Source organism: Spermophilus citellus, assembly GCF_964194105.1.
Source record: "Spermophilus citellus genome assembly, contig: SCAFFOLD_149, whole genome shotgun sequence".
Classification (NCBI taxonomy): Eukaryota; Metazoa; Chordata; class Mammalia; order Rodentia; family Sciuridae; genus Spermophilus; species Spermophilus citellus.
In genome coordinates this window covers 759155-903333 of record NW_027673076.1, presented here as the reverse complement: position 1 = coordinate 903333, position 144179 = coordinate 759155, and the positions used below count along the sequence as shown (strand labels likewise).

At 36.9% G+C, this 144179-nt stretch overlaps 2 protein-coding genes across 5 annotated transcripts in view; both read right to left on the bottom strand.

The window, feature by feature from the left end:
* Window positions 1–38666: 38666 nt before the first annotated feature.
* On the bottom strand, window positions 38667–133969 carry LOC308640148 (collagen alpha-1(XIV) chain-like; the record flags this gene model as incomplete). The annotated part of the gene is made up of 30 exons (XM_081312160.1): window positions 38667–38744; window positions 39334–39420; window positions 55692–55745; window positions 56094–56147; window positions 57242–57337; window positions 60966–61019; window positions 67948–68034; window positions 70583–70660; window positions 78521–78679; window positions 83098–83207; window positions 84715–84857; window positions 88361–88500; window positions 88684–88721; window positions 89285–89449; window positions 90302–90445; window positions 90642–90765; window positions 91361–91500; window positions 94660–94716; window positions 98250–98396; window positions 105853–105969; window positions 107683–107890; window positions 108624–108769; window positions 109863–109992; window positions 111122–111273; window positions 116912–117073; window positions 120957–121121; window positions 122924–123043; window positions 123890–124045; window positions 133544–133578; window positions 133857–133969. 30 exons carry the CDS (start codon window positions 133967–133969, stop codon window positions 38667–38669), a joined length of 3459 nt encoding a protein of 1152 aa, XP_081168286.1.
* Window positions 133970–138072: 4103 nt separating this feature from the next.
* LOC308640158 (uncharacterized protein) overlaps window positions 138073–144179 on the bottom strand; it is an 11168-nt gene continuing 5061 nt past the window's right edge. The window contains exon 5 of one of the 4 annotated variants that reach the window (XM_081312167.1): window positions 138073–138873. In XM_081312167.1, the coding sequence (XP_081168293.1) occupies window positions 138701–138873 (173 nt within the window). In that variant the 3' untranslated portion in view covers window positions 138073–138700. The remainder of the gene's footprint in view (window positions 138874–144179) is intronic. The other 3 variants (XR_014020187.1, XR_014020188.1, XR_014020189.1) reach the window with 3 other exon arrangements.

The following is a 144179-nucleotide window of genomic DNA, read 5'->3' as shown; positions in this document are numbered from 1 at the left end:
TGTTGTGTCAGCCAGAGCAGACAAAGGCAGAGGTTTACCCAAAGGACTGGATAAAATGGTGATAATTTCAGAAATTCTCAAAAATACAGTAAACAGACAATTCAAAGTGTGGACTTTATAAACCTCTCAAAATAATCCACAGAAAGCCTAACCTCATTTTCCTATCATCATAACTAAATATTTTGCTTAGTTATGCATTCTAGAAAATTAATCTTGTATTATGCTTTCTTAGTATGTTTCACTCAAGGATCGCCTGTTGCCCACAGAAAGAAACAATTCTAAAGGCTACTGAAGATTTTTTTTCACTTTTGGGGGAATGGAAGTATTAAGAGAAAGAAGAGGAATCTATAAAGGGATAATACTAATGTGAGGTGATGAGATCTTGTCACTCTTTTAATGTTAATTTCACAGAACAAATATACTGAGTTTCTGTCATTTTAATCAACAAAAAATATTTATTTATCAAGTACAACAGGAAATATGTATGTGTTGTAGAATGGGTGATCAAATCAACTGACATAAGCATTTCCTCAAATACTAGTGGTGTGTGTGTGTGTGTGCGCGTGTGTGTGTGTGTGTGTGTGTGTGTGTGTCGAGAATACTTAAAATTTGCTCTCAGTGATTTTTAAATATAACATATTTTTTGTTAACTATAGTCAACATGTAGTGAGGTGACTAGTCAGAGAAGGACACATACCACATGATCTCACTTCTATGTCTATATTTAAAAGTTAAAGTCAGAGAAGAGTAAGACAGTGGTTTCAGGGGCTGGGCTAGGGAGATGTTGGCCAATGGATACAAAATCTCAGATGGATAGGAGAAATATGTTCAAGACATCTATTGTATAATATGAGATGCTCTTCTACTACACTAAGCTTGCTATATAGGAATACTTGCTACTGCCAGATCCTTCTTAATTTATAGTGTGGATATTTGTTGCTCTTATCAAAATCTCCCTCTTTCCTCTGAAGTTGCTTGCCATGAAATCCTATAGGCAACCCTTCCTTAAAGAAGGTATTAATGTGAAAGAGAAATGTCAAAGCCAGTGGAATCCGAGTCTCACATAAGTAAAAATGTAAAAAAAAAAAAAAATCAAGATTAACAGAGCTCTAAAACAAAATTAGAATACATGAAATGTTTTAATGCATGGAAGAAGAAAGGATTTTTTTAAATGGTTGAAACACCTTAGAAATTTTCTCCCACAAATCCAGGGAGTAAAGGCAGAGATTATGTACCGCCAAACATGTCTTTTTTATGCACAGCATTGTTCTTTAGTATTCATGCTATAACTGGCCCTAAGGAACTTTCCCTGTGACCCTAACTTTGGTTATTATTTTCCTAGAGAAAAAAAAATCTCAAAAATCATTCTGTAAGCAATTCTTCCAAACATATATTTACTTACCCTGAGCAATTTTTAGACAATTTCATGGCTCACGGATATCTGACCTCAAAATTTTGGCAAATTGCTAGGCCTTGTCCACTCTTTTTGCTCCTACATTTTTTATTATCTTGTCATCACCATATTTGCAGGGTTGAATTTGTTTTGTGTGTAAATTCATATTACTGTGTTCCCAGGGTTGTTCTCTCAAACTGAAAATTCAACTCAAGTTGATGGTTTTAAAAAACAGGAGCCTTGAACTACCCAGGGCATATCGTAGAATTTTTGAAGCCTGTGTAATCAAGTAATTGAAAACAAATTGTGCTTTTTTTCAAGGGCTTAACTCTAGCTACTATTTTCAATGATTTAATCTTCTGTTATATCACCTCCCACAAGACTGCCTGCAGACACATGCTTCCAGTGGCACATGAACACCACCCCTGTCAAGTTTCCTGAACGGCTACAAAACATTAAGTGACTATTTTTTCCTTCACTTTCATACTAAGAACCTACTGCATGACGCATTGGTTAAAATCATCCTTTTATAATCTATACATTTAAATGACTTTTAATAAGTAACCTCTCCTCTCTGAATTTCAACTTTCTTATCCCTTGAATGTGGACAAGGAGATCACTCCCAGAGAACTGTTAAAATAGCATGCACAAGACATGAGTTGCTAAGAATTCCCCCGTATCTATTCTTCCTTTCTTCCTTTTAATAATTAAGCCACCCTGTTTTCAATGAGAACATAACTTCTTGGTTATAGACTATATTCCCCCGTGACTATGGTAAATAGTTAGACCCTATGACTGAGTTCAGGCTAGTGATATTTGACATAAATGATGTGTCCAACTCCTAGGTGGGGTCCTGGAAGAACGTTTCTTCCTCTCTCTATTCACTTTCCCATGGGCTGGGACACATACAGGTGGTGGTGAATCAACTCTGTTAAGAGCACAAGGGAACACCTTGGGGGATGATAAACAAAAGAACAAAACCCCTAAGTAATTCAGTGTGTAAAGCACATAGTGTAGATTCTCTGGATGTCAGAATAGAATATCTTAACGTTGTTTTCTCTCTCTTCCTTTTGAGCAGAAATGGTTCTGACCCTGCAGAGAGGGCTCCCAAAGTCTGGCTCCATGATATTGTCAAACTCAGACATTCCCTGTATACGAGGGTCACACTGTAGTTTAGGCAAGACTCCAAATGGAAAGGTCACTAGGCTTCTATGCACTGATTGCAAGTCAGAAATGAGTGTCTCACTTTATGAATGGGGAACCCAGAATTCAAGGGATGGTAAGTGACTTCTCCATTCTCACTGTGAAGAAGTTGTCCAATTACACACACACACACGCACACACACACACACACACACAATTCCAACAGAAGCTGTTTTTAAGTGTATACTATTGGGATGGAAATTATGGAGGAATACTGAGTAGCACATGTTGTGAGGAAAGGCCTCACCACTGGAAGAAAATAATCCAAAAACAATTCTGGGTTAACCATAAACTAAGCCTGTGCTTCTCAGGTGGACAGGTAATTTGATCATGTATGTGATATCTACAGTTTACCTGCTCTTTCATTGGTCAGGACCATCTTCAGGGGCTGGCTCACAAGCTGTTTTCCCTCTGAAGTCCTCCTTGGTTATCTAAAGCATTTAGACACTTGCTGTGCCATATCTTCACATAATGGATTATGATACTGATGGCGTCCTATTACTCATCTTGGCATCTCTCCGTTTCCCTTCAGGCAAAACCAATTTGACTTCTCTAACCCTTTCCTCGGGTTCGAATTGGCATAGTAGACATTTGTTCAATATTTTGTATAAATAATTAATGCCAATAGTATTTTCTGTCCTTACAGTGTACCAACCACAGTGCAAATTATATCATTTGATTTCACCTTGCAAGGACTATTATTAACCCCAACACACAGACAAAAAGGTTCAAGTTTAAATAAGTTGTCCAGGATTACACAACCAGTAGGAATCTCATGGACTCAGCCACAACTTTATACTTAGTCCTTATTAAACAGAAGATGAGCCAACTATACCTGTTGAGCACCTACTATGTGCTTCTTATTGTTAAGCATAGAATGTAATAAGAGTCATTACCTCTGGTCATCAAAACATGTATTTCATTTAAGAGGATACAAAGAATATATCCATGCATATTCAAATATGTGGAAGGGCAGAAAATGATTAGATATCAAATAAAGAGCCCCAAACACTCTCCATACCAATTTTAACTAAATTCATGAAAGCAAATGATGATGTTTAAAAATCTGTCATATGATGGTGGTGTAAAAATTCCTCTCTCCGTAAATATATTTATTTTTAACTTCTCTAGAATGATGAACTACCTATTCATAGAAATAGTAGGTTATTTTTTAAAGCAATACAGTATAAGTCAAAATTAGCATAGATTTTCAAAGAAACAAATCATGACAGAAAACGTGACTCTTGAGGTCATACGTTCAGAGATAAATTGATAATGGAAGCACTGCAGAAGTTTTGGATTATATGTGATTTATTCAGCCCAAGTTAGTGTCTCAGGGAAACTTGCTCTTCTATTAGGCAGAATTGCTACAGGTGTCAGATGAGCACTGTCAAATAGATTGCATACTAACTGAAAGGTCATAAAACAAAGCATAATTGCAAATTGCTTGGCATTTAGATGAAAATGCCCAACCTTCAAGAGTTTATGAAACAGACAACCCAAAAGTGATGACTGTGTCAGACATTTCCATAAGCCTAAATATGAAACATCATAACTCTCCTGTGAATGGAGCAACTGAAATGTCAAGTAAACTGACAGTTAGAGGAGCTGTCCTTCAGCTATCTAATATTTGGGGTTTTTTCCCATATATTAATACACAATAACTTGCATTACTTTCATGATTCATTTGGCAAAATATTAAATTAGAGTATATACAGGAAGAAAGACAATTACATTTACCAGGTGCCTAATATGAATGCCATATTTTCACTTAGGAGCAGTTAATAATTTCTCTTCTTTAAAAGAGGAATTGTCGTTCTGTGCTTAGATCCTAGTCTCACATATTAACTGTGTGCCTTTGGCCAAGTCACATAATTTCTTGGTTCCTCAGCTTCCTCCTAAAGGTGTGGTCAACATTAAATATGTGAATTTGTATAAAAAGTTTGGCAGATAATCTGTTTTGTTACCTATAGCTACATGGTTCCAATTTTTGCATTTCAGTTTCTTCATAATTAAATTGGGGATCCTTCCTGTCTTTTAAGGTTGTTATAAAAATGAAAGTTAATAAATTCAATTTTCTTATCAACTTTCCTGGCAAAATAAAAATTCTCAAAGAATGGAAACTGCTATTGTTAAGAAATTTACACATGCCCTTGGAACTCACGGCTTCAATCTCAAATTCCAATAGTTGTTCAGAAGCTATTTATATTTTTTAATAAAAACTCTGATTGAATGTTTATAATCTTCCATGATTAAAAGCATATACATCCATAATCCCCTAGACCAGCAAACTTATATCCCTAAACCCCTAAGCAAGTTTTTTGTCTATATTACTTTTTATACTGCCCTATTTATTGGAGATATACCAGATGTTTGGAGAGTACAGGGGTCATTTAAATTACTGCTCAATGTCAGACCCGGTAAATTACTCATCCTACACAAACATGTTCTTAATGTTAGAATCATTTTGCAATACTGTGGCTTGCTTAAAAATCAGACATAAAATTATTTGATGTTACAGTTTTGATTTACAAGTTATACAAGGTTGACTCAGAAATAATACCTATTGTTACACTTGAACATAACAGCTTCTCTGGTTTGAGGCTTGTCATCCATTTTTTAAAAAATCATTTTACTCTATATAAATTCTATCTAATATTAATTAAAAGCAATTAACCTTGACTACTGACCTACTGTGTGCTAGGCTTAGGGATAGGAAGAAAAAAAACAGAAATAGTGTATCTCTTGCCAAGAACTTAAAATTTTTGGCAAATACAGACAAATTAGAGATTGTAGCAATCGTTACAGCAGAATCTTTATATAATTAGTTCTATCCCTACAGTATTCAAAACCATGAGTATTTATGTTACAAAAGCAAGATTAGCAAAATGTCTTGTAGTTGTTGTTAGAGACAGATTTATTTAGGAAATCAGACTCATACTAAGAGAGAATGTGGGCTATCTCAATGGGCAAAGCCAGGAATGCACATTGAGGGGAGATTGCAGCCCATCTGCAGGGGGAGAGGCAGCCACTCTAGACCTTGGACTCAAAGTATACATTGCTAATGTAATGTAAAGTTGTGAATTGCTTTAAGTCTTTTTACAATAGTTATCTTATAATTATGCAGGTTCAAATCTTCTATCTTAGTTATTTTTCTTTCTTTCTTTCTTTGATTGCTTGCTTTTCCATCTTAGCTGATCAACTCTACCAGCCTGCCTTGTGATTAAGTAAAGGACAGGAAGCTCAACCCAGGACACTATAGAAATTTTTATCAGTGATGTAGTTTGTAAGAAAATTTGAATATTTTTCTAATTCTCAGATGAAAGAATATAACAATGGAAGTATTCACTATCATGCCAACTGAGATGTATTAGAAAAAAAAACAGATGCAAATGTAGAAATATCTTCTACAGTGACTACGTGGCTTAAGCTCCAACAGTGTGGCTTTTTAAATATTTTTTAATAGAATCACCTATCATATACATTGATTAGTGTGAGATGTTTGATAACAGATAATGAGTATAGGAAAGTGACTGTATAGCAGTCTCAAGTGTCAACCCGCCTCCTGTCTAAATGAGAATAAAGATCAATGGGTGTGCCCTCACTTTTCTGTACCACAGATTGTCCCACTGTGAACTAAAACTTACCTTGATCTGAACACTGATAGTTGAGATGCAAAGGTCAAAATGGTACTTAACTCATCTCACAGACTTTGTGCATCATACCAGATAATGTTCATAGATATTATTTCATATAATCTTCCACCCAAAAACTTCAAGAATGCAGGGCAAATATTTTTATATTTATTTAAAAAGTGAGATATTTAATTCTCAGGGGAAAAAATGCTTCTACACTGTTAGATAACTAGTAATTGGTAGAATAAAAAGTAAGGTTTAGCTTCAGACTCTTCTGTAACCTTCCAATAAAAATATGTAGGTCATTTTCTTTTACCATTTTAACTACTAGGCCACTTCTATTCTAACATTACATATCTGTTTTATGTTCTAGATACTTTCATATGTTGAACACCATTTCTCCTCCTGGATTCTCGTGGTGCTTACATCTCTCCCTCTAATGGTGATGTCAGTCCAGTGGTGATACCAGTCACTCACGCCCATGATTGTACCTCACCATTGACATTTCCCACAGTGGTGATCTTTCCATAATATCCATCCTATGCACACCCCTCTTTCGCAAGCATCTCCTTTCTTTCCAACTCATTTCCAGTGTTCCAACCATCCAGTTACATAACTTCCTGAAATCCTTCCATCTCACTTGCTCTCCTTGTTCACCTTGAAGTGCTCAACAATTACATTCATTACCTTCTCCATACTCTGAACTTCCTTGTCTTTCTCTTATTGTACTATTAAATTGGTCTGAAAAATAAAGGTGGAGAATGTTTAGGATTCATAATACACTCTATTGTCAGAGAAGGTTGGGAAAACACAATTCTATATTCTCTGCATGCTGAAAGTTGAGTAACATTATCCTTACTTTATATGAGTGTAAACTATTCCTCACAGATCAAGTAACTTAACCAATATCAAAACAAATAAAGACAATTTAAACTCATTTTCTCTCAGGTGATAAAACTCTATGGAAAGGTACTGATTTAGGAATGCAGAAAACTCTAGATTGCAATTCAAATGCAGACTCTGTATAAGTTTAATAGTTACTTAGAAAAGTAAGTAGCTGCTCATAAATGCTATATATAAATAGACTGTGTTGAAATTATTAAATATAAAATATTTCCATCCATTTATTCACACAGAAGGCACTAATTCAATATCTTTGATGTAGAAATTATTGTGTTGGGATCCTCAAATTCAAAGGAGTTCACTGCATGGTGAGAAAGATGGATCAGCACAATTATAAACCAGCAAGGTATGTATGCAAATAAGATGCAAGCAGGCTCTGAAGAGTGTGCTTAACCCGACCAGGGGTAGAGGGAGAGCCAAGTCAGGGAAGTTTCCAGAAAAACCTGCCAAAGTGCCTGGCATAATACAAAAATGTAAATAATTAAAGGTAAGTTGCTCTCATTGTTATCTTCTGTTGAAGTCCTTTAGAACAATAACTGTGGTTTTCCAGAGAATAAAGAATTCTGACTCAGGACTACAACAGACATTTCCAGGCTGCCATTTTGACTTTCCAATAAATTTTCAGACTTACCAGCTCCCATATGAGTTCCTTAAAATAAATTTATAGAGATAAATATAAAAATTTCTCTAGAGAACGATGGCAACCCTGATTGATATAGAGGGCAAAGGACAATTTCACAATCGATCCTGGAAGAGTTTACTGAAGTTTGGAAAAGAGTTCAGTGACAAAGATGAAAGGAAGTTGCCAGACTCAAGACAAGTTTAAAAGACAAAATTGCGGTGGGAGGTTAGGGAAGAATGAGTCAAGTAGAAAGCTACAGAATCTTAGTTAAGCACACCACACGAGGACAAGTGTAGCACTCATCCCAGTGAGTTCTGACCACATTTCAGAGGTTCTCCAGCAATTTCCAAAAGAAGGGAAAATGACAGTAGGCTGTATCAGTCTGGAACTCAGAGGGAAAGGACAGGTAGGAGGCAAAACTAGTGTGCCATTTGGATACAGCCAATGATGGAAGCTATTGATGTAAAAAGAGATAACTGGACAGAGAGAAGAGAGGGAGACAAGAAGGAAGCCCAGGACAAAGCTAAGAAAACTTTTAACAATGTGAGGTTTTAGATACAGTACCCATTCTGGTTAACACGTGGAGGACACTGTCCAAATCCCAAGCCTTCTTCCACAGTTTCATGTGAAAGTCAAGACAGTTTTAGCTAACAGGGGAACCGAGTGTGTTAGACAGACTAGGTAACACTGGTCAGTTTTACCAAGTTGCCAACATGTTCCTCTCCCAGGTGTTTCATAGGTAAAAGTAAACTCAGTGGCTTCTCTTTCAAGAAGCACTTACTGACCACTTTTCTCTTGCATGGATCCTCATTTTGTAAATGTGTATTTCCATTAGGAAATTTAAGGTTTTTCTACCCTTCTTTTCTAGAACTTATTTTTTGTACTCTGAGGACTACCACACTTATCTAAGGGATCAATTTATCAAGAGATAAATATGATAGTTCTTAGGGTACTTCCTAGATGTTCAAGAACTGATAAGAAACAAAAAAAATGTGTAGAATATTAGAATTGCATTATTGATTTAGCATAGCTATCATCACTAGTTCTAGCCGAGCACAAATGCTGGGTAACTCTTACAGTCTCACGTCCAAAATTTCCATCTATAATTATTTTGGGCAAGTTATGAAAGACCATACAGCTACATTCAGTCTAAACAATTTTCTTCTAAAGTGGATTTCCATCAGTGATAATATTTTAATCTGTACTCTATGAATCCTTCCAAGAAAGTCATTTGCTCCTGATCTCAGCTATCTCTCCCTTGTGCAGTAGAAGACTTCAGGTAGTGACTCAGGGATAGCAGAAAACCAGACCCAGGAGTTTAGAAACCACAGGGAAAAGATGGTGTCATTTAGCACCATCCACCCAAAAGACAAAGCTATTTGAAGGCCTTCATCCATTCTTGACCACTGAAGTCACCAGTAAACATTTATAGAACCGCTCCAAAGTGACCTCACAGCTTTTCCTCTATCTTTCAGGTCTTACTTTATTCAAAATAAGAATTGTGCCTTCTACCTCTCTACTCAAGGTTATTAAAAATCTTCTTTTGAAAGTACATCAATGGTTTAAAATACACATGGAGAGAAAACTGAAACGTAAATTTTCTAAGAAAAACAGAATTAAAGAGTTTCTTCCTTATTTTTTTTAAGACAGTATCAGCTTGGATGTGATGGGTGCACTGAACCTGTCAGGCAGAATGTTATCAAAAGACGTAGTTTAAAACCCTTCCGGGGGGACAGAGATTCTGAAGTCCAGCTGTCCTTGTCTTACATGAAAGTACTTGGTTTAGAGAAAAATTTGCTTTTTTGACCAAGAAAGACAAACACACACAATTAATATAAAAATACAACAAATCTAGGCCTTCGAATAAGGGACTTTGAACTCTTTGATTAAAGTCAGTTCAAACAACCTGACCAGATACTGCTTTCCTAAGAAATCCCAATTTGTAAACAGATGAAAATTGTTTCACTAGGTTCCCTGAGAAAATGGCAAGACCAGAAGTTCAATCATGAGCATTGTTTTGATCCCTGGAAGACCACTAAAATCCTCCCTTCTGCAAAGATAAATAATATCTTGCCTCTAAGTTATCAAGCCTCTCCCTCTCATCTCCATCTCTATCTCTACCTCTATCTCTATCTCTACCTCTATCTCTGTCTTTCTCCTCTTAAAAAAACAATTGACAAGCAATTATTGTTAGGAACATCAAATAATTGTCAATCTAGGATTGTTTATATATTTTTTTCTTCTTCATTTCCTGTTTTGCCTGAAGCTATGGCCCAGTATGAGGAAGCGTTTCTACTCTTGTGATGCAACCTGATCCTTCCTAATTATAATTAAGAAAAAACAACTTTTCATACGTGAGATTTTAGCAACCACTGTGGCCTTTCAGAACATGAGTCCACCCAAATCCCAGCTGTTCTCTATCTGATTTGCTACCCAGAGATGAAATGAAAACATTTATTAAACTCAGCCCCTGTGGCTCTGCCCTGGGAACTTGGAACCCAGAGTATTTTGCCCAAAGCAGAAATGCTGCCAAAAGAGAGTTTTCCCCCCTCTTGTTTTTCCATTCTTTCTTTTCTCTAAAGGAAAATTGCTGCAAGCCTCTATTTCGCCTGGAGGCATTTGTCTTACAAATGGAAGCACATCTTTGAAAGGGAGAAGAAAGTGAGGGGGAACCAATGCTCCCCTTGCCAGAGGGCATCCTGAGGAGATCTGGGAACTCAGGTCCAAATCTGGGCAGGAGGAAGAGGGAAGAAGCCCCTGTCTGCCTGCAGGGTCATTTGATAACCTCAAGCTGGCAGACCACCAAAGAGAGCAAAGAGAAGGTGGCAGCTGGGGATCTAGGGGACTTGCATGAAGGAAGGAAAATATTGAGCTGGGGGTGGGGGGAGGGGTCAAAGGAGGAGGGGGCTGGGGCAGGGCTCCCAGACATTGTATTTATTATTATTATTTATTTTTTTAAAGAGGGCTCATCCTGGGAAATCAACAATGCACAGGAAAGGATTACCACCTCATGTTTATTCTATATTTTGGTTTTGCATTTATTTTATGTCCCAATATCTGCATATTGACAGATTCCCAGCTCTGTGTCTTGTAACTCAACCTAAGCCTTACCACAGTTCTTACCGGATGTGGAAAATTCAAGCTAGTTTACAAAGCTCCTAATATACTATGAGATAAAAAAGCAACAAAGTGGGGTTGTAGAGAGAGATTCTGTGCAGAGCAGCAACGAGAATTATTTTAATGCTCACATTTAAAAATTGAAGGGATAGAATGAGGCACCTCTGCTCATGTCTTCTGAGTTGGCACTTCATTTGCAGATAAAGCCCAAGCAGAGATAATGAGACTTGCTTTCATGCTCCAGAAGCATAGAGAAGAACTCCCTACAGTCCTCAGTACTGACTGGACCATGGAAGCCTCAACCATCGGAGTCAAAAAGAAGTTCCTGTGGGGGTTGGCGGGGTGGGAGTCATCCCTGTTTTCCTGGCTGAGTCCACGAGTGATGACCCTTCAATCTTGCTCAACGTCATGAAGAACTCATCTCTTGGGACTGGCCATGACAGAAGCCATTTATGACCCTCCAACAGAGAAAATCACTTTGCAGTGACCTTCTTATCTTACAAGGAAGGAATCCCTGCTGGATAGGGCTGGTTACATGGGGGAAATTGAAAGTCATTTCCAAATCCTGCCTTTCAGGCTGTAGAAGCGAGTTAATTAGAGCAAGACTGGTTCACAAACACAAATGCACACTCTCGGGCACACAAAGGAGACACAAAAATAGTCAACCCTGACCTGCATTGAGCTCTTCACTGGGACTCACCGTGCTGATGCTCACTGTGAGATTCTGCTCAGAGCAGCAATGAGAAATATAAATACTGAAGCCCCCAGCCTAGGTACTGACTCCCAGTCCCTCTCTTACTACTGTTTTCAAACTCTTTGTATCTGTACTTTTGTCATTAGTTAAAAGAGACACTTATCAACACTTACTGTTCAGGGCTATAAGGCTGAATGACTTAGTTTATGTGACGAATTCAAGGAGAATGTCAGGTATGGAATGAGAACTAAGAGTTAATACTACACGTTTGCACCACATCATACCATTAGGCTGTATCTATTATTATCCAATTTTGCAGATGTATCTTGCATTATGTCAGTTAAGGAGGTGCCTTGCTTATGTCAGCTATTAAGAAGTCAGGTAGAGGTTCAAACTCATGTTTATCTGATTTAAATGCCTACTGTACTGATCAAATTTTGTGTTCTGATATAATCCATGCCCTCAAAAAAAAAAAAAAGTTGAAATAGATGCAAAAACCGAAGTGAAGACTATAAAAGCCAGCATTTTTTCACATTGTTTTTTAGAAGACAAGAATACAGAAATCCTAACAGTTCACTTTCTCATAAGCTTCCCCTTTGTCTCCCTGTGTCTTTATCTTGCTCTCTTCCTCTCCTTCTTTCTCTAATGTCAAAATGATCTGACATTACACAAAATGCAAATTATGTGCTATTGCCTTAAATTGTTCCAGTTCATTTAGCTCACCATGAGCATTCATTACAGCTAATTATTGTAACAGATTTTTATTATTCATAATTATTTTTTCATGTTGTAATGATCATAAATTTTAAAATTCCTGGCCATCATGAGTCTCTATTCATGCTTGTCAGAGGCTTCTTCTCCCTATTTTCCTTGAAGAACATTTAGATGATCATCATCATCAATATATTTGTAGGTTATTATTATTCATATCCAATAAAGTCCTTTGGGGTATGCAGAGTGTAGTAATTCTCAGGACTAATGATAAGCTGACGCTCTGCTTAATTTTAGAAAATCAAATTTACTACCTCTGATTAAACGCATGGCAGATTTCACTGTGTTAATTGTGTCAGGCTCATGACCCCAGGCAAAAGAGATGCTTTCTTAACTCACCACTATGCAGAAAATATCCTTTTTTAAAGATCATCCTCTGAAACTGATACACTAGGCAAATGTAAGCACTCCCTGGAAATGGGGAAATGATGAGCAATGCACCCTCTCTCCATTAGTCAGAGAAGCTTATTTAAACCACCAGCGACCAGAATTAGGGCATCTTTGGTGCAAAGCTCAGACCACATGGAACAAATTATTTCATTATTTTCTTTATATTAACTTAGCTTTGGTTCATGGGAATTTTGGCTATTTGGGGCACAATCTTTTTTTAAAAAATAATTAATTAATTAATCTTAACTAGGTATATATGACAACAGAATGCATTTTGATTCATTGTACACAATTGCAGCACAACTTTTCATTTCTGTAGTTGTATACAATGTAGCTTCGCATCACATGTGTAGTCATACATGTACCTAAGGTAATGATGTCCATCTCATTCCACCATCTTTTCTGCTCCCATGTCCCTTCTCCACCTCTCTGTTCCCTTTGTCCAATCAAAGTTTCTCCATTTTTCCCTTGCCTCCCCCTCTTTGTGGATAAACATCCACTTATCAGAGAAAATATTCGGTGTTTGTTTTTTGGGGATTGGCTTACTTTGCTTAGCATCATATTCTCCAGCTCCATTCATATACCTTCAAATGCCATAATTTTATTCTCTTTTAATGCTGAGTAATATTCCATTGTGTATATATACCACAGTTTCTTTATCCATTCATCAACTGAAGGGCATCTAGGTTGGTTCCACAGTTTAGCTATTGTGAACTGTGCTGCTATAAACATTGGTGTCTTTGATACTATAGTATGCTGATTTTAAGTCCTTTAGGTATAGACTGAGGAGTGGGACAGCTGGGTCAAATGGTGGTTCCATTCCAAGTTTTATAAGGAATCTACACACCGCTTTCCATATTGGTTGCACCAGTTTGCAGTCCCACCAGCAATGTATGAGTGTGCCTTTCCCCCACATCCTCACCAACAATTACTGTTATCTTTATTTTATTTTATTTTATTTTATTTTTTTGGTGGTGGTGGTGGGACTTGGGCATGCTAGGCAGGCACTCTACCATATCCCCAGCCATATCCCCAACTATCTGTATTCTTGATAGATGCCATTCTGACTGATGTGAGATGAAATCTTATAGTAGTTTTGATTTGTATTTCTCTAATTACTAGAGATGTTGGACATTTTTTTCATATACTTGTTGAACAAATGTATATCTTCTGAGAAATGTCAGTTCAGTTCCTAAGCCCATTTATTGATTGGGTTGTTTGACTTTTTGGGTGTTAAGTTTTTTGACTTCTTTATATATCCTGGATATTAGTGTTCTATCTGATGTGCATGTGGCAAAAATTTGCTCCCAAAATGTAGGCTCTCTCTTCACCTCATTGATTGTTTCTTTTGCTGAGAAAAGCTTTTTAGTTTGATTCCATCCCATTTATTAATTCTGGATTTTATTTCTTGCACTTTAGGTATTTTTGAAGTGCTAAGGGAACTTGATGGATGCTATTATGATTCAGGTCTTAAATATTTCCTAGAGGCTCATGTGTTGAAGGCTTGGTCCTCAGTACAGCAATGTTCATAGGTAGGACTCTGGGGAAGGACCTTGATCTTGAGGGCTCTCTCATCATTAATGCATTAATCCATTGATAGGTTCATAGTTGTTCATGTTATTGGGGGGAAGTAGAAAGCATAGTTAGTGGGGCCCAGTTGGAGGAAGTAGGTCACTGGGCATGTGCCATGTATTTTGTTCCCTGCCTCTCTCTCTTTCCTCTTCACAGTTGACATGAGGTGAGGAAGTTTGGTCCATCACATCCATCTGCCATGATGTCCTGCCTCACCACAGAATCAGAACAGTTGAGCCAACTGACCAAGACTGAAACCTCTGAGGGTATGAGCCAAACTAAATCTTTTCTCCTTTAAGTTTTTTTTCTGAGGTATTTTGTCGCAACAGTGGAAAGCAGTTGAGCAGAGGCACATTCTACCCCTTGAGGCCACATACTGGGAAGTATTCAATGACAAAGTGTTAAATAGGCATCTAACAACTTGTAGATCTTTAACTAAACCTACAGCCATCACTTCTCCATTTCTGGGCACAGGTACTCACCAAGAGGCAATCCTTTCTCTATATTCCCACCTGAGAGAATCTCCTCAAGTTATAGGTCATTAAGTAGCAGTTGAATGTTAATGGTTTCTCTGTGTGAATCAGAATCTGTGAGTTGCTTTCTGAGCTTCAGACTCTGTATCTTCTTGATATCTCTTCATAAGTACCTAATAAACTTTCCAATCTCTTTGTCCTTAGCAGGGATACTGATTGGCTTCCCCAGACCTGTTCCTTTAGAGTTTCCCAAGTGGCATTACCTTCCACTCACTCACTCCCTGCCCAAGACCTTGATTCCTTTTTATCTTTCTTTATTTATTTTTATGTGGTGCTGAGGATTGAACCCAGTGCCTCACCCATGCAAGGCGGCCGCTCTACCTCTGAGCTCCAGCCCCAGCCCTTTTATCTTTCTTTTCCACTTCTTAGCCATCTTGTAGCAAATCCTATCAACACTGCCTCCAAGACTGACTGCTTCTCACCACCATCACTGTCAGAACCCTAGTCCACGTCCCATCACCCAACCCCTGAGCTACCACAGTTAACACCCTGACTCAAACCTTGTATCCATTCTGACCTCAAGGCAGACCCTGGCCCTCACTACCTTGCCCATAGCACATCTCTCCCCTTCCTCCCCCTCCAGCTGGGAGCTCCACTGGCACCAGCCTTCTTCCTACTCTTGGAGCTTATTTATGTGGCTATTAATATTTATTGGCCCAGGTGTTGCAATTACACACTTTTCAGGTGTTTTTCAATGTAATTCTTATAAGAGTTTTAAAAAATTAGATTCTATTATTATGGTATTTTACAGAAGAAAAAAATAAAAGAGAGGCTTAGAAAACCTATGCTCTGTGAGGCAGATCAGGGTGAGAGAAGTAAGGGAAGGAAAAGAATGATATAATACAGATTGGTGTGGCGCTGTACTCACACTGTTTCTTCTAAGCCAGGCACCCTCTAGTAGATGTGAACCACCAACACAGCGGTCAGTCCTCCACCCACACTGGCTCCATCGCACTTTCCCTTGTGAACCCTGGGCATATCTTTTACTCAATTAGAAACTCAATTAGAAATTACCAGGCCAAAGAAACTTGAAAGAGTTGAAAGAGAACAAGGCAAACACACACATACATGCTCATGCAGACATACATACATATAGACAGATTCATTCTTTCCAACTGAATATTTCTATCAAAAAGGAGACGGTTGAAATGTTCGTAAATAAACAGAGTGTTTATGTGTGTGTGTGTGTGTGTGTGTGTGTGTGTGTGTGTGTGTGTGTGTTTCTTCTTCTTTATCAGTGGTTCTCAAATTGAGGCAAATATGTACCACAGAGAGCATTTGGTAATGCCTGGGGATTTGTTTGTTATCACATGTAGAGGACAGAGATACCCATGGGTATAGTCCAGAGATTCTGTAAACATTCTACAATGCACAGACAGCTCCCTACAATAAAGAATTATCCTCCCCAGATGTCAAAGGTTCTGATGTTTGAGAGGTTTCCTCTTTATGGTGAAATTTTACCCTACTAACAAAAAGTATGTGTGAGAACACTTGTTACATGGACACAAATTCTGGAGATCTATAATGATATATTTAGAAAATGACAATCAGAATTGTGTTTTATGCTTTCAATTAAAAAAATACATCACATACAACTCTTCTAAAGAAAAAAAACACAATAAAAATATACTCAAAACAGCAGCAGAAGTTACCTCTGCACAATTATATTGCAATTAGTCCTTTATTCTTTATTCCTTTCCTTATTCCACTTAAGTGAATATATTAATTTTGTAACATAGCAACCTTTTTTGTTTGTTTCTTTGTTTGCTTTTAAGTATTTCTGAAGATGTAGCTCTCCTGTTGTTTAGAAAGCAAGTGAGAGATTAAGGCCAACCCACACTCACACACTCCTGCTGTGTTCATAGGCCCTCAGTTAATCTGATGAAATATCAGGATGAACCTGGTTTTGAAATCAGAAATTGGACCTTTACCTGTGTATTCTTCCAACATTTAATCCATGCTCACTGCCAAAAATTGTATCAGGCTCCACACATACAAAATTGATGTATGCATATGATTATAAAACCATGTGGGGTGGAAGAGTAAATGGTTCAGAGGATATGTCTGGAGCAGTGAGAAAGAGGAACCTCGACTCAACCAGCCTGATGTCGAGGGCACATATTCTGGAGATGGAGTTTTTTTTTTTTTTGGACTAGGCAGGTACCAGGGATTGAACTCAAGGTCACCCAACCACTGAGCCACATCCCCAGCCCTATTTTGTGTTTTATTTAGAGACAGGGTCTCACTGAGTTGCTTAGCACCTTGCTTTTGCTGAGGCTGGCTTTGAACTTGCTGTCCTCCTGCCTCAGCCTCCTGAGCCCCTGGAATTTTAGGTGTGATTTCGCACCCATTGAGGAGGGATTTGTGAGCTTGGAATGAAGGTGGCAGAAGAGGAGGAGACTCCATGCCACCTCAGGTTAAAAGGGAGGTGTTTGCAAAGGGATGGACATCACCAGCAAACAGGTGTGTGCAGCGAAACTTCATGTTTCTGGTTCCTTCACACACCATTCTTGGGACCATCACCAACTTGCTATTCAGCACAAGCCCCCCTACTGACTTCCAATGTTCCCTTCTCAGTCACTGAGGCAAATATACTGTGTCCATATACATGCTTTGACTGTGGCATCCTGACCTGAATTGCAGCTTGTCCATGCTTTTCTAGAATCATATAAATCCCCACTAATTCCATTATTTACTTAGTTTGGGGCCCCAAAGGATCTATGGTTTATCAAGATTTTAGTATAATCAGGCCATATTTGGCTAGGCAACTTGATCCTCTGCCACTCCTTACCACTACCACCAGCTTAAAGATGACCATGTATAGAGAGAACAAGAGTTCTCAGAGCATAGTCCCTAAACAAGCAACAAAACCATCTTCTGATACTCGTTAGACATGTGTATTTTCAGGCCAGCCTTAAGAACTATTCAGTCAGAAACCGTGTGGGTGAGCCCAGCAAGATGGGATTTAACAAATATGCCTGGTGTTTCTGAAAAGCACTGAATTTGATGCATGACTGATTCAGAGAAAATGGTCAGGCGATGTCTTAATTACTAATAAGTGCCACAATGAAATCCCTTGGTGATGCTAGCTGGATGGAGAAGAGCTGTAAGAAATAGTTCTGCACATGATAACTGATGGCCTCCTGATTCCTTTTCCTTAAAACCTTGCTATCAGTGTCCACAAAATAGTGGGGGTGGTATCTCACACCATTCTAGTTAGAAGTGCGGAATTTTAGGTTCTCCCCAAATTGAGTCAGAATCTTCAGTACAACTACATCCCAGTTGACTTGGTGGACATTAAAGAAACAGTGCTATCAACCATCTTCTAATCTCAGAGCTCCAAATCAATGCTTACTTGACCACACTCAGTTCAACGGTATTGGCATGAATTTAGCCCTATCCATGCACTATGGGTGCTATCACTTAAAATTTCTATGTGAACCCAACTCACATTTTTAATAGAAAAAGAATTGTTTATAGCCTAACTTTGTATCAATTTCATTTAAGGAAAAGCATTTCAAATTGTTTACAAAATTGAGTATACATAAAAACACAGTGAAAACTAAGCAATCTTAGTTTATTATAGCTAGACATTGACAACTGCCAGAGTCTCCTGAGCCTGCCCTTCCTCTGGGGAAAAGGAAAGGCCCAAGGAATAAGCAGTATTGAAACATCTAGCTTAGAACTCCTAAGAAGAAGCACTGAAAGAAAACGAGAAAGGGAATTGTCATTTCTGTCATTCAATATTTTATAAAGCCCAATTCCAGGCAAGTCTAAACTCACACAACTTTTTACCTAAAAATCAACTCCTGTATCTCTGCCAGCAATTCTATGGGAAGTACTGTTCCAGTAGAGGGCTTCTCCATTTTCAGTGCATCGAAATTGTCTGAGGACCTTGTGAGACAGAGGATTCCCATTTTTTTAAGTTTGGGGTGAACTGTGGCTTCCTTTATTTCTAACAGACTGACAAGGGATGCCCATGTTATTGTTCAGTGGACCACACCTTGAGAAGCCAGGGTGTGGATAGGACCACAGCAGTCGGGAGGACTTTCTCAGGAAAGATGTTTAATGGGAAAAGGGGAAAAAGGGAAAAAAAACAAGATGGATGACAGCTTTCACATCAGCTTTTGTATAATTTTGCTGTGCTGAAGGCCCAACCTCTCATCATAGGACATAGTTGTGGAGGTGACAGTAGTTGCAGGTTTGGTAAAGATGATACCTCCTCAAGTTTGAAGTATTTGATCAACAGTGGAATTATCTGGTCAGCATGTACAACAAAGAGGAGCCGGATGTAATAATTAGAGGCCAGAGACCATTAAACACACACATCCACGCACCTCAGTCTGCCTTTCCGAGGGATGCCAGCCTGGCCTGTCAAGTATTGCTCAGCTGGAAATTGACAAACTTCTTCATCAGAGAGCCCCAGCTGTTGGTGATGTCATTAGGTTTTATCTAAGAATTCTAAAGAGGAGCAACTATAACCTTCTTAACTACACTATTCACAAAAACAACAGAAAGAAAGAAAGGAAAAAAGGGTGGGGTCTGCTTTTGGATCACCCATGCCTTTTAATTTGATCTTTTATTTCTAATATCTTTTTAGTTTTAAATGACACAATACCTGTATTTTACTTATTTTTATGTGGTGCTGAGGATCAAACCCAGTACCTCACATGGGTTAGGCCTGTGTTCTACCACTGAGCTATAACCCCAGCCCCTCAATTTGATCTTGCCTAACCTCTGAACCCTAATCTAGTTTAGTACACATTCATCACATAGACCTGGGCAGCATTCACTCTTACCATGTGCACTGGGGAGAATTAAAAAAAAAGGTGTAGTTTACAATGCTCAAATGGGAAGCTCTCTTGTTTGATATTGAACAACTATCATAGGCCTGGGTCTGGCAGCATCCAGGCATACCTCGATCTGGCACACTTGGCCAAAAAGAGAAAGCAAAACCAATAAAGGCCTCTGAGTACATGAATCATAATGTCTGGCCATGGACAGGAGCCTCATAAACCCATGATTCTCCTCTCCATGCCCTGGAATCATGTCTCTGGGCACAGTCATGGCCCAAGATAATCATTCCAAACCCCATTTCCCTAAATTCAAAATTCACTGGTCAGCTCTCAGCCTGTGTTCAGCTGATTCCTTCCTGTCCCTCAAAATAAAAAAATAAAAAAAAGGAAAAAGGCTATTTTGATCCCTTCAGGCAAACTGCCAGTCAGCTCGATGTAAAATGATCAGCTACACTGATGTTTAACTGAGCTGACGAGGTGTGTGGTAGATTTTTCCTCCTTTTTTCTTCTCTGAATTGACACATAAAATCAGTCAGAAGAAATTACCAGCCCCAGGGAGACAAAGTCTAAGTTGCTGTCTCCTCTGTGTTCTTTCTAAAGAAAGGTTAAGATCACCCACCTCAAAACCAAGTGCCCCCTCTATTGCATTGCTGAAGTCATACACAAGAGAGTTAGGAAGATATCAGTTTTATTTAGCAAACAATTAGAGTTTACCATACACCACACTTTCCTGAGCACATATTGACTAGCTTAATTCCCCCATAAGGCACATTATTAACTCTATTTTACAAAAGAAAAAACTGATTTACGTAGAGGTAAAGTCACTGAGGGAAATCAGACAGGCAGTGGGTGCTCGGGCTAGGTGTCACTCAAGGCCACTTGGAACCAGAATCATGATGCACACACCTCCATCTCGTGCTCATTGTATTTGGAGGTCATATTCCTAGGCTCAGAGGCCTAGAATCACTAACCATCAGGAAGCCAGGAGCCAGCAGTGGCCAGGACAGCCTCATGGTCTTGCAGTAGAGACCCAGTGTGATCTCAGCTGTCTTCTTCAAAGATTAAGAGAGCAACATTTAGAAAATGTACATAACTGTTAAGTTCCTTCAACAACCCAGGCTAGACTGAGTGTTGGGAGATAAGTGTTGTGTTTCATTCATTTGTTTGCTTACTTCTTCCTTCCTCCATTTGAATTCACTGTGAGTACTACACTATGGTTAGGAGCACAGTCCTCAGAACCAAACAGATGTGGGAGGAGCAGGTCCATGCTGATATTCAGCAGCTGCAGTTACCATGGGGATGGATTATGCTCTGTTATTCATTGCTCTTGGTCTCAAAAACGGAACTGTGCTTACCTCATAGCACTGTGAAGATTAAATAAAATCACAGAACTCACATGATTTATCATCATACAACAAGTAGCATTATCTGTATAGGGCCTGACTCTAAAAAATTAATTTTTGTTAACATTGCTTTGTTATAGGCTGGAGAGGAGATGAGAAGTGAGACCTATCCTTGTCATTGGGCTAGTAGAATTTGCAGTTCTATCTCTACTATGATGCAGAACACACAGTACCTTGGGAACACAGAAAGGAAACTAACAACACCAAGGCAGTAGTGAATGTCCCACCAAAGTAGTAATATCTTTAGGTACCTACAAACTAAATAATGTATGTAGTGGATAAAAGAAGCAAATGTTGTAGAAGCAGCTTGTAAAAATTCAGCTGCACATATTCTTTTTAAATGAGTTTGAACGGTTAGGGTAGGAACACATAATTTTGGTCAGAGTGAGGGGATGAGGGGCACACATTAGATGGGCTATTTCTAATGCCAAGTCCCTCAGCAGAGGAATAAGATGAGGCTCTTCCAGACTTTCATATTTGGGGTATTAAACAGAGGCTAGAAAGCCATCTCTCAAAAAGGGAAAGAGTCTTGATTCTCACCTGTGATGAGATTTTTGCACAGATCACTTAACCACATTGAGCTTCTGTCCACTCGGAATAACATAACACACACTCAAGAGGTGCCTCTGGTGTCTTATATGACTGCATGTGTAGAAAGACTTTTAGAGAGTCATTCATCCATTGAGCGTTGTGTCTACAACATGCTAGGGAATACCTAGCATTTGGAATCTGACAGTGAACAGAACACCAGCCTTGCAATCAGGGCTTATATGCTAGTGCCGGGAGGAGGTGTGTACCACTATGTGTAGATGCAGGGTGAGTTTCACGACAAGTGTTATGAGGAAAGTAAGGCCAGCACGGGGGGCACAATAGTGGGACTGCCTCGGGTGGGGAGATCAAGAAAGTCTCTGAAAAGATAGTATCTGACCTACAGGCCATGAAATCACTAGCCAGTCAGGAAGGAGCCAGGGATAAAGGAGACAACAGAGAGGCTGGCTTCCAGGAGCCATGTGAGGTACAGTGGCAAAGAGGTGGTAACGTTCCTATTCTTGTGCATTGCTGAGGTTGGGACAAAAAATAAGGATTGAAATAGTGAAGACTGAAGTTGATAATGGAAAGGTGACAGGTAATACAATGGAGAGGAGTGGCATTGGTAGGATGCTGGGAATGGAGATCTGATGGGAGTGGCTTCAAGAGAGGTTATGAGGAAAGGGGATGGAGAAAACGGTTGTAAATAACTCACTGGACTGTGGCAAGAGGAGCAGGGAAGTGGGCTGCAGCTCAACAGGAATGTGAGGTCAAGGGAGGGGTGTTCTCCTCCTTTTTTATCCCTGGAGGGCTGCTATTACAGCATTTTTATATACTGATAAGGATAATCCAGAAAAAAGGAAATAATTAATAGTACAAGTAAGAGAGGAGGATACAGCTGACCCATTCCTTTAAGTAGAGGAAAGGGGATGGTGTCCAGTGCACAGAGTGGCTGGCCTGGTAGAAGAACAAAGAATAGGAGAGAATTCAGAGTGCAATGGGCACACATCCCGGGAGAATGGAACACAGGCTAATAGCAAAAACTTGGCATGGGGGGCAATAAAAGTATAAAGTTTGAGAAAAGAGAGAAGATAGAAAGTAGTTGCATAATAGAAGCCTGAACAGCTAAAGCATGGTCAGCCTATAGGATCTGTACACAGCATTGTTGGAAGACAGCCACACTCACTCATCTATATACTCCCCATGGCTGCTCTCCTACTATAATGGCCAGCTATGACAGGCAGTTGTCCGCAAAAGCTTATGATACTTGTGCTCTGACCACTTGCAGAAATAGTTGCCAACCACTGATTGAAAGAGTTGCATTTGGATTTTGACACGGTGTTAGGATGCACAAGGTAGTGGCCATACATTTAGAGGCCAAATAGAAAACATGGACGTGCCTGTGTGTGTAAGTGTGAGGGTGAGAGGAGGTCGGGGAGAGGTCTCTCCAGTTACCTGCAGCCCTTCAGGTACATGTGTAGACAAGGAAGAGCACTGGCATCAGCCAAGGGTTGGTGTTCAGCCAGGCTAACACAGTAATTGAAGAGAAAGAAAGAGGGATTGAAGGAGTAGACAAGGTGATGGGTAAAAGACAGGGGCATAAATGGCCATTAAATGAAGTCACAAGGGGAAGAGTGACATCCAAATAAAGTATCCATGGATTAAATTTTAGTGGACTTCAGGAAATATTAAATTGGCTTATTAAAGGGAACAAACACTGATAAGTATGTTAAAGTTAGGATGGTGGAGGGATTGCCATTGGAATAATGGAAAGGCAAGTGAGCTGCTGTAATGAGATGAGGATAAAATGAAACCAGGAATATGTGCTCTTCAGAAGGCGTATCCCAAAGAAATCTAACAGGTCCTTTCCAATCTCCTAGACCTACATTGGCACATGGTACAGCAAAGATTCAATTTGTGGAGCAAATTTAGAGAGCGTGAGCGGTGAAGAGCTTTTCTCATTTGTCTAGTATCCAGGAGATCAGTGAAATTGCATTAGGAAGAGGGAAAATCAAAAACAGGTAGGAGAGACTCCACGAGCACTCAATGTATGTCTCCTTAATAACTCCATCTCCCCAGGGACACGGCCCTGGCTGAAAGACACTGCCCAGGATTGCTGTCCCTGGAATGGTTGAGATGACAGACAGAAAGCAGGAACTGCAGATTTCATTATTTCCCCACGCGGCTGATGAAATAGAGCCCAGGCTGAGTTATGTGAGGTTTTCAGGTCTTTCCAAACTAAACACAGTTTGTCAGTTTTGAAATCATAAAGAATAACCTATCTTCCTGCCTTTACCCCTGACCTCACTCACATTGCTTTCTTTTTATTTTAATCATCGTGTGTCTCACATCAAACACTTTAAGCAGGGAGAGTCCGGGTCTCTCCGACTCTGTCCATGCTTGCCATCTTTCCCCATCCACCTTCAAAGTTATGGATGCATTCCAAACTGATTAAATGGGTCACAGCCTTTCAGAGAGGCCAACGCCAGCTGGTTTGAGTCAATTGTATTCCTTCCAATTGGCAAACAATAAATAGAGGGTTTTTGTTTTTTTTTTTTTTTTCCCTCAGGAGGTTGACTCCACTGTTGGTGATTGATGACTTGATATTATGCTTTTCAGACGAGAGTAACATCTCACCCTCAGCCAGAGTCCATGAATCTGTCTGGATGCTTGGATTAGCCTATCTGCCCACCCCGAAATATTACATATGAGTTTATTTGTAAATCTAGTTATGTATTTAAGGATTTAGTTACCCACCTATTTGCTTCTATATATACACAAATGTTTTCTCTTTATACAAATGATATATGATTATACATGTATATATGGCTATATAGATATATACAATTTATACACATAATCTTGCATATTATTGAACTACTGAATATATATGTATATGTGTATGTATGTGTATGTGTGTATGTTTATACTGGTATAACTGGTATAATATATATATATATATATATATATATATATTTATTTATATATATACACACACTGCTTGTGAGGAGAGAGATCAAAGGGACAATTGCTCATCTAAAACTCTCACAAGCTACTGAAGACACAGGAAAAATAATTTAAAAAAAATTATCATAGTGGGACGGGGTATAGCTCAATAGTAGATTCTCTGCATAGTATGTGTGAAGCCATGGGTTCAATCCCAACAACAACAAAAAAACAAAATCAAAACAAAACAAAAAAGCTGCATAAATATGATAAGAAATCAGACAGATTCAGTCAAGGGGAACCTGAAAGAGAAGCATCTAACTTGGCCTAGAGGAGGTTCCCCAACCTCAGTACTACTCACACTTGTGGGTAGACAGTTCCTGTGGGGCTGGCGTATGAATGGTAGAATGTTTAACAGCATCCCTTACTTCTACCTGTTAGATGCCAGGAGCAACCCCCTATGAGTTGTGACAACCCAAATGTCCCCAGACATTACCAAATGTCTCCAAGGATGGAAGGAGACAAAATTGCCCCCATCTGAGAACCACTGGGCAAAAGCTTCAGAGAAGGTTCCCTGGAGAAGATGGATCTTTAAGGATAAGTGATTGTTCCACCAATACACAAAAAGAAATACATTGTTAAGCAAGAGAAACATAGCACGCTTGCCTGGCATGCGTGTGGCCTGGATTTGATCCTCAGCACCACATACAAACAAAGATGTTGTGTCCACCAAAAACTAAAAAATAAATATTAAAAATTCTCTCTCTCTCTCTCTCTCTTAAAAAAAAAAAGCAAGAGAAGCAGCCCACAACAGGAGAGCATATTTAGATAATTGTAGGTAATTTGACAGTTTGTGCAGCATACATAGAGAACAAGGTGGAGAAGAGTAGGCTGCAAAGATAGACTGGACCCGGAGTAATCAAACCCTTCAAAACTGGAATATCATTGGCAATTTCAAAGCAAGGTATACTGTCAAAATTCCCTATGCTGATATTTTAAAAATCTGATTTCCATAATATTGATTCAGAATCCCTGGGAGCAAGTCTTAGATTAAGGAATATTCAGTTTTGCTACTCAAAGTTTGACTTAAAAACCAGAGTATCAGCATCACTTGGGCACTTGTGAGAAATGTAGAATCTCATTCCAAATCTACAGAATCAAGGCCTACATTTGCCAAATACCTCAATCGATTCCTGCTCATTAGAATTAAGAAACCCTGTTCTGGTTGACAGAAAGTCCTCCAAAGACACAGAAGTGAGCACTGTTAATGACCCCTAGAAACATACAGTAACATTTTTTAGTTATTTTCTTCCTTTTTTTTTTTTTTTTTTGCAGTGTTGGGAATTGAACTCAGGTCCCCTGCACTTGTTAGGCCAGACCTTTCCTGCTAAGCTAGATCCCCAGTGCTGCTTAACATTGCCTGGCATGGGAGCTCACAGTTGTATTCCCAGAAACCTGGGAGGCAGAGCCAGGAGGATTGTAAGTTTGAGGCTAGCCTCAGCAATTTAAAGAGACCCTATATCAAAATAAAATAAAAAATGGGCTGAGGATGTAGCTCAGTAGTAGAGCACCCAAGGTTCAATCCTCAATACTATAAAAAAAGTAAAAGCTGGACTTACACCGTTGAATCACTCTTTTCAAATTTGCTTCACATGATAAATTGAAGATTTATTAGTAATATAAAGTATGGTCAGCCTTCATAAAATTTTATGGGAAAGAAGAGGGGGGTGAATGTCACCATTGATTACAAAATAACTTTGTCTGACCCCAAATCCAATCCTAATATAAATCTGCATTTTCCAGGATCACAAATCAATCTGACTACTTTAGAGCCAACATGAGGCATGAGAAAATAAACTCCATGCTGGAATAATGACAGAAAGTAGATATTACTTTTAAGAATATTACATTTATCATTCCATATTGTTAGCATACTTTAAATGAAGAATGAATTGGAAATTTAACCCACCTACAGGCAATGGAGAGATAACTAACTATAAAAACCAATAATAATGACCCAATTTGAAGAACCTTTACAAATTATTGGGCACTAGGCTAATGTGTCACAGAACCAATGGTTATAAAAATTATTATTCAGTTTAACACATGAAAACACTGAGGTGCTGTGTGAGAGTGTCTGTGGTCTCCCAAATGCTGTGCAGTGAAGTCTGAACACAGTTATCTATCACCTCAAGCCTTGACCCTTACTCCTGACCACTCCCACTTAAGCTTAGCATCAAGAACACACATATTCCACCCTCAGCCATATCTCTCTGCAGGTTTAGTCATAAAATATCTGAGTCAATTTCTCCATTTGTAAATGAAAACCACTAATTTACAATCTACCATATTCTTAGGATTCACTAAGATCTATATAAAACCCTTGTACACTGCCAATCATCACAGTTGTATACATTTCAGCCAAAGCACAGAATACTTTTACTGAGAAATGTGATTCAGTACCCCTCTTCAATTGCAAATCTATATAAAATTTAGAAATATATACAAAAGAAAACAAATTTTTGATCATACTTATCTCAATGGACCCTGAAAGGAATGTAAGCACAGAAGTGAGCAAGAACTCATGCTTGGGTTTGTGTCTGGATCTGAAAGAGAAGAACAATTCTCAGGACGTATTAGTCAGAGTTCTCCAGAGTAAAGGGAAATTACATTTTTGTATTTATATATACAGTGAAAGAGAGGGAGGGAGGGAGAGGGAAAGAGAGAGAGAGAGAGAGAGAGAGAGAGAGAGAGAGAGAGAGAGAGAGAGAGAGAGAGAGAGAGAGAAATTTATTTTGAAGAATTGACTCACATGATATTGGAGGCTGAGAAGACCTATCATCTATTCACCTCTATAAGTTACAGAGATATAAAGAAATGGTGAAGTAATTAAATCAAATTTTGCAAATCTGAGGACCAGGGGAGCCAATGGCATAATTCCTAGTCTAAGGGCAGGAGATGAGGATTCCAGCTCATGCAGTGAGGTGGGAAAAAAGAAAACAAATGTCTTTTCCTGATCATGTTGACATGTAATATAAAACATCACACTGGAGTTTGTTTGCACTGGACAGTCTGAATGTGCAACTTATTCATGGCAGGAAATGGGGGTATGAGCTTTATCTTGGCTGTCTACCCATCGCTAGGGGCCACCATGAAAACTGAGGGTTGACTAGATCCATGGTCACGAAAATAATAAGCTAATTTTCTGGTGCAGTGGGGAAAATATGGCCTCACACAGAAACCAGGCAAAGCCACAGGCTCACTCAGGTGTTACTCTGTTGGAGAAGTGTTTTGAGCTGACTAACCTGATGAGGAAGTGGAGAGTTGAAGAGATTGGAAGACGCCTCTCCCAATTAGCTAGACTAGAACCTGAATGTAGGTGGGAGAAAAGGAAAAAGGAAGCTCCCAGTCAGAATGAGCAGGTTCTGCTGTAGAAGAAAGATTGGCCCCAGGAAATTACAAGGTTGTGTCCTGGCCCTTCAAGACTCAGTCTCTGAGAAGTCCTCCATATCCACTGTACCCTCTGCTTTGCATAGGCAGGATGGCACTGTAGTTTAGGAGATGACAAGAGAGACCACCAAGGCTTAAGTCCCTGCTCCACTGGAGACCATCAGTAATATCCCTGGAGCAGTGCCTCAGTTTCTACATTTGTAAAATGGACCTGATGGACCACATAAAGTTGCGCAGATCCCACAGGTTGAACCCTGAGGATAAGGCCGGGCTCCTAAGCACTCAACAGAGCTTCCCTTTGATCTCGTGCCGCTGTGCCTGCGATGATAAATTGTGATTATCATACAGAATTGTGTTTCTATGAAAAGGTGCTTTTCAAGAGTAGGAGGCTCTCTAATATATCTCTGAGATGAAATGCTCTGGCAGACAGTTTAGGTAACTAGTTTAATCATTCTGGCTTGAACTAATGAAAGATCCTTAGCTGTGAAAACAGATGAAGACACTATGACAATTTGGAACAACTGCTGGACCAGCAGAAAGATCTAACTTTTTCCCAATTCTAGTTCTGAGGGTCTGTGTGGTATTAAACATGTCATTCCTCCATATCAGGATTCTACTTTCTCATAAATAATGTAGTCACATTAGTCTATGAATCTTCTAGAATCCCTTTTGTCACTAATGCTTTAGGAATCTGTGTGTTATGCATCTGAATTGACACACTCAGAGATATTGGATGGGTTATGTCACTCCCAGATAAAGCATTGGGACAATGGATTAAAACATATGATGTCAGGCTCTAGAAGCTTGATGTTTAACTCTGAAGGAAAAGTAATATGATCAGGTTCTATTTTATCCCATGATTTACACTTGGATTTTTATCTACTTGTCTTTGAAAAATGCTGAAAGAGCAAAAAGGTTTTCTGTGTTCGTGGAACTACAATTCACCAGGGGAGAAAAAGAAACAAAACAAATGCTGAAATAACAGCATGTGACACTTGCTGTGAAGGCATCCCAGTGTTTTGGTGGGTGAGGTGTAGTGTAGGGCATGAGCAGGGAGGTCCACTCTGAGTTTGTGACATTGGAACTTGAGCCCTATAAAGATAAGAAAACCAGGGGGAGGGATTCCAGGTAGTAAAATCATCTGGCACTAAAATGATGAGGTCAAAAAGAAGTAAGCATATTGAAGGACCTGGATTCAGTAGGCTGGTGGAAAGAAGGGGGACAGAGACAGGCACAGAATGTGCCTGGTGGGAGCTGTCCCCTTGGAGCTTGTGGATAAATAAATAAAAGCTTGCAGATGTTCAATTTCACTGATGATATTTAAATTGAAGAACTATGGCAAATATTGAGTTCTTAGTATGTGCCAGTTGCTTTCCTGAGTTCCTTTTACATATTAATTCATTTAATTCTCACAGTAATCTTATGAGATGGAAACCATTATTATCCAACTACACAGAAGACGAATCTAGACAGAGTTTAATAGACTTGCTGAAGATCACACAGGAAGTTTCCAGGCCAGATCCATTTCTGGGCAGCCTGGCTCAGAGACTATGCTCTGAAATGAGGTGCTATCCAGATCTGTTCCATAGATTCAAGGTCTCAGGTGCTTGATTTTGTAGACTGAAAGTGTTCCAGAGGTGATTTTTTCTTTTCCCTACCTTAACAAGAAGCATTGCTTGACATGACACAGTGGTGCACAATGTTTGTGAATGCTGTGAGCCTGACTTCTTCAAATTGAAAAGTCAACTTCTTAAGAAAAAAATAGAGTGGTGGACAAGGAGTCTGTGATGGCACTAAAAAGACTTTATTTTTTAAAAAATAACATGTAAAATGTTTAGCCTCTATGTTCAGCTAGGTTCAATTAGTTAAATTAACCTCATTGTAAGTTTAATTGATATTATTCTGTACCAGTTTTTTTCCAAATAAAATAATTGATCTAGATCTGGTAGAAATGCCAAGAATTCTTTGTCCCTCAGTTTGCACATCTGTGACATGGGGAAGATCTACAGATGATACCTAGGTAGCTTAGGAAGATGGATAGATGAAGAGAAAAAGAGCAGTAATAGATATAAATCAAGAAAGATAGTGCTATATACAAAAGAGAAAGAGAGGCAATAAGGTATCTAACAACATTGCTATTATGAATATGCTACATAAACAAAATAAGAGCCATTGACATGTATAATGAGTGTCCTTCATACTGGTTGCTCTTCCAAACAATTTACATGAATCATTTCAATCTTTTCAATGATTTCACAAAGTGAAATTGTCCCCATTTTGTAAAAGAGGACACTGAGGCAGAGAGACTAAGTAACTTAGCTGACAGTAAGTGGTGGTGGTAAATTCACACCCCCCTGCCTGGACTGAGTCTGCTCCCCTAACTGCTGCCCACTCCCTGACTTACCCATGCACATGTGCATATCTTAATTAGTGCCCCTTTATCACTGTCAGGGAAGATTTCCTCACACCACTACACACAGTGTAGCAACACTGAATCATGTTTCTGATAGTTGTCGATGAATGGGACCAATTAGTATGGAAGAAAACGTCATGGGGAGAAATCCTTTATATAACATTTCATCTCACTTGTCCTGACTTGTATTTAAAGAGGCAGCCAGTGCAGCTGTGAAGAACTCAGTCTTTCCTAAGCAACCCAAGTTAGGTACCCGCACACATCTGTTTCTACACAGTCTCTCTCTGGCTCCAGCCATCCTACCTACATCCACCGGGTGAACACCTGACAGCCTGGGTAGACATCTGCTCCTTTGTTGCCTCTTGCATCTGATGACAGAATGGCCTGACTTCCATAGCATGTGTGCCCACAGGGAGAGTGAAACCCCCTGGGGCCCAGTTGTGTCAGCAGCAAGACCCTAGCTCTGAAGACACCCCAGGCATCACTGGTACAGAACTGAGTCACTAAGACTATAATTCTTTGTGATTACATCCTTCATACACCACTGTGTATGACTGAGGGAAGGGTTGTTCTTTATTTCTGTGTGTGTGTGTGTGTGTGTGTGTGTGTGTGTGTGTGTGTGTGTGTGTTTTGGTTGTTGTTGTTCTGAAAAGATATAATTAAAGACACTGTTAAATATTTATCTATTTCTTTCTGTCTCAACTATATAAAGATTCATGAGAAATGTCTTTTTATTTTTTTCATTAGTTAATTGCTGGGAAAGCTTCAATATTATGTTTTCTTTTGTGGAAAATCAAACTGTGCAATTGGCCATCTTTGAGTATTCATTCTTATTCATCCTTGCATTCTTTGGCCACTAGGAAACTCTCCTTTTTCTTTCTTTTCTTATCTATCTATCTATCTATCTATCTATCTATCTATCTATCTGGTCTAGGAAAGGACTGTTTCGTTAAATATTTAGTGAGTGGATTAATAATTTAAGGAGTGTATACTATTGCTTTGTATGAAATTCAACTTAGTAAACATCTTAGAACAATTGTCACTGATGAGTCACAAACAAAATGAAAGAACATGGTTTATCTTAACATAATACTGTCTCTAAAATTAGAAGAAAATGCCACATTTATAATTTTCAGTATACTTTCTGCAAAGAGAAACATATCCTCATTTGTTTTAGTAAAACTGAAGTAACACTAAATAATTTTAAGCAAATTCACATGACTTTGGCAAACTAGATCAAGAGAGGACATCTAATTAATTACAATCTATGCAACACCTATACCTGTATCCCAAATATAATACCTTCCATGACTGGCTGAAATCTATGCACTACCTGCTATTTTCTTTGTGGTGAACTATTGTTCAACACCTCCTGTTCCTTGGAGAAATAGCTTCTTTCTTCCTTTGTTACTTTTATTTGGGCAGGAACCTTACCCACGGCAACTTCCACCCCTAGGCAAAAAATTTGAACTCGACCTAGCAAATTGTAATAATCCATTTCAGGAACCACAGTGTTGGAACCAAAGATGGGCAAAGTGAACTGGGTTCAGCCACAAGAGTCTTTCTCTTGGTTTAATTACTTTGGAGCTGAAAGAAGAAGGGCCGTTTAAAAACTCATGTGCATTGGAAGATTCTGGTCATTTTCCCCACTCTGCAAAAATGAGGGCAAGTGTCATACTGAGGAGAGACAGAAAGTGAGAAAAGAAGAAGCTGGAGGGAAGAGGAAGGGAGATGAGAAGGAGGAAAAAGGAAAAAGAAAGTGGAAGAGAAGAATCTGGAGGAAGACAAGGAGTGGGAAGAAAGAAAGAGGGAGAGAAAAAGGAGAGAGAAGATGACGAAGGAGAAAAGGAGGAAGAGCAGGTGGAAGAGGATTCATGAGCAGACCCACAGAACTCATTTGACTCATCTGTTCCACATATGCTTGAAGTCAGCTTGGATTGCACTGAGGTCACCCCCCACCTTGTGACTTGTCATTGCAAATGTTTCCGTTAATCAATCTCCCCTAACATTCTTCTTATCTGTGCTCAGTTATTACCCAACTTGCTATTCCTAGGTTAGAAGGAATAGCAAGTTGAGTAAACTCCTGTCCAGTTTGCACCTTAGGTGATTGTTCAATCACCTACTCTGATTGTTCACGGCTCTCTAATAAGCTCTCCAAAAGCCTGATGGCTTATAGAGGCATTTATTTTGCTTATCTTCTTGATTCAGGAAGGACTCAACTCCACATAGCTCTGCTAAGGCAACTGGAACTGGATGACACACCTCTCTGTCAGCTTCATCACATGCAGTGCTCAAGAGGAGGCTCTTGGCCTCTCTGACTCAGTGCCATGTCTCCTCCTCCACAGCTTAGCCACCTTGCTCAAACCTCTCATGGCAGTAGGGCCCCAAAGAGGCGCATGTCTGTGACAGGTCCCAAGAGGGAACATCTCAAAAGTTATAATTTGAAGAATCCCAGGTAGAAATCATAAGATTTCTTAAGATGTAGCTTAGGAAGTCACAAAGCAACTTTTCTTTTTTTTTATTTTATTGTTGGTTGTTCAAAACATTACATAGTTCTTAATATACCATATTTCACAGAATGATTCAAGTGGGTTATGAACTCCCACCTAGACTTACTCAAACAGCCAGCTGAGTCTCAAAGATTGGGGACTGCACAAGGATATGTCATTTGGCACAAGGCTGGGGGAGGATCTTTAGGCTCCAGTGTACACCAACTTCTCTCTGGAATGATTTGTCCTTATTGTCCTGGTTACTCCTGCATAGCTCTGCATTCTTAGCATGAATATTTTCTCCTACAGGAAGTCTCTCATTGCAAAGGCAAAGCTCCTTGCCCATAGATCTGTCACGGCAGGTGCTACATCCCTTAGAGAATGATTTACAGGTCTGCCTGTCTCCTAGACACTGAATACCTTGAGGGAGCTAAAGAAAGATGTCTTGATTCATTTTTATACCCGAGACCTTAATGGCTGGTGCTCAGTAAATGTTAGGTGGGTGAACAAGCATGTTCATGACAACATACCTACCTCCTTAGGCTGGGAGAAAAAAAAACAGCAATAGATAATTCTTGCTCCGAGAGAAGTTTCAGGTTCAGGTCATTGCCACTTGCAGACTCTTTATCCCCATGATGTCTTCACATTATGATGTCAACTAGAATAAGGGCATATCAAGTGGACCTGGCCTGAAGTAACCCAAGCAAATGACGTCAACTTGTTTCAGGGTCCTGTCAGCCAGAGAAGTCTAATGTCTGTCTGTTTCCTGGCACTTCCAGGATATTTATTAACTCATACACACAGAGTCAGGTTCACAAAAAAAGCAGGGAGCACAAAATGCAGCTAGGATTCAGCCAGATGGAAGTTATTTTCACAATTTCTCTCATTTGATGTTTTATGATTATTATGGTTGGACTCTGAAGTGTCCCCTGTGTGTTCACGACCTGGTCCCCAGCCGGTAGCACTATTGGGAGATAGAACCTTTAGGAGGTGGGCCCTGGTGGGAGGAAGTTGGGTCACTGGGGGTGTACCCTTGAAGGGGGTTTAAGCTCTAGCTTATCCCTCTTTTCTTTCTGGCCACTATGAGGTGAACAGTATGCTCCATCATGAACACCCCACCTAGATTCTCTGCTTTGCTTTAGGACCAAAGGAAAAGGGTTAAGTGACCATGGCCTGACACTTCTGAAACTATGAGCCAGAATAACATTTCCTCCTTCGAGTTGAGTTGTCTCAGGTATTTTTCCAGTGATAGGAAGCTGACCAAAGCTAACAGTAAGATTCACTAACTCTCCATTTTGAAAGGGAGCTGTGTGATGCTTGCTGCCAGTACTAAGGGAGCTCTATCCAGACTCCTGAAGATGAGATGTGAGCTACTGTAAGCAAGTGTGCAAACACTTGCACTTAAGTCTAAATAATCATGAGGGTGAATGCTCACGTTAAAGTTTTCTTTCTTTCATTTAATGGGTATCAGGGTGGGCATAGTTGCATATATCATTAAGACCAGCTACTTGGGCAGCTAAGGCAGGAGGTTTGAAAGTTCAAGGCTAGCCTGGGAAATTTAATGAGACCCTCTGTTAAAAAAAAAAAAATCTGAGATGTAGCTCAGTGGTACAGTGAGTGTTTGCCTAGCATGTGCAAGGACCTGGTTTCAATCCCCAGTACACACACACACACACACACACACACACACATCCCACATATACAGCATTCAGTTAAAAATTCTTGTTCTTTAATGTTCTCTTTCTTTAAATGAAGAATAAAATAGGGCTTACCCAAAGAATGAGCCAGGAGATCAATGAAAGGAAAAGAAAAAGAAAACAATTGGATGCTGAAATCAGTAAAATCAACACAGCTTTAAAGAAAAAGAAAAAATGGCAATTAGAAAACCTAATTCAGGTTAATAGGTTTTAGAAAACCTATTTAAATAGTTGAATAAAGACCCTGCAGCTCATTGGAAAAACTTCTTGTTGGAGAAAACTTTTTTCTTTTTTAATTCTGATTTGACCCATCCTGCCGTTCAATTAAATGTTAATGTCTAGGTACAGCATAGCAAAGTAGTAGACATCATAAGATAAAATAATAGATGCACCAAAATATTTAGAGAATAGCAAAACTAAAATTACAAAGAAGCCAGAAGTGTATGATAGGGGAAAGTATGCTTAATGAAGCTGTCTAATAAGCACCAAGATGTCCCAGGCACAAAGCAGCACATGCTCTAGATCCTACTTGGGTGCTCTTGGTTTGGCCTGTGTGGCAGGCAGGAGACTCTTCCTAAACCCATTGAAGCAAATTAGTCGGTGCCATCACTCAGATAGGAACATCAGCACTTCCCACCAGACCTTCTCCTTGAGCACTAGAGATGGTTCCCAGGTGTTCAAAGACTGTGAGAAGTACCAACCACAATGTGATAGTGAAGAGTATGGATGTACACCAGCAGCTGCTGACTCCTCTGTAAGAGACAGATTGTAAATATTATAGGCTTTGTGGGTCATGCAGTCTCTGTACAACAGCCTAACTGCCTTATAGCAGGAAAACAGCCAAAACCAATATGTCGACAAATTGGTGTGGCTGAGTTCCAACGAAGCTCTGCTGGATCATGGAATTTGAATTCCATTGCATTTTCAAGTCACAAAAACATTATGCAAGAATTAAAAATGTAAAAACATCGTTAGCTTGCAGGTAATACAAAAACAGGTGGCAGGCTGGATTTGGTCTATGATCTATAGTTATTAACTAACTCTAATTAGTGACAAACTAAGGGAACACTTTGTGAGTGAGTGAGTGTGTGTGTCTCTGTGCGTGTGCATGTCCCAAGCATAGTCTAGGTTTATCTTGACAGTAGGTCTAATTGGCCCCAGGGCCACTATTCCACAAGTGGAAAGACAGAGATCAAAGTCTCCCCCCTCCCTCCCCTTCTCCCTCTTTCCCTCTCTCTCTTTCTCTCTCTCTCCCTATCCTCATTATGTCCTCCCTTCCCCCCCCATTTTATCATCTTCTCTTTATTTCCACACATTCCTGAATACTAATCCAGTTATAATATAGTCATAATATCTCTTGTTGACCTGCATAACATTTTTAAGTGGTGAGGAAGTTTGAAACAAGAATAATATTCTGTGACATATAACAATTATATGAAATTGAAATTTGTGTGACTATAAATTTGAAATATACACCTGTCAATTTGTTTATATATTGAACATGGCTTGTCAGCTTACTTCTGCCATCTAAATGTTAGCTTAGGTGACACAAAATAATAATTAACATTTATTCTTTGTTTTATGCCAGTGTTCTAAGTGATTTACATTACATATGATCATTTGTATAGAGAAAATGATGCTTACTTCATAGAATGGCTCAGGAACCAGCATTTAAGACAATTTTTCCTACCTCTCAACAGTGTAATTGAATCTTATCCATCAATCTACTCACAAACAAAACTAATGAATTAATGTGAAATTTTACCATAAATTTATTTATTTTTTCTTCCTAGTTCAAAACAAAAAAAAAATTTCAAAATGACTACTTTTATGAAACATAAGCAGTCCTGATATCTAGTGTGTCAATCTTAAGAATTTAGACAATTAACACTCATATTTTACAGATGAAGGTGGTCAACCTAGGTATGTTAATTCAGATCCACTAAGAAGCAGATGTAAAATGGGATTACACATGTAAGAGAGGTAAAAACTTATGAGAAATAAAAATGGAGAAGTAAAGGGAGAGCCATACTAGGATGCAGTTCTCATCCCTGTGGAGGACAGACAGAAGGACATGAGACTGAGCAAGAAAGTTCTTAGACTGTGCAACTCTCAGAATGTCTCCTTCTCCTTCTCCTTCTCCTTCTTCTTCTTCTCCTTCTTCTTCCTTCTTCTCCCTTCTTCTTCTCCCTTCTTCTCCCTTCTTCTTCTCCCTTCTTCTTCCTTCTTCTTCTTCTTCCTTCTTCTTCTTCCTTCTTCTTCCTCCTCCTTCTTCTTCCTCCTCCTTCTTCTTCCTTCTTCTTCTTCTTCCTTCTTCTTCTTCCTTCTTCTTCTTCTTCCTTCTTCTTCTTCTTCCTTCTTCTTCCTCCTTCTTCTTCTTCCTCCTTCTTCTTCTTCCTCCTTCTTCTTCCTCCTCTCCTTCTTCCTCCTCCTCCTTCTTCCTCCTCCTCCTTCCTCCTCCTCCTCCTTCCTCCTCCTTCCTCCTCCTCCTTCTTCCTCCTCCTCCTTCTTCCTCCTCCTCCTTCTTCCTCCTCCTCCTTCTTCCTCCTCCTCCTTCTTCCTCCTCCTCCTTCCTCCTCCTCCTCCTTCCTCCTCCTCCTCCTTCCTCCTTCTTCCTCCTTCTCCTTCCTTCTTCCTCCTTCTTCCTCTTCCTCCTTCTTCCTCTTCCTCCTTCTTCCTCTTCCTCCTTCTTCCTCTTCCTTCTTCCTCCTCTTCCTTCTTCCTCCTCTTCCTTCTTCCTCCTCCTCCTCCTCCTCCCTCCTCCTCCCTCCTCCCTCCTCCTCCTCCTCCTCCTCCTCCTCCTCCTTCTTCTTCTACCAGGGATTGTACTCAGGGACACTTGACAACTGAGCCACATCCCAAGTATTCTATTTAGAGACAGGCTCTCATTGAGTTACTTAGGACCTTGCTTTTGCTGAGGCTGGCTTTGAACTTTGTGATCTTCATGCCTCAGCTTCCTGAGCTGCTGGGATTACAGGCATGCACCACTGCACCCAGCTCTCAGAAAGTTTTAACAGAGTCCATAGGCAGATCTGCACCAATAAAGGGGTACCACTCCCACGAACATGCCTGCCTGTGTAATCCTTCCTTATTCCATTATTGACTGAGGGCAGTCCAGAAAGGTGGCCTCAATGTGAACATAGTGATGGATTTCAAAGCATAGCAATTGAACCACCAATCAAGTAGACTTCCTGCAGTTGGAGATCTGCCACACCAAAGACACAGAGTTCCATGACCAAGATCTGAGAATTCTTGCTTATATGGACAGGACTAGAAACCAGGTTTTCAGACTTTTATTCCAAAAACCACAATGCCTATCCCATGCCTTTCCCAGTCCCTGGCCTCTTATTGAGATTGTTCCTCATCAGCAGATTCATTTACTCACTTTTTGATAAGAAGCACAGACCAATGTCTGGGGTCAGGCCAATGCCCTTTGCTGAAGCAATAAAACTGACTGGGTGTCAATAAGGGAATATCTCTAAACATAAAATGGAAAACTAAAACATTAATGTACATTACGAGTTACCTTCTAGGGCAAGGATCGCAACAAATTGATGGATTGTATGATAGACTATAACCCATCAAAACCAAAAATACTTTAATTTGAAAACTTAATATGCCTAACCTCCTAGACAACACATCATAAATAAACCTAAATTAAATGTTCTCAGAACATGTACATTAGCTTATGGCTGGAAAAAGTCATCAAGCACTATGCTATTTTATAATAAGATATTAAATGTTTCATGTTATTTGTTAAACATCTATATCCAAAACGTTCTGGAACCCACTACACAGTGATTCTATATGGCCTCTCAAAATCCATGTGATTCATCCTATATATATTCATATATTCATTTTATATATATGATCACCATGTTTGGTGGAAGGTCATAGTTAATTTGTAATGTACACCATGGTTTGCATTCTCCTTTTCTAGTTACCCTGTCCTTTCTGTCTTTCTTTCCTGCTGACCAGACATTTTATCTCTAAAAATCTATGAGCATTAAAAAAAGAAAAAACAATTTCACCTCAATTCCATTGTTAGGAAACCAAGGCCAAGGTAGAGAGTAAACCAAACAATGTGATCTATTGTGACCTGGCTTCAAAATCACACAGGTTCAGGTGCACTGTCACACGGAATGTCCAGACAGCCTTTGTCAGACAGTTCTGAGCTCAAGTTCAAGCCCTGCTAAATAAAAAATGCACACAAATCATTTCTAAGCAACAGAATTAACTTTCAAGATATTTTTAAACATATTTACAGAGAATAAATTAAGTCATATTTTAATGAAATCACTTGTCCAACATTTAAACCTGATAAACATACTACTAAGATTCAAACTCAGGATAGATTCCAGGACCTTTCTTCTTTTAACAATAATGGATTCCATTTCTCTAATGAACTGGGTTTTTTTGTTTGTTTGTTTTGCTTGGTTCTTGTGTAGGCAGTTATTTGAAGGCAGTCCTAGAAATAATCAGGATAGGAACTGATTTTCTCAAGAAGTAAAATTGCTGAAAAGAAAACTGAGTCTTAGCTGAAATGGATTCCACAAGAATCCTTAGATTCTCCATTCAAAGACCCAGAAAGTCAAAGTGGGCACAGATGGGGAAAAGTGTAGCAATATTTTGTAATTTTTTACTCAGAGAAAGGTTATCAAATGGTTTTTAAAAATAGACAGAAACTGAAATATGAGTGAGTGGACAGAGTCCAGGTGAGAGTGTCCAGGGAGCCCCTAAGGAGCATATGTGTTATTTTGCAGCAGGTGACAACACACCTTTTTCTTCACCACTCCCTGCAGAAGAGAACTCTTTCCTCCCCTCCGTTGGGATTTGGCAATAACCAGTTTGGAAGGCTCTGTCAGCTAAAAAAGCAAAATGATGAACTGTCTCATGGAGTAAAGAAACCATGAAAAATGATTACAATATTGATCCAGTGAAAGACAAAAGCAAGGCTTCAGATGAAAGCCTAAGAGCACTGAAGAATAAAGTATCACCCAAAATACATTTTGCAGCTTAAAAAACAGAGCATGATTTCTCCATGAAGCAATCAGTAGACTATGATCAAAGTTTTATTATTGATCTAAAAGAACAAGTGAGAACAATATCAAAAAGCAAAATGTAAAATATAAAAACCTGATACAATGAAGAAAGGGATAATAAATTTGGACTCTCCATTCCTGTGAGGGACACACAGAAGGAATACCTAGATCCCCTTCTGGTGGTCCAGCTGTAAAGCCCTATAGGTTCACTGTAGCTGCTGAGATCTGGGGCACACCTCTCGAGTTGTCCCCATCTAATGGCTGATCTGGACTGCGATATACAGGTCCAACCATTTCTTACCAATTTTGGACAACTATCAGGGGCCATCTATGTTCCAAAGCTCACTAACTGGATGGGAAGAGACTGTTCCAGGTCTTTGATGTGATTCAACATCTTCTCCTTTTACCCAATCTTGCTTTCCTCCCCTCTCTTTCAGCGGAGTAGATTTCTAATAAATACCCTCCATGCCAAACTCCACCTCAGCACATGCAACCAACGGTACTATCCTATCGCAAACAATGCTGAGAAAAGCAGGTGCTATGAGAGGTTTTGGAAATGCATCTGCAGCTGGCAATGACAGTCTCACTGCTCTCTCTGTGGGTGGATGAGAAAATGTAATGATTAAACTGATATCTGCCTCTGTTACTCTCAGTGGCTCTCATTCACTATCAGGGTGATAAAGGGTCCTTTTTGCTGCCCAGGATAATCCAAGCTTCTCTAAAACTTACCATCTCAGATAATTAGTAAGTAACAAAGCACAAATACTCAGAAGTATATTTACACAATGGGAAACCCCTGATAGATCTAGTCCACATGGGTTCCAGAACTAGAGAAAGGGAAAATGGCTCTGGTAGTTTATTTAAGGGGGCATATCAAAGGCAGTGATAAGGTTTCAAAGGCAGAATCTTGCTTCATGATGTCATGGCAGTCAGCAGGTTGACTGACATCTTGGCAGGTCCCACCCATCTCAGGCACTGTGTAGGCCACAGCAGAGTGGGAAAGAAATTCACATTGTCCCTGGGCAATTGACCAGAGAAATTCCCAGACACCAGATCTCTATCCACGTGGCTTCCATGCACAGTGACACACATGCAGCCCACGGATGGCTCAGCTCATGACAATTCAACAAGAGACACGGGAACCCAATAGCTGTAACTGCCTTGTCTAGCACCCTTGTTTTGAGAGACTATCAGGGAAGGACAGGAATCACCATTTTGGCTAAAGTTGGTGACTCTGAATAGCAAGGACAGGTTGCATTGCTGTTGAGAAAATCTGGCCAGAGAAGAAGGTGATTGGTACCTAGGTGATACACTTGGGAACATTTTGGTTGTTTCTTGCCCAATTGTGACTTCTCAACTGCAATTTCACAGTTGGGGGAAAAAACTCACTATGGAAAAGACCTATAACTAAAAACCTTATCTCCGTTCCAGATGTTATGCATATATAACCACCAGAAGTAAAATGTGATAAAATTTAATTATTAAAGTGATAAAACTTACTATGGCTTGAATATGGTTTCTTCTTGCTGGCTTCTGTCTATTTATCCAGCTTTTCCAATTATTAGCATACAGTCAAGTACAGATGCTCTCACAATCTCTTTTATCTCTGTAATGCGGATACAATGACCCTCTTTCATTTTTATTTTAGTTATTTGGATCTTGTGTCTTTTTTCTTAGCCTAGCTAAAAATGTTTGTAAGGTTTGTGGATGTTTTCAGTAATTCAGTGTACAGATCTTTTCTTTTAAACAACAAAATCTTTTCTTTGTTGCTTTCCTATTCTTTATTTAGTTTGCCTATAATGTTTATCACCTCCTTCTTTTTGCTAGCCTTGGGTTTAGATTGTTATTGTTTCTCTAGTTTCTTAGAAGGTAAAGTTAGATTGTTGATTTTAGATATTTTTCTTTTTTAATATACATGTTCACAGCTGTAAATTTCATTCTTAGTATTGATTTTACAGCGTCCCGTGAGTTTTGATATATTGTTTCCTTTTTTTTTGTCTTAAGACATTTTCTAATTTCCCTGTCATTTCTTCTTTGACCCATAAGTTGCTTAATAGTGTTATTTAACTTCTATATATTTGTGATTTTTCAATTTTCCTTCAACTATTAATCTTTATTTTTATCTTTGTTTGTAATTAGAGAAGATACTTTGTATCATTTCAGTAGTTTTTAAATTTTTTGATATGTGCTTTGTGTCCTAATATATGTTCTATTCTGGAGGGTGTTCCGGGCATACTTCAGAAAAATATTTATTCTGCTATTGTTGGGTGTAATGTTTTATGTGTATTGTTAGATCTAATTGGTCTATAGTTATTTAAGTTCTTTCTTTCCTTATTGATTTTCAATCTTGTTTTCATTAGTAAGAAGATGGAGACACCTATTATTACTGTAGAGATGTTTGTGTCTCTCTTTTATTATGTCAATATTAGATTTATATATGGAGGAACTATGATGTTTGGTTCATATATGTTTACAGCTATAATATATTCTTGATGAATTGACTCTTTTATTATTATGTAATATCCTACTTTGTCTCTTTTAACAGTTTTTGACAAAGTCCATTTTATCTGCTATTAGTATAGCCAGTGCTGCTCACTTTACTTTATATTTATATTTTACATAAAATAGTTTTCTCAGTCTTTCATTTTACCTCTCTATATGTCTATACATCTAAATTGAGTCTTTTGTAGATAGAACATAGTTGGATACTATTTTGAAAGGTTTTGTTGTGTTTTGTTCATTCAGTTTTTTTAGCTCTTGTTTTTATTCATTCTGCCAGTCTATGTCTTTTGAATGGAGAATTTAACCTATCTACATTTAATGTTATTGCTGATAGAAAAGTACTTACTACTGCCACTTTCTTAATGTTTTATACATGTCTTACAAATTTTTTTGTCCCTGTATCCTCCCTGACTGGCATCTTTTATGTTTAATTATTTTTTTGTAAGAAGTAATACATTCTGGTTCTTTTCTCATTTTCTTTTATGCACATGCTGTTGATTTTTTGATTATTATGTAGATTATCAAAATGTCTAATGTTATAAAAATATTTTTAAACTTAAACGCCATAAATTTAATATACAAAAATTCCACTCCTGAACCACTCCACTCCCCATACCATATAAATGGTATGAGCCCTTTAACATACATTTATATATATATATATATATATATATATATATATATATATATATATGCATACTTTGCATTTTATTTATTTTTATAATTTGTATTTTAAATCCCATAGCATAATTAGAAGTGCTGTTGTAAGAAAAAATAATAAAATATAAGTTTCATATTTGTTAATATATCTTTGCTTAAGATATGTTATTTTTGCTTAAGAACTGTCTACTTTTGTGTGGCTTTATTATCCACTATCTTTTCAATTCAAAGGACTCCCTTCAGCATCTCTTATATGCTATGTTTAGTGACAGTGATCACCACAACTTTTGTTTATCTAAAAAAAAATCTCATTTTTTTCTTCATTTTTAAAGGACAGTTTTGCCTGATAAGATTAATCTTAATTGACAGTTATTTGCAGCACTTTACATATTTCCTGTTACCCTCTAGCTTGACAAATTTCTGCTTTAAAAAAAAGAAAAGAAAGAGAAAGAAAAAAACTGATAATAATCTTACTGTGGTTCCCTTGTAAGATTCTACTGCTGCATCAAAAATTCTCTTTATCTTTGACTTCCAACAATTTGATTATGTGCTTCATTGTGAGTCTCTTTGGGCTAATTCTATTTTAATTTTATAGATTCTTTTATTTTATATCATTTATGCTCAAATTTAGAGATACTTCTGTCATTGTCCTTCAGATAAGCTCTCTATCCTTTACTCATTTACTTTCTTTCTAGGATTTTTGCATGTGTTGGTTTGCTTTTCCTATAAATCCTACAGACTAAGTTCACTTTTCTTTATTATTTATTTTTTATTGGTTCTTCTTAGTTATACATGCCAGGAGAATTCTTTTTGATATGATTAAATAAGCTTGGAATATATCATATTCTAATTAGGACCCCCATTCTGGTGTATGTATAGATGTATTTGGGAAAATTATGTCAGATTTTTTCCACTCTTTCCTTTTCTTACCCTCTCCCTTCATTTCATTCTCCTTTATCTAATCTATTGAATTTCTATTCACCCCTCCCTACAGATTAGCTTCCAGATATTAGTGAAAACATTTGACCTTTGGCTTTTTGGACCTGGCTTATTTCACTTATAATGATAGACTCCAGATTGATCCAATTACTGGCAAATGTCATAAAGTCATTTTATTATTATTATTATTTTTTTTTATTGGTTGTTCAAAACATTACATAGTTCTTGATATATAATATTACACACTTTGATTCAAGTGGGTTATGAACTCCCATTTTTACCCCGTATACAGATTGCAGAGTCATATCAGTTACACTTCCACTGATTTACATATTGACATACTCATGTCTGTTGTATTCTGCTGCCTTTCCTATCCTCTACTATCCCCCCTCCCCTCCCCTCCCCTCCCCTCTTCTCTCTCTACCCCCTCTACTGTAATTCATTTCTCCCCCTTGTATTATTTTTCCCTTTCCTCTTACTTCCTCTTGTATGTAATTTTGTATAACCCTAAGGGTCTCCTTCCATTTCCAAGCAATTTCCCTTCTCTCTCCCTGTCCCTCCCACCTCTCATCCCTGTTTAATGTTAGTCCTCTTCTCATGCTCTTCTTTCCTACTCTGTTCTTAGTTACTCTCCTTATATCAAAGAAGACATTTGGCATTTGATTTTTAGGGATTGGCTAGCTTCACTTAGCATAATCTGCTCTAATGCCATCCATTTCCCTCCAAATTCTATAATTTTGTCATTTTTTAATGCAGAGTAATACTCCATTGTGTATAAATGCCACATTTTTTTTATCCATTCGTCTATTGAAGGGCATCTAGGTTGCTTCCACAGTCTTGCTATTGTGAATTTTACTGCTATGAACATCGATGTAGCAGTGTCCCTGTAGCATGCTGTTTTTAGGTCTTTAGGGAATAGACCCAGAAGGGGAATAGCTGGATCAAATGGTGGTTCCACTCCCAGCTTTCCAAGAAATCTCCATACTGCTTTCCAAATTGGTTGCACCAATTTGCAGTCCCACCAACAATGTACAAGTGTACCGTTTTCCCCACATCCTCACCAGCACTTGTTGTTGTTTGACTTCATAATGGCTGCCACTCTTACTGGAGTGAGATGATATCTTAGGGTGGTTTTGATTTGCATTTCTCTGACTGCTAGCGATGGTGAGCATTTTTTCATGTACTTGTTGATTGATTGTATGTCCTCCTCTGAGAAGTGTCTGTTTAGGTCCTTGGCCCATTTGTTGATTGGGTTATTTGTCATCTTATTGTCTAATTTTTTGAGTTCTTTATATACTCTGGATATTAGGGCTCTATCTGAAGTGTGAGGAGTAAAGATTTGTTCCCATGATGTAGGCTCCCTATTTACCTCTCTTATTGTTTCTTTTGCTGAGAAAAAAATTTTGGTTTGAGCAAGTCCCATTTGTTGATTCTAGATATTAATTCTTGTGCTATGGGTGTCCTATTGAGGAATTTGGAGCCCGGCCCCACAGTATGTAGGTCGTAGCCAACTTTTTTTTCTATCAGATGCCTTGTCTCTGGTTTGATATCAAGCTCCTTGATCCATTTTGAGTTGACTTTTGTGCATGGCGAGAGAAAGGGATTCAGTTTCATTTTGTTGCATATGGATTTCCAGTTTTCCCAGCACCATTTCTTGAAGGTGCTATCCTTCCTCCATTGCATGTTTTTAGCCCCTTTATCAAATATAAGAAAGTTGTAGTTTTGTGGGTTGGTTTCTGTGTCCTCTATTCTGTACCATTGGTCCACCCGCCTGTTTTGGTACCAATACCATGCTTTTTTTGTTACTATTGCTCTGTAGTATAGTTTGAAGTCTGGTATCGCTATACCACCTGATTCACACTTCCTACTTAGCATTGTTTTTGCTATTCTGGGTCTTTTATTTTTCCATATGAATTTCATGATTGCTTTATCTATTTCTACAAGAAATGCCATTGGGATTTTGATTGGCATTGCATTAAACCTATACAGAACTTTTGGTAATATCGCCATTTTGATGATGTTAGTTCTGCCTATCCATGAACAGGGTATATTTTTCCATCTTCTAAGATCTTCTTCAATTTCTCTCTTTAGGGTTCTGTAGTTTTCATTGTATAAGTCTTTTACCTCTTTTGTTAGGTTGATTCCCAAGTATTTTTTTGTTTTTGAGGATATTGTGAATGGAGTGGTTGTCCTCATTTCCGTTTCAGAAGTTTTGTCGCTGATATACAGAAATGCCTTTGATTTATGCGTGTTGATTTTATATCCTGCCACTTTGCTGAATTCATTTATTAGCTCTAATAGTTTCTTTGTAGACCCTTTTGGGTCTGCTAGGTATAGAATCATGTCATCTGCAAATAGTGATAATTTAAGTTCTTCTTTTCCTATTTTTATGCCTTTAATTTCTCTCGTCTGTCTAATTGCTCTGGCCAGTGTTTCGAGAACTATGTTGAACAGAAGTGGTGAGAGAGGGCATCCCTGTCTTGTTCCAGAATTTAGAGGGAATGTCTTCAATTTTTCTCCATTCAGAATGATGCTAGCCTGGGGCTTAGCGTAGATTGCTTTTACAATGTTGAGGTATGTTCCTGTTATCCCTATTTTTTCGAGAGTTTTGAACAAAAAGGGATGCTGTACTTTGTCGAATGCTTTTTCCGCATCTATCGAGATGATCATATGGTTCTTATTTTTAAGTCTATTGATGTGGTGGATAACATTTATTGATTTCCGTATATTGAACCAGCCTTGCATCCCAGGGATGAATCCTACTTGATCATGGTGTACAATTTTTTTTGATATGATTTTGTATCTGATTCGCCAGAATTTTATTGAGGATTTTTGCGTCTAGGTTCATTAGACATATAGGTCTGTAGTTTTCTTTCTTTGAAGTGTCTTTGTCTGGTTTAGGAATCAGGGTGATGTTGGCCTCGTAGAATGAATTTGGAAGTTCTCCCTCTTTTTCTATTTCCTGAAATAGCTTGAAAAGTATTGGTATTAGTTCCTCTAAAGGTTTTGTAAAACTCTGCTGTATACCCATCCGGTCCTGGGCTTTTCTAGTTGGTAATCTTTTGATGGTTTCTTCTATTTCCTCAATTGATATTGGTCTGTTTAGGTTGTCTATATCCTCCTGTCTCAATCTAGGCAGATCATATGACTTAAGAAATTTATTGATGCCTTCACTATCTTCTATTTTATTTGAGTATAAGGATTCAAAATAATTTCTGACTATCTTCTGTATTTCTGAAGTCTCTGTTGTGATATTGCCTTTTTCATCCTGTATGCTAGTAATTTGAGTTCTCTCTCTTCTTCTCTTCGTTAGCATGGCTAAGGGTCTGTCGATCTTATTTATTTTTTCAAAGAACCAACTTTTAGTTTTATCAATTTTTTCAATTGTTTCTTTTGTTTCGATTTCATTAATTTCAGCTCTGATTTTAATTATTTCTTGCCTTCTACTTCTTTTGCTGTTATTTTGCTCTTCTTTTTCTAGGATTTTGAGATGAAGTTTGAGATAATTTATTTGTTGGTTTTTTCTTTTTTTAAGGAATGAACTCCATGCAATGAAATTTCCTCTTAGAACTGTTTTCAATGTGTCCCATAGATTCCGATATGTTGTGTCTGTGTTTTCATTTATCTCTAAGAATTTTTTAATTTCCTCCTTAATGTCTTCTATAACCCATTGATCATTCAGTAACCTATCGTTCATTCTCCAAGTGATGCATGATTTTTCCTTCCTTCTTTTATCGTTGATTTTCAGTTTCATTCCATTATGGTCAGATAAGATGCATGGTATTATCTCTACTCCTTTATATTGTCTAAGAGTTGCCCTGTGACATAATATATGGTCTATTTTTGAGAAGGATCCATGTGCTGCTGAGAAAAAAGTGTAACTGCTTGATGTTGGGTGGTATATTCTATATATATCAATTAAGTCTAGGTTGTTAATTGTGTTATTGAGTTCTATAGTTTCCTTATTCAACTTTTGTTTGGAAGATCTGTCCAGTGGTGAGAGAGGTGTGTTGAAGTCTCCCATGATTATTGTATGGTGGTCTATTAGACTCTTGAACTTGAGAAGAGTTCGTTTGATGAACATAGCTGCACCATTGTTTGGGGCATATATATTTATGATTGTTATGTCTTGTTGGTCTATGGTTCCCTTGAGCAGTATGTAGTGTCCCTCTTTATCCCTTTTGATTAACTTTGGCTTGAAATCTATTTTATTTGATATGAGTATGGACACTCCTTCTTGTTTCCGAAGTCCATATGAGTGATATGATTTTTCCCAACCTTTCACCTTCAGTCTATGTATGTCTTTTCCTATCAAATGTGTCTCCTGTAGGCAGCATATTGTTGGGTCATGTTTTGTGATCCATTCTACTAGCCTGTGTCTCTTAATTGGTGAGTTTAAGCCATTAACATTTAGGGTTATTATTGAGATATGGGTTATCCTTCCAGCCATATTTGTTTATTTATGTTACTGAATATGGTTTGTTTTCCTCTTTGATTATTTTCCCCCCTTTACTGTCCTACCTCCCACTGTCGGTTTTCATTGTTATTTTCCATTTCCTCTTCCTGTAATGTTTTGCTGAGGATTTTTTAGAGAGATGGTTTTCTAGCTGCAAATTCTTTTAACTTTTGTTTATTGTGGAAGGTTTTAATTTCATCTTCCATCTTGAAGCTTAATTTTGCTGGGTACACAATTCTTGGTTGGAACCCATTTTCTTTCAGTGTTTGAAATATGTTATTCCAGGATCTTCTAGCTTTCAAAGTCTGTGTTGAGAGATCAGCTGTTATCCTGATTGGTTTACCCCTAAATGTAATCTGCTTCCTTTCTCTTGTAGCTTTTAAAATTCTCTCCTTATTCTGTATGTTGGACATCTTCATTATAATGTGTCTAGGTGTGGATCTCTTATGATTATGCACATTCGGCATCCTGTAGGCTTCTCGGATTTGGGATTCTGTCTCGTTCTTCAAGTCTGGAATGTTTTCTCGAATTATTTCATTGAATAGATTGCTCATTCCTTTGGTTTGGAGCTCTGTGCCTTCCTGTATCCCAATGACTCTTAAGTTTGGTCTTTTAATGTTATCCCATATTTCTTGGATGTTCTGCTTCTGGTTTCTTAACAGTCTTGCTGAGCTGTCTATGTTTTTTTCAAGTTGAAATACTTTGTCTTCATTGTCTGATGTTCTATCTTCTAAGTGTTCTACTCTGCTGGTAGTATTCTCAATTGAGTTTTTAAGTTGGTTTATTGCTTCCTGCCTTTCTAGGATTTCTGTTTGTTAGTTTTTTATAACCTCTATCTCCCTGTATAGTTGATCTTTTGCTTCCTGGATTTGTTTATGTATTTCATTGTTGAAGAGATCTTTCATTGTCTGATTTTGCTGTCTAATGTCTTCCTTGAGACTCCAGATCATCTGAAGCATGTATCTCCTGAATTCTTTATCTGACATTCCATCTGCTGCAGATATTACCTCTTCTAACGTTGAGTTGACCTGCATTGCTTGTGGCCCTTTCTTTCCTTGTCTCTTCATACTGTTCGCGTTTCTTTCTGCTTACTGAGACTGTTGTGTTATTGAATTTTCCCCCTATATATTTGTATTACTCTTGTATAGTTGCAAAGTCTCCCGGGCAGGGGCTCTGCTCCTCCTCCAATTGGGTCACTGTGCCTACCACATCAGCAGGCTGCTGGGCCTGTTCTGCTGGTTGGTAGCAGGTGCGCCTACCTTGCAGGCGCGTGGGGCAGCTCTGCCACTCCCAGGTTGCTGGGCCTGACCTGCTGGTGGGTTGCAGGTCTAGCTACCTTGCAGGCACAGGGGGAGGGCGCACACCTATTTGTATTTAGACAGTTACGCGAAATGGAGGACGTAATGCTTGGGATGAAAGTTGGGGGGAAGGGGAAGGTAGGTGCTCTTGAAAAGAAAGAAGGAGAGGGAGATAGATAGCATAGAGGAGAATGGAAAGAGCAGTAAACCTTGGAAGGGGAGAGAGAGGGAAAAGGGAGAGAAAAAATTAAAATGAAATAGGAAATAAAATTAGGTCTTAGAGATCCATTTTCTTCTCTTCCCGTAGGCAAAGCTGTGCCCTCTGGGCTGAGTTTTGCCCTCAATGTGTCAACAGCAATCCCTGTAAGGCGGTTCCTGGGAGTCTCTCAATCCTGTTGGTCCAGAGCCGTTTCACTTCTACGGCCCCTCCTCCCCTACCTCCTGCCAGCCAGCCAGGTCCTGCTCACCGGAGGCAGTTCCCCAAGGATTTGGTTACACTTTCAGCCCCACCGAGTGCTCTATTTCCCTGACTACTGAGCACTCTCACTGTCATTCATCTAAGCCCCAGTGCTGTGGAGCTGTGGTCTGGGAGTCATTGTTTAATTTTTCCGGACCCCTTTGGTGGGCACACCTTCGGAATCTGGCAGCTAAGACCATTGGTGTCGCTGCTGGTGGTAATAGGAGTTGGGGGTCGAGGATCCCCTCTACTTCCCTCAGCCCCTACAGTCACAACCACACTGCTGGCGGTAGGAGTTGGGGGTCTGGAGTGTCCTCTGTTTCCCTCCGCCCCTACCGTCACACCCTCTCAGTTCGCGGTTGGGGGATTTGGGGGTGGGGAGTCTTCTCTGCTTCCCTCTGTCCCTACAGTCACGCCCTCGTCACTGGCAGTAGGGGGAGTTGGGGGTCGAGAGTCCTTTGGCCCTTACGGTCACGCGCACGGAGAGATTTTGAATTTTCCCGGTTGTTTATATCTGGTGTGGGTGGGAGTCACACACCTGCTAAAGTAGATTCCGCTGGGAAGGAATCTCTTTGGCCGAACTTTGGTGACTTCCCCTCTCTGCTATGGCGGGCCCCTGGCTCCTTGCCGGAGTGTCCAAAGGGAGGGGTGGAACTAGCTTGTCTCTGGTCTGACACAATCTCTGGTTTTAGTTCCCAGTTTGCTATTTCATAAAGGGTTGGTTAGATTCCCTTCACGCTGTCTGGGGGGGGGGAGCCGTTCGCCGGGTGGGCGGGGCTGTTAGTAGAGCCGGGAGGGCACGGGTTGTCTGCTGGGCCAGGCGGGGACACTTCTCGCTGTGCTGGGCCGCTGGGGGCCGCCGGCCACTTTCTGAAGTGGCTGGTGGCCGCGGGATTGTACTTCTGCACCCGCCGTGGGGCCGCCTGTAGAGCTGGGCAGCTGCGGCCTTGTGGCTACGAGCCTGGCGGGCGTGGTGGCCATTCGCAGAGCGAGAGCGGGGCCTCCCCGGGACGGCGGGATGGTGGGTGCTGTCTGCGGGTTCGGGCAGGCCGCACCACTCTGGGCCGCCGGCCGCTTGCAGAAGCAGCTGGTGGCTGCGGGACTGGACCTCCGTGGCTGCGGGACTGGACCTCCGCGCCTGCGTGGCCGGCCAAGATCCACTTGTCTGGGACAAACTAACACTTCTAATAAACCTACCAATTCCCGGCAGGTCCCCTCTTAACGGAATTTTGCTAGAAGTTCCTCAGTAGGTAGACTGCCGCTGCTCCAATGGGTCTTTCTGATCCCGTTAATGTGGAGACATTGGAATCGCTGCTTCCTCGCCGGCGGCCATGTTGGATCCCTCCTCATTCTTCTTAATGGCTGAGTAATATTCCATTGTGTATATTAATTATTTTTTTTCTCTTCTGTTTCTCAGACTCAATAATTTCAAGTGGCCTGCCTTCTAGCTCGTTGATTCTTCTAGTTCATTGATTCTTTTGCTTATTCTAATTTTCTGAATTTTGAATTTTTAATATTCTAAGTTTTCCAAATAAATTCTCTCTCTCTCTTTCACACACACACACACACACACACACACACACACACATACACACACACACACATTATTAGTACCCAGGGTTGAAATCAGGGGCACTTGACCACTGAGCCACATCCCCAGCCCTATTCTGTATTTTATTTGGAGACAGGGTCTCATTGAGTTGCTTAGCACCTCGCCATTGCTGAGGCTGAAGTTTCTGTACTTTTCGGTTCAGATTTTCTGTTTGATTCATTTTTACAAATTTCTCTTTATTGATATTCTTGTTTTCTTCATATATTGTTTTCCTCATTTTGTTTAGCTACCTGTATATAGTATCCTTCTGCTCATTGAGAGTAGTTAAGAAATGACTTTGAAGTCCTTAATAAAGTAATTCAGAAACCTATGTGTTTTAATGGTCAATTCCTGAAAAATTACTTTGTTCCTTTAAGTGGGTCATGTTTCCCCTCAGTCTTTGCCTATCTTCTGATCTTTCCTTCAGAATTCAGGGTTTGAGAAACAAATCGTCCCTCTTGGCTTCATAGACCCACACCAGGCATGAGAAAGCCTTCATGGGTCAGCATAGTATAAAGGTTTGCATCCTGTCAGCTTTTTCTGGGGATGTCTTTCATAAGCTTGTACATGTGCTTTAACAGCATTTCTCTAAGGGTCCTGACCTCCCTAAGTGTCTCACTCCCACATTCTTGTGCCATATTTCTCATAATCTTTTGCCCCTACACCCCCTTCTGTTGACTATATGCTGCTTATATGCAGCAGAGGCCACCTCTGGTGTCAGCAGCTTCAAACTTTATATGCAATCCATGCCGCCGGCCTCACCAGCATTCTGAACCAGGTGATGCAGAAAGCCTTCCCTCACTTGGTCCCTGGAGAAACCAGAATACAGAAAGCAAACACGACTTTTTCCTTCTGTTACACAGGAGGAACCAGGTACTGGGTGATTTCCATGTGAAGGTACCACACTGTGCCTGGCAAGACGAGAGGCAAGAATGTGAAAAAATGCTATAAAATACCCAACTGTTTTATTTTTTTAATTTTTATTTATTTTTTTAAAGAGAGAGTGAGGGGGGAGAGAGAGAGAGAGAGAATTTTAATATTTATTTTTTTAGTTATCGGCGGACACAACATCTTTGTTTGCATGTGGTGCTAAGGATTGAACCCGGGCCGCGCTGCATGCCAGACGGGCACGCTACCGCTTGAGCCACATCCCCAGCCCCCCAACTGTTTTAAATGGAAACTTTTTCTTGGTTAGATGTTCACTTGGTTGCTGCTACTTAGTGATTTCTAGAGGTTTTACAAGGTTACTTGGGTACGTATATTGTTGAACATTCAGTTTTCTGTGTTGGGGAGAATGAATCTGGTCCACCATCTGGCTGACATCTCTTTCTCTGAAGAAGTTATTTTTATCATCAGTTAGATAATAAGATTTTATGATTTACTTATTCTAGATATAACAACACAAAAATTTTGATAACTTCAGCTTCTACATCAATTTAAAGAATGCCACTATTTACTTGGACACAATTATAAAGCATCATAGTTTATTTAGACAAAATTATATTGTGTGTGCACCAGAATCAAATCCAATAACATTTCTCTTTCATTAATTTAATTATGTAGGAGCTTTGCTTTTACCTAACATTGAGCTCCACCAAAATAAATGTTTGTATTAGCATAATAAATCAAATTGTTTTATGTTCAATTTTTAACTTCTAAATTTGAAATATTATCAAAGATAATTCCAGATATTTTTGACAAAAGAAACTGAATTTTATATAACCCTTTTATTTTAATTTTTTTAGAAATTAAACCATTATTAGAATTTTCCTAACTCAATTTTTCCCAAAGAATTACATGACATTGTTTCTCAACTAGGAGAAATCATCTGTTTGCAAAATTCCCTTTCTATTAGATTGGGAAAACATATCAATAGCTATATTCTATCTTCCTACCTTTAAAACGAAAGTTTTATTTGAAATCAGAAAAATTAAACAAGAAAAACAATTATTTCGCCTAACTGAAAAGTCACTTGTGTTCCCAAAATGTTATGTGAACATACTTTCTGCTTCTGCAAATAATCTATTGTTACTTTCAGAAACAAACTTTTGAAATAGTGGCTGATGCTTTAGTAGCTTTGTGTAATCTGCTTATTCATGTACCCAAGAATATAAGTATGGCTTTGTGGTAGACGGTAAATGTAAAAAAAAGAAATGTACAAATTAGATGTTTTTCATCACCCTTCTCCAGTAACAGAAACACAGTCTTTAAATTTCCATTAAACATGTGCTTTTGCTTGTTAGTGCTTATTATTTCCAATAGAGCACATTGCTAAATAGAAAAAAACATGGCAAAATAATAAAATTAATGTATGTGACAATAAATAACAAACCTTGGTTGCAGACAGTTTAGAGTACTTTAAGCATCCTCTATGATGACTCTTGGCTGCTCTTTCCCATGCATACTTCATGTTCATCTAAACCCAACTTTCATATGAGCCATTCACTGGTGGCCTGGCAGCTTTGTTTTCCATAGGCCACAATATAAACCATGAGAAAATTGGCCAGAATCACACTATGAGGGTCTGTGCTGGTATATTGTTTTTAAAAGAAAGAATTCTAAAACCAAATGATTCAAACACCAATCTAACATGTTTAATTTGGGAGTTCTTTGCCAACACTGTGCTCTACGCAGAGATAAATCAAATAAACTCACTCAACCAAATCTTTGGACTTTCCGTTTTCAGACCTTCAGGAACCACGAAGGAATCTAGGTGTGTAACCACACAGGATCTTAACTGAAGCTCCGTGCCAAGGTGTATAAATACTTCTAGACACTCCCTCCACATATGCAAAAGCCCTACATAAATCTGACTTTCACAGAATGACTTCTTTAGACATTCACCTAGACATGTTTTACATGTTAATTCCATTGGATGAACAGAGACTACTATGAGATTTTAGGCAAATGAAAGTTTCATATTTAAAAAAAATGGAAGGGACTTAAGAGCCTATACCTACATTTCCATAGGAAAAAATCAATTTCCATATTCTTGAGCAGCACAGTTGCCCTGACCTAAAGGCGGGCTTTGAGCAGAGAATTAATTGAGTATTCCTTGCAACTGTTTGCTAGCCTCATGAATATTGTACTGAAACCCCAGTGAACACCAAATGTGTTATTTGCTGGCTCTAAGTGGTTGCCATTCTTTATAATTCAGTCTTGTTAGAAACTGTGTAGCTGTTGAAACATGTGCAAACATGTGGCAGATTAAGAAGATGGTCCTTCCCTCCCTTGATGAAAATTTAATGACTTGTTTTACATAAATCCTTGGCAAAATAGATGCTTTAAATGAATTTGTGTTTACCTCTCTAGCTTTGTCTCTTGACAAACTCCTTATATCTAAACATATGCAAGCTCATCTCCAGCCACACTCAACTATATGCAATGGTGGAATGCCCCACCTTCTTCTCAACCTCCATCCTAGTCTGTGCTGTTTTCTCTGCTTGCAAGTTTTCCTTTCCTTACTACCTGGCCACCTTCTGTCTTTCCATCAAGTCTCAGCCTAGATGGTAGCTCCTGTGGGAAGCTTTCCCTGATCCACTAAGTCTAGCCTAGTTATAGATAACCATGGATTGGATTCTTTGTATTCTCATAGAGTCCTAACCCATCATAGCATATAATATAATTTCTTATTTAGTTGCATTTCCTGCCAATATGCTATGTATTTTTTTGAGAACAAGAACCTCACGCCTGGCTTGGTGCAAACTTGTTGACTATGCAAATACCAGATGTTAACTTACTTCTTTCCTGACCATTTGTATATCTTATTTTACTGCTATCCACTTGAACAGGTCAAAAGAAGAGACAACTGAAATATACTAAATAAATGGAGATTTCTTTATAAACCATATTCCTTAAATTTCTTTAAAGATTATTGATTTCCTTTAGGTTTGTGTCTTAAAGATTTGACAGAATTATAAAAAAATCTCTTAAATCAGTGCTTGCAGTTCAGTACAAACTATGTTCAAGTTTGGGAGCATTCAGAAAGGGATGCTGCTAATTTGCAAAAGTTTGATGGAAGAAATGGACATAGAAGGCCATTAGTGAAGGGAAATGGATGCACAGTAGGTAGAATACAGATTGACAGGAGAAAACCAAAAACAAAACCTTCCTTACATAAGAACTTGTCAGCAGTAGAGCAACGTGGGAGAAGTCCCCTTTGCTAAGAACCAACCTTAGGTAAATTCTTACCCTCTGGCCTGGTGAGCCATCACGTCCAGGTGAACCCACACTTCCTGGCATACCCTAGGTAGAAAAATTGGGCAGAAGAGTCAGATTTAAAGCATGACTTATCCTAGCACCCAGCTTCCTTGAAATGGATCAAATGCTCCAAACAAATCTATAAGCAAAAAGAGGAACCCTTGATAACTTAGAATTCTGACCCAGAAGTTATTCCCCCAAAAGGAACATCCCCCACAAGAGCTCACATTGAGGGCATCCAGTGGCTCAGAAAGGGCTTAATGTAAATGAACACAAACCAACATCTTTGATATGGGAACCACTGTCAAGGTCACAGCTGACTTCAGAAGCCACGACCTTTCCTCCTTGCCAAAGTTCTGGAGCTGAGGGCAACAGACTACAAACATAAAATACCTGTGGACCTGGAAGGCCAGTGTCTCCTTTCTCTCCTTTATCACCTGGCATCCCCTGAATAGCCAAAAGAATGCAGAGTTAAGTTCACATAAGCAAATTCTTAGTCTTTTCTCCACGGCATCCCCCACTGTTATAACATTTTCAAAATTAAATTGTTTTCACAGTAACATCCAAACAGTATATTTTACTTCTCATATAATGTAGGGCATCTATGTAAACCTTTCCATCCAACTGAACATTAATACATGAGAACAGCTTCAACACAAAATATACAGTCCCATATGGCTAAGCTGAGACTGTAAATACATGAGGGGAAAAGTTGAATATTTCAATGTGATTTGTAATTTATACTTTAAGATCTCATATCTATAGAGATCTGTATTTGGCTAGAAAAACATAGAATGGAAAAGCAAAAACAGAACCTGGCAGATGGTAACCTACAACAAATATTTACTATTAATAATAGTATGATTATACAAATTGGCATATTAATATTTTCTAAAGTGCAAAACAACACCGAAGGGGAAAACTTTTCAGCTGGGGGACACAAAGATTGCTAAAAACTGTGTCTCAAATGTTAATTTAAGATTAGTATTAGTCTTCAAATCTAGATTCCTATAGTAACATTAATGAAGATCAGTTAATGGAATTACATTTTTTTCCCAATGGTATAAAATATCCTTTTAAAGAAAAGCAGCTGTATAACATATACCATCTAAAATATAAAACTCTCAATGGATTGCACTTTGATGCCAATTGAGATAAAGATCATAATTAAACAGCTTTCATGAATCTTCATCCACAGTTACTATAAATCAATAACAAATGCTTACATTTGTGCAACATTTGTTACTTTCTGGTTGTTATCACATCCACTAATAATTTAATCAAACAAGCAATGTACATATATTAAATCCTGATTTTCCTTTGTGGACAAAATGCTTGTAGATGTATGTACTCTTGGTATGTGCACCTGTTTGTTCAAAGACCGCCATCATTGAGCAAAAAATTGACTGTAGCCATAGCTAATGAAGGAACTCTGAATCAATTATTATTTTCAAAGGGACAGAGGGCAAAATTTCTTTCTGCATAACTTCATGGAAGAGTGATGACAATGAAACCCATTTGAATATGTGCACAAGACTCACGGGCATTCCTTGAATGGACAGACCACTTGGTCCCTGGGGGCCAGGGGGACCCTGAGGTCCTGGAGGGCCTGTTTCACCCCGAGGGCCATCCGTTCCCTAGAATGCAAGGGAGAAAAGTCATCCTAGAAGTATGTTAGAACCTCTGCTACCTAAAAGGTTATTTCCACTTAAAGCACTGATAATTTATCTCTATGTAATTTTCCCCAAGATATTAAAAACAAAGACCAAATTATTTACCTTCCAGGCAAAAGGTCATCAGCACACCATAAGAATAAACACAAGGGGCTGCTGCAATTTTGTTTATTTATTTATTTGCTTCCACAAAGGAGAATGCTGTGCCAATTATGGCATAATTATGATGTGAGTAACCAGACCCTCCACACTCCATAACAAACTCCACAGAGGTAAAAGCTTCAAGACCAGCCTCCTGGGCTGTGAAGGTTCAGCCTTCCAGGTGAAGCAGAGGAGCTGCACCCTCTCCACCTCACCCCTGTCAAGTCCACTCAGGACACTCCTCTGCACAGAGGATTTTGCGCCTACCTGTTGTCTTCCTCATCCTGATTCTGCCCTCACCCTGAACCTCCTCAATATCCACCAAAGGACCCAAGGCTCAATATTATTTCATTTCCTTTATTTTCTGGATCAGGCATCTTTTCTACTTCAGCAACCCTTACTTCTGTAGTTAGGACCTTGTGGTTTAAACTACACCACCTTTATAAACTTAGACCCAGAAAAATCTACTTATCCTCAACTTCATCTTCTTCCTTATCTCAGTGACTCCAACTAAAGCTATTTTTTAATAAGACCCCCCCAAGATAAAGGGTATCTTATTTTTTAATTGGAACATTATAATTGAACACATTAAAAGGGTACCATGAAATGTTTTGATGCATGTAAACACTGTGTAATGTTCAAATCAGGGTAAGCATAGCTATCTCCTCAAATACCTATCATTTCATTGTGGTGAAAACAGTCAACTATATAAGTATTATTATACATAGCTACCCTACTGTGCAACAGAAATTACTTTTCCTAATTGTAACTGAGGAGCTGTTGACCAACCTTTATCTCCTCAATACTCTGCCCAGCCCCTGGTAACCATGATTTTACTCTCAACTGCCTAGATAATTTCATTTAACATAATGACCTCCAGAATTCCATCTACATTGTCGTTAATGAGAGCATCCTACCCACTTTTATGGTTTATTAGCATTCCATGGTTTATGTACCACATATTCTCCTCCAGCTGATGGACACTTGAGTTATTACCACTCCTTTCTATTGCGAATAGTGCTGCAATAAACATGGAAGTGCAGATGATTGGGGCATACTGATTTCACTTCCTTTGGATATATAACTTGGGTATCATGTGAGATTAGTGAATCCATGACTCGGGACAAAGAATACAAAATAATAAGTGCAGACTGAGTTAATATTTAGGTGGTATGGAGATAAACGCAGGAAATGTCCAATGGTTCGGGAGTCAGGCAAGCTCTGAGCTGGAATGGACTTTGGAGTACTTGAAGATCTATTTATGGTTGCAGTTATTAAGGAGAATATGTTGATAGAGAAAAAGAGAAAGTAAATAAAAATTGGATAAAAATTGGGTAGAAAGGAGGGAAAGAGAAGCCTGAGAAAGAATCTGAAATGGGAAAGCCTAAAATTAGGAGGAGAATAAAAATGGTGTGATGAAGAAAAGTTCAAAGAAGGAAAAAATTCAAAGAGAAAGGTATCTAAGCAAGTCAATGATGGTACAGATCTCAAGTGACATAAGAAACAAAAGATAGGTAACAAATGGATCATTTGTGACTTTAATGAGAGCAATTTCACAGGATCCTTAAGGGGGTCCGAATTCATATGTTGGTTAGAACTGTTTGGGAGGTGAAGATATGGATGCACTGAATGCACTGAATGAATCCAGGAATAAATCTGGATTAAAAAAAATAGACTGGAGGAGAGAGGAGATGACATAAATATTGCTTAATATTTATAACAGTGTAGTAATATATCATTTGAATGTTATTAAGGAATGGAGAATAAGAATGGGGCAAAAAAAGGTGGTCCAATCCATTCTATAAAATATGAGACAAATTTGACTGAAAGGTTCCATCAGCACAGTTGCTTTGTGCTTCTAAATTTCTACTATTTTCTGCAACAATATAAAACAGAATACATAAAGGGGCTTTTGACATTGAAGGTATAATCTGTTCCAACACTCTCCACACTAGTGGGCATGTGATCATTCTTTGTCCAATAAGAGTTTTTCCAAAACCTTCTACATTCTAGTATCTGGGATTTGTCAAAATTGTCATACAGAGATAAACCATATCAGTTGCAGTCCTGTGGAAATGGATAACAGGAATAAGTAGGTGAGTCTGGGATCACCAAACATCTACAAGTTCATTTATCTTCATGATTGGAACCATTGTCCAGTAAGAGGTTAGAAAATTAATGAAATCGGGCTGACAGACATGTTGGGAGGAGGGAACCAGAATCCACAAGAGCTCACAGGCCTTGCCTGCAGGTGCAACAGAGGAGGACCAACCAGCATCCTTTTGAAAAGAGGCCTCCAACCATGGGCCTTTCTTACAGTGCTGTGAGCGATGGAGTTTATGGAAAGACATCAGTCTATCCCAGAAGATGAAACAAACAGGGAAACATCTTATGATCTGAGCTTTCAATTGGGTAGGACCTGATTAATTACATTCAACTTTATTTATTTCTGTTTTATCCCCACAGTTTCTCCTGCTTCATCTGTTTCCAACTGAGAATAAAAAATTTGTAATGTTCTTTTCTCTATGAGTAAATGTTACATAAATTTAATAAGTTACCATATTGAAACAGTAAATCAAGCAAGATGGATGGAGAAGAGAGCATGTGGAATAGCATCATAAAAATGAGATGGGAAGTCAAATTATAAAGGACCTTCAACATCATGCCAAAGAGGGTGCATTGTATCTTCAAGACAATATAGCACATCTCTGCAGGTTTTTAAAGAGCATGATAAGATCCAGCATAGACTTAAGGGAGAATAATCTGGGGGCAGATGTGAAGAATCAATCAGAAAGTCAAGCCACTGGAGACATGAGACCAGTTAGAAGATTTTCCAAAAGACAGAGAGAAAAGGATGAGACCTGAAATCAATTAGTGGCTGGGCTTCTGCCAGTCCTTAGGATGCCTTTGTGTAAAGTAGAAAAGCATACTTCTTGACATGGCTTGGCATGGCGTGGTCTATTTGGTTGGCGCTTTTGTACAGTATACAACCTAAATCACCACACTTAGTGGCCTTGAGCAATAAGAATGGAAAACAAAGCTGTGTATTTGATATATACAGTGGTAAAGGAAGAGGAAGAATATAAAATCTGAGAAATTACCTGGAAGGGACTGATGTCAAGCTGTGATTCTGCACAACTCCTCTTAAGATACATTTTTGTTATAGATGGATGAAGACAAAAATGTTTCAAAGAGAGAACTTCCTTGTAGATTAAACCACCCAGAACATTAACACTCTTATTTTTGACCCAGAGATTGTTCTTTTGGCTGAATTACTAAATATTTTTATTAAAAAGCACGAGACTTACAAAATAAAAAAGAAAAGACTAGATGCAACTTTCATATAGGTCACAAAGATAAATTAGGCCAGACTTAACTCCAAACAATAACTAGTTGAGGCAGGTGGAGAAGGGAGAGAGGGAGGAAGAGAGAGACAGAGAGTGCATATTACCTTTGGGCCCTGTTCACCTTGTTGGCCCTTGGGTCCTCGGAGTCCTGGACCACCCTGGCAAACAGATGTTAAGTATTAGCTCAAGACAAATCTCAAAACAGTACATTTCATTCATTTTTCTTCATAATATTGGATTATGTCATTATTATTTTATATAAAGCCCACACATTGTGTAGTGGTATATGTTCATCATGCTCTGTAACTGGAGCTCTGCCACCCAGCTCCAGCCCTCCCTGTGGATGATTTCATAGTTTGAGGAAACTTTCTATGCCAAATCCTTGTAAATCCTGAAAAAATTATAGGTTTATTTATTTAATGCTTATATGAGACTACTGTTACTCATGAATAAAAATAATAAGATATTTGTTGGTCTAAAATTATGTAGGTTCTATACCATAACTTTCAGATTCAATTCTTCAATTAAGTTGCAAAAAGCCTGTGAAAGTAACGATAATATTGTTTTTATTTACAGAGAAAATAAAGACAATTAGATTAGTCATTAGTCATTTGAAGTTGCTCCAAGATTTCTGACATATTAATGGACCACCTGAACTGTTTACCAGTTATCTGTAGATACATATCTATATATGTAATGTGTGTGTATATTATTTGGATATATGTTTATATGTGTCTAAACATATGAATAAATATGTATATGTAGTCTCTGAATATTTTCATTGACTATTGCATTTAATAAATCTATTTTAAAATCAAATATGGCATTACAGTAAATGGAAAAAGTATCACTTTCTAAACATGGGTCACTTTAAAAATAAATATAATATAAATGGTATTATTAAATTGAGCTAGATTTTTCTCCTATTGAAGTCTGAACCAGCTCTTTGATAAAAGGGAAGTAACTGTATTAAAAGACCTATGTAAAACCAGATAGAATTTCTCTTTTTACTTGAGCAGGAGGATTGACAGATCATTTAAGACAAGATAACTTTCATCCTGTGTGATTCCAATGTATTTCATGCAACATTCAGGATTACTGAAGATGGTTCTGTACACCATCAGCAGAACACCCAAGCTGCCTGGGAATACCCTGCTCTAGGTGATCTCAAGATTCTCTCTGTTATTTTCAACCACTTAAGTCCACTCCCTCATCAACATCAGTTGGTTGCTCATCTTCAAGGTGTTTAATATACAGAACTGCATTATATGTATGTGTATATGTATCTATAGCAAATGCTGCCTATAGCATTATTGTGGTATTATTTGATGTATATAATTTAAATATGTAATGCCATTCTTTTCATATAGGTCTGAATTTTTTAACTAAATATGTTTTAGAGATTTTTTTCTGCATTATATCATATAAATATTAACTCATTCTTCTTAACCATTGTATATAACCAATGTATAATATTATCCACATGTTAAACATGTAATAGCTTATCTAGCCATTATTTTATTATTTGAGTTATATAGTTTCCCTCCCCCAAAACTTTTTATTATTTAAACAATGTTTCAGTTAACATCCTCATCTGTCCCTTAAGGAAAAATGTTGATGTTTCTCAGAAGAAGGTTCCAAGAAATAAAATTGTAGGTGAAATGTGATGAATATGAAGATATATTATTAAACTGTACTCAAAAATAGCTGTGCTAGTTTATGCATCTGCTGATAGTTTAAGGGGATCCCTGTTTCCTTAAATTTTAACCAACACTGGTGAGTACCAAAGTTTACATTTTTACTAACGTAATTGGTAAAAAAAAAAATAATAATAATATCTTATTCCTGTTTTAATTTTCACTTCCCAGAATTCTACTGATTGCATATGTTTTCATAAGTTTTTCCATTTGTATTTTATCCTAACAGTGACTACCTGCTTATACACTTGGCCTTTTTTAATTGGGTTACCTGTGTTTACATATGAGATACACATATGAGCATCTGCACATGTATATGTGTTGTGTAGATACATGCCTCTTAATTATGTGGTAAAGGTTTTTACTCAGTATCACATACTGTCAGCTGGCTTTGGAGGAACCTTTCTTTTCCCTTTTATGCCTGCTTCTAGAAAGACTAAAAAAAGGCAGACATTTGTTTTCCCAGCTTTTCTCTGCAAGTAGAAGGATGGTCATGTTCAATAGATTTGACCAACTGGACCAAGAAACACAGCCTAGGCAAGCAATGTGGAAGCTGGCACACCCCAGGTCCTTGAAGAAGGTGAGGAGTGTCATTTGTCTTGGGATTGTTTACCTCTGAAATTTTGTTGAACAAATGATAAATGCCTTATTATCAATCTTGTTTTATCACTATATTAATCAAAATTTCTGTCCCTTGCAGTGAAATATATGCCAGTTAACATACTCATTTATCACAACTCTTAAATTCTCATCTTAACTGGTTGGTTTGATCTGAAGGTTTTGTCCAAATGTGACTATCTCCCAGATATTTATGCCAGAGGTATCATTTCTCAAAACCAGGGACCTTCTTATACTCCTAACGTATGGTTTAATGGGAACACTATACTACTGTTTGAATTCTTAAGTGAGAACATAATCAAACCATGTTCAATTCATCAGATGGAATTTATTAAATATTATTTATATCCTATCTTAAAGGATTTATTATTCTTTAATCAAAATATCTGAAAGCTTCACTAGCTTTTCTCTTATTTTATATTTTTTTTCTCAATTCAGAGTCCAAACTTTCTCTTTCACTTCTCTGTTGCTACTTTCTCATTTGATTCTAAGGTCATAAATATTTCACAACTGGTTGCAGCAGTAGTACAAAGAGAAAACACTTGAAACCCCTCAAGCTACAGATGCTTATTATTTAACATTGTTAAAATAAAATATGCATTATTATAATTAAGAACTGAATCCTTAAGTGCCAGGAGTAGAGAAGAAATAAAAAAAAAAAACTATAGCAGACATGAGCACTGAGACTGCCCTTGGGGAGGATAGAGAAGAATGCCCAGGCATGCAGCAGAGCTGTTTTAGAGCCCACACAAGGCACTGAAATGTGAACTTGGGTCCATGATGGGTCGGGGAAGAGCTGAATGGGAAATGCTTTTTTTTAATGAGAAATTTAAAAGGATATGCTATGCATGAGTTGGAAAAAACAATGGGTGACTGTCAGGTGAATGGTCAGATGTTCTTTCTACAGTTGTGATGGGAACAGAGCAAAATCTGTAATAACCATCAAACTGTCTGTTGACAACATCCCAGATGCTGTCAGAAACAAACAAAAACAATTCAGGTGAACAAAACTAAGAATTTACTACCAATAGTTTCTTTCTGAAGGAAGATTCAAATGAGATAAGTGAGATAAAAAAATGATACTGGAAGAAATTGTAAGAAATATCAAATAATGTAGGCAAGTCTTAATAAATATTAATTTGTAATAAGTAGTAATAATAATTTAGATGTCTAATTATGATAATAATACTAAAATACTAGATAGCAAAACAATATGAAGACAGCACTAAAATAATGGATAGCAAAACAATATAAATTACAGAAAGGATGATCCAAGGTGAAAGAATTCCAAGGATATCATATTGATTTAAAAGAAGCTAAAATATTCTTTTAAACTCATTAAATACTTCTGCCAAGATTTCTAGGCAAACAATAAATATTACAGATATAACATAATTTTATAATTTAGTGGAGTGTAAAGAAAAAGAATGAGAATTTTTAAAAAGTATATAAAATGTCAATTATTTATGTTTGTCACATATATGTATATATACATTATACACACACATATGTATGAGAAACAGAAAGCAAATATTTGGTGTGAATATAAATCCAAATAATTATCAAAAACAATAGAATGGACTAAACTTTAAAAGAAAGATTGTAAGATCAAATTAAAAGTAAAATTTGGCGTATCTTATTTAGAAAGGTCTAAAATATAAAAGCATGGAAATGTTGTAACTAAGAGGATAAAAAGATATATACCAGAAAAGTAATACCAAATACAAATATTGAAACTATATTAATATTAAACAAACTGGAATTGAGGCAAGAAGCATAGATACATCTAAAGGGTTCATTCCACAATTTACATAATAAGTCATTATGCAGATAATAGAAAATTTCTTGACATGTTAACACAACCTCAGGACCGAATGACAAGAGAATTTGACAAAATAACAATTGGAGTTGGAATTGCTAAAACATCTCTCCCAGCAACATAAAGAATTCATATAGTTAAAGACTTGAATAACCCAACAATTGGATCTACTAGATTTTTCTATAGAATTCTAAATTCCATGATTAGAAAACACAAACCCTTTTAAAGCACACATGAAACATCTGCAAAACTTGACGAAAGTTCTAAAAAATTTGACACATGGCAAATATCAACACATGTCAAAGTATTGGTATTAATTATAGAGACTGACTTCCCTAATCAAATGCAAAAAATGTCAATATAAACTGGATATCAAAAAACCCACATGACTGGAAATTTAAAAAAAAATACTTCTAGAGAAATTACAGGTAAAAGAAGGGATAAAGAAAAATATGAACACAATAACTCACAGCAATATTAAATTTCCCCACATTAGAATTAAAATGTGTACAGAATACAAATTTCCATAATCAGCAACAAGCAAATCACAGATCTGGAAAACATATTTGTAAACCCTACCTTTAATAGAAAATTTGTGTTCAGAATACTTAAAAAATTATCTTTCATTGGGAAATAACAATATAGAACATCAGAAAACCAAAAGCGTTTTAAATAGATATCTGTAAAAGAAGAAATTTAAATGGTTTGTAGACTAATGGAAAATTGCTCAATCTCATTATCACTGAGGGACAGTCACATTTAAAATAGCAGTGACATAGGAAATAAGAAAAACTCTTCTCTGACAACACCAGCCAGAGCTAGTGAGGATGCAGGGAATCCAGATCTCTGCCACAGACCCTCTGAGAGGGAGGTTGGGACAGCCCTGGAAGAGTGATTAGGGGCTTCTTCACAAGGTTGAAGATGCATCCTTATTCTCCAGCAAGCCCAAGTCTAAATGCTCTTTCCAGAATACTCATATATGTGCAACATACCCATTGTAACCATGTTTGCTGTAGGAAAATATTCCACTGTAATGAGTCAATAAAATGGAGTTTATAGAGTGGAATGCCTTACAGCAGTTTCAACCAATGAAGTAAATGGTAAATACTGACCAAGATAAATTTCAAATACATATTTTAGGTGAAAAGAGGCAGGTGCAAAAAGCACACCCTGATAACATTTACATAAATCTCAAACATGTTACTATAAAGTGTGATATATTTTAGGAATGTATACTTATATAGTAGGAGCACAAAAACATATAGTAATGAAACTGTCAACTCTGAGGGAAGGCAAGAAAAGGGAGGTGGGAAGAGAAGGAATGGGCTAAGGTCTTAGATGCATAGGTAACTTATTGCAACCTGAAACCACAGAGTGAGCTAAACAAAGGCAAAATGATCAATTTTGGAGGTGGGTACAAAAGTGTCTATGGAGTTATTTTAAAATATACTTCATTTATTAGGTTCACAGAAAAATTGACCAAAACCATATAACCCTGCCTTCATACAGTAAAAATACATGAGGATTTTCTCTGGGGGGAAAAAAGTATTCTCTGGCATATACATAGGTGTGATAAACAAATTTTGGCCACAAATTAGTAAACTTCTAATTTTCTAAAGAAAAGCATCCAGCACTTTTCATATTTTAGTGTGCCTAATACTTATTGATTCCCACACTGTCATGTTGGAGAGTCTATAGATTCTAATAAATGTTATATCTAATAAACTGTAACACAATATTGCTTTGTATTGTCCTGAAGTCGAAAGGAAAATTTGGCAGAGTTGAAAATAAATATTTGTTTCCATTTTCCAGATTAAACACAATACTTTATGTTTGATTAACATTTTATAATGCACAGAGTACATACATACACATTGTCTAGTGTATTTCTCATAAAACCAGTTAAAGAGGTAGGTATTATTTTATACTTGAGAAAACAGGAATACAGGTGGTTCAGGGACTTATTGTTTAAGTCTGATGCTTCTACCATTACTCTACTTCTTTGAGTGTGTTTAAAAATAAAACAAAACAGTGCTTGGTTTATATATCCAGAGTTTAAAAAAATGTTCTACGTGCCAGAGATATAGGAGGAATTTTGAGATATATTTCAGATGCATTCAGCAGGATCTCTTTCTTTTTGCTCAATTCAGGAAAATTATGTTGGTGGAGCCACCCTAGGGGGAGTTTGCATGCTGCAAGCCAGCTGCCAGTGAGGGCTACCTGCTGCACATGAGCTGACTGTGCCAGGCCACCTCTGGCACTCAACATGCAAGGGCAGGCCATGCATGAGCACATTCTCCTTCAAGGTCTAGGTTTCTTAATTTGCTAATGCATCTTTTCCATATTATCTATGTCTTTCTGCCTTAATACTTTGCCATTTCCTGACCACAGAGCAGCTAGATCAATCTTATCTTAAGAAACACCAATAACCCCAGTTTAGCAGGTAAGAAATATTATGAGTATTAAACATAATACAAAAAGTTTATCCAAAAAGTTTATCATAGTAAATTCAAAGACCTAGAGAGTGCAATTATTTACATTTTCTATTTTACAAAAATGTTTTCTCTCTCCTTCTTTCCTTTCTGTAGGAAGTTTATTACAGTAGGAACTTTGTTCTCAGATGGGTATATTTCTGGTGAATGAAAAATTGTCCCTTCACATATAAATTTTGAGACAGAATGGGCAAAGGGAGAGTATGAAAATTCTACAGGTTACAAGGAGAGGACCAAGAACTGAAACACTCATACTAAAGATAAGCCACAATAGCTTAAAGGAAAGATGCTGAACATTCACAGAGACTTGGATTTGAAGTCCCACTTCTCCTAGCTGTGTTCTTTAGCTGAGTTACTAAATACCTCTATACCTCAGCTTATTCATGTGATTAAGATGGCAAATAGTCATTTACTACAACAGTCAGCAAAACTAGAATGAGGCCAAACTAGAATGACTTACTGGTGGCCCAGCCGGTCCCAGAGCCACTTCGTTGGTTTCAGAACAGGAGCAGGAATGGGGGAGGTCTGGGCAGGATTCATCATCCCTCTGAGAGGAAAATAGATAGCACAGTTGTTAACAAGACAGTTTAAACAAATGGCTTTGCTAACCCAAAGAAAATACTTTAAGACATTTAAAAAAATTTTAAGTGAACATTTGGCCAAAAAGGCAGTAATCACACCTTTTCTGAAAAGAAAACGACATGAGGGCCTAGTGAATCATTGACAATCACCACAGCAAAGGAGTTTCTAAAGCTGGAGTGAAAATCCAAGGGAAGATAGTGAGTTAGAAGTGGGTACAAACTATTCCTGGTACTATTTAATTAATTTGGAGTAACGGTACTTTATGAACTAAAGGTCCTGAAAACTTCCGTTAAGCTACACTATTTTTCCACTTCAAAGGATAAAAGAAAACTTGTTGGAAAGCTCAATCAAAACAGCCACATCTGTACTAAACCAAACAAAGAAATAAAACAATATTAAAACAGTGTTTAAACACACCATTGATTCCCTGTGACAATTTCATCAACTGCTTACATTCTGTGGCTAAAGATAAGAAAAACATGACATTGACCTCAATCTTTGGGAGAGGCAGCCATTTTTCTTCTCTCTTAGAGAATTTTCTTGCCCTGTGACACAACAAGATAAATTAGTGATGTCAGGCTCACTAATCTGTGCTGTTGTGTCACGGGGCAAGAAAGTGTAGAGAAAGACAGAGCCCCTGGGAACAGCTATTGAACAACTGGTCAATATCCTTTTTGGAGCAATCATCAAAATGAACTTAGCACCAGGATAAGAAACTATAGAACTTCGCAAAGTCCATCAGTCCCTTTAGATAGAGAGAAAATGAGCTTCATTGTTCAAGACTTTGGGGCAGTAAGGTTAGATGAGAGTACATCACAGGTGACAGTTAAATTACCGACTGAAAATAATCTGAGTCTCTAAAATATTCACGACAGAAACACAAAAATGTTGAACAAATGGCCTGTGTATGCTGAATACACTTTTTTTCTAAATGGTTGACTGTAGTCAAAGATTTCAGTTCTACCTCCTGCTAAGCACCTCCAGCTTGATAACTGGTCAGTCAGACTAAAGTACAAGATTAACCCTCCTGAAAGATCCCCAAAATAAGGTAACCAGCAGGCCACTGAGGTCCATTCTGTGATGGTTCTGCCATTAGTACTGACTGCACTTCCACCTGTGTCTATGCAATTCATACATCTGCAGCGATAGAATTAGGGGGAAAAAACAGTAAGGGCTAGTCCTTCCTGGGAGAAGTGGAGATCTAATTTTTGCTTGAAGTTTCATTAGATTCTGAATGTTTCCTCTTCCGATTTCCAATCTATCTGCACTTAAGCAAAACAGCAAGGTGTGTAATTTAATTCCCCACTAGAGTTTATTCAAAATTTATTTTGGTGAAGAAGGAATTATAACCTCTTTAAACACAGGCTGCCATGAATTTTTTCCCTGAAATACATGTGATCCGGTGTATAACCTTATAAAATAGAATCTTAGATTTCATGAAGGCCTATCCATGTTCATTCTGCATGTTTAATTATTAGGACACATCTAGACCCTATGTCCAACCACATAGGGTCATTCATTCTAGCTCATTTATCCTGAGGATCCTAAGATACAAATCTATTTTATATATGTATGTGTGTGTGTGTATATATATATATATATATATATATATATATATATATATATATATACACACACATACATATATATATACACACACACACACACACAAATATGTCCCTTTAAATGAATAATGAAAAATGGTTTAGTTTACTAATAACATTACAGGGGCCATATTGATCACGGCTATAGTTCCACAAAGGTATGTCAGGATGCTCTGGGTGCAGTATTAAGCTCATTGGGACACAGTGAGGGTTTTAAAAAATCCAAGGGAAACACAGCAATATTTGGTACCCATTGGACTTCATGTGATTGACTAGCTCAAGGTAGTTCATGGTTTCAAGAGTATATTTCAAACACTTTTTTGTATTTCATATTTACTGGATATTTTAGTAGTTGCTATGATGAAAAGCAAGTACCATGGGAGAAAGTAATGTGAAAGAAGCAGGGAGGGACATGTTTTACCTGTTTTCAAGATAGAAAAGCTACTGGAATCCTCAGTAGATACACGCATTCCATGAGTAAACAATTATAGTTATTTAAGAATAAAATACAACAATCAATTTTCAATTCATATGTATTTTTATGGTTATTGAGTTGTTAAGAAATTCTTAGTAAGATGTTTGGACCTCATTATTTCATAAATGCACTCTCAAATATTTCCTTTGACTTGGAGTGCTATGAAAAAAATTGAGATATGAAGGGCTCTGTGAACTAGTAAATGTGGTACCATCTGGACCATGTGTCAATGGCATCCCCAGATTGTGCAGGTTACACCATGTTGTTGTCATCTTGTTGATTTCTTGTTTTTATTGTCTCCTCCTTAACCTCTTCCTAATTTTGATTATCATCACAATGAATTATTTATAAGTATTGTGAAATAGCATCTCATTTTCAGAAAAAAATTGAACATCATTTTTTTAAAAATTTCAATAGAGATGAAGAATTCTTACCAGGCCTGGAAGTTCACAGCATTTGTCCCTACTGGCCCATGATGTGGAGCAAATGATGTCAAACATCTGTAACTGAAACTATGATTTAAAAAGGAAATAAAAGAGATAAAATTAAGTGTGCTCTTCATTGTAATGATTGATATATTACATAACACCAAGACACTTATAACCAAAGTATACTAAAATAAATCCAATAATATCAAACTAAAACACCAAGATACTTATAACCAAAGTATATTACAATAAATCCAATAATATCAAACTAACTTTGTTCCTTAAATATAATGATATAAGATTTCGTCTCAAATTATTCCACCATCTAATCCTGCTTACTTATCACAACCTCCTCTATCCACTTCTATCTAGAGAGTAAGCTGAGCTCCTTTGTGAAATCCTTCCTTGTAAGTATCACCATAGCCACTCTCAATGCCCTGTAGTCACACTTGTCTCTTGCCATTTGCCACCATACATTGCAATTATTCATGTTACCTCCTCCTCAGACTTAAGGGGCAGGCAAACACTCATTTTTGTATCATGTATAATAATATGAGGCATATAATAAGCACCCAGGAAAAACTTTTTAATTAATTGTTTATTCTTTTGTGCATATACTTGGCAAATTTTCTTCAGTGCATAAGGTAAGCCAGATATTACACAACCTTTTAGGGTACAAAAATCAGGGGGCGGGATGCATCTGCCCCAGAAGAATTCACAGGCAGTTAGAGACCAGCACATAAATACTGAACAGCAACATGGTTATGTGCCATGACAGATTCATATTTGGTATTGTGAGAATGTGAGTTAAGTGTATTTTATTTGAGCCATTGATCATGCTGGAAATATTTAGACAATCTTGCTTTATTCATGTATATTGGCAGTTACTCAATGTATATGTTGAAACATACAGAAACATCTCTATAATATCATTAAGTGCTAACACTAACTTAATAACCCAACCATTTCTTATTAATTCCTTTCTATATTATTCTCAAATATTGAAAGTGTCATCAATCACAGTGCCGGGACAGACATGAAACTCTTCATTCTAAACCTGCAACCTTCCTACAGCAGATGGTGTTTTCAGCAAGGGCTGGAAACTTCGGGGGGCTTATTTTCGTCTATGAAGTGCTACTCCTCCAGGCCAAGAGCCCTCTAGATGAAAACTAGAATGCCCCATAGACAACCCCATGGAGCAGTCACTAAAGGTACCTGCAATGTCACAAGAAAGCCAATTCCAACAGTAAAGAAAATGAAATCAAGCTTTCTGTCATTAAGCACAAGAATAACTGTGTGATTTATTGCAAAGTTTCATTCTAACCAATCAACAAAATAAGCCTTTGTTTGGAAGCAGATGGATGAGTTGAAACATTTTACTTTCTTGATTCTGTGTACATCTAATGTGATGTCTGCTGAAATACCTGCAGGGCTCACTGTCTTTTTTTTCCCCCCTAGATGGCCTGACCTCCTACCCTCCCAAGGGTATGATACATGAGCCAGGATAGTGCAAACATAAAATAAAACCATAATAAAAATCTATCAAGTTTTTAAAATTAAAACATTTTACAAAGTATGCTACAATTGAGTTTTATTTAAAAAAAAAGAACAGCATTAAATATTTCAAGCACAGGGATTAGGATCCTGTGGAACTAACTGCTGGGTATAGTCGCTGATTCCTCCACCGACAGCTGTTTTGAAAAAATTATTTTGTCTTGGACTCTGTCTTTTCATCTGAAAAAGTAGTGTAGTAATACAGGTTGAGCACTGCTAATTCAAAAATCTAAAATTTCAAACCTTTTGAGTGCCAGTGTGATGTCACAAGTGGGAAATTCAACACCTGACTTCACAGAGAAGGTCTCAGTCAAAATGCCAGTGCACTAGAGATACTGGATAAAATTATTTGTGGGGCTATGTGTATAAAATAAACATGAAACATCAATGAATTTCGTATCTATACTTGTATCACCTCACCAAAATATCCCATTATCAAACATTCATAATGGGATATTTTGGTGAGGTGACACAAGGTGATACAACATTCCAAAATCTGAACAAATTCAAAATCTGAAACACTTTTGGTTCTGAGTATTTCCAGTGGAGAATACTCCATCTGTAGTAACTATTCTTAATGTTTATTGTGAAGAACAAGTGAGATAGCATGGAGCATTATCCAGAGCAGTACCTGAAACATAATTTTCATAAATAATAAAATTATTTTAAGTTCTAAATACTGTATTTTATGTATGTATATGTAAAATACAGAGGCCAAAAAAGTTAGAATCAAAAGGAATGTGACAGTATTGAAGGCAGAAATATAATAGTTGTGTGTTTCCACAATATTAAATATTCTGATTGAGAAAAATCTTAGCAAATAATAACCGAAACAACCAATGTTTGTTGAAAGCCTACTCTGTAAACATTGCGTTTATATGATTTAATCCTCAAATCACCACTATGAGGTATGTTAATATTAATGTCCCTTCTGTAGCATAGGACCTGGGATGAAAAAGCTTAAATAATTAAACCACATGTTGAAAGCTCAGTTTGGGTTGGGATTTTAACAGTGCAACCAATGTGTGGTTTTATTTTGCCAAAAAAAAAAAAGATCTTTGCTCTAATGTTTAAAATGCAGATATCCCAGCCTAAGTTTACAATGCCATTTCATCTGAGGACATTTATTAATGGGTCCCATTATGAAAGCATTCGATAGTGTCAGCTAAGTCAGCAAATCATTCATCCATTAAGAAATTTTCCACTTCTGAACAGAGCCCCCAGTGTAAAAACATTTTCGTAAATGGAAAGACTGACTTAAAGCAAAGGTCTTTCATTAGCCTCAATGTGCACCAGGCTTTCTTGAAGTTTTTCAAATAAATATTCACCATCTAGTCATTTGTGAGAGCATAATGTCTACATACAAACATTTGGCAAGACTTCCACCCTATAGATTTACTGGGGTTACTATGAATTCAGTTTATTTATTCGAGGGGTTGAGTGCCTACTAAGTGTGCAATGAATCCATTGCTATCATTTGAGGAATGCTATTATGTGGGCTGTCTTTTCTTTTGCAAGTTAGATGAAATCAGCAGCTTTTTCTTTGAGGACAACAAATTTATTCATAATTGTTTTGCATTTGTAACAGTTTAGATTCCTCAAGCAGGATTTAGGAACTTCTTTTTCAGTACATATTTTTGGGGATTCATTAAAAACAAAAAGCAAAACCACCTGGCTTCTATTCCAAAAACAAACCAAAAAAATACACATGTGTACAAATTGTACAGGACACAGTATACAGAAATGACATGTCAAAATATCTCCATATTTGAGGGCCTTAAAAGGCATGATCATCTAGTTCAAAAATAAATCATGCTTTAGGCAAATCCTGCATGATGCAACATCTTTTTAAATTCTATGGCTTTTTTCTTTTGTTACTAATTGAATGCTAAAAAAGACATAGCTATGCCAGAAGAAGAAAGAAAAAAAAGAGAGAGACACAAAACCTCTGACTTTCCCTATATAAAATCTCTTTCAAGGGAATATTTAACCAATTACAAATATTCATTTTTCATCACTGGACATTTTTGTCTGGGTGTTGCACAAAAGGCAAGTCATTTGGGGTCAAATGTTAACATGAAAATAAGATTAAAATATTTCTCAGCAGTTGAGTCATTTTGATCTGTGAATGGGAATTAAAATGTACTTCTGGCTCCACTTTCCACTCAACACCAGATTTTATCTTCTGATCTTTTTCTAGAATAATATAACTAAGTTTATGATTTGAAGTCAAGCTGTACCTGAATTTATAAAAATAGAGAGGTTTCCATGGCACAAAAATACTATAGAAAGGTCCAGGAACTAAGCCACCTTCTATTTTTAATTTCATGTCTTAACTTGGATTCTATTCCAAATAGTACTGAGCACACAGCATTTGTCAGCTGTTGAACTGAGTGTTTTAACTTGTTCTCAATTGATTATATTTTAGAAAAACTGTGAAGGTTCTAAATTAAATTAGGTAATGAAAGTTAACAACCGTCATACTTGTTGGTAGGAATTAAAATGTTTATAGACACACACTATGGATAAAAGTTTGAATCACACTTATTTCAAGGTTGTAATTCAAATGGTGAGTTTTCGAACCTGTCAACAGACAAACAGGCACTTGATCACAGGTGGAGACCAGACTCCCTTCTAAGTCTTAAATTCTACAGAATCCAAGTCTGATTCCAGTGGAAGAAGGAATGGAATGGAAGGCAGGTGATGGAGACTCCTTCCTAAATTCTTCAAGTCTCAATTTTTGCATCTTTAGAGTGAGAGTAATGTAAGTATTTCTTCCTAGGATTGTTAGAAAATTAAATTGATAAACTCAGAAAATATGCATATGTAACCCATAGTAGGCATATGTAAGTATTAGCTGCCATTACCATTTTAAGGTTATAAAGAGACAATTAATGTGAAAATGTTCACACTATCTTTTTTCTAATATAACATTTGCTTCTTATAGACTTATTGGCTAGTCTACTGTTGATTTTCACATAAAATCTTTAACTCAGTGGATAAAATTATAGATGACTCCATGACATAAATTATATTTCTCTTCTATGAATAGGAGAGAACTAAATAAATTCCAGTTGAATAACCACCTAAGTGTTAGTTTTGAAAAGGTAGAAGAGAGACTCTAAGAAACATGATCCATGTAAAAAAAATTCTAGAAGCATCTCATTAGGTATCAGAAAAGGGAAAAAAAAATTTTGAGGGAAAAAGATTGGAAAGAAGAAGCACAGTTGTCAAGTGTCTTTCCACATCTGTTTTGACAGTTAAATTCAGCCTGCCTGTTAGTTTAGTCCCAGGAGAGATTAGTACCACCTATAAAATCTTGCATGGCTGAATACAAGTTATTTTTATTAAGAATATGTGCAACTTATACAGTAGTTATTGTATCCCCAAATCCATTCATCCATCTTCCACTCAACTATGGTTTTAAAACAAGTTATTCTCCCTAAAGATGGAATCTTTAGATTCTACCACCATCTGGTACTTATTGAATCTTTTTGAATTTGGCAGGGATTGTTGATCTGTGAGCTACTATTCTCTCACTATACTATTCTCTCCTGGAATAATCTAAAATTTGTGCATTATAAATTCCCTTTTGCCTGTTACTGAAATACAGATGTATTTCAAGATGTATAAATTTCTAAATTGAAACTAAAGACAAGAGCTTCTCTTACCTCGTAATAAAACAATTAACTCATACCCTAAAAAGCAAGTCTGAGTTTCTAATCACATTCTTGAGATCTAACCTAATACCATCCATTTCAACATAATCAAATTCTTTTATAAGTGGGCAGACTGAAAATCTGTTTAGTAATCTTTGTGGACTTCTCGATTCTAACAAAAGCTATGACTTTTTCCTACCAGCCTTACAATGAACTCTTTAATTATCAACTTTTATAAATTCCCTTTTGTCTACACTAGCTGGAAGTCATCACAGAGGGTGCTCTGTTTAACTGCATTTCTTTCATGGCCCAAAGTAAAGATTTATCATTAGTAAACCTGAAACCTACAGGTATTTTGCTTTCAGAAATTGATTCTTTGATTTTCACTGGTCATGTATTTGGAATATAAATATTACATATAATGCAATTTGAAATGCAATTACTGTCATCGTTATTATAGAGCCATAATTGTAAACTATAAATTATTATTAAATGAGAATATGTCACATGTTACTGAATTTCTGTCAGTGTCACACATGAGATATAATATAGGTGTAACAAAACTAAGAAAAGACAGGATACTATTCAGACAATTTTCTATTTACTTTCTATCAAGTGTTTCTTGAAAACTTAGTCTGTTATAGAAATTTACTAGATACTGTAATGTAGGACAGAACAGGGTGGTTTTAAAAGAAGACTAAGTCATGGTTTCTATTTTAGAGAATATAATACTCTGGCTAGAAGGGTTAAATGAGGATTATGAAAGAACATAAAATGTATATGACTATCAATAATGGAGTTTTAAACAAGCACTAGTGGTCTATAACAGGTAGGACAGAGGATGAAGAAGGCATTAATAACTTAGTTCAGTAATAAAGAGCTTCTTGTCTTTGAATGCCTACTAAGTGTCAGGAACTTCAATTATTTTAATAAAATAATTAAGAAAATCATAATAGTATTCAGTGATCTGAACCTGGAATCTGATACACTTTAAATTGTTCCTTACTCTTAAATTACCATCCATTCATCTTTCTGATGATCCATCTATACATTCATTTATCTATATAAGAGAATTATTATAAATTTCTGTGAGCATATATCTTCCTTTAAGCAGAAGATTATGTGTATCTTAATCAGTATAAAATACCACACAGTAAAAGTAAAACATCCCTAACATAACTGAAAAGAAGACAGCCTTCCATAGGTTTCATATTCTCTTTCTAAACATCTAAGCCATAGTTCTCCAAGGCAAGGTAAAAACAAAAGAGCTTCTAAAGATTCTGCAATCTGTATTTGGGGTAAAAATGGGAGTTCATAACCCACTTGATTCTAATGTATGAAATATGATATGTCAAGAGCTTTGTAATGTTGTGAACAACCAATAAAAAAAACCAAAACTAAGTGTTAAGCTAATCAGTGCACATCTACTCTCAAGGTCCTAAAAGAATCAATGAAAAGTATCATGGTAGTTCAGTGAAAAAGAGGGGAGACAATATGAACTAAGATTGTACATCAAGTTTCAGTACCCACATTGGAAATAGAGGTTGCACAAAGAAAAATGCCACAAAGTAGTACATTGCCCCCAAATAAGTAACTCTTCCCTCAAGGATTATTTCCTGATATAGAAAGTAAACAGACTATAATTAAAACTGTATTCCTTAAAGGGCGGATTGGAAAGTGGAGATACATGCCACCTCATGTCCCCTCCCAATATTATTTATTTACTGGATATAGTGTAGAAATTCATTTGTACCGGTTATCATCAGCTTAAAAAGACTTTGAGAACTACCAGATCTTTCTAAATTTCCATATAGCTGGCTAATTCTATAGATCTATGAAAGTGGAAGGCAATAGCAATGATTCACAATTATCTTAATTATTCTGTTACATGGAAGAGAAATGTAGATTAGAATAGAAGGAATTGTGTATAATAAAACATACCTTACCAATTAAAGAATGATTCAAATTACAAAATGATGCCAATTAGCTGTGAATGCATGGTGTTAAAACAAAAAACCTGTATATGCTGTTCTTTTTTGCAGGTAATAAGTGAATGGAATGTGATTTCTTTGCTAATTGGCAGTTTCCCAAATTTAAGCTCCATTTTGTATAAAAAATATTATCCTAAGATGCTACTGTTATGCAAATTAACTATTGCTAATTAAAGGGAAAACTTCACATTAGTGATAGCATAAACTTAATTTTAAAATGTTCAAATCTAAACCAAACTATACCAATTTCCTAGGTGTAATATTCAAAATTTTTGTATGGATTTATATTGCTTATGTAAATGAGGTTCATTTACAATTTTGATTTCCAATTAAAAAAACCAGTTATTCCACAAATCAGATGATGTATATTGTACTGTCTGAATTTTAAACTGCACGAAGAAAATAAACTAGCCAAGTTCCTGGAGTATTTTTCTTATAATATAGCAGAATCCTACCGTGAGGAGCTTTTTTGTTTATTTGTTTTTGTTTTATTTAACTTGTTCTTTCTAGATACAGGTTACAGTAGACTTCCAGGAGCTTTCAAGGTATATGTTTTGGTTCACTTTGAGAGACCTTTAGCTCTTTATCCATTCATCTATCCACTCATTCATCCACCCACCCATCCATCCACCCATCCATCCATTCCTTTACCAAACTTTCCTACTGTAAAATAGCTAAATGTACATCAAAGATGGTTTTCCCTACAACAGTAACACAATTTTGCTTGTTCATCTACTTACTGGTGCAGAATTTCCACTTGGTCCTCTTGATCTAACCATTCTCCCTGGGACTTCTACTCCATCTGATGTGATATTAGCAGATGCATTTATTGCCTTCTCGCCCACTTGCTTGCAGTCAACAACCACTTTGGCCAAAGTCTTGCTGACAACAACATGTAGCTGGGTAAAAGTCAAGATGTTTTAGGAGGTAAGATGAATATGCCAGAGGAAATATCAACCAAACCCATATAACTATATGAGTCACCATTAAATAGTATGAAGGAAACAGAAGGAATTCTGTCACCATGCATTTTGTTGTAAGAGAATTCTTTTCCTTTTACCACCTCCATGATTGCTTCATTTCCAGGAACCATCTCCATTCTTACTTAATTAACTCTTTTTTTCTAAACTTGAAAGGATTCAACTTTTAGAATCTAGCCTTACTCTAAAGCAACAACATCTTTGAAATCATAGAATTGCTACTTAGTTATACATATTCTAGATGTATATTTAAATAAGCACTACATTACTCAAATTGAAAAATGCTTGTAATTTACCATTAAAGTCACCTAAGGTACCAGCAGTGGCTGTGAAATGACACTATTTAAATATATTTATTTAAATAAGGATAGGAAAGGCAAGCTAGACTCCAATGGGATGGAGGGATGCTTTCTAATGACTCCAGGCCCAAACGAAATTAAGCCCTTTGGCTTAATATCTCATACACTTTTCTCAAACTAAAATCTCAGGGTCTCCAGGACATATTTTCAGGAGTGTACACTTTGGGAAGATTTTTAAAACCTTGTGTTATCATTTAGGTGATAATCAAGGTAAGTTTATCTTTGAACATTGTAACCAGGTTCTGCTATAAAAATCTCCATGTTTATAAACACATTTTGATTTATATGACATTTGCCTCAGAAGGAGTAGTTATTTGTGGCAGTTTGTGAACAGAACAGTGAAATCAGTAGGGAAACAATGACTTTACTGCGGGTGAAAGCAAAATGTTCGAATAGTTTTTTTAAGGCAAGGAACCCTGGTAGCTCAATGAAAAAGAGTATTGGACAAAATAACCTAGGTCTGAGAGTTCTACCAGCTAATTCTACATTCACACTGATGCAGAGGTTGTATAACGGTGGCATAACATCATGCTTCATAGTAAAATAATATTGCTTTTAAGTTTACTGATTATCTTCAACTTGTTTTTGTTTTATTGTTACATGAGCTGAAAACTCATGAATTTATACCAATTGTTATTTAATGTTTTATTTAGTTATAACAGGATAAAAATATCAGTGTAGTTCCTGAGAATCTTCTCCCCCCCAAAAAAATGAGTTCACCTTTATTTAAGTGAGAATACTGGTACAGAACACCCCACTACCCTGCTGCTTCTGACCAGCATCATAATTGTGATCATTTAGGAAGGGCAGAATTGGGCTCCTGTGTGGTTTTGAACCGTAGAGTACTTTTCATTGTTATAAAATACAGAAGTTTTCATGCTAGGTGCTAATAAATCTGGGATATAAAACCCAGACTTTAAGAATGATTAATTTGTGGGGAGACTATTCCCATGTCAACAACAACAACAAAACTTATTATGGCATTTGCTGGTAAATGGATGGAACTGGAAAATATCATACTAAGTGAAATAAGCCAATCCCTAAAAACCAAAGGCTAAATGTTCTCTCTGATTTGTGGATTGGAACCCAAACTCTGGAGGTGAGAGAGGGGAATAATAGAAATAGACTGGACTACACAGTGATAATGGAGAGAGGGAGGAGAGGGGGGGATAGGAAGGACAGTAGAATTAATTGGTCCTAACTTTCCTAACCTTGTATACATATACATAACCAGGGTAACTCCACATTATGTACAACCACAGAGTGGGAACCCAATAGAAGAAAATTATACTTTACATATGCATATTCTGCCAAAATACCTTCTACTCTCGTGTACAACTAAGAACAAAAAAATTAAAACAAAAACTTTTTGCTTTACAAAAGTAGACTTTGAAACAATTTTAAAACTATTTTGTTTCTTTGGATGTACTTATAGAAAGAGACCTTGAGGCTATACTTCATATTTCAAGTTGTAAAAATAGAGCCAATTAAAAAGCAATGAGAAACAAGATTGCTGAAATTTTGATGATTATTGAAGCTGAGTGATGGATAAATAGGTAGCCATTGTATTTTCTATTTTCTATGTGGAAATTCTGTAATAAGCATTCATTATTCATTTTCTTAAAAAAACAATGAGACAAAGGTATGTATTCACTTATAATGCAAGTCTATGAACAAATCAAAGCTCCACAAAATAAATTTGCAATTGAAATTTTTGTTATTAAATCTATTATTAAGCAGTGTATTACATGATAAGGCTCTCCTTTCACTCTTTTTTTCCTCCTCCTTCTCCTCTTCTTCTCTTTTTCCTCCTCCTCCTCCTTCTTCTCTTTTGCTTTTCTTATTTGGCTGTTTGGCTTTATTAACAAAGTGAAGGAAAATGTTTCTTCATATAATTTTTTTAAAACTTGAAGGTTTATAAATTTAGAACCCATTTTTAATGAACCTTACTTCTACATCTTTGAGCTCTGGTAAGGTAAATAAAGCTTGACGTTCACCTAAGATTCATAAAGTATTCTTTGGAATGAGAAATGCAAGTTCATGCCAAAACCGCAGGCTAAGATGACAATGTTTCTTTTAACACTCATGAAATTCAAATGCTTTCATCTCCCCTACAGTTTTTCTTGACTGCTTTGCAACAGACTCCAGCAGACTCCACATAACAAAGAATCATGAAGACCTTGATGAGTAAATGATATTAAATCCAAGGAGCTGCTAATGGGACCATTTTGAACCATGAACTAATAAATCCCTGCTTGTGTCTAATGTGCTTCTCAGGTAGTCCAGTCCTATCAAACATGAAAAAATAAGTTGGCTTATGCAGTGACTTTTATGTAATTATTTAGTATACGATTATGACATTCAAACCCCCAGAGAGCAGCAGTGTTGGTAAATTAGATAAATTTGAGCACATTCTAGGAACAGAGTTCTATTACAAGTGCCAAGTTACTAAAATAAGAACAAGTAAAGTTTGACAAATTTAGGTTTGACAAAAATTCTCTCCAGGGTGACTTTTACAATGGCAATGATTGATTCTCTCTGTACATATGTAACAATGCAGCATAATCAATTATCTGTAGCTTCATCCTCTAAGATGATTGTGTCTTCCCATGCTTTGTTGGCCAGGTAGACCAGCAATCCTTTCTACATCACATACTGTGCAGCAACAGTCTTCTTAGTAATATGCTACCTTCCCCCACGTTTCCTCAAAGGCAGAAGCTGAACCACTTCTACCAATGTCTCCTGGAGTTCTTGCTGAAAATGCACGTTTCAGGGCCACATCTCAAAAGCACTTAATCAGAATCTATGGGCATTGGTCAACAAGCACTGAAGGTGGCAACTCTTACTTCAGCTAAAACTTGAGATACAAACATCAATGTTTATAGCAGCAGCTTGACTCATACTAGCCAAGCTATGGAACCAACCCAGGTGCCCTACAACAGATGAATGGATAAAGAAAATGTGGTATATATTACTCAGCCTCAGTGAAGAATGAAACTACAGCATTTGCTGGTAAATGGATGAAACTGTAGACTTTGATGCTAAGCAAAATAAGCCAGTCCCCAAAAAACCAAATGCTGAATGTTCTCTCTGATAAGTAGATGCTAATCCATAACAAGGGAGAATAAGGAAGGGAAGATTAGAAGTTCACTGGATTAGACAAAGGGGGATGAAGGGAAGGAGGGAGGATGGAAATAGGAAAGACAGTGGAATGAATCACACATAACTTTCCTAGGCTCATATATGAATACATGACCAGTGAAACTCCACATCATGTACAACCACAAAAAATGGGATCCTATTTAGAATAAATTATACTCCATGTGTGTATGTCAAAATACACTTTACTGTCATGTTTGTCTAAAAAAAAAGAAAAAAGAAAATAAATAAATAAAATGGAAAAAAAGAGTTCTATGGGTTTTTTAAATTATATATTTTAATTAAATATATTCAATGTTAAGTAAAATATTCAATTACATATATAATTATACATAAATAAATATAAAGAATGTGAGTTTACTATATTATCATTTCTATCAAGTACTAAATGATTTCAAGCAAGCTGAAGATTTTTTTTTAATTCATAAATTTTTTAAATTAATTTTTTATTTATATATGACTGGAATGCATTGCAACTCTTATTACACATATAGAGCACAATTTTTCATATCTCTGGTTGTATACAAAGTATACTCACTCCAATTAATGTCTTCATACATGCACTTTGGATAATAATGTCCATCATATTCCACCATCATTTCTAACTTCATGCCCCCTCCTTTCCCCTCCCACCCCTTTGCCCTATCTAGAGTTTGTCTATTCCTCCCATGCTTCCCCTCCCTACCCCAATATGAGTCAGCCTCCTTATATTAGGGAAAACATTTGACATTTGGCTTTTTGGGATTGGCTAACTTCACTCCATTGTTTTTCCCATCACCAAATAGAATAAAGAATATACACATACAAAACCTTACTAACCTTGTGAAAACTTCCATAGAAAATTTTCCTAATTTCAGGTCCTTCAAAAGTAACGGTTTGAAAATCCCCACTCTGGTCATAGTTGAAATAAGTTAGAGTTTTCCCACCATCTATTCAAATGAAGAAAAACAGAAATAATTTAGAAAGAATTAAAATTAGTGAAGAATTTTTTCAGAAATTCAACTCAATATTTAAAATAGTACATCCAATATTTTGAGACTGTATTTAAGGTAAAGTAGCAGGTCAGGAAATGATTGACAGCTCTCAGGTTGCCACAGGCTTTCAGCTATCCAAATTGACTAACCATGTGATGTGTGTGTATGGGGGGACCTATGCACACTCTTCCTTTGTACTTCCTTGCCCACACTCTCATCCTCATCACTCCCTTCAGAGGAGTCCAAAGTTTGAAGTGGAAGTGGACAACAAGAAGAATAAAGTTTACCAAATCTTAAGAAATCTTAGACCCTTTGTCTTATTAACCCACTGCAGCAACCAACTTTTCCTGAGACATGTAGCTTAAGCCACTCAGATATGTCATTTATTATGAACAAACACATAAAAACCTTCCTGATCTTTAAGGAATATTTTTAAATAAATAAAGTAAAGCATTACTCACTAATACATTCCCACATTACAATTTAACTCTTTATTCTGCTTTCAAAGAGACAAGCTAGCCTTAATAATGTTAAGGGACTTCTTTGTTTTTAAGTGCAAGATATATACAGAGTTAGTGACTTACACCCTCATAATATATAGCTTTCCCTTAATTTCAATGTCCATGCAAAATGGTTTTACCATATCCTATTTAGTTGTTGAGTCCTTTCCATTTACTGAAAAGTCCACTAAGAAATATGATTTGGAAATAAGCCTAAAATTATCACCTTATCCAATGTTTTAATTAACACTAAGCAATATCCTCCATTCTTTGGTCCCTAGATTCATTCTATTCTTAAGACTTAGAAAAGTGAGTGATGTTAACCAAAAACTTGACCATCTATTAAATGATCATCATATAGGTAACATTCCATAGCATGGTACTGAAGAGCTTCCTGCACCAGTTGCTCTTCAACTCTCTAACCTAAAAACAGTGGAGTTTCCCAGTTCCTATATCTATTCTCTTCTCTTTCTAGAGTCACTTTCTTGATGTTCTAACCTAGTATCATGGCTTATATATCTCTGTCCCAGAATTCTCCCCAAATGTACTGCCCATCTGACATCCACTCTGGGATACCTAATAGGCATTTCATATTTATCATATCCATGTCCAAAAATGAATGTCTATTCTCGCCTCTCTCAATGCCCCTCCATCAGCTTTGCTCCTCCTGAGATAGTCTTTACTATCTTAGTAAAATTTTCTGAAAAAATTAAATTAAAACTGTCTTCACCTTGCTCAGTATTGTATCTCAGAATTAATTCTTCCACAAAGTAGGAACTCAAGAACTATTTGCTGAAAGAATGAGTAGATAAATGAATGAATCGACTGTTACCTAACTCACTGTTGAGTATACATTTCACAAGTTGAGTTATTCTGCAATATACATGAAGCAGGCAAGATGGTATGCCACATACATTATTCACACATGCACACTCAAAAGTTATATACATAAATATACTTACTGTCTAAAATAATTCCAACCAGGGGATCAGAATTTTTATTTAAAATCTCCCAAAGAGCAAATGGTTCCTCTGGAGTGTCAGGAAGAATCCGGAACAGAAAACTGATTGTGTAATCAGAAGGCAATCCTTCTGGATGCAAATACCTAAAGGTGTAAAGAGAACCACGTTTTACTGTATGTTTCCTCAAAAAGTCATCCCTCTGATTATCAAGTCAATACACCTCATAATGCACACTGCCCTGAGCTGAGAAGCTCTCCCCCACCACATCCATCAATATCCACCATGTCCACCATTGCTGCTTCTGATGAAATCAGCTGACTATGGACTGAGACCTCTAAAACTGTGAGCCAAAATAAATCTTTCCTCCTCTAGGTGCCTCTTGTCAGGTATTTTGATCACAGCAATGAAAAGCTGACTAACACACAGGCATCTCTTTTCATGGACCAGTTTCCACATAAGGACCGGAACCTCACATCCCAGTGGGAGATAGCTCTGAAGGATCATCCCATGTCCAAAACTCCTCTGGGTGGTCAGCTAAGAAGTATATTGAGAAAGGCAGCAGAATACAACAGACACTAGTATGGCAGTATGTATAAACGTGGATGTATAACCAATGTGATCCTGCAATCTGTACACATGGGAATAATAAGAATTCATACCCCACTTGAATCAAATGTATGAAATATGATATGTCAAGATCATTGTAATGTTTTGAGCAACCAATAATAAAAAAAGAAGTGCATTGAGATTTCTGCTTCACAGTTTGACTCCTCCTGCTTCCCTGTCCTGTGTTCTGCTGATTCTTTCCACAAGAGCATTCTGTCATTCATCACCTTACATACCAATATCCTCCTTGGAATCTGCTTCCTGGAGAACCAACCCTTTATATAATCATTTCTCTCTAACAACTAAGCACATACTTATTTACTTTTAATCTTCCCCTAAGCAAAAAAAGAAAAAAAAAAGCCCTGCATGCAATAGGAACTCTATAATGGTTATTAACTGAATGAGTACAGTTATGAATATGTGGAGATTTAGCACAAGTTTAAAAATTAAAACTAAGTTTACAGAGAAAGAAAGAAATGCTTCATTCCTTCATTTATTTATGTATTAGTTAATCCATTTATTTTTTCAATAAATATTTGCCTGCCTACTAGATGTCAGATATGATCTCATCAGTGAATAAAACTGACAAAGAATACTATACTTGTTGCACTCAAATTCTAATAGGGTGGATGATACACTATGTTAGAAGGTAATAAGTTCCATTAGAAGCCAAACAAAAACACAGAGCATCTTAATATAGACTGGGGCTATTGGACAAGGATTATATAATGATATGAACCCTGAAGGAATTAAGGTTGGCTCACTGAGAAGCTTAAAGTCAAGCAAAACTTCATTGAAAAGACTATATTTGAGCAAACACAAAAGTGAAACAAGACAATTAGCCTGGTAGGTAATTGAAGGAAGGGTATTTCATGGAGAGAGAATGGCCAATGGAAAGACACCAAGGTGGGATGCACCTGGTGTGTTTTGGAAGAAGAAGGAGGCCAGTGTTACTGGAGAAGACTGAAAAAGTCAGGAAATGAAAGCCCAGATAATGTTGGGCCTTGTAAGCTTGTCAGGAGCTCTGATATTTTCTGTAAGGGAAATAGAAAATCAGACGATTTACAATGACATGATCTGACTTGACATTTTAAAAGCATCATTCTAACTGCTACTTGAAGAATAGAAACAAAGAGAGCAAGGGTAGAAGCAGGAGGACCAATCAGGGGGTTGCTGCAATGACAAGGAGGAGATGGTGGTGACCCAGATTGAGGTTGTGAGAAGGTACAAACACAAGGATTTCCTAGCAGACTAGATGAGGGACATGACAGAGAGGAGTCAGGCCCTTTTTCCTAAGAAACTAGATACAGTGTATTTAATTACAGAAGAAAAAATAGTAAATGAAGCTGGTACTAGAGGGGGATCAGTTTTCAAAAGAATGCTCAAAGGTGAAATGATTAGATTATGAGAGATGTGATGTAATTGGTGGATTAATCCACCGATGGATTAACTAGGTGATAATTGTAAGCAGGTGTTACTGGAGGGAATAGGTCAATGGAAGCATAACTTTGGGATTTACATTTTGTCCCTGGTACCTACCCCCACCCCGCCCTCTGCTTCCTGGCTCTCATGAGTAGCTTTTCTCTGCTTTGCCCTTTCTTCATAATATTCTGCCTTATCTCAGGCCCAGAGGTATGGAGTTGGCCATCTATGGACCGAACCTCTGAAACTATGAGCCAAAATAAACTTTCTCTCCTCTACATTGTTCTTGTGGGGTATTTTGGTCCCAGCAACATACAGCTGACTAATACATGTGCTGACAAGTCAAGTGAGATAAGTTCTGGGAACTGATGATTGGATGTGGAGGCCTTTGCTGAGTGATGAGTAATTTCAGTGAACCAGCAGAGGGATTTTTCTTTAGCAATTCTCATTCATCACAAGGCTTCCAAGGCCTACTAATTTTAATATTCATCATTAGACAATATGGGGGAAAAAACCTGCCCAAAAAGAGCACTGGATTTTAGATTTATCTAAAAATACATGTAGTCTGTAGGTCAAAGTCATTTCTAACATCTTTTAGAAAATGGAACTTTTTTCCTATAATGATCAATATGTTTGATTAGTAGAAAAAGTCTACTTATTTCAAATATTATTCCCCATAATAGAATATAATAAAATAATTTGAATAGTACTAAAGTAGGATTTAACAAAGGATATCTTAGGAGAAAATTTAAAAGCAAACATTTTAAATAAATTGGAAAGAAAAAAATTAGTACTCTAATGTGATCTCTCCCACTGTTTGATGTCCATGCATGTAGTATATCAAAATTTGAACAGTCAAAAAATGTTTCATATGAAATACTAATGCCATTTTGAAAAAAACAGATCTTGATTTGGAATTTAAATAATATATGACATCTTGAGAAGTGGATGAACCTTTAATCCAAGGAATCCCTAAAAGAAAACCTCGAGGACCTCTGGAATCTGCTGAATTGCTGCAAATGGCCCCGTATCCCTACGTGTACCAGTCCTTCTGCAAAGCGGCTGGATAGTGTGGCTTTTACATAAACCTAACATTACTCTTAGTGATCTAGAGTTGCTGTTGTAACTTCTCAAGGATAGACACCATCTGAATCATGACACCATCATGCAATGGTTCAGGGCTTGGGCTCTTGAGCCTGAATACTGGGCGCAGAGTCCAGCATCAATCTTACACTATGTGATTTCACTCACATCATTAGCTTCTTTGTGTTTCCATTTCATCATTTGTAAAAATAATATCGTGTTTGCATCTGCTTCATAGTTGTTTGGAGGTTTGAGTGAATTAGCATATATATACACTTAGAAATACGCTACATATATTGTGCTATGTAAATATCAACTATTTTATGTATTTTCTCAGATGGGTAAATGCCAAATTTCAGCAAGCATTATACATGAGTCAGATGTTTTTACACAAAGAAAAGTAAACATCATCTGCTCAAAACCTTATGAAAAAAATCCTACCATGAATTATCACGGCATTTCTAATTGACATAATTTTCATTCTGAGTTATAATAAGCATGTGATTGGCTTTATCCTCTTGCAATGGAAACATACTTGGTTGGCTGGGATACCAGGGCATCTCTGTGAAGTTGGTAACATGGATACACATTGAAGGTACCAGGCTCCATAGAAACCCCTTCCACAGATGAGAAGTCCTTTTCAACCAAACCAAACATTTCCATCATCTTAAATCCCAGGAGGCAGGGGGGGGGATAACCAGAGAGGAGAGGGAGAATAAAAATGAGTGGCTTACAATTATAAATTTCAAGTTTTGTTTATTAAGGACTTAAAAAATAAATCCAAAAACAAGAAAACTAAACCCCAAATGAGAGTTATTTAATATATTTACATTTTTTAAAATTTTGATAATGCATACCTGCAAGATCAACACCATCCTTGTGCACCATTGGGCAGGCTGGAAAACAAAACAAGCAATATAAAACTGAACTTAGATATTTTCCAAACATACTCTTTCCCTAACTAACATAACCTTTCTGGAAGTGCAAGTGAAAGGACTCCAAATCAGATGTGGCTATGGTTTTCTCTGGTTTTATAAAGACTAAAGTGCTGTAAAGTCCCCCATTTAAAGCCAAAGAGTCACAGTTTCTTTCCTTTCTTGTAGGTCCATTAAAATCGATGGCTGTGCTTGTAAGCTGGCATAGGAAGATGTCTCACATCTAATGTGTTGCCCTCATTGGCAGTTTATTGACACATTTTTGAAAACTATTTCCTATAGTGCCTTTTAAACATAGACTTTCATCTGCCTGAGGAAGATCTTTATCAACCTAAAACTCTAAACAGAAGGGAGGGGAGGCTTTTCCATATGTTCAAAACCATAAAATTTAAAATCCATAACAAACAGTTCTGGAAGTTAACATTTCCTTCAGTTCAAGATGGCACTCATTACTTAACCAGTATTATAAATTTATTTCAAACCTTAAACAACATTAGTAAGTATACAAAGTCTAAAGAACTAACTTGCTGATGCAGTCTCACAGACAAAAGTAATTAATTCATCTTCAATTTTCTTAAAGGCGTCAAAGTCATCCACAAAGAAGACATGGCGTGAACTAGGCTTACTGCCAATGCTAACCAACTCCGAGTAATCTGCATCGGCCACACCAATTGCAAAAATGTTATAGCCTGTGGCAGAAGGAAAACAGATTTTTTATTATTTGAAATTACCCAAAAGACAAGATGCAATAGAAGAGTTCAAACATCCAAATGTTTAAAATATGTTTATTTAGGAAGGCTAGTGGGGGGTACATGATTTATTCTTTACAGTTCATCAGAATTCTGCATGCGCATATTTCATTATGTGATAATCATTCCATCATCCCCTAAAGAAATTTTCCATTTTACAGAAATTCAATAAGGTCAATGCTCCAATTAGCACTTAAAACAAAACAGTTCCCATTTCAGCAACATATTTATGGCTGTATATTTTTAGTGGTTATCTTAATATTTATGGGATGAGGTACATTTGAAACAGAAAAACTGAATTTATCTCAGTGTTTTCTTCAGAAGTTGAAACTATGATAAGTCTACCCGTTCTAGACCAGTCATCATGCAAAAGTTGGCAAATAAATATTTAACTTCTAACTGCCAGCCATATTTTATGCCAGTGAATCTTGACAATAGTCCTGTGAGAATCTCCATTTTACAGATTAAGAGACTGAGAAATTTCTGTCATGAGTTCCCTCTCTGGCCTTTTACAATGGTCCTTTCACAATATTGCACTTATTTATTGGAGTTCCTTATCCAGGGCATCCTGCACGTAATAAATGTATTAGAGACAATGACAAATGTTCTCTAGTAAAATAGTATAATTGAAATTTGTAAAGCAGAAGATATTTTTAAAATCACATTGTCCAGTTGATAAAGAGTTGGAAATATTTAAGTAAAACTGATGTAGCCTATAGATTTGTATTTAGTAAATAATAATGCTAACATAATTATCGGCATGGCCACTTTTGTTATACAGGTAAAACTTACCATCTGCTTGCATCTCCCTGGAGATTTTGTTTACATCATCTTGTGACCTCCCATCCGTTATAACCACAATAACTTTTGGGATGCCTCTTCTCGTACCTGACTCAACAGTAAATAGAGTATCTCGAACATACTTAATTGCTTTTCCTGAAACAAAGGAAGGCAACTGTTCAGTTTCACTCTTTCCTGTTTTTGTTTTGTTAGAGGGAAAAGGGGAGGAACAAAGTTCTTAAATCAAAGAAGTTTTTAAAAAAATTTTATACCCTCCCCCGAAAAAAAGTCATTTCAGTAGTTACCAATAACTAATTACTTTGAGCCTTAGCTGGACATTTTTTGGTCTTACCTGTCTTTGTATTTCCTCCTTTGTATGAAATGTGTTTAATTGCATCTAGAAGAGTCTCTTTGGTTTCATAAGCATTTAGTTTAAATTCTGTTCTTGGGTCATCAGTGAATTGAACCATGGCCACCTAGAGAGAGAAGGTGCATTCATTTTTTACACATGTGTAGACTTCCACTTGGTCAGAGAACACATACAGTAGCATGGTATTATCTATAATTTTCTTTTTCTTGTTACTGGGGACTGTACCTAGGGGTGCATTACCAAAGACCTACTTTTTAAATTTATTTTTTCTTTAAGACAGGGTCTTGCTAAATTGTCTTCCTAAGGCTGGGATTGAATTTGTAATCCTCCTGCATCAGTCTCCCAAATCCCTGGAATTATAGGCAAACTATAAATGTTGTTGAATCAAAAAATGAGTATCATGTTTTGATCTAGAGTAATGTGCAGCCATAACTGCTCCCTTCAACATTTTAATGTCCTAAGGGCAGGGAAAATACTGTGTGTATCGTTAAAGGAGACACTCTGTCCTAGAATACAAAAGAAACATGTCCTGACAAGGCCTCTCTGCCCTGTCTTATTTGCTGAATTCAATAGCTGTTAAGGATTAGCATCTTCTTGTTATAGTTCCTTACCCATATCCCCTGACAAATAGTGATAGTAAGAGCTTGAGAAATAATTTTTGAATGCATAAAATGAATTAGTGGTTAGTCTATCAACTCTACCTGAGTTCCATCTGCACCAATCTTGTCCAGGGCTGCAACAGTGCTATACAAAAAGTTGATGATCTTATTGAAATTGTCGTCTCCAATGCTCCAAGACCCATCCACCATCAACACCAGGTCCGCCTTTGCAGATTTACAGACTGATGATCAAGAATACATTTTGAATCAGAGATAAAAGGAAAATGTAGCAGCTATTAAGCCAATAAAAAAAGATAATGGTTTGTCCTTTGGTAGTTAAAACTTGTTCCCAAAGCAAAGGTTTAAACCTGTCAAGGTTCGTCTTCTGTTCTCTTGCTCATCATTGTTTCTGCACATCATTTCTCTGTTATAGCCAAAGTTGCTGTTCACAATCAAAAAGCTTCTACTGGGCATGTGGAAACAGGGAGAAAAGAAGTCCCCCAATCTTGGCACCAAAGAATGAAAATGAGGAAAGAGGAAAACACAGGATTTAGAGACAGAATTGTGAGCAAACATGGTCCAGTGCCTACTGACTGGAAGGAAGGCATGCTATCGCTCTCACTCTGACCTCCACTTCTTGAATCAGTAAATTATCCTCTGAGATGTTGAAGCACAGAAGGAGGGCATTGATACATTGGAAACTGATTAATCTACAGTTCAATGTACATTGGATTGAGGCCATAAGCAAACATTAATTTCAGCCTTGTTCAAAAAAATCTTTCTATGCCCTTTTATTGCACATTGCTAAATGTTAAGAAATGTACAACACTACTAGCAAGGGAAACTACTATCAGGAGGTATCATGGATATTGACAGACTCAAACAAGCAAAAACAAACAAACAAAAAAAACAAAACCCCTACACAATACCGATAAAAACCTAATCCATTAAAAGCATTTTTTCAAAGTCCTGTTTTGAAATCGTAGTCTGTTTGGGTCATCTCTGCTTCTCTATTCCTTATGAGTGTAGCTCATTGTGGTTCACTCTGTTTTATGATGAAGTAAACAATAAACAATTTGCTCCTAAAAAATATAAGTCTTTTAATGTTAGGCCAGTTGCACACAGTATCCTGAGATAATAAGCCCTTATCCTTATTTAAAAGAAAAACATTCAGTTTCTTCTATCTTATTAAGTGCAACTTTACTCCCTGACAGCTATTTATAGTATAAAATAAACCATCTCCAAGTGAGTTAATACACTCTCATGAATTCAGTGATTTACAAAATTTCACAGATTTTTAGTTTGAATCTAAAGTTGAGATAATCACAATATCTGCTAATTTTCACCTTCGAAATGAGAGCAAAATCAGCCAGCTTCAGCAACTTAGCAAGGTGCTAAGCAACTCAGTGAGACTCTGTCTCCAAATAAAGTACAAAAAAGGACTGGGGATGTGGTTGAGTGCCCCTAAGTTCCATTCCCAGTACAAGGAAAAAAAATCTATTCAAGAATTTGCTAATGAAACATTTACTTGAAGAAAGAAAATATATCAAAATTCATGAAGAAATGATCTCAAGGATAGGAAATTGTGTTTTTAATTTTTAAAACATTTTTCTACTTTTCAATGTTTGTTTAATAAGTATTCAGTATTACTTTAGTAATAAAATTGATAGGCTTTTAAATTATATATATTCAGGACAAATACAACTTAAAATGAATAGTACATTCAACTTGCAAAAAGTTCTACCACTAAAACCATATGTTGGAAAATTCAAGATTAATGTTTCTACTTTGTCAATTCTTACTCCTACAGACCTTTCCTAATCACTTATCTCCAGGAGTATTTATGATTACTTATTGAATGATATCCATGCTCAGCTATATGTAAAAATGATTTTCTGACCTCTGAACATTCTGTAGTATCTACAGCAGTATTGCCTAATTAGTAAATCATCTATTAGGATTCTAGCTTTAGTTCCAAGAGTCAGTCAGAATAATCATAGATACTGAAATTAGAAGTTAGATGTGAAGATGGAAAAGAAAGAACCATCTCCAGGAGAGAGAACAACATTAAAAGATGCAGGATAGCTGGGCGCAGTGGTGCATGCCTGTAATCTCAGTGGCTTGGAAGGCTGAGGTAGGAAAATGGGAAATTCAAAGCCAGCCTCAGCAACTTAGTGAGGCCCTAAGCAACTCAGTGAGACCCTGTCTCTAAATAAAATACCAAAAAAAGACTAGGGATATGGCTCAGTGGTTGAGTGCCCCTGGATTCAATCCCTGATACACACACACACACACACACACACACACACACACACACACACACAAAGATGCAGGACAACAAAATTTATGCACAGAAAGACCTGAGTTGTACATTTTTGCTCCTACATAAATAACCTCATTTGGAAAATGATGCTGCAAAGTTGGTGCTCAGAGAAGACTGCCTGCTGTGCCAGAACAGGTGCTGAGATTTATTAGAGTTGCTCATTGCCTCTTCAATCCCCTGACTCTTTCAGTCTGTGTGGCATATAACCCCACTGACTTTAAGCTCCTGTACAGCAGGAACAACTTATTTTTCACATATTCCTGGCAGATTACAGCACTTTAAAATGAATGGTGAATACGACCTTCTGATTACATGTTCTTTCTCCTTTCCTCCCTCTGGCTCATCCTCCCAATTCCACCATAGTTCTCTTTTTTAAACAAAGATTTTTATCAGCTCTCCCTTCCTGTATGCAAACTTCTCATGGTATGCTATTTCATATGGGATAAAGCCCAATGCCTTGTTGTGGCACACAAATCACTTCCTACTCTAAACCCACTGTTGTTGTCTGTGTCACATTAAAGAATTGACAGTTACCCCAATACTTTAAGCACTTGGATCATAAGTGTTATTCATCCCATTATTTATCACTCGAGCTTGTTCTTCAAATGTAGATCAAATTTTTCCTCCTTTATGAGCCTGCGTAAATATTAATTGTTCTCATTCCTGGGTTAGCATAGTACAGAATATCGTATAACTCATATCCTTGATTGGTAATTACCCATGAAAGCACCTATTTCTCTCATAATACTGAAAATAAACAGAGTTCAATTCTGCCTTATTATTTGGAGAATTAACCATAGGGAATAAATGTTCTTTAGTGGAATGAAACAAATCAATCATCACTGCTTTTTCATGAAATCCATATTAAGCAATTCTGTTTTGTGTATATGATTTATTACTAAGTAGTTATTTTAAAAGAAAGTCACATCATAGTTTGATAATCATTTATATTAAGGGGAAACTCAAGTATCATAATTAATACCTCACATTAATACCTTGTTTTTTTTTAAATGAATGAACAAATAAAACAAGCAGAACTCCTAAACAGGAGTACACTGCCCTTGTATTATTCTCTTACCTTCTTTTGCAGGTGGAATGGTTGGAGGAAAGGTTGGTGGTGGAGTGGGAAGTGACACTGTAGAGGAAGAAAGGACATCAGTCAGTTACCCCATCTGCATGGAAGATGGGGAGTGGCAGGGTAATCATTCTTCCTTCAGAGGTATCAATAATTTTGACAACTGTCTTTGAGAATTTAATGTCTCCTATAAATCAGCCACAGCCTGTGAACAGACTCCAACCATCCTCTCAACCTCAGACTAAAGGCTTAAAAGGCCATTTTTGCCACAATTCAGCTTACCCAGCAGGAGTCAATGCAATCAAACTGTCAACTACAAAGTGGTCCGCGTGTTGATTTAAGGCAGGAATCCTGCCAACCGGTTTCAGAGTTAGCCTTTGACTGCTTTCACACATATAATTAACTTCATTTCTATTCTGTCTAAGGACTGACCATCAATTCTTATTCCATGGCACTTTCCCCCATCCCACCCTGTTTCCCTCATGATGTTTGTGCCTAGTGGAATCTGATTCACTCTGGACTCTGCTCAGTCTGAATCTGGAAAATGTCCTTCAATTTTGAGGATCACATATAAACACCAAGAAGCTAGAATGTGCTCAGATCTTTTCAACCTGGTAATGTGGGATGAGAAGTCTACATACTATGCAGAGGGTACAGTTTGGCTAAGGTACTAGGGACAAATTTAAGATTTGAGGAGCAACTCATGACAGCTCCTATGGCAAAGTACCTGAAAGTCATGGTGCCATTTAGGTAAACATAAAATATTATTTTATAATGTCTTCATTTCTATTTCTGACATAAAGACGTAAGAAAAACTGAGTAATTCTTTTTATTATCCCAATTTATATTTGGGAGAACCTTCTAAAAATCATAGCCATTCACAAAGAGGGTGTAAAGTCTCAAGAGACAGTAAGTAACAAATAACTGGAAGGATTCAAGCTCTGGCAGAATGACTATTTGCCTGAAGTGTTGTAAAGGGATTTACTTCATTGGCAGGGAGGTTGGAAGATAGGAATTTTAAGATGTCTTCCAATTCTAACATCCAGTAAAATAAAAATTATTTCAATGAAATGATGTGCCATTAAAGGAATGCAACAACCATACATTACTGATATGGAAAAATGTCCAAGATTAATTATTAAATGAAATAATGCAAGTCATAGAATAACATGGAATGATCTCATTTGTGAAAAAAAATAACAGAATTTAAGAATATCAGGAGGAAATGAGAGTTGTAGAAATGTGTGTTTCTAGAAAGGAAGACTGGTAAAAGAGAGAAATCAACAATATATTTTATACTCATCTATTATGCAATTATGGATATATGCATCACTTATTTTTCAAGACGGTTTTATTTTGAAGCTAAAAAGTTCCAAGTATAACAAAAAATTTAAAAAATTTATCATTAAAAACAGGATTGTAAAAAAATGTTTCCAAAGCCAAAATTATGCCCCTTAAAATCTATGGAAATAGAAAATCATCTTTAAAATGTTCCCCTTTTTAATGTCAAAATTTGGGACATATCCCAAATTTAGTCAACAAATCAAGAATCTAATCAATGAGAGGTTATGGTAGCCAGATCAATAGATATTTGGGCAGAACATCCAGCCAAATAACCTCTTGGATAAGAAGAATCACAGTGCACTGGTGACAAATGTCTTTAATCCATATGTGTCATACATATGGCTGCTGTCTTCAAGTGTGTGAGGGCTGTCACATAGTAGAAGGAACAGTCACAGTCTCCATTGCTTCAGAAAGCTGCACTAAAGCCAATGGGTAGAAACTACAAGGAGACAGATGTCTCCAACATCAGGAAAACATTTATATCAAACAAGCTATCCAAATTGGCATTAACCCTAGGTTGATAGCTAATAGTCATGGGATTAAGGTTAGGGGATGTTGACGTAGATCAGGGATCCCAAACTGAAATGTTTTTAGAGGTCAAGAGAGCAATTAAAATGAATAAAGAACTTAGCTTACAAAGTTTCACTAGAGACAGGAGTTAATTAGTTCCAGCAGATTAGCACCATAAGGATACATGGGTCCTCTGTTATAAGATGTTCTGGGTTTTCAAAAAAGAAAACCTATCTGATAGTGAGATCTATCACAATGGCAGTCAGTTTGTGACTTCCAAACAGATAAGTATGGTAATGATCAAAAGTTCTTGTACACTGAGATACAGGTTGAAAAGCTCTTTAATAGGTACTCTTTTATTGGATCTTTCCTGCCAACACTGGAGTTAAGAGAGTAGATATTTAACTTTACTGACCAGCCAAATCCACTTAGAGGTATTGAATTGCCAAGGTCTCGGTCTTACTAAAGGGCAGAAGAAGAGACCCAATCAAACCTGTTTGACTTTAAGTCTTGTGCAATATCAAAGCCTTATTAATTTAAAAATTAAGTTATCTTTGTCTGTAAAATGAGACTCTAATCAGCAACAAAAATAAACTGCTGATAAATTCTATGACATGAATAAGTCTCAAAGATATATGCTAAGTGAAAGATGTCAGATGTAAAAGATTACCTATTATATATTTTCCTTTATGTGAAATGCCCACAAAAGACAAATATATAATAAAATAAAGTAGATTTATTGGGTTGATAGAATCCTTCTAAAATTGGATTGTAATAATGGTTACACAATTCTTTGAATGTATTTTTTTAAAAAATCACTGAATTGTACACTTAAAATGTCCCTTATGTTTTATGATATATAAATTACTCCTCAAAAATGAACATGTAATAAATAATGTTATTATATCAGTGTTATGAAATAAAGTCTATATACAAATAAAATTAGATGATTCAATTAATTATATTTTCACCTCTGTTTTGTTAACATTATACACTCATAATGATTTCTTTCTGCAGGTCAGAGAGGCTGAAAAATCTAAACATGGGTGGGATACCACAAAAGCCCATCTCCCACCAAGTTAAGATACTGAGTTAAACACACAGGTGTCCCCTAGAATTCATTAAAATTGAAACTATTTTAATGTTTGTGGCCTCCAGGTCAGGAATCTTTTATTAAAAGTCATTCCAAGAGGTTGACACCCTCCTTTGGAACATGTAAAAAGTGCTTTGTTTAATTTTATACATTTCCTTTCCCTTCGGTGCATCAGATCTGCTGCCAACTTGAAAAAAAGCACAATATCCTCTTAAACAAGCAATAACTCTAGGGTCAACCAGTTGGAACATCTTGGCTCTATTCCCACCCTCATGGCAGGGTAACATGGCATTGTTTTAATGTCAGGACCCAGTCCTTAAAACTTCATTTCCCACTCCACACACCACAAATGGGTCAGGATCACAATGTAGGTCATTGTTTCAAGCACTTTACCATCAAGTGGCTTTACAGTCCCTTGTGGACACATATATGGAGAATGGAAGAAAAAAAATACTGATGACATCAGTGGGCCATAGGCAAAGAATTCTGGAGTTAGAAAAGAGAAGAAAAACTTGGATTACATATATTCCTGGGCAGCGACGGCTTATATTTTTCTAAAAGGAGCAAAGTTTTAGATCCAAAACAGAATGCTAGAATAATGTTGGTTCATAGTGAGGGGAATCAGAAAACAGGCCACCAGACTTACATGTTTTTTCCACTATGCTCACACTTGGTCCCTCCATCTCCTGGAGCTTGGTGTAAACACTGATTTTATATTCCGAACCGGGCTGGAGTCCATAGAAGCAATGCCTGTTTGTACCTCCTCCTACAGTAGATTCTTGCTTTGGGGTATCTATAATAAAAACAAAGAAAAACATACACATATAAATTTTTTTAGAAAGCCATGAGTAGATGATTCGCTTCTATAATGTTTAATATGCAAATATATGCAGCATTAATTGCACTTGTGTGAAGTATTAAATATTTTTCTAAAGATTTTATATATACATTATTTCAAAAGTCACATTTTATATGTATAAAAATAAAACTTAAAAGATCCCTGAGGTCAGCCCTCTAGTGAATGTAGAACTATTAATATACATAATTATATGAATATATTGCATATGATTTAATTGATCTGCTGCAGGGGGCGGTGGATATAAATATATTCATTTGTTTAAAATATGAACTCCCTTTTTTTCAACATGATTCTTCAGAATAGTAATCAATCATAAAATGGCATCAAAGGACACATACTTTTAACTCCTTATAACTTATTATCATTCAATAGGATGTCCTTCTAGGCAATAATACATTTAGCCAAGATGTGGGAAATGGAGTTAGAAATATAAAGTTCTAGGATGGTGGGCTTCCAGGCTCTCAAAAGCCTTATCCAAAGCTGCCTAAAATATTAGCAAGATCTGGAAGCAGAAAGTGGAAAACCAAGGAGACCCCAGACTGCCCAGTTTCCTCTCTCTTAGTCTTGATTTTTAATGAACATCCATGATTTCTTTCCATCATAAAGTAGAATTCTGAGGGGCCTCTCCAAACTCCCTGTATGCACTCTGAAAATCTTTTCTATTCTTTTAAAATCACAGTTGAAGAAACAGGACATGGGACTTAAGTGGCTTAAGGCCAAACATACTGTAGAGATGCCTCCCACCTGCTGGTTACCAGGTCCTTTTGATTCTACCAAGGAGTCCAGCCACAGCCAACTTCACCTCATGGCACCTCTACTGCCTTCTCCACCATGAGGCACAAAGAGCTCGAGGCCCAGTTAACCGTTAGCACCTTTCTTCTTTCCCACACCTACAGCAAAATTGCTGGGCCTGTCCTGGAAGAGTTAGTGTTGGCCCTTGGGTCCTGAGCTTGAGGAAGTGGGATTGTTATGTTCATTCCTCGAGAGCCCATCAAGCCAGGTATTGGTATTAATGATAAGAGCAACCACAAAGATAAACATAGGCAACATTTAATGAGTGCTTATTATGTGCTAAGCAATATTCTAAGAATTTTATCTGTATTAACTCATTTGATCCTTACAATATTTATAACTATCCCCAATCTAAAGACAAGAAATTGGAGGCCAGAAAAGTTAGTCATTTGTCCAGTCCATAACTCAGTAGAAATGAGATCTTATTCAGTACTCTAAATTCCAGTGTCAGAGGGTGTTGTTTTCATTACCACTAAAGTATCATAAAATAATGTAAATTAAATGGATCATTTTTTTTCACAATGAAACCCTTGTGAGAGCCTCTGAGTGCATGTTAAATGTGCAAATACAACAGCTGGAGATCAGGTGGTGGGGCCTCATGACTCAGTGTTTTATCACTCATTTGGACATGGTTTACTCTGGTGGTTCCAATTACTGTAAAGTTTCACATACAGTTTCTTCTAGGCATAGAGTGTTTATATTTGACCATAATAGATAACTAGCTGACAGGAAGAATCACTGCTACCATGAAAGAGCAATTACTCAAGTTTCCCTCAAAAACAATTTTTTTTAAAAAAACTAGGGATTTAATCCAAAGGTGCTTTACTAATGAATCATATCCCAAGCTTTTTAATTTTTTTTTTTAATGTTGAGACAGGTTTTCACTAAGTTGCTTGGGGCCTCCCTAAATTGCTCAAGCTGCCCTCGAACTTGGGATCCTCCTGCCTCACACCTCCTAAATCCCTGGGATTATAGGTGTGTGCCACCACACCCAATTCTAGAATGCTCTTTTGATACATAGTGTTTAATTGATGCCTTATAAAGCTTTATTTTCAAGAATTTAAAAAATACTGTCAAAACCACATTGACTAAACACATTACACATATTTAATGGTTAAAAAGAAATATCCACTCCTCAAAAATGTTATTTGCAAAAGAATTTATTAAAAAAAATAGAAAATCTAAACACAGACTAGCTGCTTTAAGTGCAAATTGTGAAAATGTCAAATAATTTTTGTTCAGAAAGTATAATACTAGATAAACTTCCACCTATATTTTAATGTACAGATATTGGAACAAAACATCTGTGTACTTCAATATGTATATATCAGAATAAACATGATATATGTGTTTTTAAATTTTGTCTATGGAAAAATCCTGACCTTTAAAAATCTGATTACATTAAATCCATTTCATAAAGGAAATTCAAACATTCTTATATATTATGATTAAAGATTTTCAGAAAATTTTATAATACACCCTTTATTAATTTGTTTATAATGAAATATTATCTGCCCTGATCATTTTTTTGAATATTATATAAATGATGAAATAAAAACTGTTAAGGTGTTTATGAGATTATATTATTACTGTGAAGGAAATTTGATAGTAAGTAAAATTTAGAAAATTCAGTACTCTGCTTTGCTGAAGTTCAAGTTCAGCCTGTGGTTCCCAGGCTTGGAAACTCACAATAACTCTTTCTTTTTTATCCTTAAGCACCTTTTGGAGCTTTCTGGAGGCCTCTGTGAGCCACCCATAATACAAACAGTGCAAACACTGGATTATATTGATCTATGTCCACTAAAGTTTTCTAAGAATTCTCCAGGGAATCAATTCTAGAAATGTGCTTTTCTGCCATTTCCTATTTCTTATAGATACTTGAAAGACCTTTGAAAATAGAACATGAATGGGCTTTACTGCTAAAAATAATAAACCATAATCCACTGGAAAACTGGAACAGACATTATAAAATCAATGGCGAATAATATCAGTTTGATTCCTAATACTAACAAAGAGGGGCTTGGTGAACAGAGCTGTATCCATGTTGCTTTTGGCATGTGCAATTCAAGTCCAGTGGCTTTTCTTTAAAGGAAAATAAAACCTAAACTGATCAAATGATGACTAATTTCTTCAACCCCTTATGCCAAAAACATTAAGTCAATTTTTTCGAACATTGAAAAATCTGTCTATATTTGTCTATTCTTTTCTAGGAAGCAGGGATAAATACTTTCTCTGAATGATCATCCTTTTGATACTGATGCCACCAACTCCCCCAAATGTAACAAGAATAGTTTCTGAGAACCATGAAGGATATTCAGAATGTACGTTGGAACTTGATGATATGAATACTCCCAAGTCCCTCAAATACAGTCTCCGAATCATAATGTCACCATTTCAAAAACTTTCAGAAGTTCCCAAATCATAATGTCACCACTTCAACAATTTCAAAAACTTTCAAAAGTTCCCAAATCATAATGTCACTGTTTCAAAAAAGTATTGAGAATGGTTTTGTTTCATATGATTTTTTTTTTTTGGTGGGGGCGGGGGATCTGGTCTTGGAAAGACAGGTTCTCCATTTATGAACTCTCTATCCTTGTTAGTGGATGCTATTACAAAACTGACATTTCAATACTTTAAAAGGAAATACAGAGGGTGGGGGATATAGCTCATTTGGTAGAGTGCTTGCCTAGCATGCACAAGGCCCTGGGTTTAACCCCCAGCACCACCCAAAAAAAAAAAAGAATACCAGTAGAATATCTTCTGAACTCTTTTCAGAGAAAACTACAAAGAAGTTCACCAAGTTGTGGGGATTAGGTAGGGAACACAGTATTTGAGCCTTTGTAGCATATAATACATAAATTTGAAGGGAAATGCTATATCCAACCCTAGGTGCCAAGTCAACTCAAAAACAGATGGAGAGAGGGACAGAGCCCCAGATCACCCACCAAATTAATAGGGTTTCTCATGGGGTTCTGAGTTAACAAATCCAATTAAAGGCCTTTCACTTTGTTCTGTCCTAGAATTGCCCAAAAGTCTAAAATTGAATTTGGCAAGTAGATGATTGGCAGCTTGTATTCTAGTCTCTCCTAGGAGGACCTAGTCTTTCTGGTAATCTTTTCTTTTTCCTCTTGGCCCTAAAAAAGCTTTAATGTTTACATAAGTAGAGGACATGTCTTGCATTTAATCTTCCTTTCTTTGGATCTATTCCTGCCCACTCTTGGTCTGTATGAGTTGGAGAGGACTAAATTCCACTCCACCCCTCTTTGCTACCACCACCAGATACAGGGTGGAAAGCAACCAGGACCAACCAAGTCAGTTTATTTCATGCCTGTGAACTCAATGACAGATTAGGGGCATGTGACCCACACCAGGCCAATATGACTCAGTTCCTGGACTTCCATTGGAAATATTGAGAAAGAGAATTTGAGAAGATGTCATTCTGGATCTTACTGGGGCCCACACAGAGCCTGGCTGAGAATGAAGGCAGAGAAGAGCAGAACAGAGCAGAGGATGGAGCAAGACTTTACCTCATGTTCAACCACAAGAATGGGATCCTAATTCATATAAGTTATACTCCATGTATAATATGTCAAAATACATTCTACTCTCATGTATATCTAAAAAGAACAAATTAAAAAATTTAAGAAAGACTTCTTGGTGACTCTGAATGCCTAGATATAGACATGCCTGGAATTGGATACTTCCAGTCCTCTCAACATAGAAACCAATAACTTGAACTTTTGGTTTAAGTTCCTTTTATCTAGGTTTCCATAAATAAAATTAACAAATGTGAATAATACAGCCTGGAAACTTTATTCACAAAAGCAATGTACAGGTAATTGCCTCAGTTAATGACTTCAAATCAAGTCACTTTTAGACAAATGGAAGCCCAGAGAAAAGAGCTGACCAGCAGTTGTGGTTATAGCAGAGACCTGTCTATACTGACTTCATGTCAGAAAAAAATTGCACATGATCAGGCCATGGGAAAAATTTATCCATTAAGTTGAAGAAAGCTGTCTGAGACATTCAGAAATAGGTCAACCTGGGGCAAACGCTTTTCTTCAACACGTGAAGGAATCGGGTCCCATTTACCCCTGGTATCTCCTTTGGCTGGGGTAGAAGAGTAGAGATCTCTACAGAGGCAGCACATGGAGTCAATGCAAGGCGTCCCAGAGCTGTTAACTCCTGGGCCATGGGACTTTCATGCCCTTAGAAGGGACATCTCGCCACAAGTCCTCCAGAGATAGTGAATCAGAATGGTCATCACATTTCTCTGTCATGTAAAGAAGCTCAGCCTAATTCTGCCCCACTCCCAAGCAGAAAGACAATTCCTTGATCTAAATCATATACATTGACATATTTACATGTTCCCTACTGCCACCCCCATGTTCACACCCCCACCAACGTTCCTCTTTGAAGCTGTTGATTACGATCTGTTGCTGATAAATAATATTTAGACAACTGGGAGAATGAGGCACAGGCTAATTTTGCTCATAAATCTCTCAGCTATAAATGTTGCAGAGAAGTAAACTGAACAGGACTTTTGCACACTCTTGTTTAATTGAGACTATAGTGGCTCAGCTGAAAGTTCTCTGGCAGCCTGAACATGATATTGAGGGTGCACAAGCTGACTTAACTGGAAGATTAAAACAGTACATATACGAACTCAGCTTTTGGCCAGCAAAGATCTTGGCTCTAGAAATAAATTATTGCGGGCTTGGATTACCAGATCAACAGTATCACACACATTAATCATGTGCTCTGATAAAAAATCACAATGCTGCTTGCAAATATGCCACATTAAAATCACTGAATAAAAAATATGTACAGATCTTACCAATTCCATTTACAGAGCTAGTTTCAATACGTATATTTCTCAATCAATATATACAGTTAAAATTTTGATGAATGACTATGAATATCTACAGGCGTTATGTTTCCTCCATTCCAACTTCTTAAATTATGTAAAATGAGAAAATTATTAAAGGATAGTTTGGGACTGTGATTATATGCTTAGTATTTTTTTTTTAAAGAGAGAGAGAGAATTTTAATATTTATTTTTTTCGGCGGACACAACATCTCTGTTTGTATGTGGTGCTGAGGATTGAACCTGGGCCTCACGCATGCCAGGCGAGCGCGCTACCGCTTGAGCCACATCTCCAGCCCTCCTTAGTATTTTTTAAAAGCCTAATAAACACTACCCTTCCATATTGAAAGTGACATATAAAGATTAATAAGATATGATTCGTGGTTTTGTAGTTGTTCCTCAAATAGTTTTATATCTTTCATCTACTTTTGGCTAAGCATCCCATAAATCAGATTTAACACATCACAAAATTCTTGTCTTCTCCTTTCTTTCCTCACTGTTTATTCCATATTAAACCACTCCCATATGTGGAGCCAGAGTCAGGCTTAGACACATGGAATCAAGGAAGTGGTGGCACAACAAAGCTATTGAGACAATATCTGGGCTGAGACTGGCAGGAAATTCTTCTAGAATGTTCTTCCTGCTTCAGCTTGTATTTTATATTTCGAAATGGTCTCAGGGCTCTCCTAAACTGTTTTTCCCTTTATGGATTGGCTCAAAAGTGTGAATTGTGGATTTTTGAATGTCATTATAGTGAGAGATATGGGCTAGTAAACCCAGTCTTATCTGGACCTGAACAAATTGACTCCTTCTGTTTTTTTACAAGGGGGAAACCAATGTCATTTGTCTACAAAGAACAGGCTGGCTTTTTAACAACTTTGCTATCAAGTGTGGAACATAATTTTTTTTTTCCTTTGGGATTCTCTAATGTCTCCTATAATCCCCCACAAAATAACAAGACATTTCTAATGTTTTTACAAATCAAATTAAAGTAATTGTTATCATTTTATTTCATTTTTGAATGCTATCCATGCTAATACCACGAAAAGAGGAAGAACAGCCCTTGCCATTCAGTTTTGGGGAATCAGACTTTTGTTGCTCTTGTCAGTATTTATATTTTTGGCAGGGGATAACCACAGATGGTTAGCATTTAACCACTGAGCCACATCCCCAGCCCTATTTTGTATTTTATTTAGAGACAGGGTCTCACTGAATTGCTTCGTGCCTCGCCATTGCTGGGGCTGGCTTTTAACTCAAGACCCTCCTGCCTCAGCCTCCCGAGCAGCTGGGATTACAGGCATGCACCACTGAACTTGGCTCTTGTCATTATTTCTAAGGGTGAGGAAGAAAGGTTTCTAGTGTTTCAACTTTTGGGTTAAGTTCCATATCACTGTTATCCTTCAGAACTGCAGTGCTGAAGAACTTGTTTGTGGCAACATGGACACACTGCACCTTCAGAGAGAGAGAGTGTGTTGATCAAATGTGTGTACCCGATTGACACAGATCGGCACTGGCCTTGTGCCCATGGAGAGCTGAGAAAAATGGAGGTTGCGGGAGGACACGTGACAATGTGCTGGTCAGTCTGGCTCAACATACTGCATGGCTGACCATCACACAATTGTTCTTCAAGAGGGCTATTTTCTCACGTAACTTGTGTGCTGCTCACAGTGATCTTCATGGAACCAAGTTCACAAGGACTCAAGGACAGCATGTGTGATGGGCTGTACTCACCCTGGAGGGGTTCTAGAACTATCCTGTAGGCCGTGGCATGACGATGCACCTCCCATCGAGCACACAAGCTGGTCATTTCAATCTGGCTGACTTGGAGATTGGTCACACCCAAGAACACTATGATGAAATGGAAAGATAAATGTGTCACACTGAAGATGTTGCCACAAATGTCCCCAAGTCTGAAGACATTTGTAGTAAAATTCTTATGCCAACCTCCACACTGAGGTGGGAAATCCAGTCCTAGGATTTTATCATTGTTAAAAGCTGAATAGTATTTCCTTGTGATCTCACTCATATGTGGAATCTGACAAAGTTGATCTTATAGAAGCAGAGAGGAGAGGGGTGGGTAGCAGAGACTGGAGAGATGAAGAGCAATGGGCAGAGCTTGGTCCACAGGGACTAAGTTACAGTTAGATTGGAGGAATAAATCTAGTATGTGCATAGTAGGAAGGGTGGCCAGAGTTAATAAAAATGCATTGCATATTTCAAAATAGTTATGAGAGGATTTTGAACGTTATCACCACAAAACAATGAAATTTAAAGTTATGGATATGCTAATTACCCTGATTTGATCTTTACCATGCATGCTAGTATTGAAACATTGCATTGCACCCCGTAAACATGGGTAGTGATTATTTGCCAATCAAAAATAAAAGCAAAACAAAATGTGAATGAATGAGAAAGAACACATTTTTGAAATTTTTAAAATGAAAGAATTTATAGTGCAAATAGCTTAAAAACACATAGTTTGTATTAATCTTAGAACACTAATATGCAAAAGTGATTATTTTGACAAGCAATATAAAAATACTGTTTCTCTAGGATAAGAGTAGGCATCTGGGGTTTATCATTCAGATTCAAACACAAAAACAAGCAAAAAAAACCCAGAAAGTTTTAATACTACCTACTTTCCTAATGGTCTTAGACTGTTTCCATCCATATAATTTTCTCTGACTTCTCCATCTTTTAGGTAACTCATAAAATAAAACATAATTTCTATTCTTTTGATGCTACCATGACCACCCATTCTCAAGAATACACATGTACTGTTTAATAGCACTCAGGTTATATTATCACAGTTGAACTGTTTTTATGATGATCATTTCTGTATTACTTTTAAATGTGCTATTTAAAATAATATCTCTTTAGAGTGATAATCTGTTTAGAGTAAATTATATGGATTTTGAAAAGTATTTAGGTCAAAAACTGTAAGTTGATGTAAAGAAATCTATTCCACAGATGGTGTAGAGGTATAACACACTTGAGGAATATGGAACGTACATGCTGGAATTTGGAAAATACTGCATATTCCATGGGTGTCTGTTGTGCTGTGTGCCAATGAGAAGTCCCAGACAGTGCACAGACAGCATAAAACCCCATAAAAGAGAAAGAAGTTCATAGAGTGGAGTGTCGTATACTTTTAATAGATGGCGTATGGGTGGGGGGCAGAGGCTGGAAGGAGAATGGTTTTGAAAAAAAGGCAAATTTCCCCTGGCCCAACTCTGACTGGCACTGGCCATGCCTGGTTACTTGCTGTTTGGAAAATTTCACTTATTTTGAGAAATGCCAGCAAAGACTTTCCAGAAGGAAATCCTATCCGAGATGGTGGAGCCAGTTTGAAAGCCAGGTGCTGACATCCCGCCTGCCAAGCCGGCCTGGGAACTCCCCTGAGGAAAGAGCACACCTCTCTTTCCAGGAAACACCATCCAGAAAGGACGACACCAGGGAAAAGAGAAAGCAACTGCCACGCTGAAGCAGGGCTTGGGTTCCCAGCAGCAGAGCCCCACACCCCACACGGAGCTGGGGCAAGGGGACGGACATCAGTCTTACGTGTTTTCACCAGGCCTGTCAGCGCGTCGCTGAGGCCTGTGGCCTGGGAGGCGAATATCTTCACGTTGTAGTCCATTCCACTGAGGAGGTTGGTGATAAGAATGGTGTTAATGTCAGCACCCACAAAAGTCTCCAGGGTTGGGCCAGGAACTGAAGGAGAAGGAGCATATCTTTCAGCTATGACAGAATGTGCAAAAATGCCAGAATTCTTGGAGCAAATTGGACTCAGTCAGCTGCTTTTCAGTTGCCCAGGATTGTCCAGCAAGCAGAGAGCAGGGCTGAGACTCTGAACCTAGAACATCCAGCTCTAACACCCGTACCTGACCACCAGCCTGGAGATTATTTTTAGGCACCTTGTCTTTTTCCCATTACCATTTTTCCCTTTGTGCTTACTCAAACAAGTTATCCTACCTCACAATCTACCTTCCACCCTATTAGGAGCCACTCTGTTGGAACAGACATTTGAGGTACTTGCCCAATTGAAGAAAACATTATCAATTTTTCCCAGCTCCATCCTCAGCAAGCACCCAAGTGGAAGGAACAGCAGATTTTGTCCTGCACATTCCTGTAATCCCAGCAGTTTAGGAGGCTGAGGCAGTAGGATCACGAGTTCAAAACCAGCCTCAGTAACTTACCAGGGAACTGAACAACTCTGTGAGCTCCTGTCTCTAGGAAAAATACCAAAAGGGGGCTGTAGATGTGGCTCAGTGGTTAAGCACCCCTTCATTCAATCTCTGATACCCCCAAAAAATGCATTTATAAAGACTGTTAGCTAAATGTTAATAAATCATTATCTCTAGGTAGTAGGATTACAAATATTTTTTTTCTTGTTGTTAATCTGAATTTTTTAAGTTTTATACACTCAATTTTTATAGAATAGATATATAGATATCTTTAAAAAGTCAAAGACTCTAGGACTACAGTAGGACACAGAAGGTTACCTCTTTTTCATCCCCAGCCAGGCCCTCTGTGAGAGGAGCATAGAGGATCAGGTATCCTGTGGCCCCAGGAACTGCATCCCATCTGACACGCAAACTGTTTTCGGTCACATCATATAGTTCAAGGTCAGAAGCCATGGGTAAAGCAACTGCAAGAGGAGATTCATTTTAATGTTCAGCTATCTATAAGTATCCTTGAGAAAAATGGAATAACCAAGAAATATAAGGTTGGCCATGTTGAAGCAGGAGGCAGAAAGGGATAAGTTGCAAGCTCCTAGCTTAATGCTAACGACAAACATGAAATGTTGTTTTCAAATATAATTCTATATCCTTCAAAATGTGGCCCTGCCTACTTTTCTCACCACGCTGGCAAACTCAAAACTTTGCTTACACTTGCAAACTTTTGTTGATGTGTCTACAGCACTTCATTGCATTAGTGTGCTTATATGTCCTTGGTTTGCATGCCCACCCCTTACTAGACTAAAACATCCTCGATAGCAAGGATGGCCACTCAAATATTTTTGCAAAGTTGAGGCATAACACCCACCTATAGATTCTTGTCAGCTATAAATCCAAAAATGTATAGAGAATGATTACCATAGTGCCTGGAATATTGTTCTTTGTGTTCTTTAAATTCTTATTGCTCCATCAGAGGTAGATATTCTTAGACAAAATTTTCAGAGTGTCTGTCATGTAGTAGAAATTCATTATTTGAAATTATTAAAAGAATGGTTGATCTTTTTAAAAACAATATCTCTTCCCATCATTCTTCCCATGAGTTATGTATCTTGTGTGTGTTGTTTATATGTGTGATCATGGTCATAGTATTCAGAATCTGGTTATGACCATGATATGAACAATAAAGAAAGATGCAACATAATTTTCTTGGTAGTCTACTGGACAGAAGAGCCACAGAACTCTCACTCTACTTCTACTGACATATTCTAACACAGTTCCTGGTTCTTAAGAGCCATTTGTTTAATAAATAAATGAGTGTTTCTGCACCCTTTACCACCAAGGTTGCTCTTTCCTAAACATTCCAGAGAGTTATAACACCCATTTCCATATGTGGCACTGAAAATCAGCAGCTACATCATGGGACCTGTACCACAATTGGCATGAGAACTATTTTCTATGAATTTGCCTTAGGATATATACCAGTGCAACCTGAGCAGCCTGATGTAGGAAGTCCACCTAAGCAGTGCTGGCCAAGTGAGAAGTGGTGTAGGATTAAATACATACGTGTGGTTTCAGTTCCTCTCAGGCCTTCACTAGCAGTGTGAGCATATATTGCAAATACCGCTGCTTGATATTCAGTCAAAGACATCAAATTTTTCAACACTGTGGAAGATAAGCTTCCATCCACCACCACCTGTTTGAAGAACAGTTTGAGAGTTTAAGGAATGAGAGTATGGGATATCTCACATGCAGAACTACAACCCAAAAGGCAAAAGTTTCCCCAGCAAGAAACATTTCATTGGCTATTTTATTATTTGTAACACATCCTCCTTACTCTTATGGCCACCAACTCTCCTTAAATTACCACATAAAGTGAAGCATCTTTTATGGAATGTGGCCAAAGTCATTTGTTAGTTCTTATCTAATGGAAATTGTGTCACTCCTGAGATAATCATTATCCTACTCATATCCACTACATAATAGGAGACAAATTATTTTTTTCCTTGGAAATTTAGAAAGCATCTGAAAGGTTTATTAGTCATGAAAAAGATAGAATGATTGGAAGCACTCTGGTTGTTTTTTTGTCCAAATGATTTACTTCTTATTTTTAATACTTGAAAGGAAAAAAAATTGCAAATCCTGCCATAACAATAATAATACAGAAGAAAATTATGAAACTTGCCGAGGTCAATCAGAGGTTAGAACAACAAAAGAAAATGGGGATTTCGCCATGTTTTAATTAATTCCCTGTGAACAGCAGTATCAAAAGTAGGGATTGGGAAGGACCCAATCATCTGGCAAAAGGTGCTCTCTTCTGTGTTGGCCAACCCCTGAAAAATGCTGGCCACAGCTGTTTTATTATGACTTTTTAATTGCACTGATCTCTACAAACGTTTAGGAAATTCCAAATCCTGGAGGACTTCTCCATCATATCACCTCATAATTTGAAACACAAAGACTTCACTAGGACAGAAATCTCATTACTCCCAAGTAGGAAAAAAATGAATGAATATCAAAAGAGGTGCTGGCCTGATAATTGGCCCCTAATAAGTTTTACTTTAGAACTCACTAGCTTTAAGAAGAAGAATAAGCTAAGTTAGATCAGTCCTGAGAGTTATTTGATGGAGGGATAAGAGAAGAAGATGGAACCACCATAATTCAGAGAGATGGGAGAACAATGTAGACACATGGAAATGTATTTCAAAGGATTCAAAATATTCGTGACGGAATCATCTTTCAGATATACATGGGTCTTGTTCTCATTATTATAGAAGACTTCAGAGAACTAAAAGTATAGCTTAAAAATACTGTTTCCTTCTTACCTCTTGTGGTTTTCCACCTCTGGTGGGATAATACACAACTCTGTATTTTTCCACTTTTCCTGGGGCATGAGTCCAGTTAACCATAAAGCTTCTGGCTGTGACTTCAGAAGTAATCAACTCCGTAGGTGGCCCAATGGTGGTGAGGGCTGAGGCTAAAGCAAAGAAATATATCAAATAAACCATTTTCCCAAAGTTATCCTTGTAAGCCTAACAAATTTCATTAGTCAGAAATGACTATTGCTTTTGTACTACCTCTTAGATTTTTTATCTCTAGATAAGTTGATGTAATTATTAATGTCTGCAATAGTTCAAACATTTTAGTATCCATTAGATACTATGCACAATGCTAGGTTCTGAGGGTACAAACTTAAATAAGACATACTCCTTGACTCCCAGGAATATTCTTAAAGACATTTAAGAGTATTATTAATGAACAATAAAAAAGAGCATTAATTGAGCATGTGTGCAATCTAAAGGTATCCTTCTGAGTTCTTCATAAGTATTATCTCATTTCATTCTGAGTAGTTACTAATATAATTCACATTTTGTAGGTGAGAAAACCAAGGCACAAGAAAGAATGAATTTGATGAAGGTCTCACTAGGAGTATGTCTCAAAGCTCAGATTGGTATCTGGGCTTCCTGGAGCATTTGGTTTGTAGAATAAGATGATACAGCCTCAATCATAAAGGCTTAAAGAAATGTCTGGTATAAAAACTTAAAAAGGGGCTGGGGATGTGGCTCAAGCGGTAGCGCGCTCGCCTGGCATGCATGCGGCCCGGGTTCGATCCTCAGCACCACACACCAACAAAGATGTTGTGTCCGCCGAGAACTAAAAAATAAATATTAAAAATTCGCTCTCTCTTTCTCTCCTCTCTCACTCTCTCTTAAAAAAAAACTTAAAAAGAAGAAAAAGCAACTAATATATACCAAATGCTTACTCTGAGTCAAAATATTAGGTAAGCTGGGATCTAAAGTAGTCTTACTCTGAAGCCCAGAGAAGTTTGTTCAGGATCCTAATGCTTAGATACCGAACTCAATCCTAAGAGATCTGGCCCAGAGAAAAGGGGATGACAGGCAAGAGAAGGACATGAGCCAAATAGAATCATGTCACATTCCTGTATACCACAGAGGCAGGAAACAAAACCAGACTCTTAAAATAAGACTTCAACATTGGCCCCTCTTCCAGATCACATAAGCCAGGTACAACCTGCAGACCAATGATATCATGATGGGCGAATGTTAAAAATCCATGATGAATTTGTTCCTGGGAAGACAAAGCAGATGTAATTTTCTCTATTCCTCCTTCTGAGTATAACTTAAAATTCTGAAAATTATATGAGAGACAAGCAGAAGAAGACACTGAAATTAAAGGAAAGGTAGGAAGCAGGGGGCAGGGAGATTGCAGGACTCAAGTGATATCCCCGGGGTGAGTTTCCTGCTTTCTTTTTTGCTCATATATTCCAGACATGGAACTAAAGTATCTAGCAACCCCAAAACATCAAAAGATAAAGACAAAAGAAAGATGTTGCAACAAAGCCTGCTTTCTCTAGTCAGAGGACCTGAAAAAGTCAGCTTCCCAAGACAGAAAATTTTTAGGCATTAACTAGTCCTGAAAACACTACAGAAAAAGCTGTGTCCACACCATCCATGACAGCAAAGACTAAACGGGGAGTCAGTGCTTCTACCCTTTCTTTGCTATAATCAACATCACCTCATCCCCGCACCCCAGTTAAGGTGGTCCATGGAGTAATAAATCCTTTCTACCACCCCCCTACCTGTGATATCAGTGGAGACCACATAAAGAGCCTGCCTCGTCTTCTAACCAGGGCCACCTCTTCACTCTGGGAGGGTGTCAGGGACGACCTAGTGGTGACTCAGAGCTTTCACCACTGTTCAGCAGTAAGGAGGTCACTTCCACAGCAGTGTTGATGGAAGCCACCCAGGGACAAATAATGAGGGACTCCTGCTCCTCTACTAGGGTGGCATTAGTGGAAGGCTAGTAAATAGCTTCTTCTTCTAAGATGTTAAAGGAGACCTAGTCAAGAACCTGGACTTCTACTCCTACCTAGCAAAAGTGAAGCAGTGCCCCTACCTCCCTTGCCAGAGCAGTACCAGAGGAAAACAGACAAATCAGAGTCCAGTCATCATAGGACAATTCAATGAACAATTACAAACAGCTGAAACACATGAAAAAATTAAAACTCTCAACAAAGAAATAGAAAATCTTAGTAAAAAGTAAATAATATGAAAAGGAACCAAGTTGAAATTTTGGAAATAAAAAAATGTAACAACCAACATTTTTATAAAAAGTTAATGAACTCAACAGCAGCATAAACTTGATTGATAGAATTACCTGATCTGAATAAGAGAAGAAAAGTAGACTTAAAAAATTAACAGAGCCTTAAAGAGATGTGGGACTATAATGAAATACCTACTCATATCAGATTCCCAAAGGAAAAGAGAATGAAGTCCGGGCTGAAAAAGCACTTGAAGAAATAAGGCATCTTCAAGGCCCCTAATTTGACAAATCACACAAACTATAGATTCAAGAAAATGAGTATATCACCCCCAAACAAGACAGACACACAGAAACTCATACTAAGATATACTATAATAAAACTTTGAAAAACTAAACTCAAAGAAAAAAAATCTTATAAGTAATGAGAGAGAAACGAGACCTTTCCTAGAAAAGGAGAACCATTTGAATGACAGATTTCTCATGAGAAGCCAGAAGGAAGAGGCACAACACTTTTCAAGTGTTGAGAGAAAAGAACTTTCCAACCAGACCTCTATATTGAGCAAAAATATCTGAAATTAGGGGAAAACCAAGGCATTCTCATATGGGGGAAATTTAAGAGAATTTATCACCAACAGACATATCCTTAAAGAAAGTTGTCTAAACAAAAAGAAAATTATTTAAAAAGAAGAAAACCTAGATCCTCACGATGAAAGTAAAAATACCAGAAAGTATAAAAATAAGGAAGTATGATACATTTTACTTCTCTTGGGTTTTCTAAATTATGTTTGATGGTTGAAGCAGAAAATATAAAATTTCCGATGTGGTTCTCTATATATACATAAATATTTAAGACAATTACATGATACACAGACATGGTGATAAAGGGACTTGAAAACAGGCAAGGTTTCTACACCTATACCATCAAAATAAGAAAGGAAACAGAAATTACTATAGTACCTTGAGACATCAAAGTAATAATAAGAGAATACTCTGAAGAACACACACATTAATCCTACAAGCCTGATGAAATGGATTAACTCTTTGAAAATCAGAAAATTTCTTCCTACAATTGAGAATCAGGCAAAGGTGTTTACTTACAACTGTTATATTCAATCAGTATGAGAAATTATAGCAAATGCAATAACACAAGAAAAGGAAATAAAATTTATAGAGATCAAAGGAAATAAAAATTATGGCAAATAAATTTCCATCTTTGCAGATGATATTATACATAGAAACTCTCTAAAATCTAGATAAAAACTTCTAGACTGCTTAACAAGTACAAATCAGAAGATCATAGCATAAAAAAATCAACTTTATTTCTCCTTATAATCAATGAACATGAGGACACTGAAATTAAAATACAATCAAAGGGGCTGGGGTTGTGGCTCAATTGGTAGAGCATTTGCCTTGCACATATGAGGCACTGGGTTCAATCCTCAGCACCACATAAAAACAAATAAATAAAATAAAGGAATTGTGTCTGTCTACAACTGAAAACAAAATTTAAAAATACAACCAAAATCACCCAAATAAAATTAAATACTTAAGTGGAATTCTAACAAAACCTGTATAGGATATAAGTATATGAGACACATAAGTCCTGAAAATTATAAGAAGCTGATGAAAGAAATCAAGAATGTCTAATAAAGAGACACAAATGTATTCATTGATTAGATGACTCAACAAGGTAAAAATGATTCTTCTCCCCATATAGATATTTGGTAATTGATATTTGATAATTGATTATTGATTTATTGTAATTCCTATCAAAATCTCAGTAAGATTTTTATAAGGATTATTCTAATAACTAATGGGAAGGCAAAGGAATCAGAAGAGTAAAAATGGTTTTTAAAAAGAATAATCAAGTAGGAGAACTCAATTCTACCCAATTTCAAGACTTACTATGTAGCAATAATAATTCAAGATGGTATTGGAAGAGGGTTAGACAAGTAGATTTAGTGCACCAGACCAGAGAACTCTGAAATAAACCCACATAAATTATTCCTACCTGATCTCTGACACAAAAAAAAATTATTCAACTTGAAAATGGACAAAAGACATGAAGAAACATTTTACCAATGAAAACAAATGAATTACAGTAGATGGGGTAGAGAGAGAAGAAGGGAGGGGAGGGCAGGGGGGATAGTAGGGGATAGGAAAGGTAGCAGAATACAACAATTACTAATAGGGCATTATGTAAAATTGTGGATGTGTAACCGACGTGACTCTGCAATCTGCATTTGGGGTAAAATTGGGGGTTCATAACCCACTTCAATCTAATGTATGAAGTATGATATGTCAAGAGCTTTGTAAAGTTGTGAACAACCAATAAAAAAAAATAAAAATAAATTGAATACTAAACTTAAAAAAAAAAAAAAGAAAACATACACATGAAGAAATAAGTATGTGAAAAGATGTTCTTTAGCCATGAGGGAAATGAAAATTAAAACCATAGTGTTGCATCTCTCCACACCTGTCAGAAGAGCTAAATTTCAAAAAGTAGTAGCAATAACAAATGTTGTGATGATGCACAGAAACTGGGTCACTTATATGCTGCTAGTGGGAGCAAAAAATGCTACAACTACTCTGGAAATAGTTTGGCAGTTTCTTAATGAAAACTAAACTAAATATGTTACTAGGAAATGATCCAACCATCATACTCCTGGGCATTATTCCAGAGAAACAAAAACTTATGTTCATTCGAGAAACCAACACACAAGTAAACAAACACAATGTGTTCATGGATTGGATGAGTCACAAACACATACACAAACATTCACAGCAGCTTTATTCACAGTAGCCAAAAGCTGGAAAGAATCCAGATATCCTTCAATGTGAGAACGATTAAACAAATTGTGACACATCCATACCAGGGAATATGACACTGCAATAAAAAGGAAAGGGTTGTTGACACATGTAACGACTTGGAGGAATTTCTGGGGAATTATTCTGCATGGGGAAAAAATGTGCCTAAAGATTATATATTGCATAATTTCACTCACATAATTTTTGAAATAAAAGAAAATTAGAGATGGGGAACAATTTGGGGGGAAAGAGTTTGGGAAGGATGTTAGGGTGGTTATAAATGGGTAACAGGAGCCACAGTTGCAGTGATGGAAATGTTCTGTACCCAGACTGTACCACCGCTTGTGATATGGGAGCTATAGTTTTTGTAAGATGCTACCATTGGGGGAAACTGGTAAAGAATGCACTCTCTGTGTAGTATTTTTTACAATTGGATATGAATGCACAATTATCACAAGACTTAAAGTTTAATTTTAAAAACATAATGGTAAAAAAAATTAATTTTAAAACCATGGTGTTCTAAATGGAACACTATGGAGAAAAAAGAAATCTAGTGGTCAAAGCAGCCCTCTATCAGCCCTACAACGTTTGTCACGATGCTCCTCGTCTACTCTGATGAGTTAGGACCAAAAGGAGCCTTAAGAACCTTGAAATTAGGAATAGTGAGGGTTTTTATAGTCCGGCATAGACTTTGTGCTTGATGACACTCACATCCCTGGGACTGTGCTCTGTCACCCACTTGCCTTTAATTTCCCAGTCCTGTTCTTCCACCCTGGAACACACGGTCCTCGTCAGGCTCTCCACCACCGTGTGCATCAGATCGAATTCGGCAACGTTGTACACATGCATGCTGTCCGGTTCCGAGGCGATTTCCTGCAGCTCGTTCAGGTCAGCGTTTTTCACCCCTGGCATGGAGCACAACAGGGACAATGGTGACCTTCATGTCTCATTGGAAAGAGCAACTGCAGGGGGCTTGGCTTGACCCAGGCTGTTCATTTTGATAAATAATGAAAATTTTTATTTTAAATTAAAACACGTGCATGCTGGGTGTGGTGTTGCACACCTGCAGTCCCTGCTATTCAGGAGGCTGAGGTGGAAAATTCTCTTGAGCCCAGGAGTTTGAGGCCAGCCTGGACAATGTAGGGAGTTCACATCTCAAAGGGATGGATGAGCCCATTGTGGTGGCACAGGCCTGTAATCCCAGTGACTCAAGAAGCTGAGACAGGAGGATCAGGAGTTCAAAGCCAACCTCAGCAAAAGCGAGGCGTTAAGCAACTCAATGAGACCCTGTCTCTAAATAAAATACAACTAGGGCTGGTTATATGACTCAGTGGTCAAGTGCCTCTGAGTTGGATCTCCAAAACTCCACTCCCCGCCATCCCTGCTTGCCAAAAAAAAAAAAAAAAAAAATCACATTTATCAAAGGAAATGAATGATTAAATAAATACATAATAAATATACACATGAAAAAAAATGAAAAATATAAATCTTCTATGTCATAACAGGAAATAATAGCTTTGATTCTCTAGAATGTATATAGAAAGAAAATAAACAAGAAAGGGCCAGAGTAAGAATATGGATTATTAACAAAATGAAAGCTATTATGTGCCTGTGTCCTGACAAATGGCAACTGGGACTCCTATCTCAGGTCCCGACTGGTTACACTTCCCGTGCTGATAGACTTGCAGGCTTAGAGTCGGTCGAAAGCATCTGCTACTTTAAAGAGACATATTTCATGTCAGATTGTTATTTAAAAGTCAGCTTCCGAAGCCTTTTTTAAAATGATTAGATAGTAATTTTGCTCAGTACATCCTAACAGGAAGATCATTTAATGAAACTAACCTCTGCTTTCATGAATACTGCAGAAGCAACAGTAATTAAACCAGGACTCTATACTATCAAAGCTTCTGGTTTAAATTTCTGTGAAATAAGGTTACTTAAATTGAGAGATATTCCTAAAATGAAAATCACATACATTTAAAATTATTATTATATAGGAGTGAGCCAAGGGAAAGCTTAGGGGGAATTTGTTTCTAGCATATTCAAAAACAACTTGCTGCCTAATAACAACTGAAATTTTCCTTGTGCAAAAAGGAAGTTCCAGTCCTTCCACAATATCTACTGTATTCCATTATCATAGGCCAAGCAAAATCCTGAGTCTCTGTAACATAGCAGGGCACAGAGAAGGGCAGAGAGCAGTGGACACTAACACTTGGAAGAATGTTTACTATGCCCACAGCTTTGAGTATTTAACATATATTAATGTGTAAATTAATATATGTAAAATACATATATTAATATGTATTTTATGTGAGGTTGGCATTATTGGTCCTGCCAACTTCCAGATGAATAAATATGCAGAGAGTTGAATTCACTTGCTCGAGATTACACAGCTAGTGAATGTACAGCTTGGATTTTATTATGCCACGCTCCATCTCAAAAGAGAATATGCTAAAATTGGTAAAGTTTTACCATTGCAATTAGAGGTAGAAAAGGAGAGGCCCAAGGTTAGGTTTTATGGGTATTAAGGTAGATTTGTCTTCCCCAAGCTTTAGCAGACAAGAAGGGTTTCTTTATAAATCTCTGTCATTTCAATCATCTGGAAGTATTAAAAGGAGGTAGTCGGAAAGCAAGGAAGAGAGATGACCTGGAGCAACATGAATTACTTCTTAGATGCCTGGCGGTGCCAAGTAACTTAGCTGTCAGTCTCGACATATTGAGTAACAAAGCATTAGTTGTCTCTGAACTTTTCTCTTTAGAAGGTTTTAAGATAATAAATACAGATGATTTCCAGGTAATTTCCAGAGGAAAAAAAATAGTACAAGTCATATCTGGATGAATTGACTTAAAAGTTTTGTTTAAAAACTCATCCATTCATTATTAACAAGAGAAGAGAATGGAAGGTAAACACACAAGCTAATCCCCCATGACTTTAAGTCTTCTGTAGAAATTTCCTTTATTGGATGAAGGGATAAGAAAATAAAAAATAAACCTCTGTGATGTTTTTTGCCTGGGGATTTATTCTACAATGCACATGTGATTCCATATTAATTGAGTGCACAACTGAAGCAATCAGCCACTGGTGCTTTCTCATGACACTCAGTTGAAACTGACAAGTTTGGACTCATAAGAATATTCTAAGAAACATATCCTGAAATTAATCAATCTTCCTTTCTGAATAAAATAGTTTGCCTTGCAACTTCATGGAAAAGAAAGAAAATGGTGATAGTGACTTTGAAGGAATTTATTGTGTAAGGATTTTGCTTTGCCAATCTTTGTGCCCCAGCACACACCACAATGCCTAAAACACAGTTGATAAGCAAATACTTCTTGAATAAAGCATTCCAAAATTCACATTTTGAGCAGCAAACCAATAATGGGTCAAAGGAATTTTTACTTTCATTGATAACTCTGAAAGATGTATTGTGTAACTTCAGAATGATAAATGTTAATGCCAAGAAAGTTTAAATTAAGTTCTTCATTTATTTTAAGGACTGAAGTTATCATATAGTTAAAAGTCACTTAGATTATTGTCCACTTAAGTTCCATAAGTGTGCTAGTAAATATGGCAAATATTTAACAGCCCTCTTTCTGCCCAGATTTGTGATGTTTTCCAATCACTGCAGTATAAACACGTAACTATGATTTATTTCAAACTATCCAAGTGAGGTCACAGGATACTGATGTAGGAAGAGATGTGCACAATTGGTTCTTGCAAACTGGTCTCAGCCGCTCCTGCAGACCACTGAGATACAACACTGCCTTCCCCTCCACAAAACACAAACACATTAAAGTAATAAACGTATAATTTACTGAAACAAAGTTGGAACACAATACATTCTTTTCCCCCTAGATATTTTTATTCTATGTTCTGTGAATGGCAAATATAACCATGCCAACTCTATAGGATAAGATGCCTCAATTATCTGCATAAAAATAATATGCTTCTCTTACATGTATCTTTCATGAGAATTTGGATTTTTAATACTAAGGGTAATATTGCTATTTTAGAAATCCTTGGGCCATCAAATCATTCCATAAGCATTTTCTGAACATTTATTTTGTGTTGAGCACTGGGTTAGGTGATAGGAATGAAGAAGATGCAATCTTCCCCCATAAGGAACCCATTGCTTAGAAATGCTATAGAGATAAGAAAAAGAGAGGAAAGAACACAGTTTCTACAACTTCTGCAGCTGTTCTTAGACTGTTCTTGGCTGGACACTAGTGAAAAACAGATACCAAACACAGTATGTCTGTCCTAATTGATATATAACTCCAAGTGGAATTCATTGCACAAATTAATGGGTTTCACATGACATTTCCATATTGAGGATATCGTGCTTTGGTCATATCTACACTCCCTTTTAAGGGGTTAGTTTCAAATCAGTATATCTAGAACTCCAGGCTTTTTTTAAATAGCTGCAGGACATTAATTCCTTGAAAATAATAAATTGGTTTTGCCCTAGACAATGAGAAAAGAGATAAACTGATCCTAAAGAGAATGTCCTAACTAATTAAAAGGTATCAGACATGCACCTGACCTTTTATGTCAATTCATGCTTTTCATGTGTTATGGTCAATATCCCATCTAGAGGTCCTGTCACTGTGCAGTACAGGACAGTTTGCAACACTCTCATTTTAAATGCAAGGAAGTTGGGATCTGAGAACAGCTGACTGTGAGAACCAGGACTAGAAAGCACTCGGGTGTATGGCTTTCCAGGAACTGACCCTTGCATTGCATAACAAATGAATCAGTGGGTGTCTCCATCCACAGCGGAAGAAACATACCTATAGCAAACAGTTCTACACCAGACTCATGAAGGTTTCTAGATGGCGGAATAATATCATCTTGAGATTTTCCATCTGTGATTAAGATGCCAATTTTGGAAACTCCAGTCCTTGATCCTGTTTCTGGTTTAAAGCTATTTTCAAAAATGTAGCTCAAAGCAAGACCTGGGAGGAAAACAAGGAAAAATCAACACAAAGCTACTGTCTCTAATCAAAAGCCTTCTGATTCTGAAAAATGTAACCACAAGATGCATAACTTACTGAGCTAAAAGAGGTTTATTAGATGTTGAATCTTCATTTTCAAAATGACCTTGTGCTTGACAGACCTGAAGAAAAACTAAAATCCATCAGAATAAAGGCAATAAAGTAATTGAATAGTGCATCTTTGAGATAGACTATTATATACTCTTAATTGAATGTACCGACATAGAATAATGCACTTCACTTATTCAAATGATAACAAAATACCTCTCCTATGTGTATCTTTCATGTGCATTTTGATTTTTAATACTAAGGGTACTGTTGCTATCTTAGAATTCCTTCAGTCTATCAAATTATTGCACAACAATTTGCTGGACGCTTGTTCTGTGTCGAGCACTAATGATAGGAATGAAAAATGAAAGTGACACCTGTCCTGCTGTTAGTCTACAGCTATGTTCAAAAATGTAGTTCAAAGCAAGAGCTGAGAGGAAAACGAGGAAAGATAAACAGAAATCAACCGTCCCAGTGGTTTCACCCCCAGATGAGAGGAATACATACGGAAGATTCCTGGCCTCTGCCTGCCACTGTGGGCTTTCACAATATTTTACTTCATAACTGTAGATGCAAAGACACTGAATTCATGGCAACAGATGCTAAAAGAGCTTACGATCAAGAAAAACAAACCTTTAAACTTATGATGAAACAATAACTCCCACACATTAGTGCCTGTCCAAAATATTATCACTACACTTTCAATTTTGTTCATGATGTTCTAAGACCCAAAAATTTCTCTCTCCTTTTCTTCCTTCCCCTCTTTTCCCACTCCTCTCTGCTCCAACCCCCCCCCCCCAAGTAATGGGAACATATCTAAAATCATAAAACTCCTACCTTAGACAAATTCCATTCACAAAGAAATAAGAAATAATGCAATACTGTTACAGAATTTGTGCTTAATAAACTTCCATTTTATTAACAAAAATTCTGCTACATTTTGCATCAAAATAGCAAAGAATTATCAAGATTTCAGTGGTTTACCAAAAAGTCAATAAGAGAATCTTCATTATGGAAGTTGAGTATCTATATCATGTGTTAGGCAATAACTTGTACTAGGGTTAAAATAAACAAGAACAGGGCTTGAGGTACATGCAGTTCCATGGTGCAGCACTCACCTAACATGCATGAGGCCCTGGGTTCAGTTCCAGCCCACAAAAAGTAATAATAATAATAATAATAATAATAATAATAATAATAATATAATTATAAACAACAAAACTACACAAACCCTTTGGATAATTATAATGTCAATATTATTATATGAATCATTTTTCAAAAATACTAATGAGCCAAAAATACATAAATATTTTCTTGATAACTACTGATTTCAGAATAAGGGCAAAAAAAAGTACCTTCTTTAAAAATAAGAGAGAAATTTGTTTTAATTTAAGTGTCAGGATGAATATACATGAAAAGAGGGGAAAAGGAAGGAAAATGAACTAATAAAGGCCAGCAGGCTGCTTGCCTGGGTGATTGCTTTATTTTCTTCTAGCCCAATCAACCCCTTACAGGGACATGAAGTTCCTACAGCAGAACAAATGAGAGGTCTGGGGTTTAACTCTTACCACTGAGTTCAAAGAGCTACCTAAGAATTACAGGTGCTTTTTGGTTAACAAATCAGTATGCTAAGTCTTTAAAAGTAGCCAAATATGGTAATACAACTATTCTTTGGAAAGAGATGTTGCTTAAAATGTGGACTGAGAGAAACATACCTGTTAGGGTATTCCCTCCCTTGTATGGAAGGTTCCGGACAGCTTCAATCACTTCATCTTTTGTGTTGAAGGCATTCAAGTGCCATTCTATTCTGGGGTCACCACTATACTGTGCAAGGCCTGGAAAAGATGAGAAATTCCACAAGCAATGATGTGTTGCTCAAGAATGTCACAGACCAGCCACTCAAGAAATCAGAAGGGGTGAGGGCCTAATTTTGTACAACATTTTCTTTTTCTTGGCTTGACTATAGACTTTCAAAAAGAATTCCTGACATCAATTAAAGAAATTAAGTTTACGTATGCAGTAGTAGAAGGAGGGTACAAATTTTCTAACCCTATAGAAGTTAGCACCTAATTAGGTATTTGACATTCAAAAGAAAAAAAATCCCTGGTCACATATGTAGATAAAAGGTCTAGAATTATTTGTTAATGTTCTATCTAAAAGGAATGATTTTCCTCAATTGCTATTTAAAAGTTAAATATAAGACTTTATATTATAAAAATATATTATTTTATTATTTATAATATTACTCAAAGATTTGTAATTTTTTGCTTTTAATCTTGGCTAGCATTAACTTAGCAAAGATTATCTTGTACAACAAAACTATTTCCATTTTTTTTCAACATTTCCCTGGATTCAGCTATCTTTTTTTTAAAAAAAATAAAAGCTGCTATGTGACAAAATCATAAATAGGCAATACCTTTAAAACTTTATTATTGTTATTAATAATATTTTGACTTTTCAGAAAATTAAAATGTATTCAATAATTAATTGAATGATATTGCCATAGCAAAAATTAGTTAGGAATAAATACTTATTGATCCAAATACTTATTGACCCAAACATGCACTTTAAGGAACATCAGTATAGTTGCTACTGTAATTCTAAATAAAAGGCAGTTTGTAGAGTTTTCCAGTGGTTTTATATTGATAGTTGACTACTATTGTCAGTAACAGGATATATACCAATTCGTGTCTTCTCTGAGCCCACATTGAATGCTGTAACCAGGTTTTCCAAGAAAAGCCGAACCAGTCTGAAGTTGAATCTTCCAATACTCCAAGAACCATCAACCAAGATCACAATATCAGCAATCGCTGGAGTTTCACAGAAAAATTTCACTTCTGTGAAGCAAAAACCAGAAAAGCACACACGTTAGTTACTGTTGGAACCTCTAAAAGACTTTCTTTTAATGTCTCTCAAATAACAGTGCTAAGGTTACAATAAAGTTCCCATTAAAGCAGTCATCTTTTTACAACCCTGCCCTTAGATGCATTCTTACTAGGAAAAAATTGTGGTAACGGTTGGCAGCAGAGTCAGTGTTCTGGAAATAGTTAGCAAAATACTGGCAGGTTCCTGCCAACCTGGCAACTCATCCTTCTGAGTGTTTTAGTGTCTGTACAAAATCATCCAACTTTGGGCTCTGGCCTGCAGATTCTTTCCAGGAAAGGTCTTAGCAACACCAGTGTAGGTCAGTCAGCCAAGATGGGAAGATGGCCAGGAAGCCAAAAGGTGGCTCTCCTAGTCTGGTAAGTCTATGCTGGAGGAAGTGATAGGAAAGAGAAATTTTCCCAAATTCAAGGAAAAGTCGAGGCCAAGCATTTAATCTAAGAAAGGTACACAGATCTCTGCTAAAGTAGAAAGTTTTCTGGAGAAAGAAAATTGTAATACAACCCAAGAATTTCTTCTAATTCAAAAAAAAAATTGTATATTGTCCATGCAAGATTCTCTCCTTGATAATTATCTAAGTAATTGACTTTCTTTTCTTGGCGGCAGGTACCAGGGATTGAACTCAGGGGCACTCAACCACTAAGCCATATCCCCAGCCCCATTTTATATTTCCTTTAGGTCTCACTGAGTTGCTTAGCCCATTGCTTTTGCTAAAGCTGGCTTTGAACTCGCAATCCTCCTGCCTCAGCCTCCGGAGCCTCTGGGATTACAGGCCTGCACCACCATGCCCAGCTAAGTAATTGACTTTTTAAATGGCTCTATGAGGACTCTAGATAATGATCCAGAAAAGGATGCCCAGTGACTGGAGTGGCATGACCGAAGCTTGACCACCAGAGAATGTCCCCCACCCACAGGAATCCTGGGAGATGAGAGTAACCGGCCATGTTTTTGCTATAAGGAGCAGGCTGCTTGACTAGCTGAAAACCACCACTTCTGTTCACAGACAGCCAGCATGAGGGAATACTCTTGAAGTGTTTTACAAATCCTTTAACACGTCATGGTATTTTTAGTGCCTTTAGGAGCATTGCATCATACTCTAGTCTGTGCTTCCAAAGGACTGCTTGACTCTGAGGCAATTTCATATTAAGAGAGGAGATAAAGCTGTGTGCGTGTGTGTGTGTGTGTGTGTGTGTGTGCATATGTGTTTATCCACTTTGTCTCTTGAAGGCGCAGAAAATCCCTACTTAGTTTGTTTCCTTGGTATATATCCAAAGGACTTAAAATCAGCATCCTACAGTGACATAGCCACATCAATGTTTATAACAGCTCAATTCACAATAACTGAGCTATGGAGCCAACATAAGGGCCCTTCAACAGATGAATGGATGAAGAAAATATGATATATATACACTATAGAATATTACTCAGCCATAAAAAATGACTTTATGAAATGTGCCAGTAAATAAATGGATCTGGAGACTGTTGTACTGAAATAAGCCAGTCTCCCAAAAACCAAAGGTCCAATGTATTCTCTGATATGTGGAAGCTAACCCACAATAAGGGTGGGGGCAGTGAAGCGCATTGGATGAGACAAAGGGGAATGAAGGGAAAGGAGGGAGGAAAGGAAAAAGAAAGACAGCGGAATGAATCTGACATAATTTTTCAATGTGCCTATATGAATACACCATAGTGAATCCCACCATTGTGTACATCCACAAAAATAGGGTCCTAATTAGAATAAGATACAGTCCATGCTCATATAATTAAATCAAAATGGATTGTACTGTCATAACTAAAAGAACCAATTAAAAAAAAACTTAGGGTTATACCCATTGGAAGATGGGCATTACTCTCAAATTTCAAACTTTAGTTGTTAAAAGGCATTGTTTACCATGTACATCCTGCTAACTAATTAAATTTGTAATATGAAAAAAAAAGATTTAAAATATAATTTATATATTGAAAACCAAAGCACAGGTGTGTTAAGAAACAAAACCAATATGTTTATAACCTAAAGAAAAATAGCTGAACTACTATGTTTGGCATTGGCAGCTTAATATGCCTTTGCACCTACCACACCACTTTGCCTTAAAGGGTCTCGGTTTTTTTTTTTCCAGAAATAAATATGCATGGAACATCTAGATACTTTTAACAGATGGTGGGGGGAATATATTTGCCAATGAAACACTCCAGTCTCCTATGGAGCTCAACAGTACACCTCACTCCAAAAGTTAATAGTTTATATTTTTTTGGCAATAAATTCCCATTTTTTTAATAGAAGAAAGCTACCAGCTTTGTGTTTGGGAGTCAGCCCTACTGTAACAAACCAAGAAAAGTCTAAAATGGAATACTGCCACGAATCATGGGATAAAAATTGATGTGGGTTTTGGACATAAGCAGGGAAAATTGAGGTCTGATTAAGCTTTAAGGACCCATTTCTCTAATTTTTTTTTTCTGGGGAAAGCCTACTCCCAAATGAAGAGTAGTTCTCTTCTAAAACTGCTAGAAATACTCACACAATTGTTAAGGAACAATGCAGAAAAGCTCTTAGAAAGAAACACTTTCTCTTTATGTGGAAGAGGAGTAAGAAAACTGGTATTTTATGTTTTGAAAAATTATCTCCATTAAGAATGCTCTGTTTATTGAGCACATTGAAGTCATAGTAACTTAGAGATATCAATAAGATCTAGTCCAAGTAAGGTATAAAATTAACTGACTATAAAACAAAAGATAACCTTAATAATATTAAAATTTTAAAAGTTGTTCATCAAAAACACCTTAAAATAAAAAAAAAAAGATAAGTTCAACTGGAAAAATGCCTGTGTAATATGTAAAACCAAAAAATAATTTATATTAAGAAACATAAACAGATTTTATAGAGAATAGAAAATATACATGGCCAATAAATGAATGTAGAGGGTTTTCAAGATGGCAGAATGGAGGTCATTTTCCTGGCTGCTCTGTGGTGTGAAACCCAGAAAGCAGATAGGCAGCCCCTCAGCAAGGTGGGTGAACAAAAATGGGGGTGGGGGTGGGGTTATACTGGAATTTAATACTGTATATTTAAAGCAGATTAGGGACTCAGGAGGTTAGGTATAATAAGGAAGAAATCCCCAGCGCTACAGCTGCCACTGCAGCCAGAGGCACGAGCCACAACAGTCCCTCTGTGAGCAAAGGGTAAGGATAAGGGAATTAAAGAAACCCATATTTTTAGGAGGCCTGAGGCATGTCTGGGCAAGGAGAGTTTAGAGATCAAAGACTGTCTGACTAAACTGAAAGGCACACTGAACACAATATCCTTGTGTGGGGGACAGGGAGAGCCCCATTTCTCCCACCTGCATGTGGAGGAGAGAGGAAGGAACTATTTTGAAAGCATAGCACAGTGGGCAGCAGCTGGGGGAGCCGATTCCTGGCAAACCGACAGACACATAGAATGTGCCTAAGTGACCAGGAGAAAATCAAACATGGAGAGAGGTTTACACAGGAGACAGTTGATCATATAAACCCATCTGGCTCTCCCCTCCCCCTCTAATCCTGCTGCCTTCAGGACCAGCTGGAAAAATACCTGTGTAATATGTTAAACCAAGAAAAAGAATTTATATTAAGAAACATGAACAGATTTTATAGAGAACAGAAAATATTCATGGTCAATAAACGAATGTAGAGGGTTTTCAAGATGGCAGAATAGAAAAATAGAAAAGCACCTGGCCAGGAATTTGAAAGGGCAGGGATGGAAGAGATTGAGTTTGGAGACTGAACCCACCTGAGACCAGAAAATGTGGGAGCTGCCAGTGATCCAGTGGACTAAGAATTGGCTCCTCCACCACATGAGTGGAACCAAGGGGTGATCTCTGGGATGCAATCTTCCAGTGTGCATTTGCAACTGCTGGGCCCTGGAGGTGTGTAGATTTAAAATCTCCAGACCAGCTGGGAATGGTAGTGCACACCTGTAATCCTAGCAGCTTAGGAGGCTGAGACGGGAGGATCACGAGTTCAAAACAAGCCTCAGCAATGGCAAGGCTTGCTAAGTAAAACTCAGTAAGACCCTGTATCTAAATAAAATACAAAATAGAGCTGAATGCAATATCCTTGTGTTCAAAGCGATGTAGCTCAGTGGTTGAATGCCTCTGAGTTCAATCCCTAGTACTTAAAAAAAAAAAAAAAACAACTCCAGACCAATTGGCAGTCAGCAAAGAGCCTGGAGTATATCTAAGCCGAAACCCTGCCTCCAGGAATTCTGCCTATAGGATAACCTTTCTTTTCTAACAAACCCCCACCCCCAGGGTAGAGCAAGCATCACACTCCAGACAACCTCACCTATCACTTCTAAGAGGGAAACTGAAAATCCTTTGAACTCCAACAGAGGTGATTCTTTAACTTTTCATCAAGATTTTTCCTCTTTTCTTTTCTCTGTTTAATTGACCTTAATGGTTCAGAGCCATTTATACATATTCACATTTATTTTATTATTATTATTATTTCTAGCATTTCTGAAGCCATTATTTTATGGATCATTTTTTATGAGGACTAGGAAGTTTGATACATATATTTCAGTTTTGCTTTGTAGTCTATTATTTTTATTTTTAATTTTAAAATGTTTAAATATATTTTTTGACTCACATATCTCTTTCCCTTGATTTTCTTTTTCTCTTTTCTGCTGTTAACACTCAATCTTTATTATTCTCTCTTTCACTCTTTCATTATTTTTTACTTATATCTTCTCTCCTCCTCCCTTATAATCATCACATCCTAACCACTTCTGTTCTCTCCCTGTCCAACATTCAAAACTGTAAACCCATTTGTAAATTCACTGTTTTTATTGTAGGCAATTGTTGGCATTTCCTTCTAAAGTTAAATATTGAACCAACCTTATCATTCAGCAATTCCACTGTTGAGTCTACAACAAGGGAAATTCTTTCACCCATACAATGGGAGATAAGTAGGTGGAATTTAATAGTAGCACTGTTCATAGTAGTAAAAAGCTGGAAACAACTCAAACCCATTAATATGAGAGAGGATCATTAATTATGGCATTGAATGGAAAGTAATATAACAGCAAAATTAAATGAGCTATTTCACTGAAATACAGCAGTAGGAAGGAATCTCAGCAACCTACTGCCATTTGGAAAATAGCAATATTTGGTGGTTGAAAAAAATGTAGGCACAAGAACATTACATTTAAATGTGATGGTAGACTTAGGTAAAAAGGACAGCAAGGGAACAGGAAAGAAAGGATCCAAGGTGGACTGCTTGGGTGAGAGGACCATGGATCTGGGGTAGTGCCAGCACCAGGTGGATAGATGTGGGTGGTAGTCAAGATCTGAGATCTTGAGGAGGAAGGGTGGGCTGCTTATTATGCCACACACACAAATATTCAAACTAACTAATTAAAAGAAAAGTGAAGTAATCCTACCTGGCTTGCAGAAGACATTATCTAGGAAAATACTTATGTCATATAATGCAAGCACCCAAAATATGTTTATGTCATATAATGCAAGCACCCAAAATCCTAAACGCAAGGTATAATTTCAGCATATTGTATTTGAAATTAAGACTGGTGCCCTGTTTCCTATTTTAAAGTCTAGCATCTGTTACATCAGCAGAAAGATGTTCTTTTCAAAGACTTTAGATGTCAAAATCTACTACTGTTTCTGTATTCCAAAGTATGGTTTTTCTACACACTCACAAGGGAACTATAAAAACTTTTTTCCCCAAAAGTCCTAAACCCAGGTTATTACTCTAAGATAAATCCAAACACAATGAAACCTAGTGGCTATTATCCGTTGTAACAAGCACAAAGGCAGCACATAGATCTTCAGGCGGGTGAGTGTGGGTGGACCTGCCCACAGACAAGTGTCACAATTGTCCTGTCAGCAGGTTTATCTTTGCCAGAGGCATCTAGACACTTCAAGTTTCCTAACCAAAGCTATTTAAAGAGCTTTAAAGCTGTTATGTTCAAGTTCTATGATTACACATCTCAAACATTATTCTAGCTGCTCTAGTAGATATTTTGAGAAATATACCCAAATTCTTGTCATGATAAAACAAGCCCGTTTCAAAACTGAAGACAAATACTATCACCTTCCACTGGCAAACACCTTATCCATCTCAATATTCATTAAGGGAAAGAGGCCAATCAAAAAGAAAATATGCAAGTGACTTAAAATGAATCAGATGGTAGGGGAAAAAATACATATGTCTGGGGGACTAGGTTAATATTGCATAATATAATTTATGTAGCAAAATATAATTTAAATTGCATTAATGAGGAATAAGTAATATACTCTTATTGTTAAAATAATATTCAGGGCTGGGGTTGTGACTCAGTGGTAGAGTGCTTGCCTAGCATGTGTGAGGCACTGTGTTCAATTATCAGCACTGCATAAAAATAAATAAATAAAACAAATGTCTTATCAGCAACTAAAAAAAAACCAATATTCAGTGATTCATTTTTAAATAAACTAAATCCTTTTTGCCCTCAATATTGTATGTACAGTTAAAACATAGAGAAATATTGTACACTTTGGATTTTTTCAATTTTTTTGACAAACATCCTAGTCAGTAAGTTTTTGCATACACCAAAAAGAAAAATAAAGTTAAGCAAAGGGATAAGGAGAATGACCCCTTGAATTATATTCTATTTCAGCTTTTGGCAGAACATGAACTTTATCAAAAACACAACTCTGAAAAAAAAAACAGAAAGAGTAAAAATATAGATATATGCTTTAACAGCTAAATGCAACACTCAATATATGAGGCAGACTGCAAATCTCACAGCTGTCTGATATCAGATAGAATCAAAAGGAACAACTGCACAAGTAGAAAAAGAACAGTTCTCAGTTCTGCACCTTCTAAAGCTGCAAGGTGAGGAAGCCTGGGAGAACTAACAGTTTCCTGCCATTCCATATCTGAAGGCTACATTCATCATTATATTAAATGGTGTGCCCTTCACATCAATCTGTTGATTTAATAGATAGTACTATGAGACAGGTACTATTATTATCAGTCCTGAAAAGTATGTCATATAAGAATTCTGTGATTTGCCCAAGGTGTCAGGTAGCTAAGTGGCAAAGCGTGGATTTGAACCCAGGTAACATGTCCCATATCTCATGAAGGCACTCTACAGCATATACACTTAGAAAGTGTGTGGGGGGGAACAGTTATGGTTGTGTACAACTATAACCCAGAGACTTGGGAGGCTGAGACAGGAGAATCGCAGTTTGAGCCCAGCCTCAGCAACATAGTGAGACCCTATCTCAAAATAAACAGAAGAGGCTAGGGATGTAGTTCAGTAGTAAGGTGCCCCTGGGTTTAATATTAGGAAGGAAGGAAGGAAGGAAGGAAGGAAGGAAGGAAGGGAGGGAGGGAGGGGGGAGCCTCTAATATAAAGCAGTGTCTCTATAGATAGGCTTGCCCTGCTGTGTCTGCAGCTAATATGTGCTGTCTACAAGCATCTCCAACTGTCTGTCCAGAACTGTTTTCTCCTTTAAAGGTATGCACTTGGTGCAAAAGTAGCCTGTAAAAAGTGGCTCTTACTGATAATTTCATACTAATTTAATTGTGTTATTAACATAATGAAAAATTCTAAATCTGTGTCTGTTAATTTGAGATTGTACAACTAATTTTCCAGATGAAATTTATATATATATATATATATATATATATATATATATATATATATATATATATATTTTAACTGTGTAGTACCAAGAGCACTGTTCTAGGGAACAAGGAACGTAAGGAATGTGACAAATTTCCTCTTACAGGCAGTTTAAATTCCCAGTAATATAAAATAACTATATTAAGACAACATACATTCAGATTGTTAAGGGGCCTATAAAAATAAACAAAATCTTATTATCTTATAAAGAGTAACTACATGTGAGGGTGGGGATGCCCTTTTAATGAAAATGGCATAAAATTACCAAATTAAAAGTCTTCCCTTTAAGCCACATTAGTTCTTTTGTCTTAATGGCATTTAGATTAAAGATCTAGTTTGGGTTTATGTAGAAATGATTGCAGTGTATTTATGGAGAAAAATATTCACCCATAGAAGTTAATAAAAATACAAAAAAATAAAAAGGACTACAGGAGTTACAGGACTTTTTCTGCCAGGTAAACTCTTACTCATCCTTCAAAACCCAGGTTACCCTTCACTACCTCCATGAATCTTTTCCCACTGCCCCCAGATGGGACTCTAAATACCCTCATTTCCTTCCTTGCATTTTTATATAGTTACTGTACTTGTTACAATGGAATATTGCATTTTGCAAATATTTCTATCTCCCTGACTAGACCTCGAACACTTTGAGAAGTAAGGAATTTTATGCATTACCTTTTTAGACCCTTTGGGCTGCTCAACTCTTGTCACATCATTGAATGTGAACTAAATTGAATTGTGTTCTTTAAAAAAATTATGTTTTCATGTAATTCATAATTTAAGCATTAAAGAAATGAACTATGATAGTTCAGTTAAATGTGGTGTCTCCTCCTGCCCTGCCAGGCAACTGCACTGGGAAAGTAGGCTACAGTTATTTAGAGATCAGGGAGGTTTTATCAGAGTTGCTTATCTTCTTTGATGTTTTCCCAATGCTAGTGGCTAAGCTGAATGAAAAGCAAAAGTGTGCTATTTTTACTCATACTGTCTTAATATACAGTCAGGAAACCTCATAATTATCTCACCACAACTAGTCTAGGATTCATTTAGTGGCTTTGAATTATTTTTTCTATGCCACTAGCAAATTATCTAGCAAGGCCATTCATTAATCAAGACATTTGAACAACAAAAAAAAAACTGTGGTTGCAGAACAATTTTTCACTTAAGTCTCCTGTGAGGTTGACTTCAAGTTTCCTAACCAAAAGCAAAAGAAAATCCCTAAGAATTTGGTGCAGTAGAACTCTTGGAAGCTCACTGTTACCAAGCCATGACTGGCTACAGACTTCTCACTGAAGAGACATTTTTTTAAAAAAAGAGTTAAGATCATTTTCTATTTGTCAAGAGCTCAAATTGTTCTAAGAGTTTTCTGATACATTGGCATATTCTGTTTCTCACAACATTCCCACAAAGAACCACTATTGTCCTCATTTTTTGGAAAATGAAACTGAGATTCAGAGAGGATCGGTGATGGACTCATTGGTTACTAGCCGAGCTAGGACAGGACACCAGGTCTTCTAAATGTTTGGTCCAATCTGCCTTTTCCAATGCACCATGCTTTCTTTACCACAGTTGTCCTCACAAGGCAGCATGAATGGTCACTGTCATATGAAATAACATTGGACTAGTGGATGTGGAGCCAGGGGCTCATTTCAGCTATACTTGGAGTTCATCTTCAACAAGGTGAGCTTGGTGCTCATTTAACCCAGTCTTGGTGGATATGTACCTTTCCAAGCATCTGTGATCCATGACTTATGCTAATGTGAAACAATTCTCCCCCAATATTCTCTTCCTTTACCTGCTTCTATTTTTCTTCCTAGAACTTCTTTCTTCCTAGAAATATACATGATGATTAAGCATGATGATTAAGTTCTTGTGTTGACTTGACTGGGCCACGGGTGCCTATGCATTTGACCAAACGTTATTCTGGATGTGTCAATAATGTGCTGTTTCTGGGTGAGCAGCAAAGCAGATTGCCTGCTCTGCTGTGGGAGCAACTCACAAACCCAGCTCAACAGGGCAAAAAGGATGGGTGAGAGGGCCAGAGCTGCTCCTACCTTGATCCTCGGGGGGGGGGGGGGAGATCAGTCTTCTCTTGCCTGCAGACCTACGTGTCAAGCCTGCTGGCTTTTGAACGGGAACTCGCAGTAACCTCTGTGTGCTGAAATGACACCTCGGCTCTCCCCTGGGCTTCCAGGTTGTGGCTGTGACTCCTCAGCTTCATAATCACGCAATCCAATTCCATATCATAAACCTCTTTCTACCTACCTGTCTTTTCCATTTATGCTCAATATCAATCCTATAAGGCAGGTGTTCTCTCCCTTCATTCAGGAGGAAAGGCTAAGCAACCAGGGAGATTAAAATGTGCCCATTGTCACACACTGAGAAGTAGAAACACCAAATCCAAATCCAGGACTGACTTGCAAAGCCTGAACTGTTTAGCCTTTGTGCTGTTTAGGTTCTATCAACAAAGAGAAGCATTAGAAAGGAGAGAAGGAAGAAAGGAGAGAAGGAGGATGAAAAGGTAGAAAAGAAAGAGGGAAAGAAAGCTTCCCATGCCTTGGAATTAAAGACAGAATGAAATCAAAGCCATGGTTTTATGTTTGACCTGGAGTGAGTTCTACCATGACAGCCTCCAGGAGTGTGAAGTTGAATGGCTGCACTACAGCAGGAAGACTGTTCTCGGCCCCGCCCGCGGCCCCGCCCCGCCGCCCGCCCCGCCGCCAACCTGGATTAAGGGGATACACTTTTTTTCTCAGCAGCACATAGATCCTTCTCTAAAATAGACCATATAATATCATACAAAGCAACTCTTAGCAAATACAAAAAAGTAGAGATACTACCATGCATTTTATCAGATCATAATGGAGTGAAATTGGAAATGAACTACAAAATAAAAAATAAAATTTTCACCATCCCTTGGAGACTAAATAATATGCTACTGAAAGAACAATGGGTTACAGAAGACATCAAGAAGGAGATTAAAAAAATTCTTAGGGGTAAATGAGAACATAGACAGAACATATCAAAATCTCTTGGACACTATGAAAGCAATACTAAGAGGAAAATTAAATGCATGAAGTTAATTCCTTAAAAATAAAGTCAACAAATAAATGACCTCACACTATATCTAAATCCCTAGGAAAAGAAGAACAAATCAGCAGCAAAAGCAGTAGAAGGCAAGAAATAATTAAAATTAGAGCTGAAATCAAAACAAAAGAAGCAATTGAAAAATTAACAAAAAGTTAGTTTTTAAAAAAATTAATAAAACTGAAAGTCCCTTAGCTATGCTAATAAAGAAAAGAAGAGAGAAAACTCAAATTACTAGCACACATGATGAAAAAGCTAATATCACAACAGACACTATAGAAATACAGAGGATAATTAGAAAATATTTTGAAAACTTATACTCCAATAAAATAGAAGACACTGAAGGCATGGACAAATTTCTTCAGTCATACAATTTGCCCAGATTGAATCAGGAAGACATACACAACTTAAACAGACTAATATCAAGTGATAAAATAGAACACACCATCAGAAGCTTACCAGTCAAGGAAAACCTAGGATCGGATGTATACTCAGCCAAGTTCTACAAGACCTTTAAAGAAGAACTCCTAAATACTATTTCAGGAAATAGAAAAAGAGGCAGCAACTTCCAAACTCATTCTATGAAGCCAATATGACCCTGATACCAAAACCAGGCAAAGACACATTAAAGAAAGAAAACCTCAGACCAATATCTCTAATGAACATAGATGCAAAAATTCTCAATAAAATTCTGGCAAATCAAATACAAAAACATATCGAAAAGATTATGCACCATGATCAAATGGGATGCAGCCCATGGATGAAAGGTTGATTCAACATACAAAAATCAATAAATGTAATTCATCACATCAATAGACTCAAAGAAAAGAATCATATGATCACCTCAATAGATGCAGAAAAAGCATCTAACAAAATACAGCACCTTTACATGTTCAAAACACTAGGAAAACTAGGAATAACAGGAACATATCTCGACATCGTAAAAGCTATCTATGCTAAGCCTCAGGCCAACATCATTTTAAATAGAGAAAAATTAAAGGCATTTTCTCTAAAAACTGGAATAAGACAGGGATGCCTTCTTTCACTACTTCTATTCAACACAGTTCTTGAAACACTGGCCAGAGCAATTACACAGATGAAAGAATTAAAAGGATACACACAGGAAAAGAACAACTCAAACTGGCACTATTTGTTCATGATATAATTCTATACATAGAAGACCCAAAAAGCTCCACCAGAAAACTTCTAGAAATACTAAATGAATTCAGCTTAGCAGGATACAAAATCAACACTCATAAATCAAAGGCATTTCTGTATAACAGTGAAAAATCCTCTGAGAAAGAAATGAGGAAACTACCCCATTTACAATAACTTCAAAAAATAAGATACTTGGGAATCAACAACAAAAGAGATGATAGATCTATACAATGCAAACTATAGGTCCCTAAAGAAAGAAATAAAAGAAGACCTTAGAAGATGGAAAGACCTACTTTGCTCTTGGATAAGAAGAATTATTATCATCAAATGACTATACTACCAAAAGAACTATACAGATTCAATGCGATTCCAATCAAAATCCCAATGGCATTCCTCATAGAAACAGAAAAAGTAATCGTGAAATTAATCTGAAAATTAAGGGACCCAAAATAGCTAAAGCAATCCTTAGCAAGAAAAATGAAACATCACTATACCAGATATTAAACTATACTACAGAGCAATAGTAACAAAAACAGCATGGTATCAGCACCAAAACAGACTGGTAGACCAATGATACAGAATAGAGGACACAGAGACTAACCCCCCCCAAATTACAATTATCTTATATTAGACAAAGGTGCCAAAAACATGCACTGGAGAAAAGACAGAAACAAATGGTGCTAGGAAAACTGGAAATCCATATGCAACAAAATGAAATTAAATCCCTTTCACCTTGCATAAAAGTCAACTCAAAGTGGATGAAGGACCTAGAAATTAAACCAGAGACTCTGTGTCTAATAGAAGAAAAAGAAGGCCTAATCTTCATCATGTGGTATTAAGCCCCAACTTCCTTAGTAAGATTCCTATAGCGCAATAATTAAAATCAAGAATCAATAAATTGGATGGAATCAAACTAAAAAGTTTCTTCTCAGCAAAAGAAACAATCTGTGAGGTGAACAGAGAACCTACATACTGAGAGCAAATTTTTACCCCCTCACACATCAGATAGAGCACTAATCTCTGGGGTATATAAAGAACTCAAAAAGCATCAAAAAAAAAAAAATCAACAAATTGGCCAAGGACCTGAAAAGACACTTCTAGAAGAGGATATAGAGTCAATCAACAAATATTTGAAAAATTCTCATCATCTCTAGCAATTAGAGAAATGCAAATCAAAACTACTCTTAGATATCATCTCACTCCAGTCCGAATGGTAGCTATTATGGAGACAAACAACAACAGTGTTGGCGAGGATGTAGGGGAAAAAGGCACACTCATACATTACTGGTGGGACTACAAATTGGTGCAGCCAATATGGAAAGCAGTATGGAGATTCCTTGGAAATCTGGGAATGGAACCAGCATTTGACCCAGCTATCCCTCTTCTCAGTCTATACTCAAAGGACTTAAAAACAGCATCCTACAGGAACACAGCCACAACAATGTTTACAGCAGCACAATTCACAATAGCTGAACTATGGAGCCAATCTAGATGCTCTTCAGTGGATGAATGGATAAAAGAAATGTGTCATGTATACACAATGGAATTTTAATCATCAATAAAAGAGAATAAAATCATGGCATTTGCAGGTAAATGGATGGCGTTGGAGAACATAATGCTAAGTGAAGTTAGCAAATCCCAAAACAACCAATGCTGAATGTTCTCTCTGATATAAGGAGGCTAACTGATAGAGGGGTAGGGATGGGAAACATGGGAGGAATAGATGAAATCTAGATAGGGCAGAAGGGTGGGAGGGAAAAGAAGGGTCAGGGGACTAGCAAGGATGTTGGAATATGATAGACATCATTATCCAAAGTAAATATATGAAGACACAAATTGGTGTCAACATACCTTATATACAACCAGAGACATGAAAATATGTGTTGTATATGTGTCATAAGAATTGTAATGCATTCTGCTGTCATTTATTTATTTTAAATCAATTTAAAAAACACTGGCAAAAAAGAAAAAGAAAATGCAAAAAATAAAAATGAAAGAAAGAAAAAAAGAAATGAGAGTATATGCTAAAAACCAAAACCAAAACTAACAATAAAACCCCAGAATGCTTCCAGTAATCATACTGTGGAAGTATTGAAATTTTATTCTTTGACTGATATGTATTATATTTATGAGACATGAAAATTAAATTATTCCCTCTATGCTTCCAAACCAGAGTTAACAATGTGGAAGAAACAGTATTCAAAAAAATAAAGCCGATAAATAGAAGCTCTACTCTCAATTCAGTATCAATATACACATGGAAGTACAAAGTTCATAAGCATGTATGTATATACACACATAAAATATATATACACATATAAAGACATGATAAATACGTAAAATATATACATATATACACACATATAAAGATATAACAAGTAAATACTTATATATACACATATTAAAGTATATCCTCAAATCCTCCCATCCCCCTCCAGTCTCTCCCAGGTCCAGTGGAACTGAGGGGTTCCTAAGTGCTGACATATGGATGCAGTAGTCACTGTGACCCAGCATGCCTGGTGCAGTCAGCCGATGACTGCACCTCCTAGCAACCCTGGTGAGTGGTGCTGGTAGGTGGGTGAGAGGCCATAGGTCAGATTGGCCACTCCCCCCTGTAGACCCATGCTCCACTTCCAGTGGCTGAGAAAGTGAGTGTTGCATTTGTTAAAAATAATGTGTCTTTGGGCATTGGTCCCTACATCTTCCCTCATACCATGGTAGGTGAACTGGTGCTTGTCTTGTATCTTCCTCTGATGTGGCTGGGGCAGGAAGCTCCTTGCTTGCCTGCACAGGGTGAGTCAGAGTGCTGTCTGTCCACCCATCTGTGATGTGAGCAGATTTCTGGAGAGTGACCAGGATGCAATATTTCTCTTTTGCTATCTACAATAAAATTAAATATGTGTATTTATATAATCTAATATAGAAGAGTATTTTAAAGCCACAATTAAATTTCAAACTTTTTTTCACTAAAATATATTTCTCCTGATACACATCAAATTTTGTCTCTTGTTATTATTATCCCATAGATTTCTTGTGTGGTAGATAAGCATTATGAACTTTCGTAGATTATTTTCACTTATATATCTTTTGCTAGTATATGCAAAAAATCATGCTAAGGTTTTATTTACATTGAAGCTAATTATTAGTTTTCTTTGGGGATGCACTCAAGTAATCTTAAATGATACAGAAAATTAAACTCCCACTGCCCTTAACATAACACTTTCTCTTCTGCTATTTAGTAAAAATGGATCACAAAACTGTTAAATTTGTGCTGTTCTGCTGACAGTGAAACTTAATGAATGCCCGTATGCTATCAAGTGCAAGTTAAGAGTAGAGCTAAAGAAATTTCTTTATTGTATGTGATATGTGAGTTTTTTGGAAAGCGAATTGGCTAAAAGCAATTTAATGAGGTACCTTCTAAATTGAGATGATAAGAGTAAAAAGAAGGCTTTGTAGTGCTGCAGTCTGGCTGGGCAAAATAACCGGGAGGTGAAAAGCAACTTGAAGGTTGAAGCCAGAACTGCTTTATTGAGGAGAAACTCAGCCGGGAACTGAGCAGGAACTCAAGGTAGCGGGTACTCAAGGTAGCAGGCACCACTTTATTGCTGAACGGCAGAGGTATATATACCTAACTGATTACACACAGCTTGACTCAATTAGCATTATCTAGATACAGCAGTCAGCCAATAAGGAATCCTTATCATCTAATGGCTCCGTGGCGTTGCCTCACAAACCACTCCTCCTGGCAAACTGCCAGATGCCATCTTGACTTGATTTGTGGTCCCCAACATTGTAGAAGTTGTGAGAAAGTAATTTAGATGTTCCTGATGATGTATAAGAGGCCTGGGTGCCTAGAATCAATCTAAATCTGAAACTACTTCAAGGATATTGATTGGGAACACTGTGTTGTGTACCATTTTTGTATTTATCTTTGCTTGTTGATCTGCAATCACTCTTAAGACATTAATTATTTATTGTACTGTTCCATTTAAAGAGTCAGAGAATGAAGACATAAATCTCCAAAGACCAAAGTGATGTTCCTGAACAGGAAGTTTCTCTATGTATCCTGTATCCATGACTACTTTTTAATTTTTCATTATATTTCAACTATAATTGGAAAAACTCTCATATTACTTTCAGGTCCATATTCATGTAAGTTTCGACTTATCTCTTGAATGTCCCAACTTCAAGAGATAAGTCAAAACTAATAAAAATAATTTATTATTTACCAAAGACATATTTAACCTAAACTTCTATGATAAATATGTCTTTGGTAAATAATAAATTAAAACACCTCATTATGTATAAAGCCATAAATAACTTTCCGCATTATTTATTATTTACTACCAGCAAGACATCTGTTAACAGTTTACACACATTATCTAATTTAACACCTATGGTTCCTAATAGGCTCCATTTAAAGATGCTCAAAGATCACTGACTTTTCCAAGTTTTGAAATATTAATGGAGAAAATGGGCATTTTAACCCAGTTCTTCTCAGGCTGAAAATTAAATGAATTATTGTTTAAAATATTAAATACAAAATCATAACTGTGTGAAAAATTTAATGAGCCAATTTTTAATTTTACATTGAACTGGCTTTATATAGAAAAGGCTAATGTAAGAAAGGGTAATGAGAGATTTGACTGCAAAATTATTTTAAATGACTTCACAAAAAAGAATCCATAAATTGCAAATAAAATTAGTATTATATCTATCAAATAGTAAAAATTTACATGAAAAAGTGATATTATCAATTGAAAAAAAATAATGCTTGTACAATTAGGAAGAGACAGGGCACATACCTTACTAAATAAGAAATACAGAGGCAGCATTAACATATAAGAAATGCTAAAATACATACTAACTAATATGTAAAAATTTTTAAGGTAAAACATCATTTTAGAATTTAGAGATGGGCAATATTTTTTTTAAAAAAAACTAAAAATATTGTTAAAGAAAAAAAATTGCTTTGAAAGAAAGAAAAGAGAATTCCAGGTTTTAAATATGTTGGAAGGAAGAGAGAAAAAAAAAGAAAAAGGAAGAGTAATCAATATGAAAATCACTCAAGTCAGTCAATATAATGAACCCCCCCCCAAAAAAAAACAAATAAAAAACACCAATGCACAACAGAATGATCAAATTTACTGGATTTTAAGTCCACTACTTATGGTGAAAAAAGATAAATGTATTACCACCATATATTACAAAGGTAATATAATATTTCCTTAGACTAGAAAAATGAAGAATAGTGTTACTTTATTAGATAATTAACAACTTGTGCAAATGCCTGGAATTGAGTTTGGAGCTGAGAATTAAACCAAATGTCACAAAGATTTACAGATTATCTCATAGTGATAACATTTTTTTTTAATTTTTTGCCTACTAATAGTTGTTTCAGAGTAATGTCTTTATTGTTTCCACAATTTAATAACTGAAAACTGTGTTGTAAAAGATGGAGGACAATGGGAAAAGTTTTAGCTGCATTTGGACTAATCAAAGAGCAAATTAATGTACTTTCTGATTTTAAAAAATACTAAAAAATATGAACACCTTTTAGCTCATGAATATTCTTCCAAAATATAACAAGTTATATATATATATATATATATATATATATATATATACACACACACACACACACACACACACACACACATATATATATATGAACACTACTTGTATATGAAGATTACTGTGACATTGTTTATAGCATCTGAAAATTGAGTGTAGCTTCTACAAGTCTATATAAAGAAATGGATTTAATTTTAGCATATCCATTACGTGAAAAAAATTATTAACTTAAAATTATTTACTCTAATAATAGGTATAAAAAGGTAATAAAGTTGAAAAAAACATGTTTGATCCTGGTTTTGAAAAATGCTAATCCAGTAGTAATGATTCATAAGATTATACAGAAAATATTAGCCATAATCAAGAGGATAATTCTTTTTTATTTTACATTGAACTTTATGAACATAAAAAATTGACATCCTATTCCTAAAATATTGTTAGATGTTTGACAATAGGTAGAAATAATACAAAATTAGAGAATGAGTACTAATGCTAAAATTTAAGCTACAACTTTATTCCCACCTATGTGAATAATGAAACATTATTTTTAAGTGTTCCTCATTCTTTGGTCATTTGAAAATGTAAGGCTGTATATGAATATATTTGAACATGAAATAATATTTATAAAATTACTTTTTTTTCAGAATAAAGTCTTAGAACCCTAAATTTTCTTATGCTTCATAAAAGCACTATTGTGGTTCTTGCCAGGCGAATAATAATAACACTAATAATAAAAAAATTTTTCAAGGCTGAGATTTCCCTTTCATGCTCAGAAGATAAACAGACAATTGGCACCAAATTATAGATTTGGGAAAACAAAACCTTGATCTGTCAGTACAAGTAGAGAAAGTGAAGCTCAAGTGCTGAAAAAGGATTTGATAGTACAACAGTTTGTTTGTTTGTTTTGGTACCAGTGATTGAACTCAGAGGCCCTGGACTACTGAGCCACTTCCCAGCCCTATTTTGCATTTTTTTAGATATTTTTTAGTTGTTGATGGACCTTTATTTATTATTTATTTGTATGTGGTGCTGAGAATAAAACACCGTCACATACTTTGACAAGTTTACACACACACACACACACACACACACACACACACCCCTTACCAAAAGCCATAATTAAATAATTGCACCTGGAAGTAACAAACATAAAGTTTCAAAGGTCTCATGCAATATTAACCCACAAATTCTAAATGTACTTATGATTGTGGAATCCCATTTTTAATTACAACATAAATTAACAAATCTAAATAATACAACTACCATAAAGCTAAAATTCTCATTTATGCGGCTATGAGTTAAAAGAAATATAATACCAAAATCTATTGCATTTTCTGACATGGAAGCAAAAACACAATATAAATTTAGGCTTTTCTATCAAAATTACAAGAACTAACCTTCTACCCAGAAGAATCCAAAGACACACAAAAGCATCTGCATTATTTTACATATGAGGTATATGGAAAAAAGTCTCTCCCCAAAGTAGTAAGAAACAACTTCTAATTTCCTAAGAAACTTGCATTTTACATTTGTTTTTTTTTTCCCTGAATCACTTACACAGCCACAAAGAAACTCAGATATTAAAGAACTATAGAAGTTAAAAGATGTCCTTTTCAATAGCCAACAGTCACCAAAGACTGTGACAAAAGAAAATAGATATAAGTATTCCATGTTACTGTGCACAAGCAAGCCCCAAGTTTTACTGCTTCACTAGTTAAATCACTAAATGTTAAGCATTATTTCATGAACTTAAATGAAATCTGGCATATAAAGAGAAAAAATATGCGATAAGTGAAACTTACTTTCTATTTCACAGAAAGACTTTACTCCATCTAAAATAATCCTGTGACCTTGTGGAAACAGTCCTGGGTTAAACACTTAAAGTACATTCCTTTACCAAATGTACCAGTACATTACTGCTCTGAAAGCATTCAATATGTCCACTATGTTCTCTAGATGTACATTCATACACTGGTTTAAGCCATTTGCAGAAAATCAACAGAAACCCTTAAAAACGTTTGACCTGACATGCAACTTTAAGACATGTGAGTTTTAAATTGACAGATCTTTACATCTTTCATAATGGAAATTATCAGAATATACTCTGAAAGTCAAGTGATTCTTCCACAGAGCAAAGTTAACTTGACCTCCTAAATGGTACAGATTTGACACACCATTTGGAAGGCTAAAAGTAATACTGATTTACTTCTTCTCTAAAGCAATACTGTCCAACAAAATTATAATGCAAGTTACACACGTAATTTTGAATTTTCTAATAACTATGCTAAAATGATAAAAATACAATTTTTAAAACACTTACTAAACATGCCAAATATTATTTCAACATGTAATAAATATCTTTAAAATATTTATTCTTTTACAAATTGTACTAAGTTTTCAAAATCCAGTATGCCTTTCACACTTTCAGCATATCACACTTTCAACTAACCACAACATCCTGGTCCACAGTCAGAATGTGGCAAGTGGCTACACTATTGAGTAGTATACTTTTTAAGTAATATTTTGAAATCTGACATACCACTCTATTTATAATTAGTTCACATTTATGTCTCCTTTTTAAACTGAAATGGCTGCAACTACAAATATGAGCA